We start from the raw sequence: 143,699 nt of genomic DNA, 5'->3' as shown, positions 1-143,699 counted from the left end.
GTTCTTCGCGTTCAATGATATAATTTACTTAGCTGCAGACTAATAATTAATATCAAAGACTTGTTCTTATTCTGTCAGTATCGATAGTCTAAAAGTTAACCACGTGGTATGGTTCACTTTCAGTAGAGGAATTGGAAGGTAAAACCTATTAGCCAACGGAGTGTAGGCCTGGTCTGAAGAAATGTAAATCCGGGGGTGTTTTATAGTGCCCATAGAACAGCTTGTCAAATGACGCCTGGTCCTGTATGGGTCCCTGGGGGCGTGCCTATGACTGAGTTAGATTTGGTTACAGAAATACAATTCTATCACATTACATCAGTACATAGCATCTCAATGTCTTACAAAAGCTTTATCCTTATTAATACATTCCATACACCCATATGATGCAAGTCTTAAACTGAGTCTATTATATAAACAGTTTTATGGTAATATGGCTATATTGTCTCTTCTGAGTATCACAAAATGGTACCAAGCGGATCAGTTCGTAGCTGGATTCTTCACCAATCTTCCATACCTTCTCCAGAACACAAAATGTCGCTTGGCTCTCCAATTCTATGAGTTGGAAGAATTTCCTGTGTCTCTCTATGGGCCATGTGGCCAGAGACTCTCCTGGAATTTTAGAGTTTTTACGACCCTTTACACACAGGGTGGATTGTGTGCAAAAGGGAGGGGTCAACTGTCCTCCCTGTACCAAAAGATGCCAACGTCATGACAATGGTCACTCTGACAGAGCTCCAGAGTTCCTCTGTGGAGATGGGAGAACCTTCCAGAAGGACAACGATCTCTGCAGCAATCCACCAATCAGGCCTTTATGGTAGAGTGGCCAGATGGAAGCCACTCCTCAGTAAAAGGCACATGACAGCCTGCTTGGAGTTTGCCAAAAGGCACCTAAAGGACTCTCAGACCATGAGAAACAAGATTCTCTGGCCTGATGAACCCAAGATTGAACTCTTTGGCCTGAATGCCAAGCGTCACGTCTGGAGGAAACCTGGCACCACCTCTACGGTGAAACATGGTGGTGGCAGAATCATGCTGTGGGGATGTTTTTCAGCAGCAGGGACTGGGAGACTAGTCAGGATCGAGGGAAAGATGAACGGAGCAAAGTACTAAGAGATCCTTGGTGAAAACCTGCTCCAGAGCACTGAAGACCTCTGACTGGGGCGAAGGTTCACCTTCCAACAGGACAACAACTCTAAGCACACAGCTGAGATAATGCAGGAGTGGCTTCGGGACAAGTCTCTGAATGTCCTTGAGTGGCCCAGCCAGAGCCCGGATTTCAAACCGATCGAACATCTCTGGAGAGACTTGAAAATAGCTGTGCTCCCCATCCAACCTGACAGAGCTTGAGAGGATCTGCAGAGAAGAATGGGAGATACTCCCCAAATACAGGTGTGCCAAGCTTGTAGCGTCATACTCAAGAAGACTTGAGGTTGTTATTGCTGCCGAAGGTGCTTCAACAAAGTACGGAGTAATGAGTAGGGACACGCCTACTTTTACTATTTTCTAGATTGTAGAATAAAACTATGAAATAACACATATGGAATCATGTAGTAACCAAAAAAGTGTTAAACAAATCCAAAGATTCTTCAAAGTAGCCACCCTTTGCCTTGATGGAGTGCTGCATCAGATGACCTGGCCTCCACAATCACCCAACCCCAACCCAATTGAGATGGTTTGGGATGAGTTGGACTGCAGAGTGAAGGAAAAGCAGCCAACGAGTGCTCAGTATATGCCGGAATTCCTTAAAGACTGTTGGAAAAGCATTCCAGGTGAAGCTGGTTAAGAGAATGCCAAGAGTGTGCAAAGCTGTCATCAAGGCATAGGGTCGCTACTTTGAAGAATCTCAAATATAAAATATATTTGGATTTGTTTAACACTTTTTTGGTCACTACATCATTCCATATGTGTTATTTCATAGTTATGATGTCTTCACTATTATTCTACAATGTAGAAAATAGTACAAATAAATAGAAACCCTTGTATCAGTAGGTGTGTCCAAACTTTTGACTGGTACTATATATGCATTTGCTAAAATTTCGAAAAACCTGTTTTTGCTTTGCCATTATGGGGTATTGTGTGTAGGTTGATGAGGGGGGAAAACAATTTAATCCATTTTAGAATAAGGTTGTAACTTGTAGAGAAAAAATAAAATGTGGAAAAAGTCAAGGGGTCTGAATACTTTCCGAATGCACTGTATATTGTGCCCAATAGAAAAGAATGGTGAATAATGTATTGAGTACATTTCAAATCACTTTTATTGTAAATAAGAATATATAATGTTTCTGAACATTTCTACATTAATGTGGATGCTACCATGATTACGGATAGGCCTAATCATGAATGAATAGCAAATAAGGATGAGTGAGAAAGTTACAGATGCCCGCAAAACATGCTAACATCTCACCATTACCAATAACAGGGGAAGTCACGATTTTATTGGGGGTATGATAGTTATGCATCTGTAACTTTCTTACTAATCATTATTCACAATTCATTCATGATTATCCCTAATCATGGTAACATCCACATGTATGTAGAAGTGTTCAAAGACATATTATATTCTTATTTACAATAAAAGAGACTGAAAAATGCCACAATAAATTATTTACCATTCATTTCTATAGGGCAACCAAAACAAACTGCAAATGCATCCACCAAGTTTGTAGAGTCACAAGCATGATGTAGTCATTGTGTGCTCGGTATATGAGACCAAATAAGAAACGTTTCACAAAATGTAATACACTATAAGTGAATTTGTCCAAATACATGACAGCTTCAAATGGGGGTCTAGATAGGCTACATAAAGTGCTTTCATTTCTAAATGGTAAAACAGATATGTATGAAAATACCCTCAAATAGAAGGTGACTGCGTACTGTTGCCTCATATAAGTTAACATGTTTGATCTCAAATCCAAAATGCTGTAATATAAAGCCAAATGAAAAGTTTTAGTTTCACTGTCAAAATAAATATGTAGTGTACATCTTGGCTTGTATTAATCAAACAGTATGCAAACAATCAAAATGTGTAGGTACCATTCTAGCCATTACTTACAGACATCTCTGTCGACACAGCAATCCATCACTCCAGAGCTCCATGTCTTTTTCTGGATCCCGGCAAACTGGCCCCCAGCTAAAGTCCTTGGTTGTCTTGTAGTGGCGTCTTGAAATACGTTGCACATATTTCCTGCAACAACCCTGCTCAATGAATATAAATTAATACAGAATTAATATAGGCCTAGATTTTACTTCTAGCTAGCTAGCTCATCATATGAATAGCTAGCTAGCTACTGTGGCTAGCTAGCTAGCTAGCTACCTAGCAACAGTAGCCAGTTACTTGAGCAAATGTAAATATTATAAAATAAAATAATCTGCAAAGTAATGCATTTACATTCTTAATGTTTACTCTTTAGTAAACTTTTCTTATGCGCTTCAAAAACATACCTAGAGGTTAACAAACAAGCCTGATCTAGCTAAAAAGTTAGTTTATGGCACGCTTTGGTGTTTAGGATGTTACTAGGCAACAGTAATTCATAAATTGCATTCCACAGACACGATCATCCCTCCATCCATTGCCATTACTATGAAAATGTGTTGAACATTCAGAGTATTTCCTCATGTATATTAATTGTACTTTACTTTGTTATTGTTTTAGCAACAAACAATAATCAATAGCCAAATTGACAGCTGCATGTGCAAGAAAATAAACATAAACATTTATTATGGTTGTGCACAATATACAAAAGTTGTATAATCGTACATGCAGGTTTATTCAGCCTTTTTCTAAATTCCATGCATGACTTATTCAATTGGAATTCATCAGATACTGTATGTAATATAAAGCCATCAGTGTTTTTCTTCTTCTTTTATTAGGTATGCACAGACCCCCAAAACTGAAATGGATTGATTGCCTTTCAATCTCAACCCAGCTGGTGTTTCATCTCTCTTGCCATCTGACATAGAGCACAGGGTCCACAGAACATGTGCACTGCCCAGTCATCAATTAAGCTGCCCTAGAAATACAGAGGGGTGATAAACATGTTTTATTTTGCTTATTGGTGACTACTGTACTGTATAAGCACACATAAATCATACAGTCAAACCAAGCTATAAAAATTGACAATGATGTTGTTCAGCAATATCACTGTGATGATAAAAAAGTAGTTATTCATTAATACACTGATGTTTTGTAGGTTTGTTACACTGTACTAGACAGCTATCTCACCGGGATGTTGTATCTCTCTCTCATTGATGTGCGCATCATCAGCATAGTTGTTGGCAGCAGGGGGAGACAGAAGCATTCACCATACCTCTCAGCCATCTGACAGGCTAGGCACATTGAACAGAAGGTACCACACAAACCTGGAAGATATAGATTATTATGAAATTGTAGACATTATAGCTTTTAAATAAGGTTTATGTTTGCTATTACAGCCTACACTTACAGACTCTCCTGTCAATGCAACAGTCTAGAATCCTTGAGTTCCACTTTGCCGGAGTACTGGGTTGACTCATTACTGCTCTATCACACACTCCATATCCAGATTTGCAGGCTGAAATAATAAGAAATGTATAGGTATGTTGAAGACAATTGGGACCTGCAGCAATCATTAGAACATTGAACAGGGCTCTACAGTGTGACCATTTTACTCACATATACACCTAAATATTTAGCTGTGCAACCTTGAATTGAAATTTAGGAGCACCAATGAGCCTAGAAAAATCAAGGATTCTAGTTTATTACCTCAAAATATGTTTTATTTTGCTCCTAAATTTCTTTAGGTACTCCTACATATCTTCAATATTTGTAAAAAATTAAAATTAAAATTGTCTTTAAAAAAAGATAATCGTAGCCCTGTTTAAATATTATATTTATTTGACAAATATTGTCTGTTTGGGGTCATTTTGAACAGGTAGGATAGGTTACTGAACTGATACTGTAATCTGAAATACAGGGCATGATTATCCTATAGCTGCGCTTAATAGTAACTTTACCTATCATACCAATTAGAAAGAAAGGAGGGTTGTAAGTGTGGAGCTCACTTACTTTATTATTATTAGGCCTGGCTATGTTCTCCTCTTCCGCCATCTATAGGGAATCTAGCTTACTGCGTTAGGACCAAACTTGTGCAGAGGTCTGATATATACTTCCTTCCGAGGAAAGGTTTGTTTGATTTATAATTGGCGATTTAAAAAAAAGAATTGTTAGCTAGCTAGTTACAAACTCAATTCCAGTTGCTAACCACAGCATCATCACAAGCTGAGCTCTAACGTTAGCTTAGTACAACTACAGCATTTGTTCCTAGGGGACCTTCATTTCAACAACCACAAAACTTTACAAACAATTACCGTAAGCAGTCAACAGGCTTGGACTCAACAATGCGTTTCCGTTTTACCTTCTTTTTTCTCCATTTGAAATCACTCCATTTGACAACCTCATCCAGCGAAGTTGATAGGAAACGCCAGTGTCAGTGAGTTGTTATTAGAACGGTTGCCAAAATTAAATCTAAACACTAACGTGATTGATTGGCGGGAGACTGGGTGGGAGCGTGAAAAGTATTCTCTGATAGATTTTATGCATAAATGATTCATTCCAATCAATTAAACTGTTTTGATAGTCAAAGGCAAATATTCAAGTTTTAATGTCACATGCACAAATACAGTGAAATACCTTTCTTGCACATTCTAACACATTGAATCATTTGCCAAAAATAGATCAGAATATTTGCAATATAATACTGTATTGTATAGATAATCAAGATGGGTCTATATAAATGAAATGAAAGACAATGAAATAATAAATTAAATAAAAATATATTTACTGCGTTAGAGGCTGTCTAAAGTTGAATTATATTTTTTCCACATTTTGAAAATGCACTACCCGTAATTAGTTGAATAGACAATTTTACTGTTTTCAAATGTTTTATTGTATTTAGAATGCCACAATTTCATTCAATGTCTGGGTGCACAAACACTGCAGATGGCCAGCAGTAGTCTGCCAGTTGCTGCCTTGGATTTTCTTGGTTTTCCGTTTAGGATGTTTCTGCAAAACACTTCCCTCATTTTATACACATCATTAAACTGGGTGCCTGTCTGTGATAGTTTTAATTTTCAATTAAATATCTGAGATTATGTGGAGAAATAGGGAACAAAAAAACTGTTTTATGAATGAAAACATTTGTCCATTTTAGAAACATATCGTGTAATGCCCAGTGTAAATCCTATGTACTTTTAGTGATAATAAAGTAGGCAAGGTTTGTATCAAATATGCTTTTCCCATTTCTTATATCAAGTACCCACTGGGCACAGACGTCAATTCAACGTCTATTCCGCGTTGGTTCAACGTTATTTAATTGAAACAACATTCATTCAACCAATATGGACCCAGTGCGGTACACTAGTTCACTTTTCTGAACAGATTACAGAATAGGCAAAGGTGAAGAAGTAATAGGCCTTATTATATGTTTATCAGTTAACTTACCTATTTATTTGGTTGTGTAAAAGACCCATAGCTTTTGAACAATACGTTTTGTACTTAACCTTGAGTCTCAGCAGCAACTTTCATAGGCCATCATCTCTACCATTTATTATCAACCCCAGGATGAAATCTTTTCTCCTAATTGCATAAATAAAATGTATGATAGATGGCCATACTGTTTTCTATTTATTTGTATGACATTTGGTTGAGTACATGCCCTACTGCACTCTTGCCTCTCTGGATAATACATACGTGACTTCTATTTTGTGGTAACCTCAACATGGTTTAGTTAGTTACGGGATTTCTTGTGTTTATTTTGGTTTTATTTTGTTCCTACTTGATGCCATACACAGAGCCTTGATTCATTTAGGTGGGTTTCCATGGCCAATTGTTTCTGTGTTACTTTGTTTCTGTGATTCGATGTTGGAATGAAGCTAGGAATTCTGCTTGAGTTATTGTGAGAGTATGCTTTATGCTAAAATACTGTCTCTGTGGTGTGGCTTTTAGGTTTAAATGGGCCACATGCAGACGTCATGCATTTCCTTTTTCCCATTTAATCTAAACTAAAAAAGAAACGTCCTCTCACTGTCAACTGCGTTTATTTTCAGCAAACTTAACGTGTAAATATTTGTATGAACATAACAAGATTCAACAACTGAGACATAAACTGAACAAGTTCCACAGACATGTGACTAACAGAAATGGAATAATGTGTCCCTGAACAAAGGGGGGGGTCAAAATCAAAAGTAACAGTCAGTATCTGGTGTGGCCATCAGCTGCATTAAGTACTGCAGTGCATCTCCTCCTCATGGACTGCACCAGATTTGCCAATTCTTGCTGTGAGATGTTACCCCACTCTTCCACCAAGGCACCTGCAAGTTCCCGGACATTTCTGGGGGGAATGGCCCTAGCCCTCACCCTCCGATCCAACAGGTCCTAGTCATGCTCAATGGGATTGAGATCCGGGCTCTTCACTGGCCATGGCAGAACACTGACATTCCTGTCTTGCAGGAAATCATGCACAGAACGTGCAGTATGGCTGGTGGCATTGTCATGCTGGAGGATCATGTCAGGATGAGCCTGCAAGAAGGGTACCACATGAGGGAGGAGGATGTCTACCCTGTAACGCACAGCATTGAGATTGCCTGCAATGACAACAAGCTCAGTCCGATGATGCTGTGACACACCGCCCCAGACCATGACGGACCCTCCACCTCCAAATCGATCCCGCTCCAGAGTACAGGTCTCGGTGTAACGCTCATTCCTTCGATGATAAACGTGAATCCGACCATCACCCCAGGCGAGACAAAACCGCAGGTGTTGTTACACGTGGTCTGCCACTACGAGGATGGTCAGCTGTCCGTCCTGTCTCCCTGTAGCGCTGTCTTAGGTGTCTCACAGTACAGACATTGCAATTTATTGCCCTGGCCACATCTGCAGTCCTCATGCCTCCTTGCAGCATGCCTAAGGCACGTTCACCCAGATGAGCAAGGACCCTGGGCATCTTTCTTTTGGTGTTTTTCAGAGTCAGTAGAAAGGTCTCTTTAGTGTCCTAAGTTTTCATAACTGTGACCTTAATTGCCTACCGTCTGTAAGCTGTTACTGTCTTACTGTCTTCTACAGGTGCATGTTCATTAATTGTTTATGGTTCATTGAACAAGCATGGGAAACAGTGTTTAAAAACCCTTTACAATGAAGATCTGTGAAGTTATTTGAATTTTTACTAATTATCTTTGAAAGACAAGGTCCTGAAAAAGGGATGTTTCTTTTTTTGCTGAGTTTATATGCTAGATCTATCAAGTTAGTGCCTACAGGAAGTGTGTATCCCTTACGTAATGGATGAGCGAATTTGTGTGCCCTGATCATAGGCCTACGTGCTTTCTCCCCTCCTATATGGAGCATGCGTCATAACTACCACATTGCAGTGTTTGCGTAGTGTTGAGAGTTCACATGTTTTTATTAATAAGCGATGAGGATACCAATTTTAAAAAGCATTGTAAGTTTAGCCTTATAATGCATGAGAAATAGCCTACAAATGAATATGCCATCTGCACTGTGAGACTATGGATGTGATAATATAATGTTATTAATATCATGACAAATGTAACTGTTAAAATAAATCAAACACCAACATAAAGTGTCTTACAGTTTTTTACAATCACTTTGGCACTAATTTCAGAACCTTGATGTCATTTTTTAAAACTCTAGACACAAAACTCACAACCAATGATCAAAATGCAAATTTTGCAAAACTAACACTTTTTCCAATTGCTTGGATACAATACGCATAAAGCTAAGATCATTTGTTCATTGAACTAAAATCACCTGTTCAAAATGACACAACTTAACATCAAAGTATTACCATTTCAAAATGCAATTCACACATTACATCTGAGATGACTGTCTATTCATTTCATTACAATGATCTAACTATCAATTGATACAACCGATCAAAATTATAAGTAACTGTTGCATTACTCTTAATGCATAGTTTTATGGAAACTGACAAACACTATTCCATGTTTAGATCATGAAAGTTTCAGGATAATGAGATCCATTGACACCAATTACCGTGGAATGTGAACCAATTGGATTACATTATCTATGGATGTAATATTTCATCATCATTATTTATCAGACACTGTTTCTATGGTCCCATGTACCACTTTTCCAGACCATGTTTTCAGATGTGACATTACTGTACACTTATCTAGTACTGGGTAGGACCCCCTTTTGCCTCCACACCAGCCTGAATTATTCACGGTGTTGTACGTTAAGAGATGCCATTCTGCACACCACTGTTTTAAACAGCTGTTATTTGAGCATTTGTGGCTTTTCTGTTAGCTTGAATGAGTCTGGACATTCTCCTCTGACCTCGCTCGTTAACAAGGTGTTTTTGCCCCCAGAAATGCCGCTCACTGAATGTGTTTTGTTTATCGCACCATTCTCTGTAAACGCTAGAGACTGTAGTGCATAAAAATCCCAGGAAGGCAGCTGTTTCTGAGATGCTGGAATCACCATGTGTGGCATCAACTATCATTCCACGGTCAAAGTTGCGTAGATTACTCATCTTGCCCGTTCTAATGTTTGGTGGAAAACATTTAAAGCTCTCTACTCTATATACTCTATATATTGAGTTGCAGGCAGTCACATGATTCGCTGTTCGAATGTAACCTTCCTTGATGAGCTAAATCAGGTCTGTAGAGCTGATGGCGTGACCTATGTCATTGTGTGGGATAATGTCAGGTTCCACCATGCTCAAATGGTGCAAGCATGGTTTCAGGCCCATCCACAATTTACCACCCTGTACTTACCCCCATACTCTCCTTTCATAAAACCCGATTGAGGAATTTTTCTCCACATGGAGGTGGAAGGTATATGATAGGTGCCCTCACGAACAAGCCCCCCTTCTCCAGGCCATAGATGACGCATGCAATGACATCACGGCAGACCAGTGTCAGGCCTGGATTCACCATGCCTGAAGATTCTTCCCAAGATGTTTGGCTAATGAAAACATCCATTGTGATGTGGATGAAAACCTGTGGCCAAATCCACAAGACAGGGTTGATGGAAGTACAGTAGAAGTACAGTAATCAATCTTTTGTTTAGCTTTTTACAGTAAGCCAGGTGAGGAACACCGCAGTTGACGTTTTACTGTCGTTTTTTTTCCTTTTTTGTCGCTAAATATTTTTGCTTTGATTCAAAGAAACCTGTGTTGTGATTTTATTGTATTTCATCAATAAATTTCAGATTTTGTTCAATGATTCCACTGTGTCTGTAGTATTCTCTCTACTAGTCCTTTTACAGTGATGTATTTACGTATAGTAGCATAATGAAACGTGTCACATATTTTGTACTACAATATTTAATGATTGAACGAACAACTACACAGTGAAACTATTGGTATCTTGTGTGTGGGTGATCTAAATTAATGTTCCTATTGTATTTCATGATAAATAAGTTATTTGAACCAATGATTCTGCAAGTGCAAGGTTTCTTTAAAGATATGAATGCACAATGCAATGTTTTGAACATTGGACAGCCTGTGTTACAAGTGATGACCGTTTTGAGTTTTGTGTCTAGAGTTTTGAAAAATGACCACAAGGTTCTGAAATTAGTGCCAAAGGGATTGTAAAAAACTGTAATAGTGTGTTGGGCCACCGTGAGCCATAGATTTGACAAGTGTCTGGAACTCTGTTGGAGGAATGCGACACCATTCTTTTACAATAAATTCCATCATTTGGTGTTGACAACACTGTCTCGGGCGCCGCAGCAGAATGTCCCATAAGTGTTCAATTGGGTGAGATCTGGTGACCATGGCATATCGTGAAACATCAGCAAATTGAGCAGTCTTCGTCGCTGAAGGTCCTGCCAAATGTACCCCATAGTCACTGAGACCTCTTCTTCAAGACATGAGAGCCAAAATAATGGGCAACTGGGCCTGCCCAGCATTTTTATACGTGAGCCTAAACTGATGGGATGTTCATTCCACATCTATGAGGAAGCATCTGCTTTCAATATACTTTGTATCCCTAATTTACTCAACTGTTTCCTTTATTTTGGCAGTTACCTGTACATTTTGACAGTATTTCTGGGAAGATAAATCGTCTAGCAAATAATTTTTTGAAATGTTCCTCTCTCAGTATGGGTATGCTCATGTCCCTATGTGTGTGTGTGTGTGTGTGTGTGTGTGTGTGTGTGTGTGTGTGTGTGTGTGTGTGTGTGTGTGTGTGTGTGTGTGTGTGTGTGTGTGTGTGTGTGTGTGTGCGTGCGTGCGCACATGCTCTCCTCCTTGGGCATATCACCCAAGGTTCTCGGCCGTATGTGACTTGAGAAGGGTCCAGCTCTGCCAGCTGTAGCCTCGCCGTCCACTGATAACACTAATTAACTTCCTGTAATTTCCTCTAATTGCCGACCGCCAGGACTGAGACACCCAGGTTGGGTGTGTGTGTGTATGTGTCTGTGTGGGTGTGTGAATGAGAGAGAGAGAGTAGACTGTATACATCCATCCATCATATATGACATATCTTGAGGGCAGTGAAGGTTCATGGGTTACGTCGAAAAGCCTCTTCCTGAGAGTTGCAAAACATCTATGAAGTGCAGTGTTCTCCACATGTATTGTCTCCACATGTACTGTCTCCAAAGTCTTGACAGAAACCCAAATGACACTGCCAGTGAACGCATGTTTGTATTAACCTCAGTTAACCGTAAAAGGGATGAGACATCCTGCCTTCTAGACCACTGCTATCTTTGACTGGATGCTACCAGATAAAACATAGCTGTTCAATGGTTGGGCCAGAAGGGAGAGGGATGAGATGAGTGATGAGGCATCTTGCCGTTTAGATCACTGCTATCTATGTGCGTGTGACCGAATGCTACCAGATAAAACATAGCTGTTCAATGGGAGAGAGATGAGATGAGTGAGAGAGAAATCAAAGTTAGACTTGTATCCTGTGTAATGCCCTGTGAAGAACCATCAGCCATCCTGTAGTCATGGCGAGGTGGGTGTCCTAGGGTGGGTACAGTTCCCAGAGGGTACAAGGGGTCAATGTTTAATTGAATCAGTGTCTCTGCTCTTGGGAGATAGAGAGGGAGGGCTAATACAGTAACACACACATGCTGTACACACGCGGAACATGCACACACAAACACACACACATCAAGCCGCTTCGATCTTTAACCCCATGGATCGAGAGGCAGACACGGATTCTGTGTAATTCAGGCGGCAAAGTTAAGAAAGCATATTTATAGCAACAGGTTTTGCGTAAACCGCTGTTCCCGTTGTAAATCCATACTCATTTCACCAGGAAGAAAGACATTTGGCATTAATTTTTTATATCAGTAATTCGCAAAAGCAACAAAGGGCGCATGGCAGTGCATCTTTCCATAATTAATTGGATAAAGCTCTTTCAGGCGTATTTGATCATCAAACCAGTCTGCATAAAACATCATTGTGTAAATGCACGTCTTTACAAAGGTCAGTGGAAAGTGAAAACCATTTTCAAATCTAATTATACCACTATCTCCAGGATATGGCTCCTCTTTAAACATCCATGTATTGTTGTTCTCCTGTCCTTCAGCTTAAACTGTTGCCCGTTGGAGGTCAGAGAAAGTGCCTAGACGTCTCGAGCCAGAGTAAGAAATTAGATAAATAAATAGTGAAACACAGGTGGGGGTGGTAGTGAGGTCTTTTCTGTCCAGTTATCTGTGTTGGCATGTGGTGTAACGCTGCTGCTTCCGGTCCCTGGCCTGATCTGTTTATTATTTAGGCTATTCTGAGATAGCTCTGTAAAGGTTTACAGCCACAGGAGTAACCCAGGTACAGTAACCCGTGCACAGCAGAAGACTGCTGTATTTCAGCCCTTAATGGGCTTTTAAATCAAATCAAATTGTATTGGTCACGTACACATGGTTATCAGATGTTATTGCAAGTGTAGCGAAATGCTTGTGCTTCTAGTTCCGACAGTGCAGCAATTTCTAACAAGTAATATCTAACAATTCTAATGATTACAGGACCCCTTTTTCTCCTATTGATATTGTTAATAGTCTTAAGGCCACATCCCTCTAGTTAATTCATTGCAACGTCCACCATCTCTTCAAATCAATAATATAGATGTAATGTAAGTTCAAGGGGGCATGAACTTAATGCCAACACCGATTAGATGTTTTTTTTGGTCAAACCTGGACTTCTTCCAGGATCTCTATTGCGGTTTGTTGGATGATGTGTAGATATGAGTTAACAGGTCTTTGCAGCAGTGCTGGCAACCGTCCACTACCTAGGATTCTCTCCAAGCTATTATGTGAACCTAACAATTTAGAAAAGTTATTGTTGCATGTAAACAGTCTTAAAACAAATAGTGTATGTTGTGTCTGTATATTGTATGCATTTGTCTATGGAACAATATAAACACACTCACCCACACAAATAGCATCTAAGAATAAAGAGGAATTATGTTTTTCTTGAATTCAACAGAACAAGATTTAATTACCTTGTCTATTGTTAACAGGAATGTGGTTGGAGTTGCCAAAGCCTGTGGTCGGTCTCAGGGTTTAATCCAGTTTAGTGTTATGGTGCTTGGGCTATAAAATCATTTTCTTCTGGAAAACCTTTTATACAGGTTCATTCATTAACCTCAGTAATAGAGCTGCTCCTACTCGTCATAGATTTCATGCCCACATAGGACTGTAACGTACACCCTACCCTCAGTTCACCCTTTCCCCCCCTGTGAATTCAAGCCAAGGCATGATATGCTATACATTTCTATCATTTTATCTGGGCGAAGGGATCCAACGGGGCAAAACCAACGCCCTATAGACTCCTTGGATCCTTTCAAAGACTTATTTTACATTGAAATAATTTCAGAGTGCATTCACAGGCTGACAGACAAGTGAGGGCAAGCAACAAGGGGGGAAAAGGAAAACTAACAGCTGTTATGTGTCTCCAGACTCTCCCAAGTTCCTTAACCCTGACTTAACTTTCTAGTTACAGAATTGTTCATAAGCATAATTAGGACTCTACATGGGAGATATCTTCCACCCCTGGCTCCAACCCCCAATCCAGTCCAGCCATCTACAAGGCAACATGAGGGTGTGTGGCAGAAGAGGCTGGTTGGAGGTGCTATAGGAAGACAGGCTCATTGGAATGGAATGGAATGGAATCAATGGAACGGAGTCAAACATGTGGTTTCCATATATTTGATGTGTTTGATTTAGTTTGGTTTAGTTTATTAATTCGACCATTTAAAAAAAACAAGCACACATAAAACTTGAATAAGCCATACATGCACAACATACAATCCTCAATTAAATAATCGAGGATAACACACAATAAAGTCTGGGACTTATTTCCATTGTGGTCCTCTTGAGACAAGATGGCTAGACAAGATCCAACACAGTATGGCAGTGAAATAATACAACAAAACAGAGAAGAAGAATATCTATCTCATCATTCCAGTTACATCATAGGGGTTATTCATATGGGAACAGAAGACATCAAACATATTTTACTTTATTTTTAAAGCTGCCCAGAGGGGACGTTGTTTTTATGGGCAGAGTCAACTCATTCCATTCTGAGGCTCCAGTATACAAGAAAGAACCTTTCCCAGCATTACTCCTGAACCTGTATAAGCACACATCAGCCACACCTGATCTGGTGCTGTGATTGTGTGCATCCCTAACACGAGGAAAGTAATCACTTAGATATCTGGGCGCAGGACCATGAATACTCCTGTACACCAAATCTAGTCTAATCTGGGACACCCTAGCCTCAACAGGCAGCCAGTTTAGTTCCTGAAAGCAGCTCCTGCCTATGTGAGTACGTGGACTCACCTTCAATACTAACCTGATCAGCTTATTCTGGGCTATCTGGAGCTTCCCCTTCATAAGTTTAGATAAGTCCCCAAACCAGGAAGTACTAGCATAGTCAAAATGGCATTGAATGAGGGCAGTAGCTAGCACTTTCATGGAGTCCTTATCAAGCAGCTTGGACTTTCTAGCCAAAAACTTAGTCCTGGCATTAACCTTCCCTAGCACCTTATTGGCCATGCTCACACCTCCCAAGCTTCCATCAAGGATACATCCCAAGTAGCTAACAGAGGTTTTAGTAGTCAGCACCTCACCCCCTAACTCCACTCTGATTTCAGACGACCTACACAATTTAGGTCTGGATCCAAAAATAATTGCTTCAGTTTTCCCTAAGTGCAGAGATAGCTTATTATCTCCAAGCCATTTGCTAATGTTAGTAAGCTCTGTGCTAAGTATGCTCTCCAACATAGTTTTACTTTTGTGAGACACCAGAAGTGTAGAGTCATCCGCATAAAGAAAAAGACGGCAAGAACAAGCATCTTTCATATCGTTAATATACAATAAAAACAGCAGAGGCCCAAGCACGCTCCCCTGCGGAACGCCACAACTCGTTGGTTTTGCTTGAGACAGTGAACCATTAACCTCTACTACTTGCTCCCTTCCTGATAAATAGGACTTTACCCAGCCTAGAGCGATACTGCTTAACCCCAGTGCCTCCAGTTTGGAGATTAGGAGACAGTGGTTAACTGTATCAAAGGCCTTCTGTAGGTCAATCAGTACCATTCCACACATATTTCCCTCATCAATCTCTTTCCTGATGAAGTCAGTCAGGTAAAGTAGACATGAATCAGTGGAGTATGTTTTTTCTAAAACCCGACTGAAAATCATAAATTAGACCCTGTTTGTTAACATATTCAGACATTTGCTCATGTACAACTCTCTCCAGGACCTTTGATGTTACACGGAGGATAGATTCAGGCCTATAATTCCCAGGGTCAGACTTATCCCCTTCTTATACAGAGGTGTAACTTTAGCTTGTTTCATGTCCCTGGGAAAGGCACCTTGTTCAAGAGAGAGATTAACAATATGCGTAATACAAGGGCCAATTTGCTTAGCAGATAACGTTATATGTATTCCATTCCAGCATTACAATGAGCAAGTCCTCCAATAGTTCCTCCCACCAGCCTCCTCTGGTGTGAAGCCCTTAAACGTCACGAGAGCCCTTTGACGTCTGTCCCAATTTCCTGCGGTGTCTCCTCTCATCCGGGGTTTCTGTTAAGAATGTGTGTGTGTGCACAGTGTACAGTATGTGAGTGGTGGTATTTGTGTTTTTATTATCTAAACCAGCGTTGCAATTCTGGCACCACCCCATTGGTCATCTGGCCATTGTTTGTTTACCAGTAGGAGAGGAGGACAAAGAAGGGAACGGTGGCTGGTCTACACTTTGGGGACTGGCGTCATGTGGCATCCATAAAACATGAGGGTGTGGGGTCCTTGTTTTGAGGAGTGTGCCTTGACTAGCCATTGTCACCTGAGACTAATGGTATTTGACTTATTCATCAACTAAGATCTGGACCCAAGATAATTCAGCTAAACATATTTATATTTGTCTTCTCAGTCAGCGCTAGTTCATATTCCTTTTCACCTAAAAGGATAGTGGTTTTGGTAGCTAGCTGCATTGCCGAACGTCCCTGTACTTCTCTGAATCAAGGGATGAGCATGACAAGAAGGAGGAGTGAGAAAAGAAGAGAGGGGAGGAGGAAATAAAGATAATCACAGCTGGGACCGCCACTTTTTCCCCGTTGTGTGCCAATTTTCATAAAGAGCACGCTCCCCTATAATGAAAGAAAATGAGAGGCTGTTGATAATCGCTGTGATAGGCGGCCCTGATGGAAGGGCTGGGTCTCCAATGGCTGAGTGGACCACGGTCCGGAGCCTGCGATTGATTCACTATCAGCATCGAGGTGCTGGGAAGGACTGGCTGGCACTGGGGCCCCATGGCTGATATGATGATATGGCTTCAGAGGTGTGGCGGCCTGGTTGAGAACACGAGTGATACTGAGCTCCTACTGGGTGGCGGGCCAGATAAAAGGAGGGTGATGATGCTGTTGGAGTGTGTGTGTGTGTGTGTGTGTGTGTGTGTGTGTGTGTGTGTGTGTGTGTGTGTGTGTGTGTGTGTGTGTGTGTGTGTGTGTGTGTGTGTGTGTGTGTGTGTGTGTGTGTGTGTGTGTGTGAAGCTCAGATATTGGTTGCTAAGCTGTGATTACATCACCTACCACAGTTTTTGTTAGATAGCTGTCATGCCAGAGTGACAGGCCAATGCTTTAACCTATATGAGTATGTGAGTGTGCACCTTAAATAGACAAGTCTTGTACCAAGACAACGAGCACGTAGGTGTCCTGCTTGGCTTGAAACTGAACTGTGTTTTCATAGGATTCTGTGGAAAAATACTTAATTTGCGTCCCAAATGACCTTCATGTTCATTTTACGATAAACACCATGACCTAGTTTCCAGGATGTTCACAATCAAAGGGGAAGATGCAGTGCAAGATTTATACTGGAAATGTGTGTACATAATCTCCTTTTAACTCTACATTTGAAGTGAATGATCCCACTGGGCACAGACGTCAGTTCAAAGTCTAGTTTTGATTTACATTTGGTTGAGTTGTCAACTAACGTGAATTCAACATGAAATCAACAAAAAATGTCACCATGTCGTTGGATTTAAGTTAAAAGTTAGGTGAAAAAAATATGAAATGCCCTCACATTGATGGCTTTTTCTTTGGAAATTTAGTCGGTTTTTAAACAAATTAAAAACATATTTGCATTTTTTTACTTCGTCATGAGTAAAAAAAAAATATATATATATATATTCTTGTAATTTTTCTGTATTTAAGGATGGGCGTCCATAGATTATATGCCACTATCAGTTTTTTGACATTCCAACAATTGTTTAACTCAGCTGTTCTGGCAGAGGACCTGGTTAACGAAGCACAATATCTCATTGGCTGGGTATGCCCCCGGAGAATATACCCTGATGAAGACAGCTTGTTTGTCGAAACGTTGGATATAGGTTATTCAATTATTACATCTGAGCTCCTAGAGTGTGCGGCTCTCCTTTCATTTTTTCATATGTCCCCGGAGAAACCTTATTGTTGCACTCCCTAAAAAAAGTATAAAATACGGTCTATGGTCAATTTATAACGTCTCATACTGCACCTCTCAGCTATGTCAGAACGACTGTAGTGTGAAACGAATCTATACCTTGTGCAGCGCAGAAGTAACAGGTTATTTCTCTTTTTTTACCCAGTGTTATTTATGCTGAGAACATAAATTATCAACATTTTGCATGAGCTTTCCAGAGAAATCGGACACAAAGTGTGACATTTTCTACAAACAGAAAGTTATGGGAACAGAAAAATGTAGTCAAGAAACGAAAAGGATTTACTAAATCAAGAATATATGTTTTATTTGCATAACTTAATTTCATCACATTTTGAATTCAGATAAACTTGCTCTTTAACTAAAACTGATGGAGTCGAGTGATAAAAATATCTTCTTCCATCTCGTCCCTGGGGGAGTGCGGAGTTCCTTTTATACGGTGTTTCGGAGGGGAGGCAGGGGCCTGCAGTGGCGCCTGATAGGGTAGGGAAGGCTACTTTCGAGCATTCATTTTCCCCGGTGGATGATCTGAATCAAAAATGTTAAGGGGTGTGGATAGGCAGCAGGGGAGGGGGGCGTGCAGAGATTTAAGAGATTGTGGGGTCCCTGTCTGCCTCCCTGGTTCTCACCTCTTGCCTATAAAAGCATGAAACACATGTTTCCACCACTGTTGTATTTCGCACGCAGCAGGTGTCAAGGACTACATCGATCCATTCATTGAGGATAGTGACAACGTTGAGGTAGAAATGGCTGAATCGATGCTCATCTTGAGAATGTGTTCCATAATGCTGGTCCTTGGTTTTTCAGGTAAGAATACAAAATCCTAAACACTTCAAGGTTGAAATATTTCTGTAAATAATCATATTAATTAGGCCTACTTTTATATTTGTTGGGAGTGGGACTATTTTTTGTTTTAAATTGTATTTATTCGATATTTATTTATTTATTTATTTGTTCATTAGTTGTCTATATGGATTTGCCTACTGTTTAAATAATGTAGAGATATATAGACAAAAAATGTCACTGTTGGAGTTCATTTCTTTGAATATGTAGTATTTATGCTTCAGTGTAATGACTTTCTTCATTAAAACCCTTGGCAGCAATGGAATTTATCCATATCCAATATATATATATATATATATATATTAAAAATGTGTATATTAGAGCTGGTATATATATATATATGATGATCGTATCACTGCTACAAATGTAGGATCTTAATTTGATCAACCTGTTGCAGGAGAACTTTAAAGTGATGTAGGACATTTAAAACTTGGTGTGTGTTTAAAAAGGCTTCTGAAGTTTGTTCAAATGTTTCCACTTTGAAATTTCAGACTTGATTTTCCCTTAAGATACATTTATCAAACCCTACAAAAATATACATTCATTATAATCCACATAATAATGCAAATGTCCTGTTGCTGCAGGATTATTTTCCTGCTGTAGCAAACTGGCTCAAATGAAGATCCTACATCTGTATGGTTCTCCTCACAGGGAACATGGTTCACAGTTTGTGTTCTGTCATGAGATGCACTGAACTTGTTTGTCTTACTTGTCATTGACATGTTTTTTAATCTTACCTAAGGGATTCAGAGCTAACTAAAGTGAACATTTTCCTTGCCAATTTTCCCGACATGTACAATATATAGCTCTTTCAACACATTCCTCAAGTACATGAATGTGGTACTACAACTATACAGCATCCCGAATGCTAGGACACAGGAGAGAATACTGAGTTTGGTCATCTCACATGTTAAAAAAAAATAGATTTTTATTCTGTCTCTTTATTCTATCTCTACTGACTTTCTTCAGTGTCAGGTGTACCCAGAGCAATGTCCAAGCTCATCTGTTCCTGAGGCTGAATTGTAATAGGAGATAAATGCTTTCTGAATCCATCCCAGCCCATAATTTGGCAGTGCTCTTTAAAATGCCGAAAAAGAGATGCCAACTAACTACTTTTATTCTAATTCCACGACATCTAAACTCATCCTAATTAACCCAGCCGTGATTGTTAAGGCTATATCTTCCCTCTGCTGTAATTTGGTTTTGGCTCCAAGAGCCCCCTGACCTTGTTTTCCACCCAAATTGATGATAGGGGAAAGGAAAGCAAAAGGCTGGAAATTTATCCAACCATTTCACTTTTCATTGGCCAACAGACAAAGGACAGAAAGAAAGTAAGTTATGAGGTGAAGGAGATGTGGCCATATAAGAGAATTGGGGCGCAGACATAGAGCCTGTCTCATCCACAGCCATAAAGCCATTCTCAGCCACAGCCATGCAGCCTGTCTCAGCCTCAATACAGGAAGGAATAGTGTGCTGCTCAGGAAGTCCACCACTGCCAAGTTCCCTGCTTGTCTTTTCCTGGTCGCCTGTCAGCGTGCTGCAATTAGTTCCTAGGAGCCTATTTATAGGCCTAACTTACTATCTCCAGTAAAACAGTAGGACAATACGGTACACACATGCTCTGTCTGATGGCTGATGGCAGTCTGCAGGGCTTCAGCGTTGACAGGAGCAATTGAGACCTCTCTCCTTCTGCAGGTGTCCCAGGTCAAATCAATCAACTGATCTCTCTTGTAAATGCATGGTGTCGATGAGTGCATTGTCACAGTCTAGTAGAGATACAGTGTAGAACATACACGACAGGTGTGATTTGGTGGTATTTGATTAATCACATTTATGTATTCTTAGTCAATTCGATAGGCAGGCCCAAATGTTTGGCTCTAGGTTCTCCATTTCAATAGTTATTCCAGAATGTAGAAGTTTCAAGTGGTGTTACTGTTAGGTGTCTGAAAGGTTGTTCTAATATTGCTCTTCTTCCTCACTGTGTCAGAGGCCAAAATGGAAATCATCACCAGCAAACCAGATGTGTTGCTGGGTGAGAATGCCATGCTCCTCTGCAAAGGTTGGTACAATGTTCTGGCATTTCCATAAGAGCAACATCTTACCATGGTTGAACAAATACAATATAATGCAGAAAATGTAACGGGTAGAGTGTCTTCTGCATATTGAAGTACACTGGCATATGCAGTTTATGAATTTATATATCCTTAACAAAATATTAATATATGATACACACAATTACACATTACCTCTCGTAGCCGGTGGGGAAGGAGACATCACCTGGCAGAAAGATGGAGAGGATGCTGAAGATGACCAGGTAGAGAAAGTGGATGAGACATCGTCAAAACTGTTAATCAGGAATGCCAAGATCGAGGATACAGGACGGTACACATGCTTCTGTGAATTTGACACAGGCCACAGAGATGATATATCTTATACCATCTTTGTCTACGGTAAGATGTTTAAAGTAAAACTTTTCACCTGGCTAATATGACCAAGAGTCAGTGTTGAAGGATATTTCTCGTATTGTTTGAGTATTGAGCTAATTAGTGTTGTCTTGAAAGATTAAAGATGCCACATAGCTCATATCCCTGTCACACATACACACACGTTTGTTTAAGTATCCTTGTTTTCCCTGACCCCTAACCCTAACCCTTAACCCCAAACCCCCAACTCAATTCCTAACCCTAAACCTAACCCCTAAGCCTAAAATAGCCTTTTTCCTTGTGGGGAACGGTGAAATGTTCCTTAATCCTAACCTTAACCCCAAACCTCCAACCTCCAACCCAACTCCTAACCCTAACCCATAACCCTATTTCTAACCCTAAACCCTAAGCCTGAAATAGCCTTTTTCCTTGTGGGGAACGGTGAAATGTTCCTTGAGGATAGGAAAACCAAACACACAATGACCCTTTCGCACTCTCCATCCCTCTCTCAACTCACCCAGAGCCGCCATCCTTCGGGCAAACACCAGTCTACCATGAGTTCCTGGAGGGTCAAGATGTGGTCATCACCTGCGTGGTCACTGGCAAGCCGGCGGTGGAAGTCAACTGGGAGAGGGACCATCAGAAACTGCACTCTGACGGTAGGAGGGGTACCCTCGCTTCTGATTGTTCATGTGGTATGGGGGTCTCTTAGCTTCCTAGCTCCTCGCACTAACTGCTGCCCGCATGTGACCGATGGAGAGGTGGCTTTGGTGAACATGCTGTTGAGGGGCAGAAGGGGTCATGTAGCTCATAGGCTAATCCGATTTGCCATCAAATCGAGGGATGTTTTCCAGACTCTTCCCCCGGGAAACATCTGATTTAATCTGTCTTCTTTTTCCAGAGGGACAAAACACACTGAAAATAACCGTCAGACAATCCCTGACCCTGTTTCATGTGAACGTCACCATTGACAACTTTAGAGAGCGTGATTGCTTTTTGAAGCTTGGTTATATTGATGATTAAGCAGACAGAACGTGCTCCTGACGCTGATCTTTCTTTTCCCTGTTGTTGTCTTTGCTCCCAGCAGGTCGGATCACAAGACTGAAAGACAACTCCCTACAGATCAACAACATCAGCAGGAAGGATCGCGGATCATATACCTGTGGGGCTAAAATCAAGGACCGGCCCATTTTCAAAAAGCTCGTCATCTCCATCTTCGTCAACGGTGGGGTTACTCAAACTAAGGGAGGGAATAAAGGATAGTTTAGGATCTTTATTTTGTATAAACTCTGTATGGACCAGAGGATTAGGAGTGTTGTTGTTGACTATAATAAATCATGTCTCCTCTGACCCTCCTGCTGTAGTTCCTCCCACAGTGAAGATCCATGAGGAGGTGAAGAAAGTCACGGCCGGACCAGAGACCAATGTCTCCCTCAGCTGCCTGGTCGAGGGAGTCCCCCAACCGAACATCATCTGGACAATGTGAGTGTGTGTGTGTGTGTGTGTGTGTGTGTGTGTGTGTGTGTGTGTGTGTGTGTGTGTGTGTGCTTCCTCGCACTGATGTGCATGTGTGAAAAGCCAGAGTATCCTGCTCGAAACAGTTTGCAGTAACACAGAGAGTGTTACGCACGCCTCTTGGAGGAGGGAACGCAACACCCTGCTACACTCAACTCCCTGTGGAGTGAAAGAGGTGTGTGATTGGAGGTGCGGGTAAGGATGACAGAGGCAGAGAATATTACCGTTTACAGGGAATTTATTTCCTTAACACGGTAATGTGGGGAAAAGGGGCTGGATGGAACCAAAGCTAAGAAAGTTAAAGTTAAAGAGTTCCCTCTCCTACCTTACCTGCATACCCACTACTTACCTAACCTTTTAGCACCTCATGGCGCGCCAACGAAAATACAGGGGGTGGTCCGCCCAGGTCTTGCCTAGTGTGCATAGACAGTAAATACTACAGGTTATGTATGACCGCAGGCCTCTTGCATAAGCACTCCCAAGGTGCCTTCCCCTTCCCTCCCTGGGAACAAATAAAACAGAATAATTAGTTGGTAATGAGTTAGTAAGTTGGTTATTGAAAACAGCTGTTTCCCCTGTCGAAAGGGAGGGTTCAGAGCTCCAATCATCGATGGGGCCAACCAATCAGCTGCTTAGAATCCAGGAAGCCATTTCCTGAAATACACACATACAAACACATACAAACCCAAAACACAGAAACTGGGGAATGTAACAGAGAGCGAGAGAGAGCGAGCGAGAGAGAGAAAAACTAGTGTGTATTGGAAAGTGTATGTTTGGGTGAAGGCCTCCAGTGTGTCTATATTTATGTGGTCATTTATGTCTCAGTGCACCGCTAATATGGCGTGCCATCCTGTCTGTGTGGTTGACTGTGTGTCTCACTTCCTGTCAGCTTCCTTATCAGCAGCGTGCTAATGTTCTTTTGGCGCTTCCCTCCTCAGCCCAGACTCTTCAGATGAGTCCCGCTACAAATACAACTCAGACAAGAGCGAGCTGATTATCTCGTCCGTAGTCAGGAGCGACTACGGAGAGTACATCTGCACGGCCAAGAATAAGATCGCAGAGAGCAGTGCCATGATCATGCTGGATGTCTCAGGTGTGGTTTGTTAGAGAACACCAGGAAACACACTCCTCCTGGAGACAAACAGCTTTAGCTTCATAAGACCAAGCTTTCTCCAAAATAACAGTATTTGAATTCTTCCTTCCAGATGTTTATGTCCCTGATATACAGAGATATCATGGAGAATTTGATTCTGTGTAAGCAACCATTTTCTGTCAGACAGTCTAGTGAGCCTGAGCCAACAGAAGCTGTTTCGGAAAACAAACCATTTGATCCCATTCAAACCCATTACCTGTGTAACATTTTCAACCAGGGAAAAGTAGCAGTTTGTGTCTCCCATCAGAGAATTAAAAAAATGTAATCTTCAGGTGTTTTCAGAAAGATTCATGAACAGAATGGGTACCTTTGAGGAAAATGGGGAAGGTCCGTGCTTTTTCAATTTCAGCCAAGTTGAAGGTTTAGTATTTTTTTTCTCAAATCTAGTTCTGGGGAGGGCCATGTCATTTGTAATTGATGAAATTCCAATATTTCTTAGTGTTTTAAAATGAGTTGCTTAGAAGGCTATATATCGATGTGTGCCCGATGCCGCCCCTCATCTCTGATTCTCCACTGGTCACACAATATCAGGTGTGCCTATAGGCTATTTAGTGTGGTCTCAATTAAATGAACCATAGCCTACAGGCTATAGGCTATGAAATGCATGCTTGTAGAAGCACAGATCAAAGTTATATTTCTAAGATAGCTGCTGGGATGGTTTAAATAAAACTAGGCTGCATTACACAATGTAATGGATATTCCAACCCTGAGCTCTGGCCTGCTCTGATCTTACTGATCAAAACCTTTTTTGTGTCCTGCCTAACCAATGGCTGTGCTGTGTAGGCCTAACGTGGCAGTTCAGGAGGAGATACAGTCTTTTTCCAAAAATAATGTTTGAGTAGGCCTTGCGTACAGTCCAGCCTATAGACTACGTCAAAATAAGCCATATTTGAGTAACTTACGTTGTGGTGCTAAAACTTGAAGCAGGAGCTGCGGTACAATCGGAAATGGACAGCTCATGGTGCTGAAAGTAGGCAAATTCAAGTAGGCACGATCTTCATTTTAATTAGACTTTACGAACAACAAGAGGGCTTTGTGTTGGAGCATATTTCTTCCTATTTAAGAAATAAGAGGTAGGCCTATCTGTTTGACAGACAGAATAGGCTGCTATATCCATAGATGTGTCAGTCAATTCCTCCATCCACCATGTACTCTTTAAACAGCCTACCTCCATGTCAGTGAAGGGCTGTTAAGTTAAAACCAATATTCAAATTGAGGGGGTATGAGAGAGTATGCCATAAGCCTACCTTTTATTAAAGAAAATGGCAAAAATCACAGGCCTACCCCTTGTTAGCTTAAGATTTTGAAGAAAATAAAACAGATCCTATTATGTAAAGTGATCTACACTAAATGTACAAAACACCTGCTCTTTTGATGACAGACTGACCAGGTTAATCCAGGTGAACACTATGTTCCCTTATTGATGTCACCTGTTATTCAATCAGTGAAGATAAAGGAGAGAAGACAGGTTAAAGAAGGATTTTTAGCCTTGAGACATGGATTATGTGTGCCATTCAGAACTTTAATGGGCAAGACAAAATATTTAAGTGCCTTTGAACGGGGTATTGTAGTAGGTGCCAGGTGCACCGGTATGAGCCTGTCAAGAACTGCAATGCTGTTGGGTTTTTCACGCTCAACAGTTTCCCATGTGTATCGAGAATGGTTCACCAACTAAATTACATCCAGCCAACTTGACACAACTGTGGGAAGCATTGGAGTTCGACACCTTCTAGTCCATGCCCCGACAAATTGAGGGAAAAAGGTGGTGCAACCCAGTATTAGGAAAGCGTTATAACAACGCAATGGTCCGCAATGCTTTATGCTAGAAACAAGCTGTGAAATACCTGGGAAAGACATGATGTCATGGGCATCATAAGGATAGGACCAAGGCGCAGCGGGTAAAGTGCTCATACTTAATTTATTCGATGAAAACACATAAACAAAGTAAACAAACGACGAAGAACAGTTCCATAAGGCATCCACGCTATACAGAAAATAACCACCCACAAAACACAAGTAAAACAACATCAACTAAATATGGCCTCCAATTAGAGACAACGACAACCAGCTGCCTCTAATTGGAGGTCATGCCAAACAACCAACATAGAAATAGAAAACAAGATTTAACCATAGATATAGAAAACATAGAACAAAAATCAAAAACACCAAAACACACACCCCCTGCCCCGCCCTGACCATACTATAATGACAAATAACCCCTTTTACTGGTCAGGACGTGACACATGACCCAGATGCATATGGGGATATCATTGTTTAGTTTCTTCGACATTCAGATGCTGAGTTACAACCTTCTATAGCCAAGGACAGAAACCTGACTTTGCTTGGGAAGTAATCTAATCGCAACATGTAAAGTGTTGGTCCCATTTTTCATGAGCTGAAATAGAAGATCCCAGAAATGTTCCATTCACACAGAAAGCTTATTTCTATTAAATGTTGTGCACAAATTTGTTTGCATCCCTGTTAATGAGCATTTTTCCTTTGCCAAAATAATCCATCCACCTGACAGGTGTGGCATATCAAGAAGCTGATTAAACAGCATGATCATTAAACAGGTGTAACTTGTGCTGGGGACAATAAAGACCACTCTAAAATGTGCAGTTTTGTCACACAACACAGTTTGAGGGAGTGTACAATTGGCATGCTGACTGCAGGAATGTCCAACAGAGCTGTTGCTAGAGAATTGAATGTTAATTTCTCTACCATAAGCCACCTCCAATGTCATTTTAGAGAATTTGGCAGTACATCCAACCGGCCTCACAACCGTACACCATGTGTAACCACGCCAGTCCAGGACCTCCACATCCAGCTTCTTCACCTGTGAGATTGTCTAAGGAGGGGAAGGGTTGGTGCTGAGGAGTATTTCTCTTTAATAAAGCCATTTTGTGGGGAAAAACTAATTCTGATTTACTGGGCCTAGCTCCTTAGTGGGTGGACCTGGCTCCCAAGTGGGTGGGCCTATTCCCTCCCAGGCCAACCCATGGCTGCTCCCCTGCCAAGTCATGTGAAATCCATAGATTAGGGCCTAATTCATTTATTTCAATTGACTGATTTCCTTCTATGAACTGTAACTCTTTAAAATTGTTGGATGTTGCGATTATATTTTTATTCACATTCTATCATTATCAATTGATGAATCTATTCACGTTTTGTGCCATAAAAGATGTTTAAACCCAGACAGCTTTTAGGGAAACACTTGTGAACTCTCGTTGGGTTAAGCCATTGAAGAAGAGTAACCAGCAGTTACATTTTTCTGTGTCGATAGGCCTATTCTGTCTGGGGTGGAAAAGTAGGCCTAACTTCAAGATTCCTCATGATGTAGAAGATTTAATTATTTGCAAACAGGGACAGTTTCATTTAAAACAAGACACTGATTTGGCATTAGAGAAATATGATAAGGTGAACATATAGGCCCAACTCTCTGTCCATTCTTAGCCTGTAATTTTGGTAGTTTGTGTGTTATTAAAAAATATTCTGCTAATATGTAAAATGACTTAGAATTGCATGAAAGGTTTATAGAAGGTTATTTTTTCTCGGACCTGCCAATATGAATGTAGATTTATGTAATGTTTTTACTATAAAGGAAATCTTTCCACCTTTACTCTTGTCCACAGTGGTCTGCGAACCCACAAACTTCTGGCCCTGACCGCAGCCCCGTGCGCGATCAAAATTCATGTGCTGCCATGTATTGCTTACAGGACAAATAACAGTTTCTAAAACTTCATATCTAAGGCTCTGGTCTGTCCAAGAAGTGAGGGTAAATGGAAGACATGTTCTCTGCTATCCACTTTATGTTTAAATTATTATTTTGGGTAAAGGGGAGGGTCACTTGTTTGTTTTTCAAGCGTTCAGGGAGGGTTTAGGTAAAACATTCCAAGACAGTCGTGAAGAGGGCACGACAAAACCTTTTCCCCCCCAGGAGACTGAAAAGATTTGGCATGGGTCCCCAGATCCTCAAAAGGTATACGGGAAAAACACGCTGGTTGACTTGACTAAACTAACAAGACGAACTGGCACAGAGAGACATGTGGGGCATGTGACAAAGACAATTTGATTTGAAATGTATTTTGATACAATGGCAATATCTTTCTGGCTTAACCATACATAATACCAATATCTTGCTGGTCTTCGAAGCGATCTGAACACACAACTCACAATCATTTTTTCTATTTAACAGAAGATGCACATATATTGTTAATAATTTTCACATATTTTTATCTATTATAATTTGTTTATTGTTACACAAAGCACACAGTTTGTCCTGTCTCATGTTCTGTACGTGTCTCCAGAGCATCCTGTAGCTGTGCTGAGCCAGGAGAAGATGGAGGTGGAGCCAGGCCAGACTCTCTCAGTGTCCTGTAACGTCTCAGGACACCCTATGCCCGCGCTGCAGTGGGTCAGGAAGACCAACAATAACCACCTGGTAACAGTGGTAAGACAGACGATACATTCACACAGTGGCATTAATCACAAAAAATATTGGGGGAGAATCAGGCAGAGAATTTTATTGTTATATTTCTCTCCTCTGAGCTCCTGTCTGGTTGTGTTTGTGTGGACACAGGACGCTGGTAGAGGTCGAGTGAGAATGGAGGATGGCTATGTCCTGGTCATTGACAATGTGACTCCCTCAGATGGAGGGCTGTACAGCTGCATGGCTATCAGTCCTGCTGGCAATGCCTCCACAGACTTCAGCCTGCAGAGTAAGGCCACTCTTGACCTTCCTATTCTGTTATGATAATACTTAGTGCTAACACAACATTCCACTGGACACAGACGCCAGCTCAACGTGAATTCAACGTGAAATCATCAAAAAATGTCACCAAGTCATTGGCTTTAGGTTCAAAGTCGGGTGAAAAAAATATGAAATTCACTTACGTTGATTAATTTTTTCAAATCCAATCAGTTTTCCACGTTGATTCAATGTCATCGCATACATTTTTGGGGTTTAAATGACATGGAAACAACGTTGATTCAATCGGTTTTTACCTTTCTATAAAGGGACAAGCAGCCACAAACCACTATAACATTCTAAAACAACTGAAAACATTGGGAGATTTTAGCTGAAGTGTAGGGACTCTATTTACATTTGCAGTGTTCACCGTTTTTTGTTTCTAACGGCAATGTTCTTATTCTTTAATCTCTGACATGCTCATTGCCTCTTCACCTGTCTTTGAACTGCTCTTCACCTCCGTCCTTTCTCCCTATTTCCCTCTCCTTCCTCCCGCCCATTCTCCATCTTTCTCTCATCTCTCCTCCCCCAGCCTGGCCAGGTAAAGCATCACAGGTAAGTGGCACGCCAGGGCCCACATCGGTCCACTTCACCCTGGGGGCTTCACTGGTGGATGGGGGCTCTCCCATCACCCACTTCACCCTCCAGTGGAAGACAGGACGTGAGAACAATTGGCAGGAGAGGGTCCTCCAGTCCACAGGTAAAAACCTGGCTCTCAGTGACCAATCTATTTCATGAAATACTGTAGATGATGTTTGAGACAGTTCAGATGAAACCAATGAATACGCTGAGGACTAGAAGTCGTATCCGAACACTCATTTCCCTAAACCAGGGGAGGCCTCTGATGACCATTTTAGTGATATGAGTAGTTATGAGTAGTTTTATTAGTTTGAGTGTGTATATATACTGCTCAAAAAATAAAGGGAACACTAAAATAACACATCCTAGATCTGAATGAATGAAATAATCTTATTAAATACGTTTTTCTTTACATAGTTGAATGTGCTGACAACAAAATCACACAAAAATAATCAATGGAAATCCAATTTATCAACCCATGGAGGTCTGGACTTGGAGTCACACTCAAAATTAAAGTGGAAAACCACACTACAGGCTGATCCAACTTTGATGTAATGTCCTTAAAACAAGTCAAAATGAGGGTCAGTAGTGTGTGTGGCCTCCACGTGCCTGTATGACCTCCCTACAACGCCTGGGCATGCTCCTGATGAGGTGGCGGATGGTCTCCTGAGGGATCTCCTCCCAGACCTGGACTAAAGCATCCGCCAACTCCTGGACAGTCTGTGGTGCAACATGGCGTTGGTGGATGGAGCGAGACATGATGTCCCAGATGTGCTTAATTGGATTCAGGTCTGGGGAACGGGCGGGCCAGTCCATAACATCAATGCCTTCCTCTTGCAGGAACTGCTGACACACTCCAGCCACATGAGGTCTAGCATTGTCTTGCATTAGGAGGAACCCAGGGCCAACCGCACCAGCATATGGTCTCACAAGGGGTCTGAGGATCTCATCTCGGTACCTAATGGCAGTCAGGCTACCTCTGGCGAGCACATGGAGGGCTGTGCGGCCCCCCAAAGAAATGCCGCCCCACACCATGACTGACCCACCGCCAAACCGGTCATGCTGGAGGATGTTGCAGGCAGCAGAACGTTCTCCACGGCGTCTCCAGACTCTGTCACGTCTGTCACATGTGCTCAGTGTGAACCTGCTTTCATCTGTGAAGTGCACAGGGCGCCAGTGGCGAATTCGCCAATCTTGGTGTTCTCTGGCAAATGCCAAACGTCCTGCACGGTGTTGGGCTGTAAGCACAACCCCCACCTGTGGACGTCGGGCCCTCATACCACCCTCATGGAGTCTGTTTCTGACCGTTTGAGCAGACACATGCACATTTGTGGCCTGCTGGAGGTCATTTTGCAGGGCTCTGGCAGTGCTCCTCTTGCTCCTCCTTGCACAAAGGTGGAGGTAGCGGTCCTGCTGCTGGGTTGTTGCCCTCCTACGGCCTCCTCCACGTCTCCTGATGTAATGGCCTGTCTCCTGGTAGCACCTCCATGCTCTGGACACTACGCTGACAGACACAGCAAACCTTCTTGCCACAGCTCGCATTGATGTGCCATCCTGGATGAGCTGCACTACCTGAGCCACTTGTGTGGGTTGTAGACTCCGTCTCATGCTACCACTAGAGTGAATGCTCCGCCAGCATTCAAAAGTGACCAAAACATCAGCCAGGAAGCATAGGAACTGAGAAGTGGTCTGTGCTTACCACCTGCAGAACCACTCCTTTATTGGGGGTGTCTTGCTAATTGCCTATAATTTCCACCTGTTGTCTATTCCATTTGCACAACAGCATGTGAAATGTATTGTCAATCAGTGTTGCTTCCTAAGTGGACAGTTTGATTTCACAGAAGTGTGATTGACTTGGAGTTACATTGTGTTGTTTAAGTGTTCCCTTTATTTTTTTGAGCAGTGTATATGTGTGTGTTCATGCACTCTGTTGTTTGTGTGCAGACCCCCTGGTGATCACAGATCTGATTCCCTACACCTCCTACTCTGTCCGGTTTGCCCCTCGGAACCACCTGGGTCAGGGTGGCTTCTCAGACGAGCTCACCGTCCGCACACAGGGCATACGTGAGTGTCACCCTCCTCTTCCTCCTCTCTTTCCTCACTCCCAATCGCATCATATCTAGGCAAATACAGTATAGTTATTATTAAATATCATCAACTATCATTGTTCAAACTGCATTACTTGTGTTAACAAGCTATATCCATATTGTGATACAAACTATATCCATATTGCCTACTGTTTTGAGTGTCTGTCTATATTGTCTGGAAGAAACGTTCATCTGCCATCATTCACTCATTCCACTGTCACATGATCATCCACATGACATCCTCACCTGCTAACTGACGGCTATTCATGCTCCATTATTTCCCCGCTTCTGATGACATCATCCCATTCCATCGGCATTCGGCCCTGCAGGAGGTAAAGTACTGACACGTGTCGAGAAACTCTGAAAAGTCAGTTTATCATGGATAACCAACCTCCCTAACATGACAGTAGATTTTACTACAACAGTTTCACACACTGTGTAGTTATAAGCTGGCTGATGCATGAACACCCCTCACCTCTGTACCCACTGTACCAACACACTGTCTCTACCTCCCTCCCTCCCTCCCTCCCTCCCCAGGGGAACCAGAAAGCCCGGTCCTGGTGGCCAGCGAGGGGATGGTTGAGGGCAATGTGTTCTCAATCCCTTTAATACAGTTGGATAGAGGAGGCTCCCCCATTATCCACTACATTGTCCGTTACAGAGTGGTGAGTATGCATGCGTTTTTGTTTTTCAGTGAAGACAAAAGATCAAGACATTACAGAGTGTGCAAGACCTTACACCCCCCCCCCTTCTCTTAGAATAAGATGGACGAGGACTGGAGGGTGAAGGACCTGCCGTCCAACTCGACAGTGATCAACCTCCATGACCTGCAGTATAAATCAGACTACCACATGGAGGTGCTAGCCGTCAACTCCTACGGCTCCTCCAGCCCCGCCAAGCTGAACTTCAACGTCCCACAGCCTGGTAAGCTGCTATAACATACTATAGTAGTGAAATAAAGCTTGAGACCTTCCTGAAAGGTGGGACAAATACTGGATTGAGCAGAGTAGCGTAGTGCTGCCACCACCTTTCGATTAACCAGTATGTCAGAGTGAAGGACACACCAGAACTCAACAACAATATAGCAAACAAAATACAGCATGGATTATCTCAGAGAGACGCCCTACTATATTTCTGCGGTCTATGCAACTGAGCCTGAGTAGGAAGAAGAAAACTCTGGTGTAAGGCACACATAGGCTATGAGCTTAATTACACACTAGGAGGTGACACTGCATACAAAGGTGGGAACATGCAGTTACACAGCAAACTGGATATCAAATACTCTTCACTGCAGACAGATGCTTGGACCAATACAAACAGCCAAGGTCCCACATGATAGTGATGAAGGCACATACAGGACCCAGCCCTCTTAAGCTACAATAACTGCTCTGTCCTCCCTTCATAACCCAGGCTGCAATTTAAAAACCTACTTCTAACAACTAAACACATTTAGCAGGACTCGGCCAACAGAATAGGACACGGACATGACACTAAACATTTAAAACATTTAAAAACATTTAGCTTGTCTAGCTGACGAGATGCCCCTGTGGGGTCTGAGCGTGTGCACCCTTTCTGGACTCTCACCTTATAATAGTTTTTCCAGAGTCCCGGGCAGAGCAGGTAAAAAGGCACAGGTGCCAGCAATTAGTTCATTATTTGGTGATGTCATTCCTTATGAGCTGTTTCACAGCTTTACCACAGTCACATACTGGAAAACAGACTAGGAAATATCTCTGAAATAAAAACAGTTACAGAACAGAGCAGCCAGAGCAGGATAAATTGTTTTACTGAGATTAAATATGATTATCTCTCCCTCTCTCTGTCTCTCTCGCCTTCTCTCCCTCCCTTTCATCCCCTCCCTTCTTCCCCTTCAGTAGCCAAGATGAATAAGGGTGGGATGGGGAAAGGGGCTGTGGCAGGCATTGTCATGCTCATCTTTTTGGTGCTACTGATTGCTGTGGACGCCACCTGTTGCTATATCAACAGCTGCGGTATGCTGATGTTCCTGGCTGTCAAGCTGTTTGGGCAGAAGGTCCCTGGGATGAAGACTGTGGAGGAGGGTGATGGCACCTCTAATGGGTAATACTGTTCTCTAGCCTACTGTCTGCCTGTTCCTCAATGTAACATATTCAGAGGGTTGTAGTGTGGTTATGTGTGTTTCTCTATATGAACCCTCCTGAGCCTCAGTGTATGTGTGTCCTTCAATGCAGAGACTTGAAGTTGAATAGGCTTGGCATACCGAGGGATAGCATCCCAAAACTGCAGACACAAAAGGGGGCAAAGAATAGGTTGCAGGCGGAGGTCATGTGCGACAAAGCACCCCTCACCAAATTTGAGTAGGTGGCCGATGACGATGTCAGAGGGGTGGACACAGCCCACCCTCGCCCTAAACGGGCTATGATCCATAAAAAATGGCAAAAAGAGGCACCTCCACACTTATAAGTCAGCAAGTGTGTTTTATCACTGACTAATTCAATTATAACTAATATAACCATGTGCAAAGTGACACCCTTAGCCATTTCTTGATACCCATTTTAATTGTTAGGTAGCCACCACCCACTTGCCACTGCTAGAGTCTTTGATGACTTGAGCTGACGAACACGGGAATACCCTCTCAGAATGAATAGGCTTATTAGTCTTATTTTCCTGTATTTGCATGTGCATATTTAGTTACTGAGCTAATGACTCATTAAATATTGGCTAGTTGTATTGAGTTGTATTTTATTTCTAACCTGACCTATCATTTCCTATCAGGAAAAGGTCCCCCGTTGGAGATCCTGCCACAGAGGCATGAGTTACTGAACAGGAAGTGACATCCTAGTATCTGAAGAATGGAACCTGTAAATGCCAAAGCAGAAAGGAGGAAGTATTGTGAGTTGGGGGTCTTAGTTAAACGTTTTTGGAAAGTTCCCAGGACAGTCCAAGTTGAGAAAGGATAAGGATTCGGAAAGTTATCTGTGAACTGTAATGTCTAACATCAACAGATGGTTGTAATTTCGTCCAGCCCTGTGGAATCTCATGTTAAGTGTTACATTTCCTTGCTTTTATATTTCAGTACATTCATGTTATATTTCAGTACTTTAAGGCTGCTGTAAATTATCAGGGAGACCTTCGTAGTTCATTAATTGATTTATAACTCATTATTTATTGAAGTCAATATTCACTTTAATCTGCAAATAATCTGTAAGTGACATATCATTATTTAATAAGGAATGTTTATCCTAACATATTAACAGTATATAGCATAATCACATTAACAAATAACGACGTGCCAAAATTAAATTTCTTCAAGTGTTGTAATCATGAGAAATATACAGAGCTCTTATATATTACAGAGTAATATGATATGCTTCTTTTTTAATAATCTGTTTTTAAATGTCATACCCTGTGTGCTCATGTAATCATTTTATGTTTGTATTTGTATAATTATCCACTTTTTTACAGTTTATTTTGTATATTGTACACTGTACATTGTTTGTACATACACATACACTATAACAGCTATGTATTTTTCTATTTAAAAAATGTCACTTAACATGCTTTTTTTCATTCACTTTTCTTGAGTTTACCATTCTGTAGGGCTTGAGGTCTTGATATCAAAGTTCTCTGACCACCTCAGTGTGTTTGTAGTTGGCTGTAGACATGTGCATCGTCATCCTCTGCCTTGTTATTCAGCTGCCTCCTTTTAAAGGGAACAGGTTTTAGTGCACATCTATATTTGTATTTACCTAGTAGTTATTACTATATTACAGATACATTACGTAGTAAGCCTGTTGTTGCATTATTGCGTACATGTTTTTTGCAAGTTATTATGCAATAATAATAATGTGTATCAAAAGTTATTTGATACACATTATTTTCCTTGTGGAATTTACTGTGAGTGTCTCACTCACTCTGTGTTTATTTACCTGGGTGAAGGAGCAGGGCTGATATTGAGCTCTGCATAGTTCATGTCATCAGGATCAGTGATCGGCTTGGCTGACTGTCTCATGTTTTCATAGATGTCCTCTGGTCTAGACAAGGTTGCTTTCTGTATCTAACAGTCAGAATACAGTCAAAATACTGAGCACTGGACCCTGACATAGAATGACTCTCTTTCTATTCTTTGGCATATTTTAATTAACTCCAAGTTCAATGGGATTGATTTCCACATTTACCATTCAACCTTCATACGAACTGTTTTTTTTATCTAAGAAAAACAGAACAATAAATTCCATGTGTAAGGTTTGTTTTGCAATGACAACATAGCCCATTTGCAATGACAACCACATTTGCAATGACAACCACATTTGCAATGACAACCACATTTGCAATGACAACCACAGTAAGGCCACTGTTTGTACTTTACTTTCCTCTGATCACCTACCTGGGGGACTGGTTTGGTTGGAAGCTTCTGCTCGGCCGTGTTCCACTTCCGTCTGTGGATGATAAAACAAAGAGAGAATTCAGCCATACTAAATAGCCTAAATAGCCAACTAAATAGCCTGTCATGCTTTTTAGTAACTTTCCACTGTGGGCCAACCACAGTGGATGCCAGTATGGTATATCTTTTGAAAGAACATTTGGAAAGAAAGAAGTTGTGTAAGTCTCAGTTGATTACATGATTACAACATCAGGCCAGTAGACAGTGTATTTTCATTTGTATACACAGCTAAAGAGGGAGGGGAATGGGGCAAATATAATTGTGTACATTTCTAAAGAAGATAGGGGAGAGAGGGCCCTTCGGTGCACTATAATATATGTTTAGTTCTTTATAAGACATTTTCAAACCACTCACCTTTTTATGTAAATGTAGAGCACCACAATCACTGCTGTGACAAGGAAGAGAGCCCCCAATGCTGCCAGGACCACAATTAAATGGGCTGATTCTGGAACACAAGAGAAAATACACAATTAAAACTGATCAGATCATATACTGTAACTTTATATCCCTGTCGGCATGCCTTTGTTTTGTTGAGATACACAGGACAGACATCACAACAGCGTGACATACAAGAAGTGCAGAAGTGTTGCAGTACCTCTAACTTTCACCTCCTGTTCTGTAGAGTTCTGTGATCCAAGGGCATTCTGGGCCATGCAGAAGTACAGTCCACTGTCATCAGAATCTATTTCGTTGAAGGTGTGTTCTTTCCCCGTCCCTAATCTTAGTGAAAGTAGCGGTCCTGACCTCTGAAACCAGGTGTAGGTCTCTGCTGCAGGGTTGGCGTTATTGCTGCAGGTCAGAGTCAGACGACTGCCTTTCACTACCTCGGGGCTGGGGCTGACCTTAACAGAAACGTCCCTTGGAGCATCTGGAAGCAGACGTACAGAAAACAACATTGTATTGTGTTTATTCATTTTACTGTAAAGTCACTCTCCTTGGCGTTTTTCCTATTTTGTTGCATTACAACCTGTAATTTAAATGGATTTTTATTTGGATTTCACGTAATGAACATACACAAAATAGTCCAAATTGGTGAAGTGAAATTAAAAAAATAACGTGTTTAAAAAAAAATCTAAAAAATTAAAAACAGAAAAGTGGTGTGTGTATTTGTCACGGTTGTCGTACAGAGAAGCGGACCAAAGTGCAGCGTGTGTGTCGTTCCACATTTTATTTACACTGTGAAACTATGCAATACATAAACTTAAACTAAACAACAAAACAACAAACCGTGACGCAGAGGTGAAACATACACTACTCAAAAACAATCTCCCACAAACCCAGGTGGGAAAAAACCCTACTTAAGTATGATCTCCAATTAGAGACAACGAGGACCAGCTGCCTCTAATTGGAGATAATCCCAAACAAAACCCCAACATAGAAAATACAAAACTAGACCCTGACAACATAGAAATAGAAAATGTAGAAAAAAAACCCTGTCATGCCCTGACCTACTCTACCATAGAAAACAACATCTTTCTATGGTCCGACCTGTATACTGAGATCATGTGACAGATCATGTGAGACTTAGATTGCACACAGGTGGACTTTATTTAACTAAATATGTGACTTCTGAAGGTAATTAGTTGCACCAGATCTTATTTAGGGGCTTCATAGCAAAGGGGGTGAATACATATGCATATGCAATACTGTCACGTCCTGGCCATAGAAAGATGTTATTTACGTTAATAAGTTAATAAAGTTATGTTAATAAGCAAACGTGTTTGGTGTTCGCCAAAAGGCATGTGGGAGACTCCCCAAACAAGAAGGTACTCTGGTCAGATGAGACAAAAATTTAGCTTTTTGGCCATCAAGGAAAACGCTATGTCTGGCGCAAACCAAACACCTCTCAACACCCCAAGAACACCATGTTTTTCAGCGGCAGGGTCTGGGAAACTGGACAGAATTGAAAGAATGACGGCTGGCGCTAAACACAGGGAAATTCTTGAGGGAAACCTGTTTCAGTCTTCCAGAGATTTGACACTGGGACGGAGGTTCACCTTCCAGCAGGACAATGACCCTAAGCATACTGCTAAAGTAAGGGGAAACATTTAAATGTCTTGAAATGGCCTAGTCAAAGCCCAGACCTCAATCCAATTGAGAATCTGTGGTATGACTTAAAGATTGCTGTACACCAGCGGAACCCATCCAACTTGAATGAGCTGGAGCAGTTTTGCCTTGAAGAATGGGCAAAAATCCCAGTGACTAGATATGCCACGCTTATAGAGACATACCCCAAGAGACTTGCAGCTGTAATTGCTGCAAAAGGTGACTCTACAAAGTATTGACTTTGGGGGAGTGAATAGTTATGCACGCTCAAGTTTTCCGTTTTTTAAAATCTTTTTTCTTGTTTGTTTCACAATAAGAAATATTTTTAGTCTTCAAAGTGGTAGGCATGTTGTGTAAATCAAATGATAGAAACCCCCAAAAAATCTATTTTTATTCCAGGTTGTAAGGCAACAAAATAGGAAAAGTCCCAAGGGGGTGAATACTTTTGCAAGCCACTGTATGTTTGTAGTACTGCATTTATACATTAGTACAGACAATAAATCAACAAAGCCATCTAAAATGTACATTGGCCACTGCGAAGAGAAAACAACCCACTGAAGATAGCTGACTACACCATAAATCGCATCAAACCAACATTTATTGCTGACTTACATCTCACATCCAGCAGTATTGGTGTAGATGTGCCTTGCCCCAGACCACAGGAGTAGCTCCCGGTGTCATTAGGGGAAAGTGGACCTAGGGGATACTGCCCACCATGGACACTAGAGACACCAGGAAGTGGGCGGCCATCTTTAAACCAGAGAAACTCCATTTGAGGAGGGTTACAGGTGGAGGTGCAGGCCAAGGTGACGTGGTCTCTCTCCTTAACGGGGCCATTTTCATTTAACTTTAGGGATAAGACTGACATGAAGAAGAAACATGTACGTATAACCAAATTTAGGACATGATGAAGGGTTAATAACTGACCATCCTAGGTTATGTAATACCTTAATTGTTTAGTGTGATGACATGTACACAAATCTATAAATCTAGATTTACCTGATATTGTCAGGTCCACACCCCACGAACCTGTAAATCCCTGATGGAGTTGACCAGGTCCATTTGCCTCAAATCTGAAGAAGAATCTGCCACGGTCATCTTCAGTCACATTGTTGAGTTTCAGTGTGCAGTTATTGTCTTGGTCATAAAACTCTGTTCTTCCACTGTATCTTGGCATAATCACTCCAGATGTGTTATACACTCCATCTCCTTGCTGTGAGCCGTCTAGTTTTGTATTGCCTCTCGGAGTGAACCATATCTTTCTTCTAACTATCTGGGCAGCTGGGTGGCTGTATGTACAGTCCAATACCACTGATGAGCCTTTTGATGCACAGATAACGGTAGTCCTGTCCCTGTCACGGTACCAAACAGACCAGGTCTGGGCCAGTGTGCCTGAAAACAGCGATTGAAACGTCAATACATTGATTTATTCATTTTCCACTGATGGATATAATTAACTGAAACCAAGATAAAACGTACCTGGCAGGGAGAGTAGAGTTAACAGAGATAACTGTAGAATATATTGACAGTGCATAGCGGCTTTAGCCCTGTAGGAAAGAGAGTTGTATTCCAGAAAATATACCAGTACAATCTTTGATCCAAGAACGTAATGCTCTGCTGTGTGTTATCTGACCAGCAGTGGCTGGGCAAATTCTTCTTATTGAAGACTGGGGGGTTGTGGAGAAGTACTGATGTCAACATAAAACATCTATTTAGCTGAAATTACTGTCATACTTCTGCTTTTTGGAGAGAAAGAAATTCCAACAGTCACAACAATACCACAGCCAAACCACCAAACTGATGTGTTATTTTGCAATAACACCCACTGGGGAAAAACTGGTTGAATCATAGTTGTTTCCATGTAATTTCAAGCCCCCAAAATCTATGTTATGACATTGAATCAACGTGAAAAACTGATTAGATTTGCAAAAAGTCATCAATGTAAGGGCATTGTCTTTATTTCACCAAACTTTTAACCTAAATTCAATGACATGGTGAAATGTGTTGTTGATTTCACGATGAATTCATAATAGTTGACAACTCAATACCTCACAAGTAATAATTCAAAACTAAATGTTGAACTGACATCTGTGCCCACTGGGCAGAGGCAGTATATAATCAGGCATGGCATATACAATATGAATATACTCAACAGTTTTGTTTGAATTAATTACTTGTGAGGTTTTGAGTTCTGATTAAATCAAAACTTTTGAAAGTTGTAAAGGATAGACAGAGATACACGCATACAGAGATGATCTGAGTTTTAGTAATACACAATTCTGGGATTATGTTTGGATTATAATGAATACAGAGTTCAATAACCATTCCATGCATGAATACTCATAATCCCTCACAACATTATATAGTTCAGAATATGTTATCACATACAGAAGGTAATTTTAAGGTACTTTTACGATTTTATGTCGAAATGCTCTAGCCTACAACCTGGACACGAAAGGAAGGTTTTTAAAGGATATTTTGGAGCCAAGAGATTTTATTTGAAAATTAAAATGCTCTTGCCTCCAAACTTGATATGTACAGGTTTTCCATATTTGTTAAGGAGTTTTTCATTCAGCCACACCCTGACTCCTTGACGACAGTGTTCAACACTGAGCACGTAACCCTTGTTGCACTGGCAGCCCTCCACAAAGACTTTGGAACAGATGGTCCCTTGGATACCAGACAGATTTGGATGTTGCCAGACTCCAAACTTACAGGGAGGTCAGACCTAATCAATCTGAGACGAGAGAGAGAAGAGGATTTAAAGAGGACTTAAAGCGGATAGAGAGCATAGAGGATTCTTAGATTCAATTTCAAAATGGAAAATCTGTATCAAGTATAACTGGAAGCCACCCACCTCCACTGTCCCTCTTTGGCCAGTGAGAATGGTGATCCTGTGACCACTCAGGTCTATGTTGGCTGATTTGAGGAAGGAGCCTTTGGAGTTGACTCGCAGTTCATTCTTGGTCTGGATGCTGAACTGAAGCAGGGCGGGATCTTTGCCCGTCTTATTCACCAGAATGTAGGAGCATGTACCCATGAAGGAGAAGGGCTGGCCATCGAACGTGCTGTAGTGAGGGTCACCGAACAACCACCAGGTGGCCTTGGACTGGGCCACACATACCGCCTTATTGTTCATCACCACACAGATCTCTTTTTCACGGCACTCAGGGTCCTGACAGGGGTCTGACAAAATGTGCATTAGAGATGTTAACATATCTTGCTCATAGTAATACCAAAATAAGAACATCAACAAAGTACATAATTCCACATCCAAATTTACAAAACACATAGCCATATCTGTTTGGTTTTTATTATTACCTGTACTGTAGCAGTCCATGACTCCATTCTTCATCCCACATGTCTTGAACTCTTTGCACTGGGAGTTCTTGCAGGTGAACACTCCTGCTGCACAGCTGCAGGTCTCAGAACAGTTCCCAGCATCACAGACCGGCCAGACTGAAAACCAGCAAGACATGTAAATGATTGTAAACAATAAATATGTACCAAGCATTGTGATTGATTATATGAATTGCACTTTATACTTGCATTTAGAGTAGAACAGATATAGCCCTATAATTGTGATAATCACGTTAGGATACCATTGAATTTTTGAGATATGAAATGGCAATTTATTTGTCAATACACAATAAACCAGTGATCACCTTGTAATAGTGTCCATCAACCACACAGCCACAGTTCTCCAGTAGGACACACTTGCCACCATCAAACACAAAGCCGTCGTCACACTGGCAGCCCTCCTGGCATAGTGGGCATTTTGGAGACTCACTGAGAGAGTCACAGGTAGAAGAACAGGTGTCGGCACACAACTCATAGTGACTGTTAGCTGGACACGTCAGAGCTAGAGGACAGATGGAAATGGATGTTATCAAAACACTTAAATCAGCTCAGCTTCAATTGTTTTTCAACAGAGCATTATGTCACAAACCGGCTCAAAGTTCGTAACAAAAGGGAGACAATGTGGAGACAAGGAATAACAAAATATATATTTATTAACTAAATGCAATTAACAATGGTGTGTGTAATCAGTAATCAGTAGTGTAAGTGAATGTTTTGCATGCATAAATGTGATAATGCGGGGTGTTGAAAGGTGTCAAAGCAAACAACCAAAAGGCCACAACAATACCACAACAAAATCTATGAAGGTGTCTGCATGGAGAGAATCTCCCCAATGAATGTGGAAGAGGTCTATTTATCCTGGGATACACCCGGGCCCAGGTGTTCCCATGTAGCTGACGACCCTCCCAACTCCGCCGACCGGCATCCTAATAAGGAAACAAGAACAATACGGCAGACAGAGTTGGAGGGTCGTCACAATTAGGTCACAATTAGGTCAGAAAAATATTGAACAATAAATATACCAGGATAAGGTAAATTAACTTTCAATATCAAAATTCACTCACGACAAAACTGGTCAGATCTCCAGCTGCTGACAAGGCCACCGGATACCTGACAGAAAGTCACATATGTCTGTAAGTGGCGGCACAGGGCATCCCCACCCTCTCCCTCCTTCATGCACTCCTCAAAGTGCTCTTATGGTGGCACAACAGCATGGCATTGGGCAAATGGACCCTTGGTTGACTTTATGATGCTACAAGCCGGTGGGGGTCCACTGGTGGGAGGACACTTCAAGCCACCGTCACATTCTGTCTGACATTTGACCCCTTCCTGAACCACCAACCACCCCGCTGCAAACTTCTCCACAGACGGCTCCTGCAGCCCACTGGGCAGCAGGAAGTCATCCTCCTTCTTGTCATTATAGTTGCCACAGAGACCACCGGTAACACCTTTGTAAGTGGATGGAAGCTGTATGATGGCGCCAGCAAATGTGTCGTAGGTCACCATCAAGCCAAAGTCTGTTACCACGACGATGTTAATGCCATTCTGGTAGGCCCTGACCTTTCCATCTCCGAGTGACAGTGGGAGATTTGCTGCAACGCCATCCACCTGTGAAAGGAGAAAAGATTGAAAACATCAGTTTTTCTAATCAAGTGTTGCTTTTTAATACTGAAATGAATAGATCAAGACAGAAAACTACCATTATTTCCCATATAACTCTGGGAGACATGGATATCTTGTATTTGTAGGCCTGTATGTCAACCCTCCTGGTGACCATTGCATCATCCATCTTGGTCAACTGCTGCACTGACACAACAAATGGAGCCATCGATCCGTCTTTCTCCACAACCTCTGACATTTTGTACACACAGTCCCCATGTAGGCTGAAACAGCTGCCATCGAACGAGTGGAATCTCCTGGCCCCGCTCACATGGCAGGTGCCCGTGCTCATGGGTACACAGGCCTGCACCCCGTCTTGGACCTGGCACTTCTCAGTGGGACCGCAGGCAAACTTTCCATTACACTCCATGTCTCCATCCTTGTTACACACACAGCGCTCTTTGCACTGGCCGTTGGGGAAGAACACCTGGCCCATCTGGTAGTACTGGCCTTGGTGAACGCAGCCACATTCAGCCAGCAGCACACACTCGCTGTCGCTCAGTATGAACCCTTCGTCACAGACACATCCCTCAGTGCACAGGGAGTTCTCACAGCTCTCAGGCTCATCGAGTCCACTGCAGGTCTGGGGGCAGCCTGAGGCACACACCTCATAGTGGCTGTTGGCCTTACAGGAAGACGCTACAACACATTAGGTCAAACATGATAGAATTTAATGTTGGAACCAGAAGCTGTTAGCTAGACAAACCACTTCTGACTTATTGTGATGATCATAATTGTTACAGTAGTTGTTTTGAAATACACATCTGATGAGGTGTGTCTGTGCACTACTTACGACAGAAGCTGTCCGACCTCCACTGTTCCACCTTGGCAGGGGCATCCTGGCAGGCAGTGGTGTAGGTGCTGAGGGCGTTACAGAGGGCAGAGGCATGGCCACGGTACAGACACATATCAAACACACAGTCCTCATAGTACTCTCTGGGGTCCACCTTGGCGTGGCAGTGCTTGAACGGACCGTTTTTGTCTGTGATCCTGCCACAGTACTTCCCTGTTTGGTAATCAAGCATCAGGCTGTGGTCACAGGTGGGGCACTTCTCGCCGTCGCAGTCGCTGGAGCAGCCAGGGTCATTCCCCACTTTCCAGCTGTCTCCGAATACTGTTGGGGTGTTAGCAGGGCTCTTGTCTGGTTTGAGGAGATTGTCGTTCCGTTGGCCATTCCAGTTTCCGCAGAGCCCTCCGATGAGGTCTGAGTAGGAGCTGGGGAGGGTTAGGGAGACATGGCTGTTCCAGTTGAACTTCAGTGTCAGGCCAAATTTGGTCTTCACCACCCCAAAATACCCACTGCGGATGATGGACAGTTGGCCATCTTCTACATCAAATGGCAAGTTCACATACTGGTTGTTGACCTGGGAAGAGAGAAAGAAACTTGAATGAAACATGAAGGATAATACTGTCTTGATATTTCTTCAAATATTAATAAGTAGTATAATCATAATAGCTCATTGACCAAGTAAACCCAGAATGCAATTGTGTCATTCATTTGGAATGTATAACATTCTAAGGTAGCTTACCAATACTTTGCCAGGGTTGTCCCGACTAACGGTGATGATGTTTTTGAAGACAGTGATGGTGACTGTCTTTGTGTAAGACACTGCCGTGTTCCTCCCCCTATTTTGATTCTTTACAAGCACCTCTAAATGTGCCAGAGATCTGTCGTCTTTGCTGACCAATTTGGAGAGAACGTAAGTACACGTTCCCTGGAAGTCGAACCTCTTGCCATCAAACGTGCGGTAGTGAAATGAGAAAATATATTTAAATAATTTCCAAAATGCACAATCTAAAACTCTTGATGAAATGTCTGGAAAGAAAAAAACTCAGAGCATCCAATGACTGTCCTCCACTCATTTTGACCCCCTCGGCCAAGCAGGCATCATTGTCGCTTTTCATGTTCTCAGAGAGGAACTGTTAGATGCCTTTATTGATGCAAACGTCATAGACACAGTTGTCCATGAACATGTCTGGGTCCAGGACCTTGTGGCAGCTTGCGAATGGGACACATTTTTTGGCCAAGAGACCACGTAACTTTTCTCCCTTGTATTTCTGTTGGAGAGACGGAGTGCAGCTAGGACATTCCCCTTGGCAGTCATCATGACAGATCAAGTCGCCGTCTTCAGTTCTCCAGCTCTGGGCAAACTTCACCACTGTGGGTTCCTTGTTACTTTTGGGGTTGATGAACTCGTCGTTGTGATCTCCGTTGTAGTTCCCACAGAGCCCATCCAGGGTGCGGAAGCAGCTGCTTGGAACAGTGATTTAGAACTTCATATTCCATTCATACATAACCTTCAAGCCAAAGTTTGTCTTCAGAACAGCATAGCTGCCACTATACACCACCGTTAGGTTTCCCCCGGCAAGGGTCACTGGCAGGTAGACATTCTCACCATTCACCTAAGTAAGATCAATAAGCATATGGAAAAACCACCCAGTTCACCTCCTGGATTGACCAAATTTACCATGGAATCGACCCCAATCCTGATAATTTCCCTCTGGTCTCTTGTTACTTATCTCAACCTTCCCTTTATGTGTACTGATCACAACAGTCAGCCCATATACCGTGACAGAGAATTTCCTTACCAAAGACACCCTCTTGTTCCCTCTGTGGTTGTTCTTGGTCAGGACAGTGAACGGGATGAGGCCAGGTTCAGATTTAACAACCGTGGCCATGACGTAAGAGCAGGTGCCCTGGAAGTCAAACCGCTCCCCATCAAAGGTGAGGTAGTGGGGGTCACCCACGACCCTGCAGATTGCTTTGGAGATGTGGACACAAACTCCCTGTGTACATTCTTCCTTTTCTCTGCATTTGACGTTCTCACAGGGGTCTACTGGTGGAGTGGGTGGGGCAGTGCCTGAGAGAGTACAGAAGCAACATTCAAGACTAACTAACTAGTTTTCATGCAGTACATTTGTTGTGTTGCGTTGTTGTTTTATTGTGTTGCGTAGCATTGCGATGTGTTGCGTTGCATTGTGTTGTTTAAGAGTTGTCCTATTTAACGAGAGAGGTGTTGAGGGGCAGTTGATAGGCCATTTAAGTTGATGTGTCAATTAAACAGCGTACCTTTGGAACATACTCCTGTTGTAGCGTAGCCGTCTCTTGGCATGCCACCATAAACGTAAACAGCCATGAGGGAGTCGCCTTTGATGGAGAAATGATATTGCTGCTCTCCCAATGGAATATTTACCCACATGTACTTAGGGTCTGAGTTGAATGATGTCTATTGGCGAGATTTCACACATTTATTTTTCTCACAGACTTTAACGGTGTTGATCCCTTCCCCCTCGGAGACAATTACCATTGTGATCTTGAATTTGCTCTGCGTGTCCACCGAACACTCGTTGGCCATATCAGACAATGGGAGGATGTTGGTGAGGAACGGATCATAGGGCTTGTTGTTGCTGAAGTACATCACCATGACCTTCTTATCACTTCTGATGATCAGCGGATATTTGGTGGACAGAAACCACATACGCCTGCCCCGCATTCAGCTCTTTACCAATGGTTATATTTCCCTCAGAGATCTTCACTAGAGTGTTGTCCTCTGAGGCCACAATGTTTACGAAGTCTGTTGAGCTGGTCAGTTTGGTCAGTTTGGAAGACCACACTGCTGTCTCCGGTCGAGAACTTGTAGTTAGTTGAAGGCCACCACTGAGATGTCAGAGTTGGAGGTGACCTGCACTGTTTTGGTGGAAGCTCCTGGACCCCCAATTTCAGCGTTATGAGGTATGGCGATCCATTTGGTGTTCTGTTTCTCTATTTTCACTGAGGTGGAGAAGCCGATTGCATTGACCTGAATTTGAACAACGGCTGGATAATCCTGTGTGGTTATGGCCAGTTGAAGACTCTGATCATCATGGTAGCTCAGCAAATAGTTAGGCATAAAGGCAGTAATGAACTCTCGCCCCACTGGGCATGACCCACAGACCACTAAACGTAAAGGAAGAAAGACAATTTTACAGATGAGCACCTGCATTCTTTTCGCAACCATTTGACTAATGTAATATCAGTTTAATAATGAAACGTTTACTATAGCTTAAATACAGTACAGTCTTGCTCCGACTGCTCTTGTTGAATTCACTGACTGTCATGTGTCAATTTAGTAAGGAACAAAATAATTCGTTTTTGCTTGAATGACATGACCATATACAAATGTTTGTGCACATAACAATACACATGCTGTCGCTTCCCCTTGCATAGCTTTATAACCAGTATTACATGTCTATAATATAGAGTTCCCTGCAGAACAAACAACATAAATGTACTATTTAATTAGAGGAGGCTAGAAAGATTTCATTTGCCAAGCTACAGTTCTGTATTTATGTTTCCCCATAATGTTAGATAATAATAAATGATCAACTTGTTCAGTTCTGGTAGTGATTACATGACATTAAATATTGAAAGGTAATCTGTGATTCTTACCTATGAATAGGCTGACAGCCACACAAACAGGAAACCAAAATGCACAGTTAACAAATGATATGGAAAACATGAAACATGGATGTAAAAACAAAATCAGTTTTGCTTTAGATTAGATTATACAGTAGCTACTGACAGGAGAGAAAACATATATAATTAATATGAAAGGCATTTACTTCAATTTATTAATATCATCAATAAATTACATCCACCAAAAAAATGTAATTACTATTACTATAAATTGTACATGTATCTATAAAGATAGAAAATATTTTATTTCAATTCACTTGGTCGTCAAATTACACTATTCACCATGTTTTCTAATGCAAAAGACTGATTTGATGTCCATACTTTACCTGTTGGTGGGACCATGAAGGATATAACAGACAGGGAGGGATGAGAAGGTGTCTTATATTGTAAAGAGGATGGGTAAAAAATAACACATCCTTGCCAAAATATTTAATTACAGTACTTATTAAGTCAACATAGCGTATATATGACTGTAATGCATATATTGACAACTTTTTGTCTGAAGTTTCCATCTAACCAAAACATTTACATAGGCTTTGTCATGTCTACTCCTATTCCTCCCCCCAAGCGTTCGAAGTCACCAGTATACTAACCACTGGTCCAGGGATCCTTCATTATGCACACCTGGCATCCATCATTATGCGCACCTGAAGATCATTAGGATACTCACCTGGACTCCATTACCTTCCTGATTACCTCCCCTTTATCTGTCCCTCCCTTAGGTTCCTTCCTCAGTTGGTATTGTTCCTGTGTTCATGCCTTATCGCCACTTTTATGCTGTCTCATTTCATGTTTGTTGTTTAATTAAACGTTTCACCTGCACCTGCTTCTCAACTCACAGCGTCTCCTTTTGTCACACCCTGTTTTTCACACCTGTCTTTGTGCTTGTCTGCACTACAGCGTTTTTGCCCACGCTGGTAGGTTTCACAAAAAAAAAAAAAAATGGCAACATACAAACAGAGAACACAGGTATAAATACACTGGGGATAACGAGGAAGATGGGCGACACCTTTCCTTGCTCTGCAACGCCACTGTCATCGTACCTGGAAGAGAGCCCGGTCGGCCCTTCTCAAGACCCCCTCCAGGTATCGATGACAAGCGGATCACCACTGGACCCTGGATCCCCGGTATCGTCTCGAGTAGAAGGTATGGCTGTCCACACAGGATCTGCCCCTACAGGTGGAATCCCGCAAACTCTCCCCCCAGTTTATCAGCCCTTTCCCCATCTCCAAGGTCATTAGTCCCTCTGCTGTTCGTCTTCTGTTGCCCAGTATCCTCCATATACATTCCACTTTTCATGTGTCCAGAATTAACCTGATAACCTGTTAGGGCTAGGGGGCAGCATTGACACGGCTGGATAAAAAACATACCCGATTTAATCTGGTTACCACTCCTACTCAGTAACTAGAATATGCATATACTTATTACATATGGATAGAAAACACCCTAAATTTTCTAAAACTGTTTGAATGGTGTCTGTGAGTATAACAGAACTCAAATGGCAGGTCAAAACCTGAGAGATTCCTTTACAGGAAGTGGCCTGTCTGACCATTTGTTGAACTTCTTTTCCATCTCTATCATTTACTAAGGATCTCTGCTCTAACGTGACACTTCCCACGTCGTCCATAGGCGCTCAGAGTCCGGGAAAAAACAGAATGTCGTCATTCCAGCCCCAGGCTGAAACACATTATCGCCTTTCTCAAGTGGCCGATCAAGAGACACTAGCTTATGCGCGTGACCCCGACCGCCCCCGCCTTTGGGATTTTTTTCCTCTGTTTGCCGAAAAGGAGATTCCCTGTCGGAATATTATCGCTTTTCTACGAGAAAAATGTCGTAAAAATTGATTTTAAACAGCGGTTGACATGCTTCGAAGTACGGTAATGGAATACTTAGAATTTTATTGTCACGAATTGCGCCATGCGCGTGACACTTCTTTACTATTTCGGATAGTGTCTGGAACGCATCGAACAAAACGCCGCTATTCGGATATAACGATGGATTATTTTGGACCAAACCAACATTTGTTATTGAAGTAGCAGTCCTGGGTGTGTATTCTGACGAAGACAACAAAAGGTAATGAAATTTTTATAATAGTAAATATGATTATGGTGAGTGCTAAACTTGCCGGGTGTCTAAATAGCGAGCCCGTGATGCCTGGGCTATGTACTTAGAATATTGCAAAATGTGCTTTCACCAAAAAGCTATTTTAAAATCGGACATATCGAGTGCATAGAGGAGGTCTGTATCTATAATTCTTAAAATAATTGTTATGCTTTTTGTGAACGTTTATCGTGAGTAATTTAGTAAAATGTTAGCGAATTCCCCGGAAGTTTGCGGGGGTATGCTAGTTCTGAACGTCACATGCTAATGTAAAAAGCTGGTTTTTGATATAAATATGAACTTGATTGAACAAAACATGCATGTATTGTATAACATAATGTCCTAGGGTTGTCATCTGATGAAGATCATCAAAGGTGAGTGCTGCATTTAGCTGTCTTCTGGGTTTTGGTGACATTATATGCTGGCTTGAAAAATGGGTGTCTGATTATTTCTGGCTTGGTACTCTGCTGACATAATCTAATGTTTTGCTTTCGTTGTAAAGCCTTTTTGAAATCGGACAGTGTGGTTAGATTAACGAGAGTCTTATCTTTAAATGGCTGTAAAATAGTCATATGTTTGAGAAATTGAAGTAATAGGATTTTTAAGGTTTTGAAAATCGCGCCACAGGATAGCAGTGGCTGTTACGTAGGTGGGACGAATTCGTCCCGCCTAGCCTAGAGAGGTTAATTAACCCGGATAAAAAACGTACCCGATTTAAACTGGTTATTACTCTTGCCCAGAAACGAGAATATGCATATAATTAGTAGATTTGGATAGAAAACACTCTAAAGTTTCTAAAACTGTTTGAATGGTGTCTGTGAGTATAACAGAACTCATATGGCAGGCCAAAACCTGAGAAGATTCCATACAGGAAGCGCCCTGTCTGACAATTTGTTGTCCTTCTGTTGCATCTCTATCAAAAATACAGCATCTGTGCTGTAACGTGACACTTTCTAAGGCTTCCATTGGCTCTCTAAAGCCGCCAGAAAGTAGAATGGGGTGTCTGCTGTCTTTGGGCAAAGTACAGCAGCAGAGTTTGTAAGTGGTCAGCCTGGGGACAGTGAGACTGAGATGCGCGTTCACAAGACTTCTCTATTTTTTTCTTTCAGCCTTTGAATGAATACAACGTTGCCCGGTTGGAATATTATCACTATTTTACGAGAAAAATAGCATAAAAATTGATTTTAAACAGCGTTTGACATGCTTCTAAGTACGGTAATGGAATTTTTTGTCACGAAATGCACTCGCGCGTTACCCTTCGGATAGTGACCTGAACGCACGATATAACTATGGATTATTTGGAACCAAAACAACATTTGTTGTTGAAGTAGAAGTCCTGGTAGTGCATTCTGATGAAGAACAGCAAAGGTAATCCAATTTTTCTAATAGTAATTCTGAGTTTAGTGAGCCCCAAACTTGGTGGGTGTCAAAATAGCTAGCCGTGATGGCCGAGCTATGTACTCAGAATATTGAAAAATGTGCTTTCGCCGAAAAGCTATTTTAAAATCTGACATAGCGTTTGCATAAAGGAGTTCTGTATCTATAATTCTTAAAATAATTGTTATGTTTTTTGTCAACATTTATCGTGAGTAATTTAGTAAATTCACCGGAAGTTTTCGGTGGGTATGCTAGTTCTGAACATCACATGCTAATGTAAAAAGCTGTTTTTGATATAAATATGAACTTGATTGAACAAAAAATGCATGTATTGTATAACATAATGTCCTAGGAGTGTCATCTGATGAAGATCATCAAAGGTTAGTGCTGCATTTAGCTGTGGTTTTGGTTTTTGTGACATATATGCTTGCTTTGAAAATGGCTGTGTGATTATGGCAGGGTACTCTCCTGACATAATCTAATGTTTTGCTTTCGCTGTAAAGCCTTTTTGAAATCGGACAATGTGGTTAGATTAACGAGAGTCTTGTCTTTAAAATGGTGTAAAATAGTTGATTGTTTGAGAAAATTGAATTGTGGTATTTTAGTTGGTTTTGTATTTCGCGCCATGCGATGCCATTGGCTGTTGGCTTGGGGTTCCGCAGGCTGAACGGCGTTCAATGCATGGTCAAACCTTGGCTCTCTCTCTTCTCGAGGTAAGCTGGTCTTAAGAAAGAAACCCTGGTTGGGGGTTTATATACTGAACATAGAAAAGGCTGTCACATGACGCCTTGTCCTGTCTGTGTCCCTGGGGGCGTGCCGATGACTTAGTTAAGCTTTGAACTGATATACAATTCTCTCACATTAACATCAGTACATAGCATCTCAACATATTCCAAATAGCTTTATCCTTATTAATACATTTTATACAACCATTTAGATGTAAGTCCCATAGCTGAGGCTATTATATAAACATTATTATGGTAATATGGCAATATTGTCTCTCATGGGTTTCATAAAATTGTACCAAGCGGACCAGTTCGTAGCTGGATTCTTCACCAATCTTTTATACCTTATCCAGAACATAAATGTTGTTCAGTTCCCCCGTCCGGTGAGGTGGAAGAATTCCTTTGTGAAACCATTCTGTCTCAAAACTGTGGCCTGTGAGGCAGGACATTCCCTTTGGAATTTACGACCACCTTCTGACCACAGCAGCCTGGGTAGGGGGAGGTAGATAGGGGGATGGTGCATAGAAAAGGCCTGGTGCAGAGGGAGGGGGTTCAACTGTGCTCCCTGTACCCAGAGAGAGGGCAACGTCATGACAGGGGTGTACTGTCACGTCAACTCCCGCTCCTCCCCTCTGGTGTTCAACGTTGCCAGTATACTAAGCACTGGTCCTGTGATCCATCATTATGCACACCTGGCATCCATCATAACGCGAACCTGCAGATCATTAGGATACTCACCTGGACTCCATTACCTTCCTGATTACCTCCCCTGTATCTGTCACTCCCTTAGGTTCCTTCCTTAGTTGGTATTGTTCCTGTGTTCATGCCTTATCGCCACTGTTATGCTGTCTCATTTCATGTTTGTTATTTTATTAAACGTTTCACCTGCACCTGCTTCTCGACTCACAGCGTCTCCGTTACAGGCTTTTTCCTTATAAACAATACTTTTAAAATAAATTGGAAATAAACATCTGTTTCAAACAATTTGACCTAAATCTACCTCAATATATATATATATATATATATATATCATTTTAATTGATTTATTTAACCAGGTTTGTCACATTTAGATTTTATAAGAGAAACCTGGTAAATAATATTGCCAAACATTTTTCATAGACTCATTTACTATGGCCTACTGACCAGATGTTTTCATTTTTGATTTGCAATAGAATATAACTTTTAAAAAGGTCCCACTTTATATTAAGTATCACATAATGGTAATATAGCAGCATAATGAAACTAGTGTGGGTAGTTGTTACATAGTACTATCAAATATTATACCTCTTATAAGGCATGTAAACCATGTAATTATTATATAGTTTTTAGCATCACTGTGTAGTGATGTAAATAATCATTTGTTCTTAATTGACTTGGCTGGTTAAATAAAGGTAAAATAAAAATGAAATACAAATTGGGACCATATAAAATAACAATGTACTTTCAAATTATTCAAATTATCATGTGCTTTTAATTTATTGTTTTATGGCAATATTTAAACATGGATTAGAAGAAGTGCTAATTACCTACATATGGATGTTTTAAGTGTATGTCAACAGAACATGGCTTAAGTGTATGTCAATAGGAGACGGGAGAGGAAAGCCAACCATGGATACCATTACAGAAACATTGATCTTGAAAAAGAATATGAGAGCCACATCCCAGTTAACAAAGAAAACGTTCTTTATTTACTGTCAGCTCAATTGAGAATAGGGTGACAGAGGTCTGAACAAGAATTGACTATGAATCCTTATGAGGATTTTGGGGGTGTGACGAGAGGGGTGAGGTGAGGATTTATTTGTCTTAAATACACATCATGTCATGGGTGTGTTTGTATAGTTTAAGAGGGAAGGCGAGTATGTGAAATGCATTACAGAGCTGCCAACATGCTTATAACCAATGTGGCCCTGCAGCTTACAGACAAAACACTCCTCCTGCTTAGTTTCTTTGACACTTTAACATGATGGGCACAGGTTGGCCTCATCCCTGTCATCAATATAAGTAAAGGGCAAATGATTAATATGCATGTATGGTTTCACACTCTAGCTCTGAGGGTGATGGTGTCAGTGGGCACCTTTTTGAACTGCTATCACTAGAGTTGTATGTCATTCTTTATCTAAGTGACAATGCAAATTCCTCCCATAAAATGAAAAGTTCCTATTAGTAACCTTTTCCTGGTGGGTCAATGTACGGATCTAGAAAACGAATATACTTAAGGTGGGGATGGAGGAGTACTGTAGGTGTGTTGTATTTGTACATGTACCTTCTGTGGGTGGCTCAAGGTTAGTCGAGCATGTCTTGTTACAACAACTTGTAACAACTATTTGTTGACGTGCTTGTTGAACAGTTGCTTTTCAAAATGCCTGCGCTGCAGCAACGGTAAATTGTTAATGTAATGAACTGTCTCACAGAGTGACTCCAAGTGTCATGTAATGAAATGTAAAATATTTCTGTAATATGCCCCAGACGTTGCAGTTACATCCACCTTGTGGTGTAGGATCAACTTTTCAACCAGTCCAACTGTAAGGTGGATAGTACTTTTCCCACAGTTGTTGTTACCGTGCCACCTTTGACAATAACATTGGACAAAATGTATGTCCATAAATATCGATTAGAGTAAACATACTCTACATTTCAGTTATGTAAAAACATTTTGTGATCTGACTGCTTACTGTTCACTAGCATACTGTAGTTGTTATGGGGTTGCAAGCCTACGTCTCTCCACATGGTGAAGTTAGAGCAGCTCTTACTATCTAAAATGTGTGAGAGCGATAGTGAGAGAGTGTGGGTATGGTACTTAGTGCACACAGTTATAGTAATTCCCTTGTCCCATCATGCAAATCTTATCAGAAAAGTAATCCTTACAGTGGGTATCGTAAGTATTCACCCCCTTGGATTTTTTAAAATGTTGTTGTGTTACAAAGTGGGATTGAAATAGATTTAATTTAGAACATTTTTCATTGATCTACATAAAATACTCCATAATGTCAAAGTGAAAAGAAAATTCAACAAATTTGTAAAACCTAAGTAACAAAAGTATATACTGAACAAAAATCTAAATGCAACATGCAACCACTTCAACGATTGTAGTGAGTTACAGTTCATATAAGGAAATCAGTCAATTGAAATGAATTAACCCTAACCCTAATCTATGGATTTCACATGACTAGGCATGGGCACACCTGTCAGGTGAATGGATTATCTTGACAAAGGAGAAATGTTCACTAACAGGGATGTAAACAAATTAGCTTTTTGTGCTTATGAAAAAAGTATGGGACCTTTTATTACAGCTCAAGAAACATGGGACCAACACTTCACATGTTGTGTTTGTATTTTTGTTCAGTTTAGTTGCTGCATAAGTATTCACCACCTTTGTTTAGGAAAACTTGTTCAGGAGTAACATTTGACTTACTAAATCAAAAAATAAGTTAGTATATGGACTCACCAGTCCCCCTTACATACAACTTCTATAAGGTTCCTCAGTCAAGTATTGAATTTAAAGCACAAATTCAACTACAAAGACCAGGGAGCTTTTCCAAAGACTCATAAAGAAGGACAATGATTGATAGATGGGGAACAATAACAAATCAATAACACTTAATATCACTTTAAGCATGGTCAAGTTAAGAATTACACTGTGGATGATGTATTAAACCACCCATACACAACAAAGATACAGTCATACTTCTGAACTGAGCTGAAGGACAGGAAGGAAACTGCTCAGGGATGTCACCATGAGGCCATTGGTGATTTTAAACAGCTCTGGAGTTCATGGGAGAAAACTGAAGATGGATCAACAACATTGTAGTGACTCCACAATAATGACCTAAAAGAGTGAAAAGAAGAATACAAGTATACAGAATACAAATATTCCAAAACATGCATCCTGTATGCAACAAGGCACTAAAGTAATACTGAAGAAAAAAATACACGACAAAGGAATAGATTTTTTGGCCTTTAATGCAAAGTCTTACGTTTTGGGCAAATCCAACACAACACATCACTGAGTAACTGCCTCCTTATTTTCAAGCATGGTGGTGGCTGCATCATGCTATGCGTATGCTTGATATCGGCAAAGACTGGGGAATTTTTCAGGATAAAAAGAAACAGGATGGAGCCAAGCACAGGCAGAATTCTGTAGAAAAAACCTGTTTCAGTCTGCTTTACACCAGACACTTGGAGAGGAATTCAGCTTTCAGCGGGACAGTAACTTTCAACACAAGGACAAATCTACACTGGAGTAGCCTACTCCAGCCTACCATGAAGACAGTGAATGTTCCTGAGTAGCCACGTTAGTTTTGACTTAAATCTGCTTGAAAATCAATGGCAAGACTTGAAAATTGCTGTCTAGCCATGATCCCCAACATCTTAACTACTTCTTGTTAGTCAGATATGGAAAACAGGGAAAAGATGAGTATTCACCCCCTTGGATTTCTTCTAATTGTATTGTGTTACAAAGTGGGATTAAAATGGATTTCATTATCATGTCTTTGTCAACGATCTACACAAAACACTCTAATGTCAAAGTGGAAGATTTTTTTTTTTTTTTTTTTTTAAATGAATTAAAAATAAAAGACTAACAGACCCCCATGAGTCAATACATGTAAGAAACGCCTTTGGCAGTGATTACAGCAGTGAGTCTTCTTGTGTGAATCTGTAAGTGTTTTGCACACCTGGATTCTGCAATATTTCCCCATTATTCTTTTCAAAATTCTTCAAGCTCTGTTAAGTAAAAAAAACAAAGTAGGCTGGATTAGATAGGCTTGCAGAGAGAGTAGCAAAGTCTACTGCTAGCAGTACTCTATAATACTTTATCAAGAGGGAGTGGAAATATTTCAGAAGGCATCAACACACACATCTAGATTTGTGACATTGAAACACAGAGCTATAAAAGCTTAAGCTTTGACTTCTCAAACTATTATTTTCTTCTCAAGTTTGTTTCATGAGCCTCATCTTGTCCTATTGTATCGTCATGTGGGACCATCTGGTGTTGGTATGTTTCAGGCTTGTGTCTGAAGTACAAAATGAGTGGCATTGCTAATGCTGCTAAGAGAACTATCCCTAATAACACCAAAGCCTGTCTGCCCCTGGTTGCAAGAGGCACCTCACAGCATTCTGTAGAAGAGGAAGAGATGAGAGAAAGAGACAGGCTTTTTGTTTACCCCTAGCCCCCTTCAAAGAGCCCCAGCTCTCTGTACAGTCATCCTGTGACAGCTTCATCATCAGCGAGTGGGTGAATCTTTGATTGAGAACCTACAGTCTCATTTCAACAACGAGTGTACTGTTTGGCCTGACCTCCATGGAGCTGTGGACCTCATAGCGCCCCCTGCTGTCCAGGCCGATACAGCTGTGGCTCTGATTGGAGATGTCTCCTCCAATGGAGTCCGTCCACCACACATCAGGCTGGGAGAAACCCTGAGAGGAGTTGAGAGTGATGATGAAGCTGTCACATGATGACTGTATAGAGAGCTGGGGCTCCTTGAAGGGGGCTAGGGGCAAACAAAAACAACAACAACAATACTCTTATTCAGCTCTTCACAAATGAGAATTCTGACTGCAAAGGGCTTTACGCAAGTAGATGACAATAAGCTGATTTTGTGCAGATAGCTAATACTTTTAAGTCTCTTAATCCCTCATAGACGCAAGATTTTAAAAGAAATACTCTCTAACCTGCCACTAAAAGTTGTAGCTTTCCTTGGTGCTTCCCTGTTCATCCATCACATCACAGGTGTATGGGCCCTAGTCACTCAGCTGCACACCACTCAGTCTAAGTGAGGCATTTCCCACAGTGAGCTGGTCTTCAAACAGATGAGTTTGTCCCTTGTAAACAACACTCTGTCTTTCCAGCTGATCTCTCCCATGGTAATAACTGTGGACCACCACTGATTCTCCATGCTGCCAGTTGACGACCAGGTTGTTGAGGTTCAGGTTTTCATACGGAGGGAAAAAGCATTTAAGGGTGATGTCACTGTCCAGAGCTGCCACTCCCATAGGTGAAATAGGGAACTGAACCTCAATATTGACTAAGGAAGGAGACAGACAACACAGCCATAGATTAGGGAGAAACTTAAATTCTCTTGTATTATATCACCAAAGATACTGTGATACTTGTGTGCTTCTTGGTGACGGTTGTTGTAAAACCAACATTCTAAATAATGCTTTACTAAATGTTAGTATACAAATGTACACATGATAGATGATGGAATATGATAACTAGCTACCTGAGAAAAGCAATGAAGTCGAAAGAAGCTGTGAGATGACAATTGTCTTTTCATCCCACATGCTTTTGAGTAGACCTGTAAAAAGAAAGTGTATATGTGGAAAAACAATGCGGATCACATCCATATATTGAAAATACTATATGCCTTGAGTTACAACATGCATGGCTATAGTTGTCTCAGTCAGACGTACCAAGAGTCATGATAACTGATGAAGTAGGCCTAGTTCAACTTTATCAGTTATATGTGGATGAAAAGTATCAAGAGGTTGGCTAACTAAATCCTTTTTCACATTGGCAGTTTGAAGTGACTCAAATCCTATTTTTTTCCATATCCGATTCGAAACGGTTATTTTTCCTGCAGTCTGAACTGCCAAGAAGCACATGGAATAGGATATTTCAAGCCACATTTCAAACCCCCGTCTTAGATGGTTTGAAGTCAGATACAAATCTGATTCCTGGCCATGCGACTTTAAATACAGCATGGAGATAACTTATAAATACAGCATTGAGATATCTTATAGCCTACCAACATCTTTTGATTACTGATGCACGGTTCTGACTGTCTGCCTGGTGGCCGAAAGACTGACCTCTGCCTAGCTGTGCCCCTCCCATCTCTCTCTTTCCCTTGCTACTTCGCTCTTTCTTTGCTGTGAAAGATGCAAGAGTTTGTTCTCTAAAGTAAACTACAGCAACTACACTGAACACAAATAAAAATGCAACATGTAAAGTGTTGGTCCAATGTTTCATGAGCTGAAATAAAAGATCCCAGACATTTTCCATACGCACAAAAAGCTTATTTCTCTAAAATGTTGTGCACACATTTGTTTACATCCATGTTAGTGAGCATTTCTCCTTTGCCAAGATGTAACGGCTGTCTTCTGTAGAAATGGACCAAGGCGCAGCAGGTATGTGAATACTCATCTTTAATTAAAATAAAGGAGTAGAGCATCCACTTAACAATTCAAACAATATATACGACAGGAACAGTTTTGCAGGCACACAACACGCAGTGCAAAAACAACTACCCACGAAAACCAAACAAACACACACCTACTTATGGGACTCCCAATCAGAGGCAACTAGAAACACCTGCCTCCAATTGAGAGTCCAGCACCCAAAACTACACATAGAAAAACAAACCTAGAACCTATACCAAACTAATACACCCCACTACACCACACACAAAACCCCATAATACAAAACAAATATACCTCTGCCACGTCCTGACCAAATATAATAGAAATAATACCTAAATATTGGTCAGGACGTGACATTACCCCCCCCTAAAGGTGCAGACCCCGGAATGCACCTTAAAAGAAAACACAAAAAAATCCCCATTACCCCAACAAAACCAAAAAGCAATACCCCCTAAACAATAAGGGAGGGAAGGGAGGGTGGGTGCCGTCAACGACGGCACTGTGCTACACCCTCCCTCCCCAACCCACCTATCCTGGAGGTGGCTCCGGTGCAGGACGTGGACCCTGCTCCACCCTCGGCGTCGCCCACTTCGGTGGAGCCGATAGCTGCGCCAGGCAGACGGACCCCTCGGGCTGGGCCGGGGGACAGGAGGGCCCCTCGGGCTGGGCCGGGGGACAGGAGGGCCCCTCGGGCTGGGCCGGGAGACAGGAGGGCCCCTCGGGCTGGGCCGGGGGACAGGAGGGCCCCTCGGGCTGGGACGGTCAGGGCAGTCTGGCCACTCCGGCAGGTCAGGGCAGTCTGGCCACTCCGGCAGGTCAGGGCAGTCTGGCCACTCCGGCAGGTCAGGGCAGTCTGGCCACTCCGGCAGGTCAGGGCAGTCTGGCCACTCCGGCAGGTCAGGGCAGTCTGGCCACTCCGGCAGGTCAGGGCAGTCGGGCCACTCCGGCAGGTCAGCGCAGTCTGGCCACTCCGGCAGGTCAGCGCAGTCTGGCCACTCCGGCAGTTCAGCGCAGTCTGGCCACTCCGGCAGTTCAGCGCAGTCTGGCCACTCCGGCAGTTCAGCGCAGTCTGGCCACTCCGGCAGTTCAGCGCAGTCTGGCCACTCCGGCAGTTCAGCGCAGTCTGGCCACCCCGGCAGTTCAGCGCAGTCTGGCCACCCCGGCAGTTCAGCGCAGTCTGGCCACTCCGGCAGTTCAGCGCAGTCTGACCTCTCTGGCGACTGTTGACTGGCGGGCAGCTCTGACGACTGTTGACTGGCGGGCAGCTCTGACGACTGTTGACTGGCGGGCAGCTCTGGTGACGACTGTTGACTGGCGGGCAGCTCTGGTGACGACTGTTGACTGGCGGGCAGCTCTGGTGACGACTGTTGACTGGCGGGCAGCTCTGGTGACGACTGTTGACTGGCGGGCAGCTCTGGTGACGACTGTTGACTGGCGGGCAGCTCTGGTGACGACTGTTGACTGGCGGGCAGCTCTGGTGACGACTGTTGACTGGCGGGCAGCTCTGGTGACGACTGTTGACTGGCGGGCAGCTCTGGTGACGACTGTTGACTGGCGGGCAGCTCTGGTGACGACTGTTGACTGGCGGGCAGCTCTGGTGACGACTGTTGACTGGCGGGCAGCTCTGGTGACGACTGTTGACTGGCGAGGCTGGGTTGACACACTAGACTCCTGATGCGTGGGGCTGGTATAGGACGTGCCAGCCTGGAGACACGCACCTCCATGCTAGTGCGTCTGGCGGGAAACACCGGACCGAAAGGGCGCACTGGCGGTCTTGAGCGCAGGGTTGGCATCACCCCTTCCGGCTCGATGCCTACTTCGCCCTGGCACATGCGGGGCGCTGGTACCTTGCCTACCGGCCTGAAAATCCCAGGCCTCACCACAGCCCCAACCCCAAAGCACGGGACCTGTCCAGTCTGCCCTACAAGGGTACGGGGAGCTGGCCTGGGGCTGTAATCTCGCCCCGCCAAATAGCCCTTGTGCCCCCCCTAAAAAATTCTTGGGGCTGCCTCCAACATTCCTCCCTCACTTGCCTCTGTCCTCTTCTCCGCTGCTTGGTCCTTTGGTGGTGGGTAGTTCTGTAACGGCTGTCTTCTGTAGAAATGGACCAAGGCGCAGCAGGTATGTGAATACTCATCTTTAATTAAAATAAAGGAGTAGAGCATCCACTTAACAATTCAAACAATATATACGACAGGAACAGTTTTGCAGGCACACAACACGCAGTGCAAAAACAACTACCCACGAAAACCAAACAAACACACACCTACTTATGGGACTCCCAATCAGAGGCAACTAGAAACACCTGCCTCCAATTGAGAGTCCAGCACCCAAAACTACACATAGAAAAACAAACCTAGAACCTATACCAAACTAATACACCCCACTACACCACACACAAAACCCCATAATACAAAACAAATATACCTCTGCCACGTCCTGACCAAATATAATAGAAATAATACCTAAATATTGGTCAGGACGTGACATTACCCCCCCCTAAAGGTGCAGACCCCGGAATGCACCTTAAAAGAAAACACAAAAAAATCCCCATTACCCCAACAAAACCAAAAAGCAATACCCCCTAAACAATAAGGGAGGGAAGGGAGGGTGGCTGCCGTCAACGACGGCACTGTGCTACACCCTCCCTCCCCAACCCACCTATCCTGGAGGTGGCTCCGGTGCAGGACGTGGACCCTGCTCCACCCTCGGCGTCGCCCACTTCGGTGGAGCCGATAGCTGCGCCAGGCAGACGGACCCCTCGGGCTGGGCCGGGGGACAGGAGGGCCCCTCGGGCTGGGCCGGGGGACAGGAGGGCCCCTCGGGCTGGGCCGGGGGACAGGAGGGCCCCTCGGGCTGGGCCGGGGGACAGGAGGGCCCCTCGGGCTGGGACGGTCAGGGCAGTCTGGCCACTCCGGCAGGTCAGGGCAGTCTGGCCACTCCGGCAGGTCAGGGCAGTCTGGCCACTCCGGCAGGTCAGGGCAGTCTGGCCACTCCGGCAGGTCAGGGCAGTCTGGCCACTCCGGCAGGTCAGGGCAGTCGGGCCACTCCGGCAGGTCAGGGCAGTCGGGCCACTCCGGCAGGTCAGCGCAGTCTGGCCACTCCGGCAGGTCAGCGCAGTCTGGCCACTCCGGCAGTTCAGCGCAGTCTGGCCACTCCGGCAGTTCAGCGCAGTCTGGCCACTCCGGCAGTTCAGCGCAGTCTGGCCACTCCGGCAGTTCAGCGCAGTCTGGCCACTCCGGCAGTTCAGCGCAGTCTGGCCACTCCGGCAGTTCAGCGCAGTCTGGCCACCCCGGCAGTTCAGCGCAGTCTGGCCACCCCGGCAGTTCAGCGCAGTCTGGCCACTCCGGCAGTTCAGCGCAGTCTGACCTCTCTGGCGACTGTTGACTGGCGGGCAGCTCTGACGACTGTTGACTGGCGGGCAGCTCTGGTGACGACTGTTGACTGGCGGGCAGCTCTGGTGACGACTGTTGACTGGCGGGCAGCTCTGGTGACGACTGTTGACTGGCGGGCAGCTCTGGTGACGACTGTTGACTGGCGGGCAGCTCTGGTGACGACTTGACTGGCGGCAGCTCTGGTGACGACTGTTGACTGGCGGGCAGCTCTGGTGACGACTGTTGACTGGCGGGCAGCTCTGGTGACGACTGTTGACTGGCGGGCAGCTCTGGTGACGACTGTTGACTGGCGGGCAGCTCTGGTGACGACTGTTGACTGGCGGGCAGCTCTGGTGACGACTGTTGACTGGCGGGCAGCTCTGGTGACGACTGTTGACTGGCGGGCAGCTCTGGCGACTGTTGACTGGCGAGGCTGGGTTGACACACTAGACTCCTGATGCGTGGGGCTGGTATAGGACGTGCCAGCCTGGAGACACGCACCTCCATGCTAGTGCGTCTGGCGGGAAACACCGGACCGAAAGGGCGCACTGGCGGTCTTGAGCGCAGGGTTGGCATCACCCCTTCCGGCTCGATGCCTACTTCGCCCTGGCACATGCGGGCGCTGGTACCTTGCCTACCGGCCTGAAAATCCCAGGCCTCACCACAGCCCCAACCCCAAAGCACGGGACCTGTCCAGTCTGCCCCTACAAGGGTACGGGGAGCTGGCCTGGGGCTGTAATCTCGCCCCGCCAAATAGCCCTTGTGCCCCCCCCTAAAAAATTCATGGGGCTGCCTCCAACATTCCTCCCTCACTTGCCTCTGTCCTCTTCTCCGCTGCTTGGTCCTTTGGTGGTGGGTAGTTCTGTAACGGCTGTCTTCTGTAGAAATGGACCAAGGCGCAGCAGGTATGTGAATACTCATCTTTAATTAAAATAAAGGAGTAGAGCATCCACTTAACAATTCAAACAATATATACGACAGGAACAGTTTTGCAGGCACACAACACGCAGTGCAAAAACAACTACCCACGAAAACCAAACAAACACACACCTACTTATGGGACTCCCAATCAGAGGCAACTAGAAACACCTGCCTCCAATTGAGAGTCCAGCACCCAAAACTACACATAGAAAAACAAACCTAGAACCTATACCAAACTAATACACCCCACTACACCACACACAAAACCCCATAATACAAAACAAATATACCTCTGCCACGTCCTGACCAAATATAATAGAAATAATACCTAAATATTGGTCAGGACGTGACACAAGATAATACATCCTCCTAATATGGAGTTGGTCCCCCCTTTGCTGCTATAACAGCCTACACTCTTCTGGAAATCTTTCCCCTAGATGTTGGAACATTGCTGCGGGGGCTTGCTTCCATTCAGCCATAAGAGCATTAGTGAGGTCGGGTACTTAGGCCTGGCTCGCAGGTGTTCGATGGGGTTGAGGTCAGGGCTCTATGCAGGTCAGTCAAGTTCTTCCACACTGATCTTGACAAACCATTTCTGCATGGACCTTGCTTTGTACATGGGGAAATTGTCATGCTGAAACAGGAAAAGGTCATCCCCTTCCCAACTGTTTCTACAAAGTTGGAACCACAGAATAGTCTAGAATGTCAATGTATGCTGTAACATTAAGATTTTTCTTCAGTGGAACTAAGGGACCTAGCTCGAACCATGAGAAACAGCCCCAGACCATTATTCATCCTCCACCAAACTTTACAGTTGGCACTATGCATTGGGGCAGGTGGCATTCTCCTGGCTTCCGCAAAACCCAGAATCGTCCGTCGGACTGCCAGATGGTGAAGCATGATTCATTACTCCAGAGAACACGTTTCCACTGCTCCAGAGTCCAATGGCGGCGAGATTTACACCACTCCAACCGACGCTTTGATTGCGCATGGTGATCTTAGGCTTGTGTGCTGCCGCTCAGCCATGGAAACCCATTTCATGAAGCTCCCAACAAACAGTTCTTATGCTGACATTGCTTCTAGAGGCAATTTGGAACTCTGTAGTGAGTGTTGCAACCGAGGACAGACGATTTTTACGCGCTTCAGCACTCGGCGGTCCCGTTCTGTGAGCTTGTGTGGCCTACCATTTTGTGCTTCTAGAGCCGTTGTTGTCCCTTGTTGTTTCTGCTTCACAATAACAACACTTACAGTTGACCTGGGCAGCTTGAGCTGGACAGAAATTTGACGAACTGACTTGTTGGAAGGTTTCCTCCTATGACGGTGCCACGTTGAAAGTCACTGAGCTCTTCAGTAAGGCCATTCTACTGCCAATATAAACTCACCAAAAAAAGAAACGTCCCTTTTTCAGGACCCTGTCTAACAAAGATAATTAGTAAAAATCCAAATAACTTCACAGATCTTCATTGTAAAGGGTTTAAACACTGTTTCACATGCTTGTTCAATTAACCATAAACAATTAATGAACATGCACCTGTGGAATGGTCATTAAGACACTAACAGCTTACAGACGGTAGGCAATTAAGGTCACAGTTATGAAAACTTAGGACACTAAAAGAGGCCTTTCTACTAACTCTGAAAAACACCAAAAGAAAGATGCCCAGGGTTCCTGCTCATCTGTGTGAGCGTGCCTTAGGCATGCTGCAAGGAGGCATGAGGACTGCAGATGTGGCCAGGGCAATAAATTGCAATGTCCGTACTGTGAGACGCCTAATACCGCACTTACAGGGAGACAGGACGGACAGCCGATCGTCCTCGCAGTGGTAGACCACGTTTAACAACACCTGCACAGGATCGGTACATCCGAACATCACACCTGCGGGACAGGTACAGGATGACAACAACTGCCCGAGTTACACCAGGAATGCACAATCCCTCCATCAGTGCTCAGACTGTCCGCAATAGGCTGAGAGAGGCTGGATTGAGTGCTTGTAGGCCTGTTGTAAGGCAGGTCCTCACCAGACATCACCGGCAACAACGTCGCCTATGGGCACAAACCCACCGTCGCTGAACCAGACAGGACTGGCAAAAAGGGCTCTTCACTGACGAGTCGCGGTTGTGACTCACCAGAGGTGATGGTCGGATTCGCGTTTATCGTCGAAGGAATGAGCTTTACACCGAGGCCTGTACTCTGGAGCGGGATCGATTTGGAGGTAAGAGGGTCCGTCATGATCTGGGGCGGTGTGTCACAGCATCATCGGACTGAGCTTGTTGTCATTGCAGGCAATCTCAACGCTGTGCGTTACATTGAAGACATCCTCCTCCCTCATGTGGTACCCTTCCTGCAGGCTCATCCTGACATAACCCTCCAGCATGACAATGCCACCAGCCATACTGCTCGTTCTGTGTGTGATTTCCTGCAAGACAGGAACGTCAGCGAAGAGCCCGGATCTCAATCCCATTGAGCACGTCTGGGACCTGTTGGATCGGAGGGTGAGGGTGAGGGCCATTGCCCCCAGAAATGTCCGGGAACTTGCAGGTACCTTGGTGGAAGAGTGGGGTGACATCTCACAGCAAGAACTGGCAAATCTGGTGCAGTCCATGAGGAGGAGATGCACTGCAGTACTTAATGCAGCTGGTGGCCACACCTGACTCAAAGGGAATACTGTGCCATCTAAAACTCATGGTACGCTGATTTAGTGCTCGCGTCTGCATTAAAAACAAATATTGATTTGGTTGGATGTGACAGGAGAGATGAGGTGCACATTGTCGACCACACCCCTGACTTTGAGAATATCAGACCTGACGTGTATCAAGCACACCCATCTCATTAGCGGTGGTGATAAGATAAATTATGTCAGACTAATTTGCAATTGCCTGTCATAGCCCCACATGAAAGTATATTATGGTGAGTTGAGAATACAATAAGAAATACTGTTAGAATGTTTTGCAATTGACTGCCATAGCCCCAATTAAAAAAATAAACATTGCCTGTTAATTACATCATTTATTCACACAATTTTTCCTATTCAATCAAAAAACATTCAAATGTGTTGTAATTCTGTTAACTTTTTACTATCAGCATTTTTAAACAAAGTCCTCAATAAAATATTATGTTATGAGCAAAAAGACAAAACAATTGTGATTTAATCTCCTTTTATAACAAAATAACAAATTCAGGAACGTATTCTACATTGATTGGTACAAACATGTAACACTTTTCAGTAGATTCTCTATACTGTAGCATCACTTCAACCAACCAATCAATAAATAAATACATTTTATTTATAAAGCACGTGGAACAACTGTGGATGTAAAAAGCATATGCCCACATGAAAAAATACTATAGTATACTATGGTATACATATTGTAGTATTACAGTATTTATATACTATAGTAATCACTGTAGTGTTTTTGTGGACATATGTACAAAATGCCTACTACATAATGAGAAAGTGAAAACAGGTTTTGAAAAAGTTTTCCTTTTTTTTACAACTGAAATACCTTATTTAGATAAGTATTCAGACCCTTTGCTATGAGACTCGAAATTGAGCTCAGGTGCATCCTATTTCCATTTATCATCCTACAAATTGATTGGAAACCACCTGTGGTAAATTCAAGTGATTGGACATGATTTGGAAAGGCACACACCTGTCTATATAAGGTCCCACAGTTGACAGTGCATGTCAGAGAAAAATTCAAGCCATGAGGTCGAGGGAATTGTCTGTAGAGCTCTGAGACAGGATTGTGTCGAGGCACAGATCTGGGAAAGGGTGACGAATAGCCTGGCCTCATAAGGGGCAGGATTGAGATATTATAAATACTTTTGTGAGGTCAGTTGTCACCATTTAAGTTTCATTATAAAGATGCAGCAACAAAATTAGGTTTGGGAAATAATTGTATCGACATGTCCGTGTGTTAGATGCTAACCCTGTTGTTATGGTGTCTACTAACGGCATACAATCAAGTCCATTCCCTATTTTTCGGGGGTGTAGACAAGGTGATGGCCTATCCCAAACATTATTCATTCTGTCACTACAGCCTTTAGCCCAACATCTAAGGCAGAATGTAATTGCTTCTCCTATACTGATTAAATTATCCACTCATATAATATCACTATACGCGGATGGTATTCTCCTATATATGACAGATATTCAGAATTCAATCCCATCATTATTATCTACATTTGAAGAACTCAAATTGCTGTCCAGTGAAAAGATACAGTTGAAGTCGGAAGTTTTTACACTTAGGTTGGAGTCATTAAAACTCGTTTTTCAACCACTCTACACATTTCTTGTTAACAAACTATAGGTTTTGGCAAGTCGGTTAGGACATCTACTTTGTGCATGACACAAGTCATTTTTCCAACAATTGTTTACAGACAGATTATTTCACTTATAATTCACTGTATCATAATTCCAGTGAGTCAGAAGTTAACATACACTAAGTTGACTGTGCCTTCAAACAGCTTGGAAAATTCCAGAAAATGATGTCATGGCTTTAGAAGCTTCTGATAGGCTAATTGACATCATTTGAGTCAATTGGAGGTGTGCCTGTGGATGTATTTCAAGGCCCACCTTCAAACTCAGTGCCTCTTTGCTTGACATCATGGGAAAATCAAAAGAAATCAGCCAAGACCTCAGAAAAACAATTGTAGACCTCCACAAGTCTGGTTCATCCTTGGGAGCAATTTCCAAACGCCTGAAGGTACCACGTTCATCTGTACAAACAATAGTACACAAGTATAAACACCATGGGACCACGCAGCCGTCATACTGCTCAGGAAGGAGACGCGTTCTGTCTCCTAGAGATGAACGTACTTTGGTGCGAAAAGTGCAAATCAATCCCAGAACAACAGCAAAGGACCTTGTGAAGATGCTGGAGGAAACAGGTACAAACTGATCCACAGACTGATCCACAAATTTATCCACAGTAAAATGAGTCCTATATTGACATAACCTGAAAGGCCGCTCAGCAAGGAAGAAGCCACTGCTCCAAAAAAGCCATAAAAAAGCCAGACTATGGTTTGCAACTGCACATGGGGACAAAGATCGTACTTTCTGGAGAAATGTCCTCTGGTCTGATGAAACAAAAATAGAACTGTTTGGCCATAATGACCATCATTATGTTTGGAGGAAAAAGGGGGAGGCTTACAAGCGAAGAACACCATCCCAACTGTGAAGCACGGGGGTGGCAGCATCATGTTGTGGGGGTGCTTTGCTGCAGGAGGGACTGGTGCACTTCAGAAAATAGATGGCATCATGAGGAAGGAAAATTATGTAGATATATTGAAGCAACATCTCAAGACATCAGTCAGGAAGTTAAAGCTTGGTCGCAAATTGGTCTTCCAAATGGACATTGACCCCAAGCATACTTCCAAAGTTGTGGCAAAATGGCTTAAGGACAACAAAGTCAAGGTATTGGAGTGGCCATCACAAAGCCCTGACCTCAATCCTATAGAACATTTGTGGGCAGAACTGAAAAAGCGCTTGTGAGCAAGCAGGCCTACAAACCTGACTCAGTTACACAAGCTCTGTCAATAGGAATGGGCCAAAATTCACCCAACTTATTGTGGGAAGCATGTGGAAGGCTACCCAAAACATTTGACCCAAGATAAACAATTTAAAAACAATGCTACTAAATACTCATTGAGTGTATGTAAACTTCTGACTCACTGGGAATGTGATGAAAGAAATAAAAGATGAAATAAATAATTCTCTCTACTATTATTCTGACATTTCACATTCTTAAAATAAAGTGGTGATCCTAACTGACCTAAGACAGGGAATTTTTACTAGGATTAAATGTCAGGAATTGTGAAAAACTGAGTTTAAATGTATTTGGCTAAGGTGTATGTAAACTTCCAACTTCAACTGTGAACCACCACTGATTCTCCACGCTGCCAGTTGACAGCCAGGTGGTTGAGGTTCAGGTTTTTAGACAAAGAGAAAGAGCAGCTAAGGGTGATGTCACTGTCCGGAGATGCCGTAGTTACCACTGATGATATATGGTAACACTTTTTTACTTACTGATAATAAACGGTATGGAGACCACATGCAATCTGAAAGAAAGACAGAGAGACATACACTCTTTGAAATCGGATTCTCATAATCCATGGACTATGTTAAACATTTGTGGAATCATGTGTTAACACGTACCAATCTATTGAGAACAAGGAACAAAGAGAGAGTACAGCAGATTGCGCTGGGAAAGTCCCACTCTCTTCTTCAGTGGATTTATATGGCGGTCGGAACCAATTTAAAGGTGCTTAACTGCCACCAACTGGACTGAAGTATGGACTAGGTGTCACGTCCTGACCAGCAGATGGAGCTAGTGTTTTAGTTTTGGGGTCAGGACGTGGCATGTTTGTATTGGTTAAATGTTGGGTGGATGATTGGGACTTCCAATTGAAGGCAGGTGTGTATAGTTGCCTTTGATTGGAAGTCCTATATAGGTGTGTGTGTTTTTCTTTGGGGTTGTGGGTGGTTGTTTTTTGCACTGCGTTTCTAGCCTGCAGAACTGTAGCTGTTGTTACTTTGTTTGAATTGTTAAGTGGATGCTTTACTCCTTTATTTTAATTAAAGATGAGTATTCACGTACCTGCTGCGCCTTGGTCCATTTCTACAGAAGACAACCGTTACACTAGGGTTGAATATTTTTCAGGTGTTTTTCAAACGTTCCATCCCGAGAATAATTTTTTTTTCTCCAGGTTATCTGGTATTTCCCGCCAAAACCGGAAGTGTAATTCCAAAGCATATAAATAGTCCTATGTCTTGATTTGATTAGAGATTTAATCTAAAATTTAAGCCTAATGCTACCTAAGCCTGACGAGCCATACATTAAATATATTTTATGATCACTAAATGAAAGACATTTTGTGAGCCCAAGTTTTAAAAAATACCAAATGATTGTGACGTTATCCAATACATATGATATATAGGCTACTGCACATTACCACAACATAAAAATATATATATTAATAAAATGAAAAACGCTGCACACTGCTGCTCATGCTCCCAGGTGATTTTATTATAACACCGTTTTGACCCATATTTCTTCATCAGGCATGTATATCCCAGGTGGTGGTGGAAGGTCCTATTGGGGCAGTACTCAGGGACATCACTTCCTGAAACAGGAGTGTTACAAATGCAAGGAGGCTTGTTGTGCAATTAAACTGAACGTCTTTACTTTGATTCAGAATGTTAACAACTCGTACAACCCTCACACCTCCGTTTACGCACAACGTGCCTGATACATTCTTAAAGCAACAGTATTCAATACTCAACTGAGCTACGACACCATATTTTGAGTTTGAATGGTCTGCCGTACAAGTACAAGTTCCAGTGCTCACACTCCCACATGCAAGTCAGGGCCTCCTGCTCTCCCACAGAGTACTTTTGTTCAGTCGGAGACAAGGCCCGTGAGGCAAAAGCCGCTGGCCGTTCCACGCATCCATGCAGTTGAGACAAAACAGCTCCAAGGGCGAGTGCAGAGGCATCACAGGTGACAATCATTTATGCTGATGTGTCAAAGTGAGCCAGTGTTGGGGTCGATGTGAGCTGCACTTTGAGCTCCTGCACAGCATCCCAGTAGTCCTGAGTCCATCTTCATAGTGTGTCTTTTTTCAGAAGCTGTCAAACAGGAGCGGTTGTCTCAGTGTTGTTTGGAAGAAACCGTAAGTAGTATGTTGCCATGCTGAGGAATGACGCCAGCTGTGCTGCGGACTGAGGCTCAGGCAAGGTGAGAATGGCATCCACATGGGACAGGGTGGGGGTGATGCCCTGGCTGGAGAGCCTGTATCCAATGAATTCAATGTCTGACGCCCCGAACACACACTTTTCAGTGTTGAGTCTGGCCTCGTTCTCGAAGAGCTGACGAAACACCTGCTGTGTGTTATAAATGCAGTGAGATCTCAACTCATGTGCCAGGGGAACCTGGAGGTATCCCTGCCTCAGGTCAAGTTTGCTGAATAACATGGATCCATAAAAATGGGTTGTGAGCTCCTCAGTGGTTGGTAGCGGGTACTTGTTGGGAATAATAGCTTTGTTCACGGCCCTGAAGTTCATGCAGATCCAAAGATTGCCATTTTTCTTGGGCGCAACGACCACGTTTGAGACCCATGGCGAGGCGTCAATGGGCTCGATGATGTCATTCTCCAGGAGGTTTTCAAGTCCCTTGTCAATGGGCTCCCAAAGGGTCAGCTAGCCCCTCAAACAGCCCCTCAAACAGTTGTGAGTACTCCATAGGCACAGGTGTAGGCAAGTGATGCACATGTGCACCAGTTGAATCTGACATCTTGAACCCAAGGGCAGAAAATAAGTCCAGTCCCAGGATGTTAGCGCCACATGTTGCAATGTAGAACTGGGTGGCCAGTGTGGTTTTGTTGTTGTATCAGACCTTTCAGTGAGACAGTCCCAATGATTGAGATCAGTGTGTGGTTGTAGCTGTAGAGGGATACTGCTGGTCTCTGCATTGGCACATGTGAGAAGAATGATTCATAAGTGGCTTTGTTCAAAAGTGACACTTTTGCTCCAGTGTCAATCACCAGTGAGGTTTTAAAAACCTCAATGTAGCAGTCACATTTCTTGAACACAACTGAGTCACCATGTACAGAGTTAATAGAGAAGGGTCAACTTCGACCTGCACCTGCTCGATGCTGTCCTGCTGCTGCTGAACGACAACAATGGGCAAATGATTGTATTTGTTGCAGTTCTTGCATCATTGCCCCTTGCTGAACATGTTGATGCTCTAGTAGCATGCCCACTGGAGCCACAATTTAAACACCTCTTATCGACAGGAGTTCTGCTAGCGGAACGCCTCGCCAATATCCAATGGTAGCGCACGGTGCGAAATACGAAAAACCTTAAAAATGCTATAATTTCAATTTGTCAAACATATGACTATTTTACACCATTTGAAAGATAAGACTCTCCTTTGTCTAACCACATTGTCCGATTTCAAAAAGGCTTTACAGCGAAAGCAAAACATTAGATTATGTCAGGAGAGTACCCAGACAGAAATAATCACACACCCATTTTTCAAGCTAGCATATATGTCACAAAAACCAAAACCACAGCTAAATGCAGCACTAACCTTTGATGATCTTCATCAGATGACACTCCTAGGACATTATGTTATACAATACATGCATGTTTTGTTCAATCAAGTTCATATTTATATCAAAAAACAGCTTTTTACATTAGCATGTTTTGTTCAGAACTAGCATACCCACCGAAAACTTCCGGTGAATTTACTAAATTACTCACGATAAACGTTGACAAAAAACATAACAATTATTTTAAGAATTATAGATACAGAACTCCTTTATGCAATCGCGATGTCCGATTTTAAAATAGCTTTTCGGCGAAAGCACATTTTGCAATATTCTGAGTAGATAGCCCGGCCATCACGGCTAGCTATTTTGACACCCACCAAGTTTGGCACTCACCAAACTCAGATTTACTATAAGAAAAATTGGATTACCTTTGCGGTTCTTCGTCAGAATGCACTCCCAGGACTTCTACTTCAACAACAAATGTTGTTTTGGTTCCACATAATCCATAGTTATATCCAAATAGCTCCGTTTTGTTCGTGCGTTCAAGTCACTATCCGAAGGGTGATGCGCCGGCGTGTTTCGTGACAAAAAAATGCAAAATATTCCATTACCGTACTTCGAAGCATGTCAAACGCTGTTTAAAATCCATGTTTATGCGATTTTTCTCGTAAAATAGCGATAATATTCCAACCGGGAGACGTTGTATCCGTTCAAACACTGAACGTAAAACATGGAGTCGTCACATGCACGCGCGCGCCAGTGTCATTGTCCTCAGAAGGACCACTCACCAAAACCCCTTACTGTTTTTCGCCCAGAGACTGCAGAGCTATCATTCAACGTTCTGGCGCCTTCCTAGAGCCAATGAAAGCCTTAGAAAATGTCACGTTACAGCAGAGATCCTGTATTTCGATAAAGAGGCTATAGAAGAACAAGAAATGGTCAGACAGGGCACTTCCCATATAGAATCTTCTCAGGTTTTGGCCTGCCATATGAGTTCTGTTATACTCACAGAAACCATTCAAACAGTTTTAGAAACTTTAGGGTGTTTTCTATCTAAATCTACTAATTATATGCATATTCTAGTTTCTGGGCAGGAGTAATAACCAGATTAAATCGGGTACGTTTTTTATCCGGCCGTGCAAATACTGCCCCCTATCCCTAATATGTTAAACAAAGTCACCCCCCAGCAGTGTCCTACACATTTCGCACTGGTGCCTCAGCCAGTGTGTGAAGCCCCGCCCCCTGAGATGCGCTCTGTAGTTTATGTAGCTCAGCGAGAGCAACTTCATTTGTTTTCCAATCTTAAGTGTTTTCTCCAGTGTCAGATCATCGGTCTCTAACAACAATTTCTCCCTCAGTGGAGCACATAATTTATTTTCAATGAACTGATCACATACAAGTTTGTTTTCGAGTGGCTCGAATCTGCATGGTCCCACTAGCTCTCTCAAGGACGAGACAAACTGTGCTACGGACTCACCCGGCAGTTGAGCTCGTTGTCTGAAGAGAAAACGATGCCTGAACACACTGCGTGAGCCACTGTAGTGTTCCTCGAGAGCTTGGACTGCTGATGTAAACTTGTTGTCCACTGGCTGTAGAGTGGAGAAGACACATTGTCCCTCAGTGCCGAGACAGTGGTGCAAAATCGCCAGTTTTCATGCATCGGCAGCTCCATGCAGATTAACAGCTACCATATACAACTGAAAGGATTGAAACCAGCGATTCCATGGAACATGTGGCTCTCCAGGGACCGGAAGAAATGGAGATGGTGGAGGTAAGCTAAACCCGGCCATCCTCGTCGCCAAATGTTACAAATGCAAGGAGGCTTGTTGTGCAATTAAACTGAACATTTTACTTCAGATCAACATGTTAACAACTCGTAAAAAAACTCACTCATCCAACCCTCGCACCTCGGTTTACGCACAACGTGACTGATACATTCTTAAAGCAACAGTATTCAATTCACCATATTACTGAACACAACAAGGAGGTAAAAATATATAGCATAGGTTCACAATATCAACATTCAAATTACTAATTTACCCACCCCTGCACCGGACAAAGATTTAGGATCAAAGGCCTGATTACCTGCATATCCACCAATGTCTTTTACATGTTGAAATGTCCCTGCGGTCTGCCTTACATAGGGAAAACCTGTAGAAGCCTTGAGATCCAGATCAGTGAGCACCGCATAAATATATGGACAGGTGAGACAAAAAACATCATTTTGTACAAGCTGGACATCCTATTAATTATCTGAGATACATTGGAATAGAAATGGTCAAGATGTCATGTAGGGAGGGAACATTGAGAGGAAACTTCTTCAAAGGGAATCTTTCTGGATACACAGGCTCAACCCACTGTCTCCTCTTGGCCATAATGAAGAGTTTGACTTAAAACCGTTTTTATAGTTCAAAAATTTCCAAATTGTTCTGTGCTTTTAAAGAAATGCCAATTGAATATTGTATATATACAGTACTAGTTAAAAGTTTGGACACAGCTGATCATTCAAGGGTTTTCTTTATTTTTATTATTTTCTACATTGTAGAATAATAGTGAAGACATCAAAAATATGAAATAACGAATATGAAATCATGTAGTAACCAAAAAAGTGTTAAACAAATCAAAATACATTTACATTTTAGATTCTTCAAAGTAGCCACCCTTTGCCTTGATGACAGCTTCACACACTCATGGCATTCTCTCAACCAGCTTCAAGAGATAGTCACCTGGAATGCTTTTCCAGCAGTCTTGAAGGAGTTCCCACATATGCTGAGCACTTGTTGGCTGCTTTTCCTTCACTCTGCGGTCCAACTCATCCCAAACCATCTCAATTGGGTTGAGGTCAGGTGGCTGTGGAGGCCAGGTCATCTGATGCAGCACTCCATCACTCTCCTTCTTGGTCAAATAGCCCTTATACAGCCTGGAGGTGTGTTTTGGATCATTGTCCTGATGAAAAACAAATGATAGTCCCACTAAGCGCAAAGCAGATGGGATGGCATATCTCTGCATAATCTCATTAGGCTAGTAGCCATAATGAACTTATCCTCTGCAGCAGAGGTAACTCTGGGTCTTCCTTTCCTATGGCGGTCCTCATGTGAGCCAGTTTCATCATAGCGCTTGATAGTTTTTGCGACTGCACTTGAAGAAACTTTAAAAGTTCTTGAAATTCCGGCTTGACTGACCTTCATGTCTTAAGGTAATGATGGACTGTCGTTTCTCTTTGCTTATTTGAGCTGTTCTTGCCATAATATGGACTTGGTATTTTACCAAATAGGGCTATCTTCTGTATACCCACCTACCTTGTCACAACACAAATGACTGGCTCAAATTCATTAAGAAGGAATGAAATTCCACAAAATAACTTTGAACAAGACACCTGTTAATTGACATGCATTCCAGGTGACTACCTCATGAAGGTGGTTGAGAGAATGCAAAGAGTGTGCAAAGCTGTCACCGAGGCAAAGGGTGGCTACTTTGGTTACTACATGATTCCATATGTGTTATTTCATCGTTTTGATGTCTTCACTATTATTCTACAATGTAGAAAATAGTAAAAATAAAGAAAAACCCTGGAATGAGTAGGTGTGTACAGATTATGAATGGTACTATATATATTGTCGTGACATGACTTTCATTAATGTGATGACTGTTATTTATTGAATCAGCTAACTATGTTTAATTGTCACCTGATTAAATTAATCATGTAACAATTAACTCATTAGGAATTTGGGGCACCACGGACAGAAGAAGTTGTTTATAGAGTTACCATCTCCCGAATTAAACTCTAAAGATATGTTATATATCGATAAGAGTCACTTATTAATCATTACCTCATATCAGTCTCATTCTGAACGTTGCATACCTCTTCAATCTGCACAAACCCGAGTCTTACTGATCATTCCATACCACACATTGATTTGATTATTTATTTACTAACAAACTAAATGATAACAGGGGATACACACACACACGGGTATAGGTTATTGATTAGAAACTTTTTTAATTAAATTTTTTTACATTTATTGAATATTCGAAACATACAATATACTTGCAGTGAAGCTGCTCAACAACTACATCATACCAGTCATCCAACAGATTCCCATTCAGAGAGACACACCGAAGCATCCAGGGTCAATGCCCTGCTCAAGGGCATGTTAACCGATCTACCACCAAGCCAAAAATGTGAACCGAACCCTCCAAGATCATCCCACAGTTCCCCAATAGCTGTGCCTCAACCATTCGAGACCCCTCCCACAGTCCCCCCAGGAAGAAAAATTACAAATTAAAAATACAATTAGTTCCATTCCCCACCCCCAAGAACCCCCAATGCACCAACAACCAAGAGAATTAACTAAAGAGAAAAAAGGAAAAGACAGAAGAAAACAGCATACAACAATGCAACATTTTATCTAATCGAATAGAATCCACAGATTGCGAGTTGAAGATAAATACTTTTACTAAGAGTATTAGTATATTAGTAATTGACTGACCCGGTCTCCCCAGTTCTCCTAACAGTACTATTTCTAGGGTCAATTTTAGATCAATGCTATGCATTGTCAGCCATTCCTGAACCTGAGACCAGAAACAGGCTACCTGAGGGCAATACCAAAATAAATGGTCTATTGATTCTGTATCCTCGCTAGGTTGAGAGGGGTGTATCTTGGCTATAAAAGATCTTTGTACTTTTGTGTTGTCACTTTCAATGGCGCATCATTGAAAGTCATTGCTAATACAAAGCTCTTATTATAAAAGATGTATTTTAAGTATAACTCTGACTGGTGTGTGAAGTTTGTAACTCTCCTCATTTGGTAATGCAGAAATTAGCAACCACACAGCTTTTAGGCAAACACTTCTGACCTTCTCTCGTTGGGTTAAGCCACGTAAGAAGAGTAGCCAGGAGTTAAAGCTTATATTTTTCTCTGTCGGTAGACCTACTCTGTCTGGGGTGGAAAAGTAGGCCTAACTTCAAGATTCCTCATGATGTAGAAGATTTAATTATTTACAAACAGGGACAATTTAGTTGAAAACAAGACACTGATTTGGCATTAGAGAAATATGATAAGATGAACACATAGGCCATTATATCCATTCTTAGCCTGTAATTTGTGTGGTATTAAAAAAGATTCTGCTAATATGTAAAATGACATAGAATTACATGAAATATTTATAAAAGGCAATTTTATATCTGACCTGCAAAATTATTTGTGCAATGCTTTTACTATAAAGGAAATCTTTCCACCCCTACTCTTGTCCACGGTGGTCTGTCAACCCACAACCTTCTGTGTGCACAATAAAAATTCCTCCGTTGCCATGTAATGCTTACAAGACAAAGAACAATTTCTAAAACTTCATATCTAAGGCTCTGGTCTGTCCAAGAAGTGAGGGTAAATATTAGACATGTTCTCTGCTATCCACTTTATGTTTTAATTATTATTTTGGGTAAAGGGGAGGGTCACTTGTTTTTTTCAAGTGTTCAGGGAGGGTTTAGGTAAATATATTTTGCTGAAGGGAGGCCCATCATTTTCATTTCAGAGAGGTCCGATAACAAGACACAATACCAATATCTTTCTGGCTTAACCATACACACTACCAATATCTTTCTGGCTTAACCATACATAATACCAATATCTTTCTGGCTTAACCATACACACTACCAATATCTTTCTGGCTTAACCATACACACTACCAATATCTTGCTGGCTTAACCATACATAATAGCAATATCTTTCTGGCTTAACCATACATAATACCAATATCTTGCTGGCTTAACCATACACAATGCCAATATCTTGCTGGCTTAACCATACATAATACCAATATCTTGCTGGCTTAACCATACATAATACCAATATCTTGCTGGCTTAACCATACACACTACCAATATCTTTCTGGCTTAACCATACATAATACCAATATCTTTATGGCTTAACCATACACACTACCAATATCTTTCTGGCTTAACCATACACAATACCAATATCTTTTTGGTCTTCGAAGCCATCTGAGCACACAACTCACAACTCACAATTCCTATTTAACAGAAGATACACATACATTGTTAATAATGTACACATATTTTTATCTATTGTAATTTGTTTGTTACACAAAGCACTCAGTTTGTCCTGTCTCATGTTCTGTACGTGTCTCCAGAGCATCCTGTAGCTGTGCTGAGCCAGGAGAAGATGGAGGTGGAGCCAGGCCAGACTCTCTCAGCGTCCTGTAACGTCTCAGGACACCCTATGCCCGCGCTGCAGTGGGTCAGGAATCCCAACAATAACCACATGGTAACAGTGGTAAGACAGATGTATTTTTTTATTAAAAAGGCTGATGATATGAGATGTTCACACAGTGACATTAATTACTAAAAACATTGGGGGAAAATCAGGCAGAGAATTAGTTTTTTCCCTCTGTATATTTCTCTCCTCGGAGTTCCTGTCACGGATCCCCCCGTTACTGCTGCTCATTCTGTTCACCAGTTCTGGAGGTCGACGTCACCGGCCTTCTAGGCTGCACTGAACTGTGTCATTACGCACACCTGGTTCCAATTCCTCACTGATTGAATTTGTATAAATGTGCCCTTTGTTTCCCCATTGGGTTGTCGATTATTGTTCCCATGTCCGTTGGTCGTGTTAGTACCTGTGCGTTGTCTCAGCCTATGCTGCATGTTTTCTGCTTTGTGTATTATGTATGGGTCTCGTCCCGTGTCGTTCTATGAGGTTTACCCTCGCTCTTTTGTTTGGGTACATCCCAGTGTTTTGTAAAACGTCTCCAAATCCTTTATACCAGCGTGACAGTTTCTGTCTGGTTGTGTGTGTGTGGACACAGGACGCTGGAGGAGGTCGAGTGAGAATGGAGGATGGCTATGTCCTGGTCATTGACAATGTGACTCCCTCAGATGGAGGGCTGTACAGCTGCATGGCTATCAGTCCTGCTGGCAATGCCTCCACAGACTTCAGCCTGCAGAGTAAGGCCACTCTTGACCTTCCTACTATATTATGATAATACTAACACAACATCCCATTGGACACAGACGTCAGTTCAACGTTTAGTTTGATTTCCATTAAGTTGAGTTGTTACTAACGTGAATTCAACATGGAAATGAATTAAAAATGTCAACATGTCCTTGGATTTAGGTTAATTGTTGGTTGAAAAAAAAATATGAAATTCCCTTAAGTCGATGACTTTTTTCAAGTCAAATTAGTTTCCACATTGAATTCAATGTCACTCCATTGAATTATTTTGTTTAAATGACATGTAAACAACGTTGATTCGTTTATATCTTTCTATAAAGGGACAAGCAGCCACAAATCACAATTCTTTAAAAAAATCAATAAATCACATTCTAAAATGACTGAAACAGTGAGAGTGTAACAATGCCTCTCGATGGAGGGGGGTGTGTGGAATCAGGAGCAGGAGAGCAGATGGGTTCCAGGAAAATCAACAGTTTATTAAAAGCGCAACACAGACACAAAGGAAAACCGCACAAATGTCGTATCCCCTCCAGGGAGGGAACGACACACACAGGGGAGAAACCTCAACTCCGCTAGCCACAAGCAATATGTCCACGGTAAACACATACCGTACTTAAAACAAACAACGCCCGTGGTGCAGGCACGCACCCCTTACATGTACCATACCGCAAATAATCCCGCACACAGCCTAACCTGCAGCAGGGAAATATAAACCCACCGAAATCAGAAAAACAAGACACAGGTGTGTAAAACCAGACAGAACTAAATGAAAAGGAAAATGGGATCGGTGCATCACCGCCTGGCATGGCAACTGCTCGGCATCACAGAGGATAGTGCGTATGGCCCAGTACATCACTGGGTGAAGCTTGCTGACATCCAGGACGTACAGTGCCTTGCAAAAGTATTCATCCCCCTTGGAGTTTTTCCTATTTTGTTGCATTACAACCTGTAATTTAAACAGATTTTTATGTGGATTTTATATAATGGGCATACACAAAGTAGTCCAAATTGGTGAAGTGAAATGAAAAAAAGTACTTGTTTCTATGTAATTGTTTCTAAAACATTACTTGCATATGTATTCACCCCCTTTGCTATGAAGCCCCTAAATAAGATCTGGTGCAACCAACTACCTTCATAAGTCACATAATTAGTTAAATAAAGTTCACCTGTGTGCAATCTAAGTGTCACGTGATCTGTCACATGATCTCAGTATATATACACCTGTTCTGAAAGGCCCCAGAGTCTGCAACGCCACTAAGCAAGGGGCACCACCAAGCAAGTGGCAACATGAAGACCAGGGAGCTCTCCAAACTGGTTGGATTGGATTAACTGTCCGTAGGACCACTTTAACCTGTTTGGGATAGGGGGCAGTATTTTCACGTTTGGATGAAAAGCATGCCCAGAGTAAACTGCCTGCTACTCAGGCCCAGAAGCTAAGATGTGCATATTTTTAGTAGATTTGGATAGAAAACACTCAGAAGTTTCTAAAACTGTTTGAATGATGTCTGTGAGTATAACAGAACTCATATGGCAGGTGAAAACCGGAGAAAAATCCAACCAGGAAGTGGGAAATCTGAGGTTTGTAGTTTTTCAAGTGATTGCCTATCCAATATACAGTGTCTGTGGGGTCAGATTTCACTTCCTAAGGCTTCCACTAGATGTCAACAGTCTTTAGAACATTGTTTCAGGCTTCTACTGTGAAGGGGGAGAGAATAAGAGCTGTTTGAATCAGGGGTCTGGCAGAATGCCATGAGCTAAGTCTCACGCACGGCCGTGAGCACGAGCTGCGTTCCCTTTCATTTCTAAAGACAAAGGAATTGTCCAGTTGGAATATTATTGAAGATTTATGATAAAAACATCCTAAAGATTGATTCTATACATCGTTTGACATGTTTCTACGAACTGCAATGGAACTTTTTTGACTTTTCGTCTAAACTTTGTGCTCGCGCATTGTGCATTTGGAATAGTGAACTGAACGCACGAACAAAAAGGAGGTATTTGGACATTAATATGGACTTTATCGAAACAAAACAAACATTTATTGTGGAACTGGGATTCCTGGGAGTGCATTCCGATGAAGATCATCAAAGGTAAGTAAATATTTATAATGCTATTTCTGACTTTTGTTGACTCCACAACATGGCGGGTATCTGTATGGCTTGTTTTGGTGGCTGAGCACTGTACTCAGATTATTGCAAGGTGTGCTTTCGCCGTAAAGCTTTTTTGAAATCTGACACAGCGGTTGCATTAAGGAGAAGTTTGTCTTTAATTCTATGCATAACACTTGTATCTTTCATCAATGTTTATGATGAGTATTTCTGTAAATTGATGTGGCTCTCTGCAAAATCACCGGATGTTTTGTAGGCAAAACATAACGCGCCAATGTAAACTGAGATTTTTGGATATAAATATGAACTTTATCGAACAAAACATACACGTATTGTGTAACATTAAGTCCTATGACTGCCATCTGATGGAGATCATCAAAGGTTAGTGATTCATTTTATCTCTATTTCTGCTTTTTGTGACTCCTCTCTTTGGCTGGAAAATGGCTGTATGTTTTTTTGTGACTAGGCGCTGACCTAACATAATCACAAGGTATGCTTTCGCCGTAAAGCCTTTTTAGAAATTGGACACTGTGGTTGGATTAACAAGAAGTTAAGCTTTAATTTGGTGTATTGCAGTTGTGTATGTATGAAAGTAAAATATTTCAAATAATTATTTTTGAATTTCACGCTCTGCCATTTCACCAGATATTGTCAAGAGGGTTCCGCTAGCGGAACACGTTTGGTATTCGCCAAAATGTGGGAGACTCCCCAAACATATGGAAGAAGCTACTCTGGTCAGATGAGACTAAAATTGAGTTTTTGGCCATCAAGGAAAACGCTATGTCTGGAATAAACCCAACACTTCTCATCACCCTGAGAACACAATCCACACAGTGAAGCATGGTGGTGGCAGCATCATGATGTGTGGATATTTTTAATCTGCAGGGACTTGGAAACTGGTCAGAATTGAAGGAATGATGGATGAGACTAAATACAGGGACATTTTTGAGGGAAACCTGTTTCAGTCTTCCAGAGATTTGAGACTGGGATGGAGGTTCTAAGGGGGAACATTTAAATGACTTGGAATGGCCTAGTCAAAGCCCAGACCTCAATCCAATTGAGAATCTGTGGTATGATTTAAAGATTGCTGTACACCAGCGGAACCAATCCAACTTGAAGGAGCTGGAGCAGTTTTGCCTTGAAGAATGGGCAAAAAATCCATTGGCTAGACGTGCCAAGCTTATAGAGACATACCCCAAGAGACTTGCAGCAGAAATTGCTGCAAAAGGTGGCTTTACAAAGTTTTGACTTTGGGGGGGTGAAAAGTTATGCACGCTCAAGTTTTCAGTTTTTTTGTCTTATTTCTTGTTTGTTTCACAATAAGGAATATTTTGCATCTTCTAAGTGGTAGGCATGTTGTGTAAATCAAATGATACAAACCCCCCAAAAATCAATTCCAAGTTGTAAGGCAACAAAATAGGAAAAATGTCAAGGGGGGTGAAAACTTTTGCAAGCCACTGTATATACTTGGCGGTGTCAGAGCAGTGTCAAAAAATGGTAAGACTCCAGTCACCCAAGTCATAGAATGTTTTCTCTGCTACCGCACAGCAAGCGGTACCGGAGCACCAATTCTAGGACCAAAAGGATCCTGAACAGCTTCTATCCCCCAAGTCATAAGAACGCTGAACAACTAATCAAATGGCCACCTGGACTATCTACATTGACCCCCCCCCGCGCCTTTATTTTTACACTGCAGCTACTCGCTTTTTATTATCAATGCATACTCACTTTACAAATGACCTCGACTATCCTGTACCCCCACACATTGACTCGGTACCGGTACCCCCCCATATATAGCCTCGTTGTTGTTATGTATATTTCTTGTGTTACTTTTTGATTCGATTTATTTTTTTTACTTTCGTTTATTTTGTAAATATTTTATCAACTCTATTTCTTAAACTGCATTTCGGGCGCATGTGACAAATAACATTTGATTTGATTGAAATATATTGAGGGCTAGAAGTCCTGATTTCCCCAAAAACCAGGGGAGGCCTCTGATGACCATTTCAGTGATATGACTGAGTAGTTTGAGTGTATAACTATTAAAATACAGTATGCGTGTGTGTTCATGCACTCTGTTGTTTGTGTGCAGACCCCCTGGTGATCACAGATCTGATTCCCTACACCTCCTACTCTGTCCGGTTTGCCCCTTGGAACCACCTGGGTCAAGGAGGCTTCACAGACGAGCTCACCGTCCGCACACAGGGCATACGTGAGTGTCACCCTCCTCTTCCTCCTCTCTTTCCTCACTCCCAATCGCATCATATCTAGGCAAATACAGTATAGTTATTATTAAATATCATCAACTATCATTGTTCAAACTGCATTACTTGTGTTAACAAGCTATATCCATATTGTGATACAAACTATATCCATATTGCCTAATGTTTTGAGTATCTATCTATATTGTCTGGAAGAAATGTTCATCTGCCATCATTCACTCATTCCACTGTCACACATGATATTATAACCTGCTCGCTGACGGCTATTCATGCTCAATTATCGCCCCCTCCTGATGACATCATCACATTCCACCGGAATTCGGCCCTGCAGGAGGTAAAGTACTGACACATGTTGTGAAACTCTGCAAAGTCAGTTTTTCGTGGATAACCAACCTCCCTAACATGACAGTAGATTTCTCTACAACAGTTTCACACACTGTTTAGTTATAAGCTTGTCCCACATGATAGTGATGAAGGCACATACAGGACCCAGCCTTCTTAAGATACAATAACTGTTCTGTCCTCCCTTCATAACCCAGGCTGCAATTTAAAAACCTACTTCTAACAACTAAACACATTTAGCAGGACTCGGCCAACAGAATAGGACACGGACATGACACTAAACATTTAAAACATTTAGCTTGTCTAGCTGATGAGACGCTCCCGTGGGGTCTGAGCGTGTGCATCCTTGCTGAGCCAGCAGGTATGACAAGTTAGAGGCCGACAGTAGGTACATATCTAATGTGCACTGAGTAGCCTTAGCATTAAGCAACAACCCCAAAAAAAGCTTTCTTATCTGATTGTCGTCGGCAGCCCTACACAGCAGTGAATGACACACTCCCACCATTATAGGGTGAGTGCAATATAATTGCAAGGGCTACAGAGCCTCACGTTCATCGATGGACCAGCTCCCCCGCTATCAAGTTTCTGCGCTCTCACCTTATAATAGTTTTTACAGAGTCCCGAGCAGAGCTTGCAAACAGGCACAGGTGCCAGAAATTAGTTCATGATTTGGTGACGTCATTCCTTGCGAGCTGTTTCACAGCTTTACCACAGTCACATACTGGAAAAGGACTATTGCCCAATAAAGTAAAATATCTCTGAAATAAAAACAGTTACAGAACAGAGCAGCCAGAGGAGTTTTACTGAGTTTAATTATGATTATCTCTCCCTCTGTGTCTCTCTCTCCTTCTCTCCCTCCCTTTCATCCCCTCCCTCACTCCTTTCCTCCCTTCTTCCCCTTCAGTAGCCAAGATGAATAAGGGTGGGATGGGGAAAGGGGCTGTGGCAGGCATTGTCATGCTCATCTTTTTGGTGCTACTGATTGCTGTGGATGCCACCTGTTGCTATATCAACAGCTGTGGTATGCTGATGTTCCTGGCTGTCAAGCTGTTTGGGCAGAAGGTCCCTGGGATGAAGACTGTGGAGGAGGGTGATGGCACCTCTAATGGGTAATACTGTTCTCTAGCCTACTGTCTGCATGTTCCTCAATGTAACATATTCAGAGGGTTGTAGTGTGGTTATGTGTGTTTCTCTATATGAACCCTCCTGAGCCTCAGTGTATGTGTGTCCTTCAATGCAGAGACTTGAAGTTGAATAGGCTTGGCATACCGAGGGATAGCATCCCAAAACTGCAGACACAAAAGGGGGCAAAGAATAGGTTGCAGGCGGAGGTCACGTGCGACAACGCACCCCTCACCAAATTTGAGTAGGTGGCCGATGACGATGTCAGAGGGGTGGACACAGCCCACCCTCGCCCTAAACGGGCTATGATCCATAAAAAATTGCAAAAAGAGGCACCTCCACACTTATAAGTCAGCAAGTGTGTTTGATCACTGACTAATTAAATTATAACTAATATACCCATGTGCAAAGTGATGAGACGCTTAGCCATTTTCTGATACCCATTTTAATTGTTAGGTAGCCACCACCCACTTGCCACTGCTAGAGTCTTTGATGACTTAAGCTGACGAACACGGGAATACCCTCTCAGAATGAATAGGCACACAGTCTTATTTTCCTGTATTTGCATGTGCATATTTAGTTACTGAGCTAATGACTCATTAAATATTTCCATGGCTAGTTGTATTGAGTTGTATTTTATTTCTAACCTGACCTATCATTTCCTATCAGGAAAAGGTCTCCTATTGGAGATCTGCCACAGAGGCCTGAGTTACTGAACAGGAAGTGACATCCTAGTATCTGAAGAATGGAACCTGCAAATGCCAAAGTAGAAAGGAGGAAGTATTGTGAGTAGGGGGTCTTAGTTAAATGTTTTTGGAGAGTTCCCAGGACAGTCCAAGTTGATTACATGATTACAACATCAGGCCAGTAGACAGTGCATTTTCATTTGCATACACAGCTAAAGAGGGAGAGGAATGGGGCAAATATAATTCTGTACATTTCTAAAGAAGATAGGGGAGAGAGGGCCCTTCGGTGCACTATAATATATGTTTAGTTCTTTATAAGACATTTTCAAACCACTCACCTTTTTATGTAAATGTAGAGCACCACAATCACTGCTGTGACAAGGAAGAGAGCCCCCAATGCTGCCAGGACCACAATTAAATGGGATGATTCTGGAACACAAGAGAAAATACACAATTAAAACTGATCAGACCATAGTATTATATATAAAATATTTACTCTAAGATATTCCACAGGTGACATGCAACATCATATACTGTAACTTCATATCCCTGTCTGCATGCCATTGTTTTGTTGAGATACAAAGGACAGATATCACAACAGCGTGACATACAAGAAGTGCAGAAGTGTTGCAGTACCTTTAACTTTCACCTCCAGTTCTGTAAAGTTCTGTGATCCAAGGGCATTCTGGGCCATACAGAAGTACAGTCCACTGTCATCAGAATCTATTTCGTTGAAGGTGTGTTCTTTCCCCGTCCCTAATCTTAGTGAAAGTAGCGGTCCTGATCTCTGAAACCAGGTGTAGGTCTCTGCTGCAGGGTTGGCGTTATTGCTGCAGGTCAGAGTCAGACGACTGCCTTTCACTACCTCGGGGCTGGGGCTGACCTTAACAGAAACGTCCCTTGGAGCATCTGGAAGCAGACGTACAGAAAACAACATTGGTCTGTGTGTATTCCTTTAATTGTATGTTAGTAGTACTGCATTTATACATTAATACAGACAATGAATTAACCAGGCCAACTGAAATTTACATTGGCCACTGAGAAGAGAAAACAACAGCTTGAAGATAGCTGACTACTGAAAAAATATTGCTGACTTACATCTCACATCCAGCAGTATTGGTGTTGGTATGCCTTGCCCCAGACCACAGGAGTAGCACCCAGTGTCATTAGAGGAAAGTGGACCTAGGGGATACTGCCCACCAAGGAGTGGGCGGCCATTTTTAAACCAGGGATGCAAACTAATCACCTTTTGGTGAAATTTGCCGTTTTGAATCCAAAATAGGTGACTTATGTGATTCGTGTAGATCCGATGAGAAAAGTTTGGGGGGGGTTGGATCACTACTGGCTGTAAGCTAACGAGTGATGCACATTTGGAGCAATACTGCCTGTATCCAAGGCTCAGTCAATCGTTTACATAACAACAGAATGCGACTGAAGAAAGGAGAGACAACCAATGTACTAGCTACAGCATCAGCGCGCACTGTGGAAAGTCAGCTTGCCAGTTACAGCAGCGTGTCCCCTGAACGATAACGAAAAGGTAACGTTAGGTGAGAAGCCTGACCACGGAGAAGGGGGTGAGAAGGTGATGAAGCATACTTCATGAGTTGTAACTGAAAAACTACTGGCATTTGCAAAGTTTGTGGTGAGGGAGAAAGTGTGGTGGAACAAATATTAGCATTGTTAAGTATCTTGCTAGCTGCATTGAATTCTTCGTTAGCTAGCCAGAGAAATGTTGAGCAACATTAGCCAACTTCTCTGATCAAATAACTGAGTTTATGGTGTGAAAATTAGCTTGCTAATAAAGTCAGACAGCTAACGTTAGCTAGCTAACGATACAACATCAGATGAGCTAACATTAGTAACCTAACCAATTCGCTATACTATTAACTGGTAAAGGACTCCTTGTCATTCCATAAGTTATAACGCATTAGTTTGCTTACTGGACCCTGGCAATCTGTGTGAAATGTTAACTAGCTAATGAACTAACTACTAACTAATGTTTTCCCTCTACAGTATGTGGTACATTTTTAGAATGAGAGAATTAGGTGAAAATGCATTGCTTGTTAAACAAGTGGATTCAGGGATCAAATGTAGCTGGAGCTGGGCCTGGCTTAAGTTGGATGCCACTATAGAGGTGAAAGGAACACCACACACTTTCCCTCTTTCTCACTTTTACTGGCACATTGTAGAACAGATGTCCACAGGCAGGAAGTGTACAATGTAATAATGTGCAGTGTAGCCCAAAGATATTGTTTTTGTTGTGTTTAACTTGACAGTAACACGTTTGTGTGTGTGTGTGTGTGTGTGTGTGAGGGGTTATTTTTGCACACATGTGGCCTTGTGCACTTGATCGACGTCTATAGTGGCAACTAAAATAGAGCAAAAATAGAATGCCTGTTTGTTTCATTCTATTACTACTTTAAGATGTTTTTTTCCCAAGTGCAGTAGTTATGTGTGTAGTTACAAGTGTTCTATTATAAAGGCTGTCATGGCTAACTGCAATATTAGTGTTGTTTTTTCTCAAGACTTGAGTGTCATTTGCAGTAAAGTCTAGGCAACAAATAACATTGGATTGCTTTCTTTACATTTTTTAGCTGTGAGTTAGGTTCACATTAACCACTTTATTTTACACACAGAGACTGGTCATGTAGATCATATTCTTTGTTGTTTAATTAGTTAAAACCTGCATTTCCCCCTAGCAGGGATGTTTTGCGTGTTTCAGTGCAAAATAAAAAAAGTGTCACCTTTTTGGGCCCTCAGCAGTTTTCATCCCTGTTTTAAACCAGGGAAATGGAACTCGGAGGGTTACAGGTGGAGGTGCAGGCCAGGGTGACGTTGTCTCTCTCTTTATCAGGGCCATTTTCATTTAACTTTAGGGATACGACTGACATGAAGAAGAAACATGTATAACAAATATACGACATGTTGAAGGGTTAATAACTGGCCACCCTACATTAGGTAATACATTGTTTGGTATGATGACATGTACATAAAATCTAGATTTACCTGATATTTGCAGGTCCACACCCAATGATCCTGTAAATCCCTGAGGGGCGTGATTACTTGTACTTGACTCAAATCTGGAGAAAAATCTGCCACTGTCATCTTCAGAGTTTCAGTGTGGAGTTATTGTCTTGGTCATAAAACTCTGTATCTTGCCTTAATCAGTCCAGATGTGTTATACACTCCATCTCCTTGCTGTGAGCCGTCTAGTTTTGTATTGCCTCTCGGAGTGAACCATATCTTTCTTCTAACTATCTGGGTAGCTGGGTACATGTATGTACAGTCCAATACCACTGATGAGCCTTTTGATGCACAGATAACGGTAGTCCTGTCCCTGTCACGGTACCAAACAGACCAGGTCTGGGCCAGTGTGCCTGAAAACAGCGATTGAAACGTCAATACATTGATTTATTCATTTTCCACTGATGGATATAATTAACTGAAACCAAGATAAAACGTACCTGGCAGGGAGAGTAGAGTTAACAGAGATAACTGTAGAATATATTGACAGTGCATAGCGGCTTTAGCCCTGTAGGAAAGAGAGTTGTATTCCAGAAAATATACCAGTACAATCTTTGATCCAAGAACGTAATGCTCTGCTGTGTGTTATCTGACCAGCAGTGGCTGGGCAAATTCTTCTTATTGAAGACTGGGGGGTTGTGGAGAAGTACTGATGTCAACATAAAACATCTATTTCGCTGAAATTACTGTCATACTTCTGCTGTTTGGAGAGAAAGAAATTCCAATAGCCACAACAATACCACAGCCAAACCACCAAACTGATGTGTTATTTTAAAATAACACCCACTGGGCAAAAACTGGTTGAATCAACGTTGTTTCCATGTCATTTCAACCCCAAAAAACTATATTATGACATTGAATTAATGTGAAAAACTGATTAGATTTGCAAAAAAGTCATCAATGTAAGGTCATTGTCTTTTTTTCACCAAACTTTTAACCTAAATCCAATGACATGGTGACACGTGTTGTTGATTTCACGTTGAATTCACATCCGTTGACAACTCAATACCTCACAAGTAATAATTCAAAACTAAATGTTGAACTGACATCTGTGCCCACTGGGCAGAGGCAGTATATAATCAGGCATGGCATATACAATATGAATATACTCAACAGTTTTGTTTGAATGAATTACTTGAGAGGTTTTGAGTTATCTGATTAAACCAAAACTGTAGTAATTCCACCATTACTATTAAATGCTAGATGACACAGACTCATTTTGCTGCTGTATGTTTATTATTAGGCTTTTCAAAGTTGTAAAGGATAGACAGAGATACACGCATACAGAGATAATCTGATCACAATTATGGGATTATATTTGGATTATAACGAATACAGAGTTCAGTAACAATTCCATGCATGAATACTCATAATCCCTCACAACATTATATGGTTGGGAATATGTTATCACATACAGAAGGTCATTTTAAGGTAATTTTACGATTTTATATTGAAATGCTCTAGCCTATGACCTGGACATGAAATGGAAGTTTTTAAAGGATATTTTAGATGCATGAGATCTTATTTCAAAATGAAAATGTTCTAGCCTCCAAACTTGATATGTACAGGTTTTCCAAATGTGTTAAGGAGTTTTTCAATCCATGACTGGTTGTTTGAATCTTTGCTACTGATAATGTGACAGCCCCTGACCCCCTTCACCACCGCACACGTGGTCTTCGGACCGCAGGGCGCCACCTCACAGGCCATCTCGCCGGAGTTACAGCTGCAGCGGTGGTGGCAGTTCTCCTTATAGAAGACCTCGCCGTTCACAAAGTAGCGACCCTTGTGTTGACAGCCACAGTTCTTCACGTGGACACACTTGTCATCGCTCTGCAGGAAACCAGGTTTGCATTGACAGCCCTCCCCTGGAGGAGTGGTGCATCCTGGGGCGGAGGTCATGGAATAGCATGTGGCCGGGCACCCGGAGGCCGAGAGGCTGTAGACACTATTCTCTGGACAGGGGAGGTCTGAAAACACACAGGGAGAAAGAAAGGTCTGTGAAATCAGTTACAATTTTACAGTTTCAGGATTTCATTTAAAATGTAGCGTTTCAAATTTGCGGTCTTATTTTACTGTCAGATTCCTGTTTTAAAGAATTTATGAATTGCGACTCATCATAAACCTGAAGAGTAGTGATACAAAACCAGAGGACTTACGGCAGAAGTCTTTACTCCTCCAGGCCTCAATTTTCCCTCCCTTCTCCTGACACTCTTCCACATAGTTGGTGATGATGTCACAGGCTGCCGTCAGTAGGCCGTTGTTGAGGATCATGTCATAGATGCAGTCTTCTTTGTACTCATCAGAGTCCACTCTACCATTGCAGTCTCTGAGGGGACCACTCTTATCTACAATGACATCACAGGCGCTGACATATTTGGGCTTTATAAGGGGGATGTCTACAACGGCACAATCTTTGCACTCATGGGAGCAGCCCGGTATGTCAGCTACCCAGTAACTGTTTCCGAACTCCTTGGGACTCATGGGCTTTTTCCCGTTGGGCAGAAGCAGGTCGTCATCAGGGTTGTCATTGAGGTTGCCACAGAGACCACAGATGGCGTTGTTGTAGGTGCTCGGGACCTTCACCCTCACCTCGCTGGACCAGTCAAAGGAGACCTTGAGACCAAAATGAGTCTCCAGAACAGCAAAACGGCTGTTTCTGTAGATCTGAACCTCAGTGTTGTTGGAGTAGTATGGCAGAGACGTCAGGACATCGTTCACCTAAAATACACTCCAGTAAAAATAGAGAGTGGAATGGATACTATTCTGTAAGAGTGTTTTGTTCCCTTCAAAACAGTATATTATACAAAATAGATAGGACCTTTATTACTCACCAGAACTTTGCCGTGATAATCACCTGTGACGGTGTAACTACTTCCCAACACAATGACAGTCACCACCTTAGCGTAGGAGACTCTGGTGCTGCCTCTGTTGTTGTTCTCCAGAGTCACCTCAAAGCTCTCCAGATCGGGATCTTTGGAGCAGACCCCCGCCAGCTTGTAGATACAGTTTCCCTGAAAGTCAAAGCGCTTCCCATCAAAGGTGCGGAAGTGGGGGTCCCCCTGTGTTGAGCAGGTCTTGAAGCTGAGGGGGTAGCAGTCCTGAACCCCGTTGACCACTGCACAGTGCTCACTAGCCTTGCACTTCCTAGGCATACACACCACCTTCTGTGTGGCTCCGTTGCACAAACACTTACTCTGACATGTGTTGCCCTCCCAAAAGGTTTCTTCAGGCAGGTAGTAGTGGTCATTGTGTGTACAGCCACACCCTGTCTCCTTGACGACACAGTGTTCACCGCTGAGCACGTAACCCTTGTCGCACTGGCAGCCCTCCACACAGACTTTAGAACAGATCTCGGGGACATTGGGAATGGCACAGGTAGCAGGGCAGGCAGTGCTACATAGCTCATAGTGGCTGTGGTATGGGCAAGCCAGGGCTGTTCGAGTTGAGAAAAAACAAACATCACAAATGTACTCCTAATACACTCCGCAAATTCATTATACACATAATACACATTTAAGAATGTCTAAGTTCATAAATGTGATGTTTTGTTTTAGCTGAGTACTTACGGCAGTTGGAGGCCTTTCTCCACAGCGGTGAGACAACAACCCCAGCCTGCTGACATTGGGCCACGTAGTTAGCCAAGGCCTCACACAACACCTCCTGTCGACCCTCATTCAGACACACATCGTAGAGGCAGTCTGAGGCAAACTCCTTCACCAACACTTTCTTATGACACTGGTCAAATGGGCCCCCTTCGTCTGTCATCAAACCACAGTACTTTGGTCCAGTGTAAAGTGCCCGGTCTGAATCTGAGCACGTGGGGCAGTTGCCGTTACAGACATGCCAGCAGAATGGATCACCGTCAGCAATGCTCCAGGATGCCACCCATGCCGTGGTATTTGCCGAAAGCACACCTGTGGGAGTTGTGAAGTCATCTGTTTTGTTACCATTGTAGTTGCCACAGATGCCACCGAGGTTGTTGTAGTAACTGCTGCTGATGGTCACCATGAAGAAGGCGGTCCAGTCAAAAGTGATCTTCAGGCCAACATCTGTCTGGATGGTCCCTTGGATACCAGACTCTGTGATTCTGATGTTGCCAGACTCCAAACTCACAGGGAGGTCAGACCTAATGCCATCAATCTGAGACAAGAGAGAGAAGAGGATTTAAAGAGGACTTAAAGCGGATAGAGAGCATAGAGGATTCTTAAATTCAATTTCAACATGGAAAATCTGTATCAAGTATAACTGGAAGACACCCACCTCCACTGTCCCTCTTTGGCCAGTGAGAATGGTGATCCTGTGACCACTCAGGTCTATGTTGGCTGATTTGAGGAAGGAGCCTTTGGAGTTGGCGCGCAGCTCGTTCTTGGTCTGGATGCTGAACTGAGGCAGGGAGGGATCTTTGCCCGTCGTATTCACCAGAATGTAGGAGCATGTACCCATGAAGGAGAAGGGCTGGCCATCGAACGTGCTGTAGTGAGGGTCACCGAACAACCAGCAGTAGGCCTTGGACTGGGCCACACATACCGCCTTATTGTTCATCACCACGCAGTTTTCTTTCTCACGGCACTCAGTGTCCTGACAGGGGTCTGACAAAATGTGTATTAGAGATGTTAACATATCTTGCTCATAGTAATATCAAAGTAGAACATCAACAAAGTCCATAATTCTACATCCAAATGTACTAACATAAAGCCATATCTGTTTGGTTTTATTATTATTCATGCATTTTTTACCTGTGCTGTAGCAGTCCATAACTCCATTCTTCATCCCACATGTCTGGCCCTCTTTGCACTGGGAGTTCTTGCAGGTGAACACTCCTGCGGCACAGCTGCAGGTCTCAGAACAGTTGCCCAGGATCACAGACTGGCCAGACTGAAAACCAGCAAGACATCTGTTGGATTCTGGATTAAACTTGGAACATTGCTATCCTAGAGACCGTTTTTTTTTACATCAGAAGGTAATGGTTATATGTAGGAGCCAGATGGCTTTGGAATGTGCTGGGTGGACGGGAGGAAGTCACAGGATTGCTATAAGGGATGAGGATGGACATCTGTGGATTAGGCAAATGAGGGATTGAGGTCAGGTCACTTTAAGGGAGAAGGAACGGTTTATTACCCTATCACTTCGAACCATAATAGATGTAAGGATTGGAGAGAAGGAGGAGTGCATCTAAATTGGAGTATATATACTTGTGTTGGTGGAAACATGTTTTCTCTAATGCAGCTGTATTGATCCTCTGGGAAGAATAAACTTGGTTAAGCTTTCATAGTGTCCGTAGAATTTATTTACTCTGAGAATTAGAACCTAAGTCATGTAAATGATATCATTGAGGTTACACTATGGTGGAAACCATAGGATGATTGTAAACAATGAATATTTACCAAGGTGTGGGACTGACAAATGTATTTGCATTTAATGAAAAACAGATATAGGCCTATATTTGTAATAATCACTTTAGGATAACATAGATTTGTTTATATATGATATGGCAATTTATTTGTCGATACACAATAAACCAGTGATCACCTTGTAATAGTGTCCATCAACCACACAGCCACAGTTCTCCAGTAGGACACACTTGCCACCATCAAACACAAAGCCGTCGTCACACTGGCAGCCCTCTTGGCATAGTGGGCATTTTGGAGATTCACTGAGAGAGTCACAGGTAGAAGAACAGGTGTCGGCACACAATTCATAGTGACTGTTAGCTGGACACGTCAGAGCTAGAGGACAGATGCAAATAGGAGGAGATGCATGTTATCAAAAAACTTAAATCAGCTTCAGCTTCAATTGGTTTTCAGCAGAGCATTAGGTCAGAAAAATATTGCACACTAAGATAAACCAGAATAAGGTAAATTAACTTTAAATATCAAAATTCACTCACGACAAAACTGGTCAGATCTCCAGCTGCTGACAAGGCCACCGGATACCTGACAGAAAGTCACATATGTCTGTAAGTGGCGGCACAGGGCATCCCCACCCTCTCCCTCCTTCATGCACTCCTCAAAGTGCTCTTGCGGTGGCACAACAGCATGGCATTGGGCAAATGGACCCTTGGTTGACTTTATGATGCTACAAGCCGGTGGGGGTCCACTGGTGGGAGGACACTTCAAGCCACCGTCACATCCTGTCTGACATTTGACCCCTTCCTGAACCACCAACCACCCCGCTGCAAACTTCTCCACAGACGGCTCCTGCAGCCCACTGGGCAGCAGGAAGTCATCCTCCTTCTTGTCATTATAGTTGCCACAGAGACCACCGGTAACACCTTTGTAAGTGGATGGAAGCTGTATGATGGCGCCAGCAACTGTGTCGTAGGTCACCATCAAGCCAAAGTCTGTTACCACGACGATGTTAATGCCATTCTGGTAGGCCCTGACCTTTCCATCTCCGAGTGACAGTGGGAGATTTGCTGCAACGTCATCCACCTGTGAAAGGAGAAAAGATTGAAAACATCAGTTTTTCTAATCAAGTGTTGCTTTTTAATACTGAAATGAATAGATCAAGACAGAAAACTACCATTATTTCCCATATAACTCTGGGAGACATGGATATCTTGTATTTGTAGGCCTGTATGTCAACCCTCCTGGTGACCATTGCATCATCCATCTTGGTCAACTGCTGCACTGACACAACAAATGGAGCCATCGATCCGTCTTTCTCCACAACCTCTGACATTTTGTACACACAGTCCCCATGTAGGCTGAAACAGCTGCCATCGAACGAGTGGAATCTCCTGGCCCCGCTCACATGGCAGGTGCCCGTGCTCATGGGTACACAGGCCTGCACCCCGTCTTGGACCTGGCACTTCTCAGTGGGACCGCAGGCAAACTTCACATTACACTCCATGTGTCCATCCTTATTACACACACAGCGCTCTTTGCACTGGCCGTTGGGGAAGAACACCTGGCCCATCTGGTAGTACTGGCCTTGGTGAACGCAGCCACATTCAGCCAGCAGCACACACTCGCTGTCGCTCAGTATGAACCCTTCGTCACAGACACATCCCTCAGTGCACAGGGAGTTCTCACAGCTCTCAGGCTCATCGAGTCCGCTGCAGGTCTGGGGGCAGCCTGAGGCACACACCTCATAGTGGCTGTTGGCCTTACAGGAAGATGCTACAACACATTAGGTCAAACATGATAGAATTTAATGTTGGAACCAGAAGCTGTTAGTTGGACAAACCACTTCTGACTTATTGTAATGATCATAATTGTTACAGTAGTTGTTTTGAAATACACATCTGATGAGGTGTGTCTGTGCACTACTTACGACAGAAGCTGTCCGACCTCCACTGTTCCACCTTGGCAGGGGCATCCTGGCAGGCAGTGGTGTAGGTGCTGAGGGCGTTACAGAGGGCAGAGGCATGGCCACGGTACAGACACATATCAAACACACAGTCCTCATAGTACTCTCTGGGGTCCACCTTGGCGTGGCAGTGCTTGAACGGACCGTTTTTGTCTGTGATCCTGCCACAATACTTCCCTGTTTGGTAATCAAGCATCAGGCTGTGGTCACAGGTGGGGCACTTCTTGCCGTCGCAGTCGCTGGAGCAGCCAGGGTCGTTCCCCACTTTCCAGCTGTCTCTGAATACTGTTGGGGTGTTAGCAGGGCTCTTGTCTGGTTTGAGGAGATTGTCGTTCCGTTGGCCATTCCAGTTTCCGCAGAGCCCTCCGATGAGGTCTGAGTAGGAGCTGGGGAGGGTTAGGGAGACATGGCTGTTCCAGTTGAACTTCAGTGTCAGGCCAAATTTGGTCTTCACCACCCCAAAATACCCACTGCGGAAGATGGACAGTTGGCCATCTTCTACATCAAATGGCAAGTTCACATACTGGTTGTTGACCTGGGAAGAGAGAAAGAAACTTGAATGAAACATGAAGGATGATAATGTCCTGATATTTCTTCTTACATTAAGTAGTATGATCATTAAAAGCTCATTGACAAAATAAACCCAGAACGCAATTATGTCATTCATTTGGAATGGATAACATTTTAAGGTAGCTTACCAACACTTTGCCAGGGTTGTCCCTACTCATGATGATGATGTTTTTGAAGACAGTGATGGTGACTGTCTTTGTGTAAGACACTGCCGTGTTCCTCCCCCTATTCTGATTCTTTACAAGCACCTCAAAATATGCCAGAGATCTGTCGTCTTTGCTGACCAATTTGGAGAGAACGTAAGTACACGTTCCCTGGAAGTCGAACCTCTTGCCATCAAACGTGCGGTAGTGGGGGTCGCCTGAACCTTGGCAGGTGGCATAAGATGTTGGGTTGCAATCTCTCTTACCACTCTGCAGGCCACACACCTCTGATTTCTTGCATGCTGTTGCTTTGCATTCAACCTTGGATGTTCCTGAATTGCATTCACACTGCTTTGTGCATTTGTCATCTTCCCAGAACTTCATTCCAGATGGGTAGTATCGTCCTTCATAAGAGCAGCCACAGCTCTCCTTGGAGATGCATTTGTCTCCACTGAGGACAAAGCCCTTGTTGCATTGACAGGTCTCCACACAGGGTTCCTTGCACTTTGCTTCAGCATCTAGATCTGAACAAGAGGCAGGACAAGCTGTGCCACACGCCTCGTAATAGCTGTTTGACGGACATTCCAGTGCTGCAAATGTGAAATTAGAAAATATATTTAAATAATAGTGAAAAGTGCAATCAAAAAATCTTTATGAAATGTCTGGAAAGAAAGAAACTCACGGCATCCAGTGATTGTCCTCCACTTAGGGCTAATTTTTACCCCCTCAGCCAAACAGGCATCATTGTAGCTTTTCATGTTCTCACAGAGGAACTGGTAGATGCCTTTATTGATGCAGACGTCATACACACAGTTGTCCATGAACACGCCTGGGTCCAGGACCTTGTGGCAGCTTGCGAATGGGCCATCTTTTTTGGCCAAGAGACCACATAACTTTTCTCCCTTGTATTTCTGTTGGAGAGCCGGAGTGCAGCTAGGACATTCCCCTTGGCAGTCATCATGACAGAACAAGTCGCCATCTTCAGTTCTCCAGCTCTGGGCAAACTTCACCACTGTGGGTTCCTTGTTACCTTTGGGGTTAGTGAACTCGTCATTGGGATCCCCGTTGTAGTTCCCACAGAGCCCACCCAGGGTGCGGAAGTAGCTGCTGGGGACAGTGATGTAGAACTTCATGTTCCAGTAGTACATAACCTTCAGGCCAAAGTTTGTCTTCAGAACAGCATAGCTGCCACTATACACCACCGTTAGGTTTCCCCCGGCTAGGGTCACAGGCAGGTAGACATTCTCACCATTCACCTAAGAAAAGATCAATAAGCATATGGAAAAACCACTCAGTTCACCTCCTGGATTGACCAAATTTACCATGGAATCGACCCCAACTCTGATCATTTCCCTCTGGTCTCTTGTTACTTACCTCAACCTTCCCTTTATGTGTGCTGATCACAACAGTCAGCCCATAGACCGTGACTGAGACTTTCCTCACGAAAGACACCCTCTTGTTCCCTCTGTGGTTGTTCTTGGTCAGGACAGTGAACGGGATGAGGCCAGGTTCAGATTTAACAACCGTGGCCATGACGTAAGAGCAGGTGCCCTGGAAGTCAAACCGCTCCCCATCAAAGGTAAGGTAGTGGGGGTCACCCACAGCCCTGCAGGTGGCCTTGGACTGGGCCACACATACCGCCTTATTGTTCACCACCACACAGTTTTCTTTCTCACGGCACTCAATGTCCTGACAGGGGTCTGACAAAATGTGCATTAGAGATGTTAACATATCTTGCTCATAGTAATACCAAAATCGAACATCAACAAAGTACATAATTCTACATCCAAATGTACTTACACAAAGCCATATCTGTTTGGTTTTATTATTATTCATGCATTTTTTACCTGTGCTGTAGCAGTCCATAACTCCATTCTTCATCCCACATTTTTGGCCCTCTTTGCACTGGGAGTTCTTGCAGGTGAACACTCCTGCGGCACAGCTGCAGGTCTCAGAACAGTTGCCCAGGATCACAGACTGGCCAGACTGAAAACCAGCAAAGCATGTCAATGATATCATTGAGTGTTTATACTATGGTGGTAACCATAGGATGATTGTAAACAATAAATATTTACCAAGGATAGTGATTGATTATATTATTTCCACTTTATATTTGCATTTAGCATAGAACAGATATATGCCTATATTTGTAATAATCACTTTAGGATAACATAGATTTGTTTATATATGATATGGCAATTTATTTGTTGATACACAATAAACCAGTGATCACCTTGTAATAGTGTCCATCAACCACACAGCCACAGTTCTCCAGTAGGACACACTTGCCACCATCAAACACAAAGCCGTCGTCACACTGGCAGCCCTCCTGGCATAGTGGGCATTTTGGAGATTCACTGAGAGAGTCACAGGTAGAAGAACAGGTGTCGGCACACAACTCATAGTGACTGTTAGCTGGACACGTCAGAGCTAGAGGACAGATGCAAATAGGAGGAGATGCATGTTATCAAAAAACTTAAATCAGCTTCAGCTTCAATTGGTTTTCAGCAGAGCATTAAGTCAGAAAAATATTGCACACTAAGATAAACCAGGATAAGGTAAATTAACTTTAAATATCAAAATTCACTCACGACAAAACTGGTCAGATCTCCAGCTGCTGACAAGGCCACCGGATACCTGACAGAAAGTCACATATGTCTGTAAGTGGCGGCACAGGGCATCCCCACCCTCTCCCTCCTTCATGCACTCCTCAAAGTGCTCTTGCGGTGGCACAACAGCATGGCATTGGGCAAATGGACCCTTGGTTGACTTTATGATGCTACAAGCCGGTGGGGGTCCACTGGTGGGAGGACACTTCAAGCCACCGTCACATCCTGTCTGACATTTGACCCCTTCCTGAACCACCAACCACCCCGCTGCAAACTTCTCCACAGACGGCTCCTGCAGCCCACTGGGCAGCAGGAAGTCATCCTCCTTCTTGTCATTATAGTTGCCACAGAGACCACCGGTAACACCTTTGTAAGTGGATGGAAGCTGTATGATGGCGCCAGCAACTGTGTCGTAGGTCACCATCAAGCCAAAGTCTGTTACCACGACGATGTTAATGCCATTCTGGTAGGCCCTGACCTTTCCATCTCCGAGTGACAGTGGGAGATTTGCTGCAACGTCATCCACCTGTGAAAGGAGAAAAGATTGAAAACATCAGTTTTTCTAATCAAGTGTTGCTTTTTAATACTGAAATGAATAGATCAAGACAGAAAACTACCATTATTTCCCATATAACTCTGGGAGACATGGATATCTTGTATTTGTAGGCCTGTATGTCAACCCTCCTGGTGACCATTGCATCATCCATCTTGGTCAACTGCTGCACTGACACAACAAATGGAGCCATCGATCCGTCTTTCTCCACAACCTCTGACATTTTGTACACACAGTCCCCATGTAGGCTGAAGCAGCTGCCATCGAACGAGTGGAATCTCCTGGCCCCGCTCACATGGCAGGTGCCCGTGCTCATGGGTACACAGGCCTGCACCCCGTCTTGGACCTGGCACTTCTCAGTGGGACCGCAGGCAAACTTCACATTACACTCCATGTGTCCATCCTTATTACACACACAGCGCTCTTTGCACTGGCCGTTGGGGAAGAACACCTGGCCCATCTGGTAGTACTGGCCTTGGTGAACGCAGCCACATTCAGCCAGCAGCACACACTCGCTGTCGCTCAGTATGAACCCTTCGTCACAGACACATCCCTCAGTGCACAGGGAGTTCTCACAGCTCTCAGGCTCATCGAGTCCGCTGCAGGTCTGGGGGCAGCCTGAGGCACACACCTCATAGTGGCTGTTGGCCTTACAGGAAGATGCTACAACACATTAGGTCAAACATGATAGAATTTAATGTTGGAACCAGAAGCTGTTAGTTGGACAAACCACTTCTGACTTATTGTAATGATCATAATTGTTACAGTAGTTGTTTTGAAATACACATCTGATGAGGTGTGTCTGTGCACTACTTACGACAGAAGCTGTCCGACCTCCACTGTTCCACCTTGGCAGGGGCATCCTGGCAGGCAGTGGTGTAGGTGCTGAGGGCGTTACAGAGGGCAGAGGCATGGCCACGGTACAGACACATATCAAACACACAGTCCTCATAGTACTCTCTGGGGTCCACCTTGGCGTGGCAGTGCTTGAACGGACCGTTTTTGTCTGTGATCCTGCCACAATACTTCCCCTGTTTGGTAATCAAGCATCAGGCTGTGGTCACAGGTGGGGCACTTCTTGCCGTCGCAGTCGCTGGAGCAGCCAGGGTCGTTCCCCACTTTCCAGCTGTCTCTGAATACTGTTGGGGTGTTAGCAGGGCTCTTGTCTGGTTTGAGGAGATTGTCGTTCCGTTGGCCATTCCAGTTTCCGCAGAGCCCTCCGATGAGGTCTGAGTAGGAGCTGGGGAGGGTTAGGGAGACATGGCTGTTCCAGTTGAACTTCAGTGTCAGGCCAAATTTGGTCTTCACCACCCCAAAATACCCACTGCGGAAGATGGACAGTTGGCCATCTTCTACATCAAATGGCAAGTTCACATACTGGTTGTTGACCTGGGAAGAGAGAAAGAAACTTGAATGAAACATGAAGGATGATAATGTCCTGATATTTCTTCTTACATTAAGTAGTATGATCATTAAAAGCTCATTGACAAAATAAACCCAGAACGCAATTATGTCATTCATTTGGAATGGATAACATTTTAAGGTAGCTTACCAACACTTTGCCAGGGTTGTCCCTACTCATGATGATGATGTTTTTGAAGACAGTGATGGTGACTGTCTTTGTGTAAGACACTGCCGTGTTCCTCCCCCTATTCTGATTCTTTACAAGCACCTCAAAATATGCCAGAGATCTGTCGTCTTTGCTGACCAATTTGGAGAGAACGTAAGTACACGTTCCCTGGAAGTCGAACCTCTTGCCATCAAACGTGCGGTAGTGGGGGTCGCCTGAACCTTGGCAGGTGGCATAAGATGTTGGGTTGCAATCTCTCTTACCACTCTGCAGGCCACACACCTCTGATTTCTTGCATGCTGTTGCTTTGCATTCAACCTTGGATGTTCCTGAATTGCATTCACACTGCTTTGTGCATTTGTCATCTTCCCAGAACTTCATTCCAGATGGGTAGTATCGTCCTTCATAAGAGCAGCCACAGCTCTCCTTGGAGATGCATTTGTCTCCACTGAGGACAAAGCCCTTGTTGCATTGACAGGTCTCCACACAGGGTTCCTTGCACTTTGCTTCAGCATCTAGATCTGAACAAGAGGCAGGACAAGCTGTGCCACACGCCTCGTAATAGCTGTTTGACGGACATTCCAGTGCTGCAAATGTGAAATTAGAAAATATATTTAAATAATAGTGAAAAGTGCAATCAAAAAATCTTTATGAAATGTCTGGAAAGAAAGAAACTCACGGCATCCAGTGATTGTCCTCCACTTAGGGCTAATTTTTACCCCCTCAGCCAAACAGGCATCATTGTAGCTTTTCATGTTCTCACAGAGGAACTGGTAGATGCCTTTATTGATGCAGACGTCATACACACAGTTGTCCATGAACACGCCTGGGTCCAGGACCTTGTGGCAGCTTGCGAATGGGCCATCTTTTTTGGCCAAGAGACCACATAACTTTTCTCCCTTGTATTTCTGTTGGAGAGCCGGAGTGCAGCTAGGACATTCCCCTTGGCAGTCATCATGACAGAACAAGTCGCCATCTTCAGTTCTCCAGCTCTGGGCAAACTTCACCACTGTGGGTTCCTTGTTACCTTTGGGGTTAGTGAACTCGTCATTGGGATCCCCGTTGTAGTTCCCACAGAGCCCACCCAGGGTGCGGAAGTAGCTGCTGGGGACAGTGATGTAGAACTTCATGTTCCAGTCGTACATAACCTTCAGGCCAAAGTTTGTCTTCAGAACAGCATAGCTGCCACTATACACCACCGTTAGGTTTCCCCCGGCAAGGGTCACTGGCAGGTAGACATTCTCACCATTCACCTAAGAAAAGATCAATAAGCATATGGAAAAACCACTCAGTTCACCTCCTGGATTGACCAAATTTACCATGGAATCGACCCCAATCCTGATAATTTCCCTCTGGTCTCTTGTTACTTACCTCAACCTTCCCTTTATGTGTGCTGATCACAACAGTCAGCCCATAGACCGTGACTGAGACTTTCCTCACGAAAGACACCCTCTTGTTCCCTCTGTGGTTGTTCTTGGTCAGGACAGTGAACGGGATGAGGCCAGGTTCAGATTTAACAACCGTGGCCATGACGTAAGAGCAGGTGCCCTGGAAGTCAAACCGCTCCCCATCAAAGGTGAGGTAGTGGGGATCGCCCACAGCCCTGCAGGTTGCTTTGGAGATGTGGACACAAACCCCCTTTGTACATTCTTCCTTTTCTCTGCATTTGACGTTCTCACAGGGGTCTGGCGGTGGAGTGGGTGGGGCAGTGCCTGAGGGAGTACAGAAGCAACGTTCAAGACTAATTCTAGTTTTAATGCAGTGTATTTGTTGTGTTCTGGTACGTTTTGTTTTATTGTGTTGCGTTACATTGTGATGTGTTGCGTTGTATTGTGTTGTTTAATAGTTGTCCTATTTAACGAGAGAGGTGTTGAGGCGCAGTTGATAGGCCATTTAAGTGGATGTGTCAATTAAACAGCGTACCTTTGGAACATACTCCTGTTGTAGCATAGCCGTCTCTTGGCATGCCACCATAAACGTAAACAGCCATGAGGGAGTCGCCTTTGATGGAGAAATGCTGTTGCTGCTCTCCCAATGGAATATTTACCCACATGTACTTAGGGTCTGAGTTGAATGATGTCCATTGGAGAGATTTCACACATTTATTTTTCTCACAGACTTTAACGGTGTTGATCCCTTCCCCCTCGGAGACAATGACCAATGTGCTCTTGAATTTGCTCTGCGTGTCCACCGACCACTCGTTGGCCAGATCAGACGTTGGGAGGATGTTGGTGAGGAACGGATCATAGGGCTTGTTGTTGCTGAAGTACATCACCATGACCTTCTTGTCACTTTTGATGATCAGCGGATATTTGGGTTGGACAGAAACCACATACGCCTGCCCCGCATTCAGCTCTTTAGCAGTGGATACCTTTCCCTCAATGATCTTCACTAGAGTGTTGTCCTCTGAGGCCACAATGTTTACAAAGTCTGTTGAATGGGTCATGTGCATGGAAGGAACCAGGTAATTGGTGGAGAGGCTCTGTACTGGTAGCAGTTGTTCGTAGACGTGATTGCAGCGGCCTCCATCTGCAACGCATTCGTGTCCCCCCAGGACCGCCACAGGGAGCTTGGCTTTGACCCTGGTCCCAGTGAAAGTGGTGTAGCTTTGATAGAGGTAGACCTGGTATGGGTCCATGGTAACAATCACCGCCTGTCTTTGCTTCCAGGAATCCACGCCACTGAGATTTGTGTTGGAGGCAGGGATGATCGTGATCTTGTTGGGCTCTTTGCCATTGACGATAGACATAAGCTTGTGCATGTTGCTTGGACCCTCATCGGGGGTGAAGACCACATAGTCAGTACCCAGCTGGTCAGTTGGAAAGACCACACTGCTGTCTCCGGTCGAGAACTTGTAGTTGAAGGCCACCACTGAGATGTCAGAGTTGGAGGTGACCTGCACTGTTTTGGTAGAAGCTCCTGGACCCCCAATTTCAGCGTTACCAGGTATGGCGATCCATTTGGTGTTCTGTTTCTCTATTTTCACTGAGGTGGAGAAGCCGATTGCATTGACCTGAATTTGAACAACGGCTGGATAATCCTGTGTGGTTATGGCCAGTTGAAGACTCTGATCATCATGGTAGCTCAGCAAATAGTTAGGCATAAAGGCAGTAATGAACTCTCGCCCCACTGGGCATAATCCGCTGACCACTAAACATAAAGGAAGAAAGACAATTTTACAGATGAGCACCTGCATTCTTTTTGCAACCATTTGACTAATGTAATATCAGTTTAATAATGAAATGTTTACTATAGCTTAAATACAGTACAATTGTCTTGCTCCGACTGCTCTTGTTGAATTCACTGACTGTCATGTGTCAATTTAGTATGGCACAAAATAATTAGTTTTTGCTTGAATGACATGACCATATACAAATGTTTGTGTACATAACAGTACACATGCTGTCGCTTCCCCTTGGATAGCTTTATAACCAGTATTACATGTCTATAATATAGTGTTCCCTGCAGAACAAACAACATAAATGTACTATCTAATTAGAGGAGGCTAGAAAGATTTCATTTGCCAAGCTACAGTTCTGTGTTTATGTTTCCCCATAATGTTAGATAATAATAAATTATCAACTTGTTCAGTTCTGGTAGTAATTACATGACATGGAATATTGAAAGGTAAACTGTGATTCTTACCTATGAATAGGCTGACAGCCACACAAAGCTCGAAAGTTGTCCCCATGGCTGGAAACCAAAATGCACAGACGTGGAAAAAAATGGAAAATGGATGTAAAAACTAAATTAGTTTTGTTTTAGATTATATTATAGAAAAGCTAATGACAGGAGAGAAAACATATATAATTCATTGTAAATGCATTTACTTTAATTCATTTTTATCCATCAACAAATTATATAAATATTTTATAAATATAAATGAGTTTGCATTAATACATGTATCTACAAAGATAGGAAATAGTTTATTTCAATTCACTTTCAGCTCTGTAATAATTTGGTCTTCAACTGACTCTATTCACCATGTTTTCTAATCCAAAAGACTGATCTGATGTCCATACTTTACCTGTTGGTGGGACCATGAAGGATATAACAGACAGGGAGGGATAAGAGGGTGTCTTATATTGTGAAGAGGATGGGTAAAAAATAACACATCCTTGACAAAATATTGAATTACCGTACTTATTAAGTCAACATAGCGTATGCATGACTGTAATGCATATATTGACAACTGCGTGTCTGACGTTTCCATCTAACCAAAACATTTACATTGTATTTTTCCTCATAAGCAATACTTTTAAAAGAAATTAGAAACAAACATCTGTTTCATAAAATGTTACCTTAATCTACCTCAATATATATAAAATAAAACATATTAATGGATTTATTTAAGCAGGTTTGTCACTTTTAGATTTTATAAGAGAAACCTGGTAAATAATATTGCCAAACATTTTTCATAGACTCATTTAATATGGCCTACTGACCAGATGTTTTCATTTTTGATTTGCAATAAAATATAACTTTTAAAAAGGTCCCACTTTATATTAACTATCACATAATGGTAATATAGCAGCATAATGTAACTAGTGTGGGTAGTTGTTACATAGTACTATCAACTATTATACCTCTTATAAGGCATGTAAACCATGTAATTATTATATAGTTTTTAGCATCACTGTGTAGTGATGTAAATAATCATTTGTTCTTAACTGAATTGGCCGGTTAAATAAAGGTAAAATAAAAATGAAATACAAATTCGACCATATAAAATAACAATGTACTTTCAAATTATTCAAATGGTCATGTGCTTTAAATGTATTGTTTTATGGCAATATTTAAACATGGATTAGAAGAAGTGCTAATTACCTACATATGGATGTTTTAAGTGTATGTCAACAGAACATGGCTTAAGTGTATGTCAATAGGAGACGGGCGAGGAGAGCTTACACAAATAAAACATGGATACCATTACAGACACATTGTTATTAAAACAGGATATGAGAGCCACATATTTATTTACTGGCAGCTCAATCAAGAATAGGGTGACATAGGTCTGAACAAGAATTGACTATAGAACCATGAGGATTTTGGGGGTGTGACGAGAGGGGTGAGGTGATGATTTCTTAAATACACATAATGTCATGGGTGTGTTTGTATAGTTTAAGGAGGAGGTGAGTATCTGAAATGCATTACAGACCTGCTAACATATTTATTAAACCCTAACTTTAAAATGTTTTTCTTAAAAAAAAATTCTTCCACCTTTATTTAACCAGGTAGGCCAGTTGAGAACAAGTTCTCATTTACAACTGAGACCTGGCCAAGATAAAGCAAAGCAGTGTGACACAAACAACAACACAGAGTTACACATGGAATAAACAAACGTACAGTCAATAACACAATATAAAAAGTCTATATAAAGTGTGTGCAAATGGTGTAAGGAGGTAAGGCAATAAATAAGCCATAGTAGTGATGTAATTACAATTTAGCAAATTAATGTGCAAGTAGAAATATTGGTGTGCAAAAGAGCAAAACAAGTAAATAAAAACAATATGGGGATGAGGTAGGTAGTTGGATGGGCTATTTACAGATGGGCTGTGTACAGCTGCAGCGATCGGTAAGCTGCTCAGATAGCTGATGCTTAAAGTTAGTGAGGGAGATATAACTCAAATAAGTCTCCAACTTCAGTGATTTTTGCAATTTGTTCCAATCATTGGCAGCAGAGCACTGGAAGGAAAGGTGGCTAAAGGAGGTGTTGGCTTTGGGGATGACCAGTGAGATATACCTGCTGGAGCGCGTGCTATGGGTGGGTGTTGTTATGGTGACCAGTGAGCTGAGATAAGGCGGAGCTTTACCTAGCAAAGACTTGTAGATGACCTGGAGCCAGTGTGTCTGGCGACGAATATGTAGCGAGGGCCAGCCGACGAGAGCATACAGGTAGCAGTGGTGGGTGGTATATGGGGCTTTGGTGACAAAACTAATGGCACTGTGATAGACTGCATCCAGTTTGCTGAGTAGAGTGTTGGAGGCTATTTTGTAAATGACATCGCCGAGGTCGAGGATCGGTAGAATAGTCAGTTTTACGAGGGTATGTTTGGCACCGTGAGTGAAGGAGGCTTTGTTGCGAAATAGGAAGCCGATTCTAGATTTAATTTTGGATTGGAGATGTTTAATATGAGTCTGGAAGGAGAGTTTTTTACTAGCGTTTAAGAGCAGTTTGAGGCCACGGAAGGAGTGTTGTATGGCATTGAAGCTCGTTTGGAGGTTTGTTAACACAGTGTCCAAAGAAGGGCCAGATGTATACAGAGGTGGATCAAGGAATCACCCGCAGCAAGAGCGACATCGTTGATATATACAGAGAAAAGAGTCGGCCCGAGAATTAAACCCTGCGGTACCCCCATAGACTGCCAGAGGTCCGGACAACAGGCCCTCTGATTTGACACACTGAACTATCTGAGAAGTAGTTGGTGAACCAGGCGAGGCAGTCATTTGAGAAACCAAGGCTGTTGAGTCTGCCGATAAGAATACGGTGATTGAGAGTCAAAAGCCTTGGCCAGGGCGATGAAGACGGCTGCACAGTACTGTCTTTTATTGATGACGGTTATGATGTTGTTTATTACCTTGAGCGTGGCTGAGGCGCACCCGTGACCAGCTCGGAAACCGGATTGCACAGCGGAGAAGGTACGGTGAGATTCGAAATGGTCAGTGATCTCTTTGTTAACTTGGCTTTCGAAGACTTTAGAAAGGCAGGGCAGGATGGATAAAGGTCTGTAACAGTTTGGGTCTAGAGTGGCACCCCCTTTGAAGAGGGGGATGAAGAGGGGGATGACCGCGGCAGCTTTCCAATCTTTAGGAATCTCGGACGATACGAGAGGTTGAACAGACTGGTAATAGGGGTTGCAACAATGGCGGCAGATCATTTTAGAAAGAGAGGGTCCAGATTGTCTAGCCCAGCTGATTTGTACGGGTCCAGGTTTTGCAGCTCTTTCAGAACATCTGCTATCTGGATTTGGGTGAAGGAGAAGCTGGGGAGGCTTGGGCAAGTAGCTGCGGGGGGTGCGGAGCTGTTGGCCGGGGTTGGGGTAGCCAGAAGGAAAGCATGGCCAGCCGTAGAGAAATGCTTATTGAAGTTCTCGATTATTGTGGCTTTATCGGTCTTATAACCAACAGTAGGCCAACATGGCATTGCAGCTCACAGACAAAACACTCCTCTTGCTTAGTTTCTTTGACACTTTGAATGGATGGGCACAGGTTGGCCTCATCCCTGTCATCAATATAAGTAAAGTGCATCATATGCATGTATGGTTTCACACTCTAGCTCTGAGGGTGATGGTGTCAGTGGGCACCTTTTTGAACTGCTATCACTATAGTTGTATGTCATTCTTTATCTAAGTGACAATGCAAATTCTTGTTTTCACAATGCCTGCGTTGCAGCAACGGTAAATTTTAATGTAATGAACTGTCTCACAGAGTGACTCCAAGTGCCATGTAATGAAATGTAAAATATTTCTGTAATATGCCCCAGACGTTGCAGTTACATCCACCTTGTGGTGTAGGATCAACTTTTCAACCAGTCCAACTGTAAGGTGGATAGTACTTTTCCCACAGTTGTTGTTACCGTGCCACCTTTGACAATAACATTGGACAAAATGTACAGTACCAGTCAAAAGTTTGGACACACCTACTCATTCAAGGGTTTTTCTTTATTTTTACTCTTTTCTACATTGTCGAATAATAGTGAAGACATCAAAACTATGAAATAACATATGGAATCCTGTAGTAACCAAAAAAAGTGTTAAACAAATCAAAACATATTTATATATTTTAGATTCTTCAAAGTAGCCACCCATTGCCTTGACAGCTTTGCATCCCCAAAAAATCTAAGTAGGCTGGATTACATAGGGTTGCAGAGAGTAGCAAAGTCTACTGCCAGCAGTACTCAATAATACTTTACCAAGAGGGATTGGAAATGTTTCACAAGGCACAGTCCTGTAAGCTTAGACTTTTGTAACTAGTTTTTGTTCATGACGCATCAAATCTTTATTTCATGAGCCTCATCTTGTCCTGTTGTATCGTCATATGGGACCATCTGGTGTTGGTATGTTTCAGGCTTGTGTCTGAAGGACAAAATGAGTGGCATTGCTAATGCTGCCAAGAGAACTATCCCTAATAACACATGCTTTAGAGGAGACCTGTAAAAAGAAAGCGTATGTGTGGAAAAACAATGGGGATCGCATCAGAAGAAATACAGTAGACGGCACGAGTCAAAAAGTGATTGATGACCTATTTCATGTGTCACGTGGTTATGCCCATATATGTACATACTGTCCTTCCATTCTCACGCTGTCGACCTATCTTTACAGACATTTATCCATAACAATGCATAGGAGGCCCCTATAAGTGTCCAAAAATGTCTCCAAAATGTCACATATTTTAAGCATCTTTATTTTCATGCATATATATATATACACTGCTCAAAAAATTAAAGGGAACACTTAAACAACACAATGTAACTCCAAGTCAATCACACTTCTGTGAAATCAAACTGTCCACTGAGGAAGCAGCACTAATTGACAATAAATTGCACATGCTGTTGTGCAAATGGAATAGACAACAGGTGGAAATTAAAGGCAATTAGCAAGACACCCCCAATAAAGGAGTGGTTCGGCAGGTGGTGACCACAGACCACTTCTCAGTTCTTATGCTTCCTGGCTGATGTTTTGGTCACTTTTGAATGCTGGCGGTGCTTTCACTCTAGTGGTAGCATGAGACGGACTCTACAACCCACACAAGTGGCTCAGGTAGTGCAGCTCATCCAGGATGGCACATCAATGCGAGCTGTGGCAAGAAGGTTTGCTGTGTCTGTCAGCATAGTGTCCAGAGCATGGAGGCGCTACCAGGAGACAGGCCAGTACATCAGGAGACATGGAGGAGGCCGTAGGAGGGCAACAACCCAGCAGCAGGACCGCTACCTCCGCCTTTGTGCAAGGAGGAGCAGGAGGAGCACTGCCAGAGCCCTGCAAAATAACCTCCAGCAGGCCACAAATGTGCATGTGTCTGCTCAAACGGTCAGAAACAGACTCCATGAGGGTGGTATGAGGGCCCGACATCCACAGGTGGGGGTTGTGCTTACAGCCCAACACCGTGCAGGACGTTTGGCATTTGCCAGAGAACACCAAGATTGGCAAATTCGCCACTGGCGCCCTGTGCTCTTCACAGATCAAGCAAGTTCACACTGAGCACATGTGACAGACGTGACAGAGTCTGGAGACGCCGTGGAGAACGTTCTGCTGCCTGCAACATCCTCCAGCATGACCGGTTTGGCGGTGGGTAAGTCATGGTGTGGGGTGACATTTCTTTGGGGGGCCGTACAGCCCTCCATGTGCTCGCCAGAGGTAGCCTGACTGCCATTAGGTACCGAGATGAAATCCTCAGACCCCTTGTGAGACCATATGCTGGTGCGGTTGGCCCTGGGTTCCTCCTAATGCAAGACAATGCTAGACCTCATGTGGCTGGAGTGTGTCAGCAGTTCCTGCAAGAGGAAGGCATTGATGCTATGGACTGGCCCGCCCGTTCCCCAGACCTGAATCCAATTGAGCACATCTGGGACATCATGTCTCGCTCCATCTACCAACGCCACGTTTCACCACAGACTGTCCAGGAGTTGGCGGATGCTTTAGTCCAGGTCTGGGAGGAGATCCCTCAGGAGACCATCCGCCACCTCATCAGGAGCATGCCCAGGCATTGTAGGGAGGTCATACAGGTACGTGGAGGCCACACACACTACTGAGCCTCATTTTGACTTGTTTTAAGGACATTACATCAAAGTTGGATCAGCCTGTAGTGTGGTTTTCCACTTTAATTTTGAGTGTGACTTCATCCAGACCTCCATGGGTTGATAAATTGGATTTCCATTGATTATTTTTCTGTGATTTTGTTGTCAGCACATTCAACTATGTAAAGAAAAAAGTATTTAATAAGAGTATTTCATTCATTCAGATCTAGGATGTGTTATTTTAGTGTTCCCTTTATTTTTTTGAGCAGTATATATATATATATTGTCACGGTTATCGTCGGTGAAGGAGGACCAAAATGCAGCAGGACTGTGTTTGTTCATTTTGAACATTTATTAAATCAAAATGAACACAAAAACAACAAAACGAACTCAAGATCTACCAACAGTCTTCTCAGGCTCATACATGCTAGACAAGAAACAATCTCCCACAAATACACAGACAAACACACCCAACTAATATAGGACTTCCAATCAAAGGCAACACCACCCAGCTGCCTTCAATTGGAAGTCCACCCCAATTAACCAAACACAGACATACAACCAACTAGATCAACATAGAAATACGTAGACAAGGAACAGTGCCCAAAAACCCCGGAATACTAAATCAAATGCCCTTTTTAGAAAAACACCACCCCGAGCCACATAAAACAAATACCCTCTGCCACGTCCTGACCAAACTACAATAATAATTAACCCTTATAATGGCCAGGACGTGACAATATATATATATATATATATATATATATATATATATATATATATATATATATATATATATATTAACTGTATTCTGATAATAAGGCATTTTGCTCTTTGATCAGGATTCTGTCTCTGTGTGTCAACCCCACAGCTCGTAACCTGACACCTACCATGCAGCCTGCAGCAAGGACACAAACACACACACACACACACACACACACACACACACAGAGACATAGGGCCAGCTGTCATTCATTGAAGGTAAATACATTTTTCTTTTTTAAAACCCTTGTATTTTCTTCTAAAATGTTTATACATAAATGCCATTTATATCCTTTAAAATGTTTATTTGTATAATTATTCTTTAAATCCTTTCTTAGAAAATAATGCTATCAGCATGTTTCTCTGCTTGTAACCGAACGACCTCCCACACACAACCCCATGTTGTGGGGGTGACATAGGTCATTAGATCCCCCCCGGACGCTACAGATCCTTGTCAACACACACACAAACGGAGAGCAAGAGAGAGAGACAGCGATTTCATTCATTGAAGTTAAATCACAATAAACCTAAAATTGGTCTAGGAGCCATGTTTTATTTATTTAGAGTCTTCTGTGGTTTATCTCTCGAGGTTTCTTGTCACTCATAGTGTTCACAGCTCTTTACTTATACTGACCAATACCCTACTGTGACGACCCTCCCACTCTGTCTGCCGTATTTTCTCTCTTTGCTCTTGTTCCTTATTAGGGTGCCGGTGGCAGAGTTGGGAGGGTCGTCAGCTACATGGGAAACACCTGGGCCCGGGTGTGTACCAGGATAAAGGCACCTCTTCCACATTCATTGGAGAGACTCTCTCCATGCAGACACACTATGGTTTATTTGTATATAGGTTACTTTAGTTAATAAATATATATTTTGTTATTCCTTGTCTCCACGTTGTCTCCCTTTTGTTATGAACTTTGAGCCGGTTCGTGACACTACCCCCCTGGAAATTACTGTTTCATATACATTATTACTAAACAGCAGAGACTCAATACTCTACTCTTTTAAATGTTCAAACACATTCCACAGTTCAACAAGGTCACTACACATCAATCATATTGACAGCTTTAATGCAAACACATGCTTTACCATAAACAGACTCTCAGGTTACATAAGCACTCACTCGATAGCGTGAGAACGGAAGGACAGGATGTACAGTGCCTTGCGAAAGTATTCGGCCCCCTTGAACTTTTCGACCTTTTGCCACATTTCAGGCTTCAAACATAAAGATATAAAACTGTAATTTTTTGTGAAGAATCAACAACAAGTGGGACACAATTATGAAGTGGAACGAAATTTATTGGATATTTCAAACTTTTTTAACAAATAAAAAACTGAAAAATTGGCAGTGCAAAATTATTCAGCCCCTTTACTTTCAGTGCAGCAAACTCTCTCCAGAAGTTCAGTGAGGATCTCTGAATGATCCAATGTTGACCTAAATGACTAATGATGATAAATAGAATCCACCTGTGTGTAATCAAGTCTCCGTATAAATGCACCTGCTCTGTGATAGTCTCAGATGTCCGTTTAACCTGTTATGGCTAGGGGGCAGTATTTTCACGGCTGGATAAAAAACGTGCCCGAATTAATCTGGTTACCACTCCTACCCAGTAACTAGAATATGCATATACTTATTACATATGGATAGAAAACACCCCAAAGTTTCTAAAACTGTTTGAATGGTGTCTGTGAGTATAACAGAACTCAAATGGCAGGTCAAAACCTGAGAGATTCCTTTACAGGAAGTGGCCTGTCTGACCATTTCTTGAACTTCTTTTCCATCTCTATCTTTTACTAAGGATCTCTGCTCTAACGTGACACTTCCTACGTCGTCCATAGGCGCTCAGAGCCCGGGAAAAACCTGAATGTCGTCATCCCAGCCCCAGGCTGAAACACTTGATCGCCTTTCTCAAGTGGCCGATCAAGGGACTCTGGGCTTAGGCGCGTGACCCGACCGCCCCCGCCTTTGTGATTTTTTCCTCTGTTCGCCGAAAAGGAGATTCCCTGTCGGAATATTATAGCTTTTCTACGAGAAAAATTGCGTAAAAATTGATTTTAAACAGCGGTTGATATGCTTCGAAGTACGGTAATGGAATATTTAGAAATTTTTTTTTCACGAATTGCGCCATGCGCACGACCCTTCTTTACCATTTCGGATAGTGTCTGGAACGCACGAACAAAACGCCGCTATTCGGATATAACGATGGATTATTTTGGACCAAACCAACATTTGTTATTGAAGTAGCAGTCCTGGGAGTGCATTCTGACGAAGACAACAAAAGGTAATCAAACTTCTATAATAGTAAATATGATTATGGTGAGTGCTAAACTTGCCGGGTGTCTAAATAGCTAGCCCGTGATGCCTGGGCTATGTACTTAGAATATTGCAAAATGTGCTTTCACCAAAAAGCTATTTTAAAATCGGACATATCGAGTGCATAGAGGAGGTCTGTATCTATAATTCTTAAAATAATTGTTATGCTTTTTGTGAACGTTTATCGTGAGTAATTTAGTAAAATGTTAGCGAATTCCCCGGAAGTTTGCGGGGGGTATGCTAGTTCTGAACGTCACATGCTAATGTAAAAAGCTGGTTTTTGATATAAATATGAACTTGATTGAACAAAACATGCATGTATTGTATAACATAATGTCCTAGGGTTGTCATCTGATGAAGATCATCAAAGGTGAGTGCTGCATTTAGCTGTCTTCTGGGTTTTTGTGACATTATATGCTAGCTTGAAAAATGGGTGTCTGATTATTTCTGGCTTGGTACTCTGCTGACATAATCTAATGTTTTGCTTTCGTTGTAAAGCCTTTTTGAAATCGGACAGTGTGGTTAGATAAAGGAGAGTCTTATCTTTAAAATGCTGTGAAATAGTCATGTTTGAAAAATTGAAGTTTTTGTATTTTTGAGGAGTTTGTATTTCACGCCACGCCCATCATTGGATGTTGGAGCAGGTGTTCCGCTAGCGGAACGTCTAGATGTAAGAGGTTAAAGCGCAGAGAGCATCATGAAGAACAAGGAACACACCAGGCAGGTCCGAGATACTGTTGTGGAGAAGTTTAAAGCCGGATTTGGATACAACATTTTTTCCCAAGCTTTAAACATCCCAAGGAGCACTGTGCAAGCGATAATATTGAAATGGAAGGAGTATCAGACCACTGCAAATCTACGAAGACCCGGCCGTCCCTCTAAACTTTCAGCTCATACAAGGAGAAGACTGATCAGAGATGCAGCCAAGAGGCCCATGATCACTCTGGATGAACTGCAGAGATCTACAGCTGAGGTGGGAGACTCTGTCCATAGGACAACAATCAGTCGTATACTGCACAAATCTGGCCTTTATGGAAGAGTGGCAAGAAGAAAGCCATTTCTTAAAGATATCCCTAAAAAGTGTCGTTTAAAGTTTGCCACTAGCCACCTGGGAGACACAGCAAACATGTGGAAGAAGGTGCTCTGGTCAGATGAAACCAAAATTGAACTTTTTGGAAACAATGCAAAACGTTATGTTTGGCGTAAAAGCAACACAGCTCATCACCCTGAACACACCATCCCCACTGTCAAACATGGTGGTGGCAGCATCATGGTTTGGGCCTGCTTTTCTTCAGCAGGGGCAGGGAAGATGGTTAAAATTGATGGGAAGATGGATGGAGCCAAATACAGGACCATTCTGGAAGAAAACCTGATGGAGTCTGCAAAAGACCTGAGACTGGGACGGAGATTTGTCTTCCAACAAGACAATGATCCAAAACATAAAGCAAAATCTACAATGGAATGGTTCACAAATAAACATATCCAGGTGTTAGAATGGCCAAGTCAAAGTCCAGACCTGAATCCAATCGAGAATCTGTGGAAAGAACTGAAAACTGCTGTTCACAAACGCTCTCCATCCATCCTCACTGAGCTCGAGCTGTTTTGCAAGGAGGAATGGGCAAAAATGTCAGTCTCTCGATGTGCAAAACTGATAGAGACATACCCCAAGCGACTTACAGCTGTAATCGCAGCAAAAGGTGGCGCTACAAAGTATTAACTTAAGGGGGCTGAATAATTTTGCACGCCCAATTTTTCAGTTTTTTATTTGTTAAAAAAGTTAGAAATATCCAATAAATTTCGTTCCACTTCATAATTGTGTCCCACTTGTTGTTGATTCTTCACAAAAAAAATTACAGTTTTATATCTTTATGTTTGAAGCCTGAAATGTGGCAAAAGGTCGAAAAGTTGAAGGGGGCCGAATACTTTCGCAAGGCACTGTACATATACGGGCATAACCACGTGACACATGAAATAGGTCATCAATCACTTTTTGACTCGTGTCGTCTACTGTATTTCTTCTCACATCCATATATTGAAAATACTATATGCCTTGAATTACAACATGCATGGCCATACTTGTCTCAGTCAGGTGTATCAAGATTCATGATAACTGATGAAGTAGGCCTATTTCAACTTTATCAGTTATGAGGATGAAAAGTGTCAAGAGGTTGGCTAACTAAAGCCTTTTTACATTGGCAGTTTGAAGTGACTCAAATCAACAACAAAAAAATGCATATCCGATTAGAAACCCAAGCTTTTTCCTACAGTCTGAACAGCCAAAAAGCACATGGAATCATATGTCAAGCCACATTTCAAACCACCATGATAGATGGTTTGAAGTCCAATACAAATCTGATTCCTGGCCATTTGACTTGAAATTCAGCATTGCGATAGCTTCTAGCCTACCTACATGTTTTTATAATTTTTTTTACTCCGATATCCAATTACAATCTTGTCTCATAGCTGCAACTCCTCAACGAGCTCGGAGGAAACACCGTTCAACTGACGATCTTCGTCAGCCTGCAGGCACCCGGCCCGCCACAAGGAGTCGCTAGATCGCAATGACACAAGTAAAGCCCCCCCTGGTCATCCTTCTGAACTGAGCTCCAGGACAGGAAGGAAACTGCTTAGGGATGTGTGAGGGAAAAATTCAGTGTTTGCCAGATCTAGTAGATGTACCTATATAATTATTTGTAGCTTTATAATAGGAGCTTAGTAATGGTAAAGAGCTCTCTGCTTAAAGGAATAAATAAGGCATATTGCTGTGCACATATGGAGGGGTGAAACCACTTTCACTCCCCACAGCCTTTCTGAGCGTACAGACAAGGACACATCTGGCAACCATAGATAGCTCAAGGAGCAGAAACAGACTCGTTATGTTCTAAAGCATCCTCTTCCTGTGAAACTAAGCCAGGGTGGGGTGATCAACACCTGGTGCATTCGACCACAAGGTTGACACAAAGTGATTGTGGAGCCCAGGTGCGCCAGGGAAGGCCGGAATCGTCCCTAACTAAGCAGTGTTTGGGTTTCTATATAAACCCTTTGCGTTCTCTGTATTGTCGAGCTCTCACCCACCCACCTCAGAGTTTACTGCTGACCAGCTTCATTATTGAAATAATTAAATAATGATTAATTGTTTGAAGAAGTCACTGTGTCTCTCCCACTTGGTTAGAATTTCCACGACAGATGTCAGTGAAAAGAAGAATACAAATATACAGAATAAAAGTATTCCAAAACATGCATGTATATGCAACAAGGCACTAAAGTAATACTGGGGGGGGGGGAAAGCACAGCAAAGGAATACACTTTTTGGCCTAAATGCAAAGCTTTATGATTGAGGCTGTCATGTGTGCTCCCTCTCCGGCCTCTAGGTGACCAGGCTGCTCGTTATGGCGCACACCTGTCACCATGACACTCACAAGGACTCCATCACCTCCTTGATTACCTGCACCTATATATGTCACTCCCTTTGGTTCCTTACCCAGGCGTCATTATTTCTGTTCCTGTGTCATGTCTGTGGATTGTTCTTGGTTATTATTTTGTATTATGTTGTGTTAATTTATTAAAACACTCACTCCCTGAACTTGCTTCCTGACTCTCAGCACACATCGTTAGAGGCAAACACAACACATCACTGAGTAACTGCCTCCTTTTTTCAAGCATTGTGGTGGCTGCATCAATCAATCACATTTATTTTTTAAACCCTTTTTACATCCACAGATGTCACAAAGTGCCATACAAAGACCCAGCCTAAAACCCCAAGCAGCAAGCAATGTAGATATGTAAAAGCATGGAATGGGTATGCTTGGCATCAGCAAAGACTGGGGAGTTTTTCAGGATGAAAATAAACGTGATGGAGCTAAGCACAGGCAAAATCCTACAGGAAAACCTGCTTAAGTCCGCTTCACACCAGACACTGTGTCACGTACATCATATGGAGTAGACCAAAACGCAGCGGGAATGTGTATACTCATCTTCTTTATTTTAGAAGGCAACGTGAACACTAAACAAAATAACAACCACCGACAAAGACAGTCCTGTAAGGCAACACGCTATACACGGAACAACTACCCACAAACACAGTGACAAAAACCCCTTACTTAAATATGGCCTCCAATTAAAAGCAACGAAGAACAGCTGCTTCCAATTGAAGGCCAAACCAAAAAACCCTGAACATAGAAATAGACTAAATAGACACAGACATAGAAATATACTAAATAGACACAGACATAGAAATATACTAACATAGAACATCGCCCCAAAAAACCCGAAACACACTAAACAAACACCCCCTGCCACGCCCTGACCAAACTACAATAACAAACAACCCCTTTTACTGGTCAGGACGTGACACACTGGGAGAGGAATTCACCTTTCAGCAGGACTATAAATCTTGTCGTGGACAGGCATTCCGCTAGCGGAACGTCGTTCCGCCAACGGGACCCCTAGCCAACAGCAAATGGAATCGCATGGCGCAAAATACAAAAACTACTAAAATACCACAATTCAATTTTCTCAAACAATCAACTATTTTACACCATTTTAAAGATAAGACTCTCGTCAATCTAACCACATTGTCTGATTTCAAAAAGGCTTTACAGCGAAAGAAAAACATTAGATTATGTTAGGAGAGTACATAGACCAAAATAATCACACAGCCATTTTCCAAGCAAGCATACATGTAAAAAGAAAAAAAACACACAGCTAAATGAAGCACTAACCTTTGATGATCTTCATCAGATGACACTCCTAGGACATTATGTTATACAATACATGTATGTTTTGTTCAATCAAGTTCATATTTATATCCAAAAACAGCTTTTTACATTGGCGTGTGATGTTCAGAACATGTATTCCCACCAAAAACTTCCGGTGAATTTACAAAAATACTCATCATAAACGTTGACAAAATACATAACAATTATTTTAAGAATTATAGATACAGACCTCCTTTATGCAATCGCTGTGTCAGATTTTAAAATAGCTTTTCGGCGAAAGCACATTTTTCAATATTCTGAGTACATAGCTCAGCCATCACAGCGAGCTATTTTGACACCCGCCAAGTTCGGGGCTAACTAAACTCAGAATTAGTATTAGAAATATTGTATTACCTTTGCTGATCTTCGTCAGAATGCAGTCCCAGGACTGCTACTTCCACAAGAAATGTTGTTTTTGTTCCAAATAATCCATAGTTATGTCCAAATACCTCCGTTTTGTTCGTGCGTTCAGGTCACTATCCAAAGGCTAACGCGCAAGCGCATTTCGAGACACAAAAGTCAAAATTTTCCATTACCGTACTTAGAAGCATGTCAAACGCTGTTTAAAGTAATTTTTATATTTTTCTCGTAAAATAGCGATAATATTCCAACCGGACAATAGTGTATTCATTCAAGGAGGAAAAGAAAAAAACAGCGTGCTCGCGGGACCGCGCATATCCAATCTCTTTGTCCCCAGGCAGACCACTGAGAAACTGAGCTACTATACTCTGCCCAGAGAGAGGAGAAGGCTCAATTCGCTTCCTGAAGGCTTTAGACAGCTAATGGAAGCCTTAGAAAGCGCAACGTAACCCCACAGATACTGTAGTTTTGATAGAGAATCAAAAGAAGAATTACAATTCTCAGACAGTCCACTTCCTGCTTGGAATTTTCTCAGGTTTTTGTCTGCCATATGAGTTCTGTTATACTCACAGACACCATTCAAACAGTTTTAGAAACTTCAGTGTTTTTTCTATCCAAATCTACTAATAATATGCATATTCTCGTTTCTGGGCAAGAGTAGTAACCAGTTTAAATCGGGTACGTTTTTCATCCGGCCGTGAAAATACTGCCCCCTATCCTAAACAGGATAACCTACAACACAAAGCCAAATCTAAACTGGGGTTGCTTACCAAAAAGACAGTGAATGTTCCTGAGTGGCCAAATTACAGTTTTTACATAAATCTGCCCAGGAAGACTCACAGCTGCAATCGCTGCCAAAGGTGTTTCCAACATGTATTGACTCAGAGGGGTGAAAATGTAATCAAGGTATACTAGAGTTTTTTTTTTCATTAATCTTTTTAAAAGTTCTTTCTTGACCTGAGGACCTCCCTACCCCCACCTTTTCCTGGATCTTACACAGGTGTCTTCCCTTTCCCTCCCTGTTCCACATTTGTTGCCATTTGTTTTTGACTACTGTTCTTAATAGTCCCTTGGCTTCTGTTTTTCTTATTGTAATTTCCATGTCAACATTAAGATGTTTGAGAGCCTGCTTGGGAAGAACATCCGACTCCTCATTCCCCTCTACTCCAACATGAGCTGGCACCTAGAGGAATCTCACTAATACCCCCCATGTGTCTCAATCTAAACAGGCAATGCAAAATCTCATACAAGACATCTTGTCTGCTCTGTGACACAAATTAATTTAAGCTCATCAGTGCTGCACAGGAGTCAGAAAAGATGCCTACCCTGTCTGGCCTCACCTCTTCCCCCCACCTGTCTGTCCTCACATCCTCCACCCACTCTGCAGCCAAGTGCATGGCCAGCAACTCTATTGTGTATACACTATTTACCAAGAGTTTTCATCTATATTTTTCGTGGCTGTCTATTTACCACCACAAACCGATGCTGGCACTAAGACGACACTCAACGAGCTGTATAGGGCCATAAGCAAACAGTAAAATGCTCATCCAGAGGCGCGCTCCTAGTGGCCGTTGACTTTAATGCAGGGAAACTTAAATCCATTTTACATAATTTCTACCAGCATGTTCAATGTGCAACCAGAGGGGCAAAAAAACTCTAGACCACCTTTACTCCACACACAGAGATGCGTACAAAGATCTCCCTCGCCCTCCATTTGGCAATCTGACCATAACTCTATCTTCTTTTACTGTTTACAAGCAAAAACTAAAGCAGGAAGTACCAGTGATTCGTCAATAAAGAAGTGGTCAGAGAACGCAGGTGCTAAGCTACAGGACTGTTTTGCCAGCACAGACTGGAATATGTTCCGGGATTCTTCCGATGGCATTGAGGTGTACACCACATCATTCCCTGATTTCATCAATAAGTGCATCGATGACGTCGTCCTCACAGCTACCGTATGTTTCAAGGAGTGGCAGCTCTAACCTAGATGCTTATAAGAAATCCCACTATGCCCTCTGACGAACCATTAAACAGGCAAAGCGTCAATACAGGACCAAGATTGAATTGTACTACACCAGCTCTGCCGCTCGTCGGATGTGGCAGGGATTGCAAACTGTTATGGACTACAAAGGGAAGCACAGCCGCGAGCTGCCCAGCGACACGAGCTTACCAAACGAGCTGAATAACTTCAATGCTCGCTTCAAGGCAAGCAACACTGAAGCATGCATGAGAGCACCAGCTGTTCCGGACGACTGTGTGATCATGCTCTCCGTAGCCGAAGTAAGTAAGAACTTTAAACAGTTCACAGGGCCAGGCGGATTACCAGGACGTGTACTCCGAGCATGCGCGGACCAACTGGCAAGTGTCTTCACTGACATTTTCAACCTGTCCCTGACCGAATCTGTAATACCAACATGTTTCAAGCAGACCACCATAGTCCCTGTGCCCAAGAACACCAAGGTAACCTGCCTAAATTACTACTGACCCGTAGCACTCACGTCTGTAGCCATGAAAGGCTTTAAAAGGCTGGTCATGGCTCACATTAACACCATTATCCCAGAAACCCTAGACCCACTCAAATTTGCATACCGCCCCAGCAGATCCACAGATGATGCAATCTCTATTGCACTCCACACTGTCCTTTCCCACCTGGACAAAAGGAACACCTACTCTTTACAGCTTCTCTGCACTCTTCAGTCCACCAGGGAACTGGCTTTCTCCTTCTCCGCCCTGTACCTGTGGGTATCACCTGCCTTGAGGCCTCTACTATTGTTCCTCTTACATCATTCACTGTTTCTAAATCTGTACGGAGATCAACCTGAGACAGCCCCTGTTCACTCACGAGGTAGTTTTGATGTAGTGAACTACTTTTTCAAAGTAACTAGTTAAGTAAACTATATTTTTCTTAAAGACTTTCTCTGATACTTTGGCGACTAAGAAAGTATTTTTTTTAAACCTGCCGCTTTGGATGTGTCAATATCATGACACAAGGCGAGACCCAGATGCAAATGGTTGGAAAACCGCTGGTTGACTTGGAACATACAAGATGAACTGGCACAGAGAGACTGGAAGAACAGGGATAAATACACTGAGGAAAACAATCGACACCTGGATGGGATGGAGACAATAACGAGGACAGGTGAAACTGATCAGGGTGTGACAGTCAATGTGTAGTTCATACATGCATAATCTATGAGCAGACTTACTAACTTCAATTAGCCACGAAATCCCTAGTTTGAAAGTGACTGTTTTCTTGAAGCTGAGCCATTTTCCCTACATATCCCCGCATGTGGGCCAGCCCCTTAGCAATTCGAGTTCTAGCCCCTCGCATTTCAGTGACAGCTAGCAAGAGGGCTGCCCAGCGTTATCCAATGAGGTTACAGGGATGCCCCATGGCTCAGTTGACACAGCAGAGAGAGCAATGACATGGTGCACATACCTGCACATTTGTGATGTAGTACGCAATGATCGGGGTCCACTTTTAGCTTGTGAGTGCTACTTTCAGAACTACTGGTTAAAAAGTATATAAAAGTACAGGAGAATCTCTTTAAGTGTGGCTTAGGGTTCCCCAAACTTGGTCCTTGTAACATGTGCTCTGGGAGTCGGGAAGCAAGTTCAGGAAGTGAATAATTTGATAAATGAACAAAACATAATACATGGGAAATGCTAGGGTAGCTTAACTTCTTCCAGTGAAAAGTAACTGGTAGCTTGGTCAACTATAGAGAAGCTGTTGGAGGCTATGTTGGACTATCTTTTTGCTTTTTAGATGATGGGTACTGTAGATCCTGCTGCTACAGTGGATAACAAATCCAGGCTACTCACAGTGCATCTACATGAATTGGAATTCTCCCCTGTGCAATCTAAGCACATGAGAAATCCCCTGGCTTTGATCAATGTCGCCCTCTGCATCCCACTGGAACACCAAAACAAAACAATTTGCTCTGGGTGTAATGAAATAAAACTATACAGTTTCATGTCATTATTTGACCAAGGGTTCCTACTAAATAAAGAAATGTTACAAGAGAAAATGACACTCTCCCTGTACTGCTGTTATGCTGCCAACATGCCAGTTCTTTCCTGTAAAAGAGATTTAGCAAAAAGACATCACAATTGGGGGTTCATCTCCTTTTATTAAAAAATAACAAATTCTGGAAAGTATGACACATTGCCTGGAACACACGTAACAATTTTCATTAGACGCTATAGCTGCCATCATTTCAATCAATAAATACATGTCATTTATGAAGCCTAGTAAGACAACTGCGGATATAAAAGGTGATTTACCTGGGCCTGGGCTGAATCCCTAAGCAAGTAGCAGTAAGCTAAAACTCCCTACAAGGAACAAACCTTAAGAGGAACCAGATTTGGAGCAGAGGTACATATGACCATCTAGTGGTGTAGTGTGCATCTCCCATTGTCTGTCTTTAGTGAGTGTGTCAACTGTATTGTGACACTACAGCATCAACTGTATTGTGTTGAACTTTGTGTATAATGTATTGTAGTTCTTTTACAAAATGACTTTCAATTAAAATGTACATTAGTATAAAAGGCTGTCCTCCCTTTATGTTTTCTCTGTAAACAAGCAATAATAGTTGCTCTGGCATAAAGCCTGTTGAGTGACCATGGACTGAAGGCCATTCTATTCTTCTGTTTTCGTATCCTTTTTGGTCTCCTGCTCAGACCTCTTCCAGGATAACAGGAGCACCAATCCCAGCAGCGTTAGCAGCAGGGGATACATCAACAATCTGCTCCTCTGCTCAGCAGGCATTACACAGCACACTGTGGAAGGGAGGAGAGAAGAAAGGAGCACTCAACCTCAGTAACTGAAATAGACAACATTTCCCTCTATATCTGACTAGTGTTTTATGAACTGTAGTAGGGTATTGTGAACAACACAAACATTGGCACAGACACGCACGCACGCACGCACGCACGCACGCACACACACACACACACACACACACACACACACACACACACACACACACACACACACACACACACAGAGTTAGTACTGTAGATATGTGGTAGTTGTGGAGTAGGGGCCTGAGGGCACACAGTGTGTTGTGAAATCTGTGAATGTATTGTAATGTTTTTAAAATTGTATAAACTGCCTTAATTTTGTTGGACACCAGGAAGAGTAGCTGCTGCTGCATTGACAGCAGCTAATGGGGATCCCTAATAAATACAAATAGAAATACAAACCACACTCACAGCTTGCTCTGGAGAAGGCCATGGTCAAAGAGGGGTAGATGTGATGGTGGAGCTAGCTGCAGGCAGCTTAGCTTCGCACAATAACATCACCTTCTCTGAGACCTTCAGCTTCCCCTAAACATTTTGTGCAAATATGGTATCACATCTCGATGGACTGCACCAGAAGAATAAAACACATGAATGATCAATAATCCAAAATATCCAATAGTAAAAAGAACTCTAAATAAAGGATCTGAAAACAACATTGAGTCAAAGAACAAACCTTGGAACCCTGATATTTTACCTGGCGGTGGGTGGAGTGTGAGATACTTGGTGAAACTCTGGTCCAGCACCCTCAGTCGCAGCTCGGCTGTAACAGTCAGAGTGCTGTTCAGCCTCAGGGTCACTTCACTCTCCAGCTCATAGAGCCCCTTGCTGTCTAACTCCATAGTGGTGTTGGTACTGCCCATCACACCTTTCCACACTACCTCTGGCTGGGGGAAACCCCTGAGAGGCACTGAAGGTCACAACAAAGCCGTCACAAGTGGCTTGGATGGATATCCTGGGCTCATCATAAGGGGCTGGTTTGAAATATTAGAAATACTTTTGTAGGGGCAGTTATCATTATTTACACTATACAATATAGATGGAGCAACAATGGAACTTACCTGCCACTAAAAGTTGTAGCTTTTCCTGGGTGCTTCCCTGTTCATCTGTCACATCACAGGTGTATGGGCCCTGGTCACTCAGCTGCACACCACTCAGTCTAAGTGAGGCATTTCCCACAGTGAGCTGGTCTTCAAACAGATGAGTTCGTCCCTTGTAAACAACACTCTGTCTTTCCAGCTGATCTCTCCCATGGTAATAACTGTGGACCACCTCGGATTCTCCACGCTGCCAGTTGACGACCAGGTTATTGAGGTTCAGGTTTTTAGACGAAGGGAAAGAGCAGCTAAGGGTGATGTCACTGCCCGGAGCTGCCACTTCCCTGGGTTGTAGACTGGTTGTAGTTACCACTGATGATATCACTGATATATGGAATAGGTGGAAAGAGAGAAGGATGATGTGGGAGAGAGAGTGGTATTGGTAATAATTACAGCAAATCAAGCATTGTTCTAACATGTTGTGTTATGGCACATTGCCTGTGCCATTAAACCCCTACAACTCATCCAGAACGCCGCAGCCCGTCTGGTGTTCAACCTTCCCAAGTTCTCTCACGTCACCCCGCTCCTCCGCTCTCTCCACTGGCTTCACTGGCTTCCAGTTGAAGCTCGCATCCGCTACAAGACCATGGTGATTGCCTACGGAGCTGTGAAGGGAACGACACCTCCATACCTTCAGGCTCTGATCAGGCCCTACACCCAAACAAGGGCACTGCGTTCATCCACCACTGGCCTGCTGGCCCCCCTACCTCTGAGGAAGCACAGTTCCCGCTCAGCCCAGTCAAAACTGTTCGCCCCCGATGCACTATTGTAAAGTGGTTGTTCCACTGGATATCATAAGGTGAATGCACCATTTTGTAAGTCGCTCTGGATAAGAGCGTCTGCTAAATGACTTAAATGTAAATGTAATGTAATGTTATTGTACAGTTGAAGTCGGAAGTTTATATACACCTTAGCCAAATACATTTAAACTCAGTTTTTCACAATTTCTGACATTTAATCCTAGTAACAATTCCCTGTCTTGGGCCAGTTAGGATCACCACTTTATTTAAACAATGTGAAATGTCAGAATAATAGTAGAGAGAATTATTTATTTCAGCTTTTATTTCTTTCATCACATTCCCAATGGGTCAGAAGTTTACATACACTATATTAGTATTTGGCAGCATTGCCTTTAAATTGTTTAACTTGGGTCAAACGTTTCAGGAAGCCTTCCACAAGCTTCCCACAATAAGTTGGGTGAATTTTTGGCCATTCCTCCTGACAGAGCTGGTGTAACTGAGTCAGGTTTGTAGGCCTCCTTGCTCACACACGCTTTTTCAGTTCTGCCCACAAATGTTCTATAGGATTGAGGTTAGGGCTTTGTAATGGCCACTCCAATAACCTGACTTTGTTGTCCTTAAGCCATTTTGCCACAACTTTGGAAGTATGCTTGGGGTCATTGTCCATTTGGAAGACCCATTTGCAACTAAGCTTTAACTTCCTGACTGACGTCTTGAGATGTTGCTTCAATATATCCACATAATTTTCCTCCCTCATGATGCCATCTATTTTATGAAGTGCACCAGTCCCTCCTGCAGCAAAGCACCCCGACAACATGATGCTGCCACCCCTGTGTTTCATGGTTGGGATGTGGTTCTTCAGCTTGCAAGCATCCCCCTTTTTCCTCCAAACATAATGATGGTCATTATGGCCAAACAGTTCTATTTTTGTTTCATCAGACCAGAGGACATTTCTCCAAAAAGTATGATCTTTGTCCCCATGTGCAGTTGCAAACCATAGTCTGTGTGTTTTTATGCCGGTTTTGGAGCAGTGGCTTCTTCCTTGCTGAGTGGCCTTTCAGGTTATGTCGATATAGGACTCGTTTTACTGTGGATATAGATACTTTTGTACCTGGTTCCTCCAGCATCTTCACAAGGTCCTTTGCTCTTGTTCTGGGATTGATTTGCACTTTTCGCACCAAAGTACGTTCATCTCTAGGAGACAGAACGCGTCTCCTTCCTGAGCGGTTGTCACGTCCTGACCAGCAGATGGAGCTGTTGTTGTAGTTTTGGGGTCAGGACGTGGCAGTCTTGTGTTCTGTGTTGGTCTTGTGACTCCTGATCAGGAACAGCTGGGGATCGTTGTTCCTGATTGGGAGTCATATATGTAGGAGTATGTTTGTCACTTGGTTTTGTGGGTAGTTGATTTTGCACTGCTGTATGTAAGTACTTAGCCTGTAAAACTGTCGGTCTGTAGTTCTCTTTTGTTTATTGTTTTTCCCGTGTTCACGTTTATTTAATAAATTATCATGATGAACACGCAACCTGCTGCACCTTGGTCCATTTCCACAGAAGACAGCCGTTACAGAACTACCCACCACCAAAGGACCAAGCAGCAGAAGAGGAGGAAGCCACAGGAGAAGGAAATGGAAGAATGGACCTGGCAGGACGAAAGAAAATTCTGGGCGGACAAGTTAAGGGAGCTAAGGGAACCCGAGAGGCAGCCCCAAGATTTTTTTGGGGGGGGGCACACGGGTAGTTTGGCCAGGCCAGGGAAGAGCCGTAAGCCAGCTACCCGTGACTACAGGGCGGTGCGTACGAGGTGGAGGGCGTCATGTTACGCTGAGGTGCGCACCATCTCGCCTATACGGACGCACAGCCCAGTGCGCCCAGTACCAGTGCCCCGCAGGTGCCAGGGCAAGGGGAGCATCGAGCCGGAAGGGGTGATGCCAACCCTGCACTCAAGACCGCCAGTGCGCCCTTTCGGTCCGGTGTTTCCCGCTAGACACACTAGCATGGAGGTGCGTGTCTCCAGGCTGGTACGTCCAATACCTGCCCCACGCATCAGGAGTCAACAGTCGTCGGAGCTGCCCGCCAGTCAACAGTCGTCGGGGCTGCCCGCCGGTCGGCAGTCGTCGGGGCTGCCCGCCAGTCAACAGTCGTCGGAGCTGCCCGCCAGTCAACAGTCGCCGGAGTGGCCGGACTGCGCTGAACTGCCGGAGTGGTCGGACTGCGCTGAACTGCCGGAGTGGCCGGACTGCGCTGAACTGCCGGAGTGGCCGGACTGCGCTGAACTGCCGGAGTGGCCGGACTGCCCTGAACTGCCGGAGTGGCCGGACTGCCCTGAACTGCCGGAGTGGCCGGACTGCCCTGAACTGCCGGAGTGGCCGGACTGCCCTGTTCTGCCGGAGTGGCCGGACTGCCCTGTTCTGCCGGAGTGGCCGGACTGCCCTGTTCTGCCGGAGTGGCCGGACTGCCCTGTTCTGCCGGAGTGGCCGGACTGCCCTGTTCTGCCAGAGTGGCCGGACTGCCCTGTTCTGCCAGAGTGGCCGGACTGCCCTGTTCTGCCAGAGTGGCCGGACTGCCCTGTTCTGCCAGAGTGGCCGGACTGCCCTGTTCTGCCAGAGTGGCCGGACTGCCCTGTTCTGCCAGAGTGGCCGGACTGCCCTGTTCTGCCAGAGTGGCCGGACTGCCCTGTTCTGCCAGAGTGGCCGGACTGCCCTGTTCTGCCAGAGTGGCCGGACTGCCCTGTTCTGCCAGAGTGGCCGGACTGCCCTGTTCTGCCAGAGTGGCCGGACTGCCCGGTTCTGCCAGAGGTGCCCGCCTGCCCTGATCTGCCAGGGTGCCCGGCCTGTCAGGATCAGCCCGAGTGGTCCTCCTGCCCTCCGGTCCAGCCCGAGTGGTCCTCCTGCCCTCCGGTCCAGCCCGAGTGGCCCGCATGCCTTCCGGCCCAGCCCGAGGGGCCCGCATGCCTTCCGGCCCAGCCCGAGTGGCCCGCATGCCTTCCGGCCCAGCCCGAGTGGCCCGCATGCCTTCCGGCCCAGCCCGAGGGGCCCGCATGCCTTCCGGCCAAGCCCGAGGGGCCCTCCTGCTCTCCGGCCCAGCCCGAGGGGCCCTCCTGCTCTCCGGCCCAGCCCGAGGGGCCCTCCTGTCCCCCGGCCCAGCCCGAGGGGCCCTCCTGTCCCCCGGCCCAGCCCGAGGGGCCCTCCTGTCCCCCGGCCCAGCCCGAGGGGCCCTCCTGTCCCCCGGCCCAGCCCGAGGGGCCCTCCTGTCCCCCGGCCCAGCCCGAGGGGCCCTCCTGTCCTCCGGCCCGGCTCGAGGGGTCCGTCTGCCTGGCGCAGCTATCGGCTCCACCGAAGTGGGCGACGCCGAGGGTGGAGCAGGGTCCACGTCCTGCACCGGAGCCACCTCCAGGATAGGTGGGTTGGGGAGGGAGGGTGTAGCACAGTGCCGTCGTTGACGGCAGCCACCCTCCCTTCCCTCCCTTATTGTTTAGGGGTTATTGTTTATGGGTTTTGTTGGGGATTTTGTTTGTTGGTGTTTTTTCGTTGTTAGGTGCATTCCGGGGTCTGCACCTTGAGGGGGGGTACTGTCACGTCCTGACCAGCAGATGGAGCTGTTGTTGTAGTTTTGGGGTCAGGACGTGGCAGTCTTGTGTTCTGTGTTGGTCTTGTGACTCCTGATCAGGAACAGCTGGGGATCGTTGTTCCTGATTGGGAGTCATATATGTAGGAGTATGTTTGTCACTTGGTTTTGTGGGTAGTTGATTTTGCACTGCTGTATGTAAGTACTTAGCCTGTAAAACTGTCGGTCTGTAGTTCTCTTTTGTTTATTGTTTTTCCCGTGTTCACGTTTATTTAATAAATTATCATGATGAACACGCAACCTGCTGCACCTTGGTCCATTTCCACAGAAGACAGCCGTTACAGCGGTATGATGGCTGCATGGTCCCATGGTGTTTATACTTGCGTACTATTGTTTGTACAGATGAACGTGGTACCTTCAGGTATTTGGAAATTGCTCCCAAGGATGAACCAGACTTGTGGAGGTCTACAATTATTTTTCAGAGGTCTTGGCTGATTTCTTTTGATTTTCCCATGATGTCAAGCAAGGAGGCACTGAGTTTGAAGGTAGGCCTTGAAATACATCCACAGGTACACCTCCAATTGACTCAAATTATGTCAATTAGCCTATCAGAAGCTTCTAAAGCCATGTCATAATTTTCTGGAATTTTCCAAGCTGTTTAAAGGCACGGTCAACTTTGTGTATGTAAACTTCTGACCCACTGGAATTGTGATACAGTGAATTATAAGTGAAATAATCTGTCTGTAAACAATTGTTGGAAAAATTACTTGTGTCATGCACAAAGTAGATGTCCTAACCAACTTGCCAAAATTATAGTTTGTTAACAAGAAATTTGTGGAGTGGTTGAAAAACAAGTTTTAATGACTCCAACCTAAGTGTATGTAAACTTTCGACTTCAACTGTATCTCTACTTCTTTGCTGTCTAACCATGAAAGGGCAGAATGGATAAAATTACATAATCCATACAGGTCCTATAGAAAGTCTACACCCGCTTGAACTTGCCGTGGAATATTCTAATCGTGTGAGAGAGACCTTGTCATTTCTTCAAACAATCATCTTTATTGAATATCGATGAATTATTGCAATAATGAGGCTGGTCAACCCAACACCCTTGAGTGTTGGACCGAGTTAACTAACCTTTACAGAATGCAGAGTTCTTTATATAGCTGACACTAAGAATGCTTAGTCATGGCTGGTTCCACCCCTATGGGCATCATAAGCCACTCTGGGTTCATCCGGTCATTATCTGTACAGGGTTGTTGTCTTAACCCCACCCTTAGTTTCCCAGATGCCAGGATGATTATGAGACAATGAGGGATTGTCCTAAACTCTTCCAGGCTACCTCTATCTCGGTTACACCCACCACATCTTGTCTATGTAATGCAGTTTTTAACTCATTTGTCAGCTCAAGCCATCTCTACTGACCATACGCCCAGATTAGCTGCAGGGAACTAGAGTGGAGACCATAAAAACACAGCATTAGTAGGACAGAAATGTCTTGCTATTAGTTAAATGTTAATTGTTAACCATTAAACTCAAATAAATCAGGTAAATACGCAATTTTCACAATTGTTTTCACATTTTGTTACAATACAAAGTGTAATTGAAATATATTTATATTAATGTCATTGATCTACACAAAATATCCCATAATGTCAAAGTATAAAGAAAATTCTACACATTTTTCCAAATTAATAAAACTGTAATAACTTGAATAGTCATTGCATATATATTTACCCCTTTGTTTAGACAAGCCTAAATTAGTTCAGAAGTCAAATTTGGCATAACAAATCACATAAGTTATATGGACTCACTGTATGAAATAGAGGTTGACATGATTTTTGAATGACTACCCCTTCCTCTGTCCCACACACAATACATAGAAAATCTGTAAGGTCCCTCAGTCAAGTATTACATTTCAAGCACAGATTCAACTACAAAGACCAGGGAGCTTTTCGTAAGCCTCATAAAGAAGGGTAGTGATTGGTAGATGGGTAACAATAACAAATCAGACATTGAATATATATTTAAGTATGGTCAAGTTAATAATTATGCTGTGGATGATGTATTAAACCACCCAGACACATCAAAAATACAGTCGTCCTTCTGAACCGAGCTGCAGGACAGGAAGGAAACGGCTGATGGATGTCCGTGAAAAGAAGAATACAAATATACAGAATAAAAGTATTCCAAAACATGCATCCTGTATGCAACAAGACACTAAAGTAATACTGAAGAAAAAAAACACTGCAAAGGAATACACTTTTTGGCCTAAATGCAAAGCCTTATGTTTGGGGTAAATACAACATATCACTGAGTAACTGCCTCCTTTCTTACAAGCATGGTGGTGGTTGCATCATCAATCAAATGTTTTTATAAAGACCTTTTAACGTCAGCAGATGTCACAGGGTGCTATACAGAAACCCAGCCTAAAACCCCAAACAGCAAGCAATGTATATATGTAGAAGCATGGTATGGGTGTGCTTGACATCAGCAAAGACTGGGGAGTTTTTCAGGATGAAAATAAACGTGATGGAGCTAAGCACAGGCAAAATCCTACAGGAAAACCTGCTTAAGTCCGCTTCACACCAGACACTGGGAGAGGAATTCACCTTTCAGCAGGACTATAACCTACAACACAAAGCCAAATCTAAACTGGAGTTGCTTACCAAGAAGACAGTGAATGTTCCTGAGTGGCCAAATTACAGCTTTGACTTAAATGTACTCTTATGACACCTACCCAAGAAGAATCACAGCTGTAATCACTGCCAAAGGTGTTTCTAACATGTATTGACTCAGAGGGGTGAAAATGTATCTAATCAAGGTATACTAGAGTTTTATTTTTCATCAATCTAAAAACAAAATAGGGCTTTTTGGGCATTTATTATTTGTTTTCATCAAACATAGTGTTTAATATGTAGTAATCAAATAACAGACTTGAGTGACTGTCTTTTTACTGTTGTTTTTATTTCTTTACTTATCTATTGTTCACCTAATACCTAGTTTTTTACTTAAAAATTACACTGTTGGTTAGGGCCTGTAAGTAAGCATTTCACTGTAAGGTCTACACCTGTTGTATTCGGCGCACGTGACAAATAAACTTTGATTTGAGTGCTGCACAAAAATGCACTAATCAATGTTCACATGTGATCATTGATGAGGGATCCCATTTATTTATGAATTACTAAAAAAGCTATTTGTAAAGGTTTGATATTTGCCCTACTACTAGTGCATACACACCATATGAAAATACTCAATTTTTACTTACTGATAATAAACAGCACAGAGACCACATGCAACCTGAAAGACAGAGAGAGACACATACCTTTGAATTCTGCTTCTAATAATCCATGGACTAACTTTATCCTGCATTTTCTTTATCCTATATAATGCATTATAGAGCCTATTAAGAACGGGGATCCAATTATACATACACCCCTTAGTTTCTAAACTTTGTTAAACATTTGAGTGAATTAATGAAATGTTAGCACTTACCCCATGTGTAGAAGGAACAAAGTACGGCACATTGTGTGGATGGCAAACTTTAAATGTGCATTACCGCCACCAACTGGACTGGAGTGTGGACCAGAGACAGAAAAGGTATAAATCCTATCCATTAATCTTGTCTCCCTAAGGAAATGAAATATGCAAAGAAATACATCACGTGAAGTTTGCCTTAACAGTACAATTAAACTTGTCTCTTCAACACCATTATTCCTTGAATCTAATAATAATCTCTCCCTTTCCCTCTCATAGTGCTGGCACTGAAATAGAACATGTTCCACTGTCTCCATCTCCTCCTGAAAGTGATCACACTTCCCAGTTGGATGTTTTCCTACCAATTTCAATATGTGTTTCAGCCTTGTATGTCCCAGTCCCAGCCTTGTTATTACACTTTCCACCCTTTTCGCTCGACCTGAGGACCTCCGTGCCCCTACATTTTCCTGGATCTTCCCTTTCCCACATTTGCTGTCATTTGTATTTTACTACTGTTATTATTAGTCCCTTGGCTTCTGCTTTTCTTATTGTAATTTCCATGTTGTGGCAGACCAGGGGGTTTGGTCAAGATGTTTACACAGATCAGACACGGACACAGTATGATTAGCTCGGTTTCAAGGGTGTTTATTTAAATAATAAATCAAAAAGAAAATGATAGGTCTCTCCCATGAGACCCTCTCCGGGATACCGTCTTCTGGTCTTGCTGTACCCTGTCGGGATCAAAATTGCACTCACTCCTGTTACCTCTGTAACCGTCCCCAACTATACGGGAGCCCGTCGAGACCTGGCACGTCCAGCAGATGGAGCCATCGCCTCGTGATGTATACACCATCTGTCACCAGGCCTCGACGAGTCTCCCCCTGGTGGCTGACCTGCTGTACGCCACAATGTCAACATTAGGATATTTGAGAGCTTGCTTGGCAAGAACATCCGACTCTTCATTTCCCTCTACTCCCACATGAGCTGGCACCCAGAGGAACCTCACAAATGCCCCCCATATGTCACAATCTAAACAGGCAATGCAAAATCATGTACAACACATCTTGTCTGCTCTGTGACACAAATGAATTTTAAGCTCATCAGTGCTGCACAGAAGTCAAAACATATGACTACCCTGTCTGCCTTCACATCATCCACCCACTCTGCAGCCAAGAGTATGGCCAGCAACTCCATGATGTATACAGATAAATGATCTGTTGCTCTTTTTGTCACTGCAACCTTAAACCCAGGAACACTAAAAGCTGCACCTATCCTCCGTTTTAGGGTCCTTAGATACATCAGCGAATACAGTATATTCAAGAAAGCATAGTACTGTGTTCTAAAGTGTTCACTTACCATATTTACTGGATCTACTCCTTCCTCACCACCCTTTACCCTCTCAAGCAACCCTAGGTCTAGCATTGGCTGAGGGATCAACCAAGGTGGGATAGCAGGAAGCACCACAGAGGGGCTGAACTCCTTCTCAAACAATCCCATCTCTCTCGCCATAACAACAACTACCTATCCAACCACAATTGTATTCAGTGCTATATATAGCATTTTCAACACCATTCTATCCAGCCCCCACTCCATTCCTGACAGGCAATGCATGACATTCAATCATTTATTTCCTTTGACAACTACTCTGTTAATATGCTCCACCCACGTCATTCAAGAGTCAAACCAGACCCCCAGGAACCTAAACACCCATACAGCTTCAAGCATATTTCCTCCCCAAACTTCCTTCTAGTTAAAAACAGTCTGTGTTTTCTCAATGGAGAACTTGAAGACCCACCTGAGTGACCACTGATCAACTTGTCTTCTTGAACTCTCCTGGCTGTATCGGGAATATTTCTCCCTCTCTTCCACAGTGCTCCGTCATCGGCAAACAATGACCTCCCAATATTTGGTCTCACCTTGGAGAATACATTATCTATCATAATGGAGAACAACAAAGGACTAATGACACTTCCATGGGGATACCATTATCCACCTCATACCTTTCTGACATAGAGCTCCCCACCCTCACTTGTATTGATTGTCCAAAAAGAAAGACCTTTATCCAGTTAAAACGCTTCCTCCAACCCTCATGATTTCCAGTTTGATAAGCAGACCTTCCTTCCACATCATATCACAGTCCTTCCATATGTCTGACTCTAGGCACCGTACACTGCCTTTTCTAAACCCACTTTGGTCTGGTGACAATAGGCCTCTGCTCTCCAGGAAGTAAGTGAGCCTTTCTGTTATCATCCTTTCCATACATTTACACCAGTGGCGATTTTAGCATGTAAATCTTGGTGGGGCAAAACAATATATGCATGCCAGCAAAGCCACTACACAATACATTAATTGTATTCTAACGGTAACAAATGGTGCCCACAAACTGTTAGGGCGTACATAAAGCTATCCCAACAGCAGTCCCAACACCTTACCACTGCCATACATTGCTATCAGCAGAGCCTTGTCTGGCAGCGAAACAATTCATTTTGACTCATTTACCACCTTTTAAAAAAGCATAGCTGATATGGCTGACTTGCTTTAACAAATGTGGTTTCTACTGACAATTGAGATGTACAAACTATCGCATAAGGGGATGACAAGCAGATAAGAGGCAAACCGTAATTTCGATTAAGACATTTATGAGCCAGCTAGGACAGACGTTGTCAATATAACTATTTGTTCAGCACTTTTGGAATGTACAGCAACAGAATTCAGAACATGGGCCATTCTTACAGTATTCTCCCTGTAGACCAAGTCAGAAACGTAGGATAAATAACAGGGGCATATAAGCAGACAATGAAAGCTCTTACAATCATTTATGCAGCAGCATACAATACATTTTTGGACTAACGTTATTGTGGTGTGCTCACTTCCAAACCACTCATTGTTGAATTTGCGATTTCCAACTTGTTGTGTAACGTTTATGTCCAATGGCCGATGAGCACTGATACGTTTTATCTATAATTTCTCTTCATATGACAAGGATTGAAAAGGATTGTCAACTTGATTCATGATGATGACTGCTAGCTAAGATTTTGAAAGCTACTGTACATATAACGTGATTTGACATTTTATCGGTAGCCAATGACCTTGAGCCTTCTTGGATGTGCACTTCTAATGTAACTATATCGGAAGCAAAAGGGCTAGAATTTTCAAGGTCTCCCCTTACACTTAGCGGTGACATAGTGTCCCCATGAAAGCACTGAGCTAGGCTGGAACACCTGCATTTTGGAGCTGCCTTACTCAAGAAAACATAAGCGACTATGTTCGTATGTGGCTTTATTAACTCATTGATATTTATATTGTTTGCAAACTGATATGTGACATGTATTAATGCCAAAATAACATGCAAACCAGGCAAGCCCCCCAAATAATATACAGTATATACGTATATATTTTTTTATGTTGCCTCACCTGCCCTGAATGACAGGTCAATACTGTATAGTTTCATGTCATTATTTGACCAAGAGGATTCTACTAAAATAAGAAATGTTACAGGAAAAAAATGACACTCTCCCTGTACTGCTGTTATACTGCCAACATGCCAGTTCTTTCCTGTAAAGAGATTTAGCAAAAAGACATCACAATTGGGGGTTCATCTCCTTTTATTACAAAATAACAAATTCTGGAAAGTATGACACATTGCCTGGAACACACGTAACAATTTTCATTAGACGCTGTTGCTGCCATCATTTCAATCAATAAATACATGTCATTTATGAAGACCAGTAAGGCAAAGGTCAAAGGTGATTTACACAGTAACGTGGGCTAAACCGCTGACAAGTAGCAGCAAACAAAAACTCCCTACAAAGAAGAAACCTTAAGAGGAACCAAATTCAGAATAGAGGTACATCTGACCCTTTAGTGGTGTGGTTTGCAACTCCCATTGTCTGTCGTATAGTGAGTATGTCAACTGTATTGTCTGACACTACAGTGTGTCAACTGTATCATGCTGAATTTTGTGTATAAAGTATTGTAGTTTAGATTTTACAAAATGACACTAAAGTGTAAATGTCCTCCCTTTATGTTTTCTCTGTAAACAAGCAATAATAGTTGCTCTGGCATAAAGTCTATTGAGTGACCATGGACTGAAGGCTATTCTATTCTTCTGTTTTCGTATCCTTTTTGGTCTCCTGCTCAGACCTCTTCCAGGATAACAGGAGCACCAATCCCAGCAGCGTTAGCAGCAGGGGATACATCAACAATCTGCTCCTCTGCTCAGCAGGCATCACGGCACACTGTGGAAGGGATGAAAAGAAGGGAGCACTCAACCTCAGTCACTGAAATAAGCAACATTTCCCTCTATATCTGACAAGGGTTTTATCATGAACTGTAGCAGAGTATTGTGAACAACACTCACAGCTTACTCCAGAGAAGCCCATGGTCAAAGGCCATTGTGCAAGTATGGTATCATCATATCCCAATGGACTAGGTACAAACTACACCAGAAGAATGATAATAAGAACACATGTACTGTATGATCAATAATCCAAAATACCCAATAAAAAAAATACCCAACTCCAAAAGAACTGTAAACAAATGTTAAAAGTATCTGAAAACAACATTGAATCAAGGAACAAACTCTGAAACCCTGATATTTTACCTGGTGGTAGGTGGAGTATGAGATACTTGGTGAAACTCTGGTCCAGAACCCTCAGTCTCAGTTGTAACAGTCAGTGTGCTGTTCAGCCTCAGGGTCACCTCACTCTCCAGCTCATAGTGCCCCCTGCTGTCCAACTCCGTAGTGGTGTTACTGTCCATCACACCTTTCCACATTACCTCTGGCTGGGGAAACCCCTGAGAGGCATGGAGGGTGACAATGAAGCCATCACAAGTGGCTTGGGCAGATATCCTGGTCTCATCATAAGGGGCTGGTTTGAAATATTAGAAATACTTTTGTAGGGGCAGTTATTATTTATACTATACAATATAGATGGAGCAACAATGGAACTTACCTGCCACTAAAAGTTGTAGCTTTTCCTGGGTGCTTCCCTGTTCATCCATCACATCACAGGTGTATGGGCCCTGGTCACTCAGCTGCACACCACTCAGTCTAAATGAGGCATTTCCCACAGTGAGCTGGTCTTCAAACAGAAGAGTTCGTCCCTTGTAAACAACACTGTCTTTCCAGCTGATCTCTCCCATGGTAATAACTGTGGACCACCACTGATTCTCCATGCTGCCAGTTGACGACCAGGTTGTTGAGGTTCAGGTTTTTAGACGAAGGGAAAGAGCAGCTAAGGGTGATGTCACTGCCCGGAGCTGCCACTTCCCTGGGTTGTAGACTGGTTGTAGTTACCACTGATGATATCACTGATATATGGAATAGGTGGAAAGAGAGAAGGATGATGTGGGAGAGAGAGAGTGGTATTGGTAATGTAATGCGCTGTTTGGAGGGTTCAGAGTGGACGGTCAACTATAATGAAAGTTAAGACTATCTCGCCGACTAAACTCAACTCCACGATGGAGTTGAGCGGCGACTAGTGTGGGCGGACTGGAGCTCCGACGTCACATAAAATTATGTTTTTTTTATAAAAACGACTGATGTTAGCATCCAAAGAGTAGCCCGCAATTACACAGACAAATGTGTGTAATTGCTGCATATATCAGGGGTCCTGAAATCAGTCTTTTGATAAAAACGTCATTTTATGTGACATCGGAGCTCCAGTCTGCCCACACTAGTCTCAGCTCAATTCCATCATAAATTGTGGAGTTCAGTTTAATCTACAAAATTAAGACCAGACAGAGGCAGCATACAGGAGCTCTACAAAACAGGTCTTTATTCTCTAGAAGCAACCACCATTTCAATAATTTCACGTGAAATTCTCACTCTTAATAGAGCTGGGTCAATAAACTGTAGGCCTAAGTATGTTACTTTTCTGAGTCAATTCAGGTAGCATTAAATGTCCTTTTTTTTTAAGAAACACAATTTATTTCAATCTCTAGAGACCAAGTTTGGGAAACCCTGGTCTATAGGCCTACTTGGTGAGTGGCAGTGACTCCTGCATTTAAAGTATTTGCCCGTCCCACTTTCGGCTGCTGTCGCGAGCCAATACACTCCCTCACACTTTGCACACTACAGAACATGCAAATTGGTAAAAACGTGAGCTCTCGTTGTACATCAAATAGCCTAGGCCTAGCGCTGGAAAGTTGTTGTAGGATATTAGCCTTCATTTACTGATAGATCAATTATCCTACATGTATAGCAACAATATATTGTGAGTTCGCAATCTAGCTAAGTTTTTTGAGGTCCCACTTCCTCAGGTGGTGAATAATATAGCCTATAGTATATATGCACAAAGACGTCAGCAAATTCTATGAAGAGCAAAACATTTATCTGATGAATCTGGATCCTATTTTGGCAGTTTGAACATCAAAATATCATGCATTCCCTGGATATGTTAGATGAAAAAAATTGTTACATTTATCACGATATGACTTTTTGCGCAACCATTCTCACTTACAGTAATAATTGCTGAAAATCAATCATTGTTCCAATATTGTATCCCTACTTCTTTGCTGTGTAACCAAGAAAGGACGGAATGGATGAAATTACACAATCCATGATATCTGTTGTCCTGGGCTTGTTTAGGCATGTATTATTTGTTTTCATCAAACAGTGTTGAATATGTAGTAAATATGTAGTAAACAAATAACAGACTTGAGTACAGCACACTAATGCACTAATCATCGATCAATCACCACATTCTTATTGGCAGACTCAACAGCCTTGGTTTCTCAAATGACTGCCTCGCCTGGTTCACCAACTACTTCTCAGACAGAGTTCAGTGTGTCAAATTGGAGGGCCTGTTGTCCGGGCCTCTGGCAGTCTATGGGGGTGCCACAGGGTTCAATCCTCGGGCCAACTCTTTTCTCTGTATACATCAATGATGTCGCTCTTGCTGCTTGTGATTCTCTGATCCACCTCTACGCAGACGGCACCATTCTGTATACTTCTGGCCCTTCTTTGGACAATGTGTTAACTAACCTCCAGACGAGCTTCAATGCCATACAACTCTCCTTCCGTGGCCTCCAACTGCTGTTAAATGCTAGTAAAACTAAATGCATGCTCTTCAACCGATCGCTGCCCACACCTGCCCGCCCGCCCAGCATCACTACTCTGGACGTTCTGACTTAGAATACGTAGACAACTACAAATACCTAGGTGTCTGGTTAGACTATAAACTCTCCTTCCAGACTCACATTAAGCATCTCCAATCCAAAATCAAATCTGGAATCAGCTTCCTATTTCGCAACAAAGCATCCTTCACTCATGCTGCCAAACATACCCTCGTAAAACTGACTATCCTACCGATCCTTGACTTCGGCGATGTAATTTACAAAATAGCATCCAATACTCTACTCAGCAAATTGGATGCAGTCTATCACAGTGCCATCTGTTTTGTCACCAAAGTCCCATATACTACCCACCACTGCGACCTGTATGCTCTCGTTGGCTGGCCCTTGCTTCATATTCGTCGCCAAACCCACTGGCTCTAGGTCATCTATAAGTTGTTGCTAGATAAAGCCCCGCCTTAGCTCACTGGTCACCATAGCAGCACCCACCCGTAGCACGCGCTCCCGCAGGTATATTTCACTGGTCATCCCCAAAGCCAATTCCTCCTTCGGCCGCATTTCCTTCCAGTTCTCTGCTGCCAATGACTGGAACGAACTGCAAAAATCACTGAAGCTGGAGACTCATGTCTCCCTCACTAGCTTTAAGCACCAGCTGTCAGAGTAGTTCACATATCACTGCACCTGTACATAGCCTATCTGTAAATAGCCCATCCAACTACCTCATCCCCATACTGTTATCTACTTTATTTATTTTTGCTCCTTTGCACGCCAGTATCTCTACTTGTACACTGCACATCTATCACTCCAGTGTTTAATTGCTATATTGTAATCATTTCGCCACTATGGCCTATTTATTGCCTTACCTCCGTTATCCTATCTCATTTGCACACACTGTATATAGACATTTTCTACTGTACTGTTGACTGTATGTTTGTTTATTCCATGTGTAACTCTGTGTTGTTGTCTGTGTTGCACTGGTTTGCTTTATCTTGACCAGGTGGCAGTTGTAAATGAGAACGTGTTCTCAACTAGCCTACCTGGTTAAATAAAGGTGAAATAAATAAAATAAAAAGTACACATGTGATCATTGATGAGGGATGCCATTTACCAACACATGAAAATACTTCGTTTTGACTTACTGGTAATAAACAGTACTTAGACCACATGCAGCCTGAAAAACAAATATATACAGAGAGACATACTGTTTGAAATTGCCTTGTAATAATCCATGTACTGATTTTATCCTTTAAACTTTGTGGTGAAAGAATGACATTTTAGCGCATACCCACGTGCTGAGAACGAGGCACAAAGGAAGTACTGCAGTGGGCGAATTATTTTTGCTCCTGATGGGCGGCTTTTGCACATTTTAAACCATTCCATTGGTCCTTAAGTGAAATCTCAAGAGAGAGGAACCAAACCATAAACATATGTTCCGTGAATAGCCAGTGGTGTAAAGTACTTAAGTAAAAAAATACTTTAAAGTACTACTTAAGTCGTTGGGGGGGGATCTGTACTTTAATTAACTATTTATATTTCACAACTTTGACTTTACTACATTCCTAAATAAAAGTATGTACTTTTTACTCTATACATTTTCCCTGACACCCAAAAGTACTCGTTACATTTTGAATGCTTAGCAGGACAGGAAAATGGTCTAATTCACACACTTAGCAAGAGAACATCCCTGGTCATTACTGCCTCTGATCTGGTGGACTCACTAAACAGTGTGAAAACTCGCTGCTGGATACAATAGATGGCGGACTGAACATAGCAGTGTAGATCACCTCAAGATAAAAACGTAATATTCAATATCGGTAAATTAGACTAAATATTAGCACTTCACAAACTGGTGGGTTATAACCTTCAATCTGGATAACAACACAATAAGTCACAAGACTAGAGAAATGTATCGACAAATATTACGAAAACAAGCAACACCCAAACATGACGGAGAGTAAAATAGTGGAACCAATCCCAAAACGTGACTTCTACAGACGATTTACTATTTTCACCACCGGGAATGGTAAAGGTCGAACCCGATCTGTTAAAATCAATAAATGACAAACTGGGCATACTTGAATTAGTCAGTAAGGATATAAAGGAGTTGAAGGCAAGCCTCGAGATGAGCGACAAAAAAGCAGCGATATTGGAGAAAGATACAAACAAGCTAAAATGGCCTGTCAATAAGATTGAAACCGATGTTAATGAACTTAAAAAGGAGAACATATTTCTGAGAAAAGCCTTACTTGACATACAGACTAGACCCATGAGAGAAAATGTGATACTTACAGGTATCCAAGAGAAAGAAGAAGTTCCTGACTCAGGGTGTAGTTAGGGAGTTGCTCCTTACAGCGCTTCGGATCCCAAGCGAAACTATGGACATAATCCAACGCGAACGTGTACACCGTTTCTGGCAGAGGTATGAACGCCCAATCGTTCGTTCCTAATTAGCTTTCTTTAAAGATAAAATAATTGTTAAAAGACTTGCTGCCACGAAAATAGACATGAATGATCAGTTCCCGAAGGAAATTGCAGAACGGCGCAAAGTTCTGTATCCAATCTTCAAGGGAAATAGATTGAAAGGGAAACGCGCTCTCGTAGTCGATAAACTGTATATTGTTAACCAAATGTTCAGAGACACAAAGAGTACTCCATGACTATTTGAAATATTACAACGTTCCCAGAGGAGTCGAATAATGAAACACACCCTACAACACATGGTAGAGATTGTAATAAAAAATATAGAAAAGCAATAAAATACAAAAATTGTTAGAAAAATAAACTACACTATACCATTCTACATTTACATTACATTTACATTTACATTTAAGTCATTTAGCAGACGCTCTTATCCAGAGCGACTTACAAAATGGTGCATTCACCTTATGATATCCAGTGGAACAACCACTTTACAATAGTGCATCTAAATCTTTTAAGGGGGGGGGGGGGGTTAGAAGGATTACTTTATCCTATCCTAGGTATTCCTTAAAGAGGTGGGGTTTCAGGTGTCTCCGGAAGGTGGTGATTGACTCCGCTGTCCTGGCGTCGTGAGGGAGCTTGTTCCACCATTGGGGTGCCAGAGCAGCGAACAGTTTTGACTGGGCTGAGCGGGAACTGTGCTTCCTCAGAGGTAGGGGGGCCAGCAGGTCAGTGGTGGATGAACGCAGTGCCCTTGTTTGGGTGTAGGGCCTGATCAGAGCCTGAAGGTATGGAGGTGCCGTTCCCTTCACAGCTCCGTAGGCAATCACCATGGTCTTGTAGCGGATGCGAGCTTCAACTGGAAGCCAGTGGAGAGAGCGGAGGAGCGGGGTGACGTGAGAGAACTTGGGAAGGTTGAACACCAGACGGGCTGCGGCGTTCTGGATGAGTTGTAGGGGTTTAATGGCACAGGCAGGGAGCCCAGCCAACAGCGAGTTGCAGTAATCCAGACGGGAGATGACAAGTGCCTGGATTAGGACCTGCGCCGCTTCCTGTGTGAGGCAGGGTTGTACTCTGCGAAGGTTGTAGAGCATGAACCTACAGGATCGGGTCACCGCCTTGATATTAGTGGAGAACGACAGGGTGTTGTCCAGGATCACGCCAAGGTTCTTAGCACTCTGGGAGGAGGACACAAGGGAGTTGTCAACCGTGATGGCGAGATCATGGAACGGGCAGTCCTTCCCCGGGAGGAAGAGCAGCTCCGTCTTGCCGAGGTTCAGCTTGAGCTGGTGATCCGTCATCCACACTGATATGTCTGACAGACATGCAGAGATGCGATTCGCCGCCTGGTTATCAGAAGGGGGAAAGGAGAAGATTAATTGTGTGTCGTCTGCATAGCAATGATAGGAGAGACCATGTGAGGATATGATAGAGCCAAGTGATTTGGTGTA

The 143,699-nt window shown here is 43.0% G+C and overlaps 9 protein-coding genes across 18 annotated transcripts; 1 reads left to right on the top strand and 8 right to left on the bottom strand.

Moving 5' to 3' along the window:
* Positions 1–3,701: 3,701 nt before the first annotated feature.
* On the bottom strand, positions 3,702–5,505 carry LOC106605666 (cornifelin homolog A). 3 transcript variants are annotated; one of them, XM_014201545.2, is made up of 5 exons: positions 5,394–5,473; positions 5,045–5,148; positions 4,443–4,550; positions 4,223–4,359; positions 3,703–4,010 (listed from the first exon to the last, which is right to left on the bottom strand). In XM_014201545.2, the coding sequence occupies exons 3-5, from the start codon at positions 4,510–4,512 to the stop codon at positions 3,918–3,920; spliced, it is 300 nt and encodes a 99-aa protein (XP_014057020.2). In that variant the 5' UTR covers positions 4,513–4,550; positions 5,045–5,148; positions 5,394–5,473; the 3' UTR covers positions 3,703–3,917. The 3 variants fall into 3 exon arrangements, with proteins under 3 accessions (XP_014057016.2, XP_014057020.2, XP_014057021.2); XM_014201541.2 differs by lacking the exon at positions 5,045–5,148 and having other exon boundaries at positions 3,702–4,010; positions 5,394–5,505; XM_014201546.2 differs by lacking the exon at positions 5,045–5,148 and having other exon boundaries at positions 5,347–5,427.
* Positions 5,506–18,503: 12,998 nt separating this feature from the next.
* LOC106605634 (neural cell adhesion molecule 1) lies at positions 18,504–35,052 on the top strand. Of its 3 annotated transcripts, none has more exons than XR_006769944.1 (15): positions 18,504–18,748; positions 20,772–20,843; positions 21,040–21,234; positions 21,729–21,866; positions 22,292–22,432; positions 22,572–22,689; positions 23,661–23,815; positions 28,183–28,325; positions 28,455–28,593; positions 29,155–29,322; positions 31,146–31,266; positions 31,824–31,953; positions 32,047–32,212; positions 33,275–33,367; positions 34,043–35,052. XR_006769944.1 is itself a non-coding variant. In XM_045718644.1 (15 exons), exons 1-15 carry the CDS (start codon positions 18,688–18,690, stop codon positions 34,080–34,082), a joined length of 1,989 nt encoding a protein of 662 aa, XP_045574600.1. In that variant the 5' UTR covers positions 18,504–18,687; the 3' UTR covers positions 34,083–35,052. The 3 variants fall into 3 exon arrangements, 2 of the variants coding, with proteins under 2 accessions (XP_045574600.1, XP_045574599.1); XM_045718644.1 differs by having other exon boundaries at positions 22,295–22,432; positions 33,163–33,367; XM_045718643.1 differs by having other exon boundaries at positions 33,163–33,367.
* Positions 34,414–39,504, bottom strand: LOC106605635 (B-cell receptor CD22). Of its 4 annotated transcripts, none has more exons than XM_014201495.2 (8): positions 39,237–39,504; positions 38,757–39,149; positions 38,370–38,618; positions 36,307–36,579; positions 36,066–36,156; positions 35,655–35,706; positions 35,197–35,324; positions 34,414–34,970 (listed from the first exon to the last, which is right to left on the bottom strand). In XM_014201495.2, the coding sequence occupies exons 1-8, from the start codon at positions 39,289–39,291 to the stop codon at positions 34,904–34,906; spliced, it is 1,308 nt and encodes a 435-aa protein (XP_014056970.2). In that variant the 5' UTR covers positions 39,292–39,504; the 3' UTR covers positions 34,414–34,903. The 4 variants fall into 4 exon arrangements, with proteins under 4 accessions (XP_014056970.2, XP_014056971.2, XP_014056972.2 ...); XM_014201496.2 differs by having other exon boundaries at positions 35,197–35,318; XM_014201497.2 differs by having other exon boundaries at positions 38,787–39,149.
* A 390-nt stretch (positions 39,505–39,894) lies between these two features.
* On the bottom strand, positions 39,895–40,929 carry LOC106605636 (alpha-tectorin-like). Its single transcript, XM_014201498.2, has 2 exons — positions 40,615–40,929; positions 39,895–40,494 (listed from the first exon to the last, which is right to left on the bottom strand). Exons 1-2 carry the CDS (start codon positions 40,894–40,896, stop codon positions 40,486–40,488), a joined length of 291 nt encoding a protein of 96 aa, XP_014056973.2. The 5' UTR covers positions 40,897–40,929; the 3' UTR covers positions 39,895–40,485.
* Positions 40,930–85,653: 44,724 nt separating this feature from the next.
* On the bottom strand, positions 85,654–88,474 carry LOC123743045 (B-cell receptor CD22-like). Its single transcript, XM_045717740.1, has 4 exons — positions 88,376–88,474; positions 86,468–86,561; positions 86,006–86,278; positions 85,654–85,798 (listed from the first exon to the last, which is right to left on the bottom strand). Exons 1-4 carry the CDS (start codon positions 88,472–88,474, stop codon positions 85,704–85,706), a joined length of 561 nt encoding a protein of 186 aa, XP_045573696.1. The 3' UTR covers positions 85,654–85,703.
* A 1,133-nt stretch (positions 88,475–89,607) lies between these two features.
* On the bottom strand, positions 89,608–100,604 carry LOC106605585 (IgGFc-binding protein). Its single transcript, XM_045718642.1, has 18 exons — positions 100,397–100,604; positions 99,644–100,242; positions 99,009–99,552; positions 98,651–98,847; positions 98,265–98,403; positions 97,792–98,117; positions 97,100–97,673; positions 96,403–97,007; positions 95,669–96,239; positions 94,916–95,514; positions 94,281–94,824; positions 93,923–94,119; positions 93,130–93,268; positions 92,654–92,982; positions 91,960–92,533; positions 91,225–91,826; positions 90,550–91,111; positions 89,608–90,360 (listed from the first exon to the last, which is right to left on the bottom strand). The coding sequence occupies exons 1-18, from the start codon at positions 100,509–100,511 to the stop codon at positions 89,936–89,938; spliced, it is 7,641 nt and encodes a 2,546-aa protein (XP_045574598.1). The 5' UTR covers positions 100,512–100,604; the 3' UTR covers positions 89,608–89,935.
* A 4-nt stretch (positions 100,605–100,608) lies between these two features.
* Positions 100,609–105,187, bottom strand: LOC123743044 (IgGFc-binding protein; the record flags this gene model as incomplete). Its single annotated transcript, XM_045717739.1, has 7 exons — positions 105,177–105,187; positions 104,795–104,842; positions 103,073–104,299; positions 102,521–102,861; positions 101,829–102,402; positions 101,132–101,736; positions 100,609–100,968 (listed from the first exon to the last, which is right to left on the bottom strand). Coding segments are annotated over exons 2-7 (3,153 nt in total), but the record flags the coding sequence as incomplete, so codon positions are not given.
* Positions 105,188–123,185: 17,998 nt separating this feature from the next.
* LOC106605637 (programmed cell death 1 ligand 1) lies at positions 123,186–132,861 on the bottom strand. Of its 2 annotated transcripts, none has more exons than XM_045718641.1 (5): positions 132,772–132,861; positions 132,545–132,576; positions 124,937–125,296; positions 124,573–124,638; positions 123,186–123,854 (listed from the first exon to the last, which is right to left on the bottom strand). In XM_045718641.1, the coding sequence occupies exons 1-5, from the start codon at positions 132,801–132,803 to the stop codon at positions 123,715–123,717; spliced, it is 630 nt and encodes a 209-aa protein (XP_045574597.1). In that variant the 5' UTR covers positions 132,804–132,861; the 3' UTR covers positions 123,186–123,714. The 2 variants fall into 2 exon arrangements, 1 of the variants encoding a protein (XP_045574597.1); XR_006769943.1 differs by having other exon boundaries at positions 123,651–123,854; positions 124,573–124,849; positions 132,772–132,846.
* Positions 132,862–136,340: 3,479 nt separating this feature from the next.
* On the bottom strand, positions 136,341–142,470 carry LOC123743144 (V-set domain-containing T-cell activation inhibitor 1). Of its 2 annotated transcripts, XR_006769942.1 has the most exons (5): positions 142,120–142,470; positions 137,709–138,066; positions 137,357–137,624; positions 137,114–137,192; positions 136,341–136,991 (listed from the first exon to the last, which is right to left on the bottom strand). XR_006769942.1 is itself a non-coding variant. In XM_045718640.1 (4 exons), the coding sequence occupies exons 2-4, from the start codon at positions 137,929–137,931 to the stop codon at positions 136,982–136,984; spliced, it is 501 nt and encodes a 166-aa protein (XP_045574596.1). In that variant the 5' UTR covers positions 137,932–138,066; positions 142,120–142,457; the 3' UTR covers positions 136,341–136,981. The 2 variants fall into 2 exon arrangements, 1 of the variants encoding a protein (XP_045574596.1); XM_045718640.1 differs by lacking the exon at positions 137,114–137,192 and having other exon boundaries at positions 142,120–142,457.
* Positions 142,471–143,699: the final 1,229 nt, after the last annotated feature.

The sequence above is a fragment of the Salmo salar genome, chromosome ssa05 (assembly GCF_905237065.1).
Source record: "Salmo salar chromosome ssa05, Ssal_v3.1, whole genome shotgun sequence".
Classification (NCBI taxonomy): domain Eukaryota; kingdom Metazoa; phylum Chordata; class Actinopteri; order Salmoniformes; family Salmonidae; genus Salmo; species Salmo salar.
This window is presented reverse-complemented; position numbering and strand designations above follow the sequence as displayed.

Coding starts and splice junctions, on each gene's coding strand:
- LOC106605634 (XM_045718643.1), top strand. CDS start 18,688: ATGGCTGAATCGATGCTCATCTTGAGAATGTGTTCCATAATGCTGGTC. Junction 22,690..23,660: donor CCGAACATCATCTGGACAAT/GTGAGTGTGTGT, acceptor TTCCCTCCTCAG/CCCAGACTCTTCAGATGAGT. Junction 29,323..31,145: donor GAGGGTCCTCCAGTCCACAG/GTAAAAACCTGG, acceptor GTTTGTGTGCAG/ACCCCCTGGTGATCACAGAT.
- LOC123743144 (XM_045718640.1), bottom strand. CDS start 137,931: ATGGAGAATCAGTGGTGGTCCACAGTTATTACCATGGGAGAGATCAGC. Junction 137,625..137,708: donor GCTACAACTTTTAGTGGCAG/GTAAGTTCCATT, acceptor ATTTCAAACCAG/CCCCTTATGATGAGACCAGG.
- LOC106605666 (XM_014201541.2), bottom strand. Junction 4,360..4,442: donor TTGCATTGACAGGAGAGTCT/GTAAGTGTAGGC, acceptor TATATCTTCCAG/GTTTGTGTGGTACCTTCTGT. Junction 4,011..4,222: donor GAGAGAGATACAACATCCCG/GTGAGATAGCTG, acceptor CTGTATTTCTAG/GGCAGCTTAATTGATGACTG.
- LOC106605585 (XM_045718642.1), bottom strand. CDS start 100,511: ATGTGTCTGTACCGTGGCCATGCCTCTGCCCTCTGTAACGCCCTCAGC. Junction 92,983..93,129: donor TATGGACTGCTACAGCACAG/GTAAAAAATGCA, acceptor ACATTTTGTCAG/ACCCCTGTCAGGACACTGAG. Junction 91,112..91,224: donor ATTATCACGGCAAAGTTCTG/GTGAGTAATAAA, acceptor AGTGTATTTTAG/GTGAACGATGTCCTGACGTC.
- LOC123743045 (XM_045717740.1), bottom strand. CDS start 88,474: ATGACAGTGGCAGATTTTTCTCCAGATTTGAGTCAAGTACAAGTAATC. Junction 86,562..88,375: donor TGTGGACCTGCAAATATCAG/GTAAATCTAGAT, acceptor CTTGGTGGGCAG/TATCCCCTAGGTCCACTTTC. Junction 86,279..86,467: donor AATACTGCTGGATGTGAGAT/GTAAGTCAGCAA, acceptor GTCTGCTTCCAG/ATGCTCCAAGGGACGTTTCT.
- LOC106605636 (XM_014201498.2), bottom strand. CDS start 40,896: ATGAACAATAAGGCGGTATGTGTGGCCCAGTCCAAGGCCACCTGGTGG.
- LOC106605637 (XM_045718641.1), bottom strand. CDS start 132,803: ATGTGCCGTACTTTGTTCCTTCTACACATGGG. Junction 132,577..132,771: donor TTGTTCCTTCTACACATGGG/GTAAGTGCTAAC, acceptor TCTGTCTTTCAG/GTTGCATGTGGTCTCTGTGC. Junction 123,855..124,572: donor CACACTCCACCCACCGCCAG/GTAAAATATCAG, acceptor TCCCTTCCACAG/TGTGCTGTGTAATGCCTGCT.
- LOC106605635 (XM_014201495.2), bottom strand. CDS start 39,291: ATGCACTGTCAATATATTCTACAGTTATCTCTGTTAACTCTACTCTCC. Junction 36,157..36,306: donor ACAGGAGGTGAAAGTTAGAG/GTACTGCAACAC, acceptor CTTGTGTTCCAG/AATCAGCCCATTTAATTGTG. Junction 35,325..35,654: donor CAACCAAACCAGTCCCCCAG/GTAGGTGATCAG, acceptor TCTGACTGTTAG/ATACAGAAAGCAACCTTGTC.